Below are 144,179 nucleotides of genomic sequence, written 5' to 3'. Positions count from 1 at the left end.
TTCAAAACTCTGGAGTCAAACATCCCAGAACGTTACACAGTTCAAAACCTGTACCAAAATGTTGTTGCTTGAGTTCATCTCAATTTATTTCATGGTTTGAAATTTATACCATGATTTCTGAAATAAAGTATGTGGCGTGTGTGTGTGTGTGTGTGTGTGTGTGTGTGTGTGTGTGTAAAGAGGCCTGATTTTTCAAAAGTACTCAATGAAGTCAGTGGGAGCTGCTGGCTGTTTAGTACTTCTGAAAATTAGACCATTTATTTAGATGGCTAAATATGGATTTAGGAGCCTAACTTTGAGCTCCTATATTTTAAGCTCTTGGCCAACTGTATTAAGTACAGTTATTTAAAACTGCAAATGCCCTGTCTTTGCTGTTGGCAGGTGGTGATGGAAAAAGCACAATCTGGAGAAATTAAGCATGAAAAGACCTTCCACCAGTGAATTGACCAAAGAAATCAAGACTAGAATCAGCTTGCGTAAATCCTACAGTAGTGATTATTTGCATGGGGGTGTCAGTTGGAGGAACTGGAAGGCATATGTAAAAATAAACTCTAGCCATTTTAGATCTCGTTTCATTAAATAATTCTCCTCTTATTTTTCAACTATGGATTCACTTCTTTGATAAAGCTCTTTTTTCCAGAGGAAGGATAGTCATTTGATAGTTTAATTTTCTCTTGCCTGTTACAAATCCCTTGATCATTTCCTTTGTCAGCTTAATCGTTTAATTAGAAGTATAAAACAAATCATTTAAAGTCATTTTGAAAAATTGAAGACCATGCTAATGAAATCTAAAATGTGCTCCGCATATGAAATGCAATCATTTAAATATAACAAAAGGTGGAATATAATTAAGATAATTTTAATAGAATTTCCATGAGAAAAGGATGATTTATACTGATGAGAGCTTGCATCATCTGTGTTTCCATTTAAAAGGTACAAAATAAGCTCTGTAAATCAGTACACCCACTTTAAAATAATTTAAAAATGTGTTTGGAGACGTACTTGAAAACTTAAAAAAAGAAAACGCCACCAAATTATTATTTTGGGGGGAAGTGTCATGTTACATGTGTGCTAACTGTAACATCTTTTGGACTGCCTGGAAGCACTGTTAATAGCATTTCTGCATTCAAAGCACAAAGTACCAAACCCATATTTGGTTTCCATCCCTGTAACATCTGAACATCGCATAGTTATTTGTGGATTTATCCTCAACACCCATGTGACATAGGGAAGTATTATAATTCTATTTTACAGCCTCGGGGAACTAAGGCACCCCAACGGTCACCCAGGAAGTCAGCGGCAGAGCTGGACCCAGATTTCCCAAGAACCAGTCAGTGGCTTAATCATAAACCATTCTTGCTCTCCTATTTTGGAATGGCTCAGCATGCTTAGGATGTTGAAAGCATCTTGTCCCATTTGTTAAATGCCCTGTGGTATATTTGCTTGGTCCAAGGGACCAGGGAGTATAATAAAGGGTATGATAGGTGATGAACCACCGAGGCTAGAAAATCAGACTCCCCATCTTTGAAAAGCTGGAGATCAATACTATGGGTATTCTGACACTGATCTCTGTAGATGTTATTTGTTTCCCTTTGCATATTTATGCAACAGTTTAATCTGAATAACATAATGTTGAGGTCTGACGGCTCATGAAGCACCAAATGCAGAATAAACTGCTATGCATCACTACTAAAGGCTAAAAACTCATGATAGAAGACATAACTAATTAATATGCATCAATGTATTGCAGTTTATCCTGGATTTTGGTGTATCATAAATTTAGACTTCAAAATTATGTTGTTCAGATTATACTTTTGCATAAGATTTGAATCCAGCCTACAAATTCATCATTGAATTGGATTATGCCAAGTCAGTAGTGAACAAAAGTAATTGTTTAATGACTGTTCTTTACCTTGCACACAATATATAGGTTGTCTGAATAGGCAGAGGTTCAGATGACAAATCACACTTATTCCTAGCAACCTCAACAGAGAAGTCAGTGTCTTAACTGATATTCAGACAGTGTTATCACTGCCTTCCCAGCGAGATGGTCCCTTTAGGTTATTGTAGGGGGGGAAATGGTTTCTTGACCAAATACAATTTAAATTAATCTATAAGTAGGAAGTGCTTTTTGGTAGGTTCCCATATGGGAGAAAACCCCTTGTTAGCTTAGAGGCACTACAAAGCTTGGGGCACATCATTCTATTTACTGAAGAATTGTTGTTCATATTCATTTTCGGTGTAATTCCTAGTCACATAGTGCAATTACTCTAGGGATGAATGAGGATTTACATGCTAATATTTCTATTTGCATAAAAAGAATAAATAGCACACAGGAGGCACTTCACAGGTAGTAATTCAAGTGATGACATCAACTGCTTGTGTTTGGCAAAGTTAGCCATATTTATTCAACAGGGTTTTTTTGGCCCCCTCAAGCCCAGATAGCAGTATATTAGTAACACATAAAATACTGTAGCACCCAACTCCTCATAGTATAGATGATGAAAATATCTGACTCCTAGGTATACATTACATAGTAGTGGACTATATCTGAAAGCATATTAATTTAAAAGCTCCATCCTTCAATGAGGCTCTGTGGTAGCTGTGATATTACAGACAGGTGGATGCTGGATCTATGCTTTGAGTCTCTGATGCACAAACAAATGAGAAAATATAAATTCATTTAAGTATTGACTATTTTTCTTGCACATGTTTTTTGAGACAATCAGTAGAGAACCCTGCACTTGTTCCATTTACAAAATAAATGCTATGATCTTGCAATGCGCAGGTGGACTGCTGTGCCTACGCAGAGTTGACCAGTGCCTAATAGTTTCAATTCATTGGTAATGGATGGGAACAGGCGGATAGGAAATAGACCATGAAGGAGAAAGGAGAAGAACACATTTAGGAAATTCCCCAGAGTTTTGGAAAGAAATACCTAATATTTGCAAAAGACGTTGAGGGATTTGGAGAAGAAAATGAGATTTGAAAAAGGATATTTTCCTCACTCATAAATTTCTGTCCTTCAGGATTCATCTCTTAGATAAGGTGTTCTCCAAGAAAGTTGTGTCATGATTATATGCTACTGCTTTTCTAGTTATTGTACATGAAATGTGTGCCAGGGGTCAGGGAAAGCTTCTCCTATATTTTGCAGGCTTCTTTGCTTACTAAAACATTGTAAGTACGGTATGTTCCATGCTGTGAAACTATGCATATTTGTGTGTGTGTGTGTGTGTGTGTGTGTGTGTGTGTGTGAAATTTAGATAAAATATATAGAGGTTATATATACCATCATAGGAGGATCTATAGAGTAAATAAGCACACACAAAATATTTGAGCAAATACATATATTAATATACCAAAGTTACCTAGTAGCAAAACATAATCATAGAATATTAGGGTTGGAAGAGACCTCAGGAGATCATCAAGTCCAATCCCCTGCTCAAAGCAGGACCAACACCAACTAAATCATCCCAGCCAAGGTTTTGTCAAGCTGGGCCTTAAAAACCTCTAAGGATGGAGATTCCACCACCTCCCTGGGTAACCCATTCCAGTGCTTCACCACCTCCTAGTGAAATAGTGTTTCCTAATATCCAACCTAGACCTCCCGCACTGCAACTTGAGACCATTGCTTCTTGTTCTGTCATCTGCCACCACTGAGAACAGCCTAGCTCCATCCTCTTTTGAACCCCCCCTTCAGGTAGTTGAAGGCTGCTATCAAATCCCCCCCTCACTCTTCTCTTATGCAGACTAAATAACCCCAGTTCCCTCAGCCTCCCCTCGTAAGTCATGTGCCCCAGCCCCCTAATCATTTTTGTTGCCCTCCGCTGGATTCTCTCCAATTTGTCCACATCCCTTCTGTAGTGGGGCGACCAAAACTGGACGCAGTACTCCAGGTAACAGAGAGTCCTGTGGCACCTTTAAGACTAACAGATGTATTGGAGCATAAGCTTTCGTGGGTGAATGCCCACTTCATCAGTACTCCAGGTGTGACCTCACCAGTGTTGAATAGAGGGGAATAATCACTTCCCTCGATCTGCTGGCAATGCTCCTACTAATACAGCCCAATATGCCATTGGCCTTCTTGGCAATGAGGGCACACTGCTGCCTCATATCCAGCTTCTCATCCACTGTAATCCACTGGTCCTTTTCTGCAGAACTGCTGCTTAGCCAGTCGGTCCCCAGCCTGTAGCGGTGCATGGGATTCTTCCTTCCTAAGTATAGGACTCTGCACTTGTCCTTGTTGAACCTCATCAGATTTCTTTTAGCCCAAACCTCCAATTTGTCTAGGTCATGCTGGACCCTGTCCCTACCCTCCAGCATATCTACCTTTCCCCCCAGCTTAGTGTCATCTATGAACTTGCTGAGGATGCAATTAATCCCATCATCCAGATCATTAATAAAGATGTTGAACAAAAATGGCCCCAGGATGGACCCCTGGGGCACTCCGCTTGAAACCGGCTGCCAACTAGCCATTGAGCCATTTATCACTACCTGTTGAGCCCAACAATCTAGCCAGCTTTCTATCCACCTTATAGTCCATTCATCCAATCCATACTTTTTAAACTTGCTGGCTACTAGGTAACTTTGGTATATTAATATATGTATTTGCTCAAATATTTTGTGTGTGCTTATTTACTCTATAGATCCCCCTATGATACTGTCTGAGACCGTATCCAAAGCTTTGCTAAAGTCTAGATATATCACATCCACCAAAGATAATGGCCAATGGCTCTGCAATCACTTCAGCCAACTCCCTCAGCATCCTTGGATGCATTAGATTTGGACCCATGGACTTGTGCATGTCCAGCTTTTCTAAATAGTCAACTCAGAGGTGGGCAAACTACAGCCCACGGGCCACATCCAGCCTGCGGGACGATCCTGCCCGGCCCTTGAGCTCCTGGCTGGGGAGGCTATCCTCCCTCTCCCAAAGCTATGCCGCCATGCGGCTGGCTCTGGCCGGGCGGCGGGGCTGCGAGCTCCTGCTGCTCTGAGTGGCATGGTAAGGAAGCGGGGGGAGGGGTTGGATAAGGGGCAGAGGGTCCCGGGGGGGCAGTTAGGGGACAGGGAGCAGGGGGAAGTTGTATGGGGTGGAGGTTTGGGGGAGCAGCCAAGGGGTGGGGGTGTGCATAGGGGTTGGGGCAGTCAGGGGACGGGGAACGGGGGGGGTTGGATAGGGGGTGGGGTCCTGGGGGGCAGTTTGGGGCATGGGTTCCCAGTAGGGGGCGGTCAGGGGACAAGGAGCAGGGGGGGTTCTGAGTGGGGTAGTCAGGGGGTGGGAAAGGGGAAGGGGGAGGGGGGGCAGGCTGTTTGGGGAGGCACAGCCTTCCCTACCTGGCCCCCCATACAGTTTCATGCCTCAATGTGGCCCTCGTGCCAAAAAGTTTGCCCAGCCCTGCCTTAACCTGTTCTTTCACTACTGAGGGCTGCTCACCTCCTCCCCATACTGTGTTGCCCAGTTCAGCAGTCTGGGAGCTGACCTTGTCTGTGAAGACCAAGGCAAAAAAAGCATTGAGTACTTCAGCTTTTTCCACATCATCTGTCATTATGTTGCCTCCCCCATTCAGTAAGGGTCCCACACTTTCCCTGACCACCTTCTTGTTGCTAACATACCCGTAGAAACCCTTCTTGTTACCCTTTACATCCCTTGCTAGCTGCAACTCCAATTGTGCCTTTGCCTTCCTGATTACACCTCTGCAAGCTCTAGCAATATTTTTATACTCCTCCCTAGTTATCTGTCCAAATTTCCATTTCTTGTAAGCTTCCTTTTTGAGTTTAAGCTCACCGAAGATTTCACTGTTAAACCAAGCTGGTCGCCTGCCATATTTGCTATTCTAATCCATGTGCCCCTGTGAACCTATAGATTTCAGTAAAAAAAAATGACCCCATATGACCACATTCTGCTAAAGCAGAGGGCCGATAAGAAGAATTCATTAACTGAATCATGGCTCTACAACAGACTAGCTACAAACCTGATCCAAAGCCCAGTGAAGTCACTGGAAAGACTCCCACTGGCATACATGGGCTTTGGATCAGACCCTGTTTGAATCTGAGTAAGTCACTTAACCTTTCTGTATTTCAATTTATCCTTATGTACAATGGGGGAATTAACTTACCAATTTGACAGAATTGTGAGGCTTAATAAATGTTTATAAAGTTCTTTGATATCCTTGGAAAAAAGTTTCTATATAAAAACTTTATACTTTTAGTAATACTATATTACATAACTAGATAATACTGCTCATTGGTTCTCATGAAACTAAAATGACTGTTGCAGATTAACTGAACCTATTTGTTCAAAGTTTCTTGTGAAGTGGATAATATTCCCTCATTGCTCTACTGATCATTTTTGGCATGATCTGGAAAGGCTGGCACCTCTACGGCTGAGATAAAATTTGCTCCCCACTCTGGAAGCAGCTCAGAGCCAGAACTGTAACCAAGTTATCTTACCACATCCTTTTTCTGAGCAAAGGATGCTGATAGGGCTAAATTATAACTAATGTGATGTGATATACTGTCTTTTGGAGATTCTGACCCATTTCACACTATCTCCTGCTGTATTTGACAGTCATAGATTCATAGAGTTTAAGGTCAGAAGGGCCCACCGGATCAGCTAGTCTGACCTGCATCTTACAAGCCACCAACACCACCTAGCACCCAAGCACTAAACCCAACAACCAAAATTAGACCCAAGTATTACAGCCCACAGGAGACTAGTCTATTATGTGCCACAGGCAGAAAAGAGGAGGGACCGGGGTGCACCTATGTCTGAGGCCCCTGCAGGGATGCGATTAAGGCCTTGTCTACACTGCCACTTTACAGCACTGAAACTTTCTTGCTCAGGGATGTGAAAAAACAGCGCTGGTAGCTACTCCCCTCATGGAGGTGGTTTTTTTACAGCGCTGGGAGAGATCTCTCCCATTGCTGGTGCCGCGACTACACAGCCCCGTTAAAGTGCTGCCACGGCAGCTCTTTAACGTTGGTAGTGAAGACATACTCTAAGTGAAATATACCCAGATAATCCCAGCAAGTGACCTGCACCTACATGCTGTAGAGGAAGGCCAAAAAACCCAAACCTCCATAGCAAGATTTCCACCAAACTAATGTTCTCTGTGGTGGGGGGGAAGAGGAATGGCACTAATAACAAAATCCCGTGACATCCTTCATAAATGAAATTATTTCTTTATTTGTAGAGCCCCAAGCAGGATCAGGCCCTCACCATGCTCAGTGATGTGGTGTGAACATTGTACAAAATGTATCCTCACTCTTCACCGTCCAGACTGGGACTTCCAAATCACTTTGGAAATGGCCCATGCTTGCATGAGTCAAGTGAGGATAAAAAAATCTCACACCATTTTGCATTGTTACAGCAATGTGTGCTTGAATGGATTAGTGTCCCATCACCAACCCAGGTCTCTAGATGTATTGTGGAGAAACTGTAAACTTAATTTCCTTACATTAAGAAAAACAGGCTGAGAACCTGTCTCTCCTGTAGTTCTAATATTTTGAGGCCAAAATTAGAAGTCAGGCAGTGTAATTTACCCCATAGCAAAGGCGTGTACATGAGTCATATTTCGTGTAACTTGCATGGTGAGGTGCCAGCAGACAGAGCGTAGCAGGTAAAACACCTGCCAAGAAGGTGTAAGTTAAAGTACTCCCTCCCCTCCTGCACACTACTTTATCCTACACTTTTTTATGGCCACTCACTGTGCAAGTTACACGGTCTTAGGCTCTTTATCCCCACTTACAGATACATACTATGATATGCATTGCCTCTGTATTTGGCCATTTGTGTGCAACATGCTATTGACCACGAGCTCAAGTACAGTTTTTTGAGGTTGTCATACTTCAGTGGGCTTTTTTTCTTAAAAGTCATTTGTCATGTTGGCATGTTTCCAACACCATGAACGTGAAATGGATATTAAATGTTGGTGCGGTCCAGTAACATTGCAATGGGAGCGTCCTAGCAGTCTAAGCTTCATGACTCTCAAGGTACAGTCTGCACTTTATTTCCTCTGTACTGCTGAACAGTGGAGCAGTGGTGAAATACAATTCTGGGTTCACTCATGCTAAAATAAAAATAGCAACTCTTTCATCCACAGATCTTGAAGCACTTTATAAAGGCTGCTGAGTGCAAAGGACAGATAGGGAGACTAAGGACACGAGTGAAGTTTCTTGTGCAAGCAAGGTCACACAGCAAGAAAGGGGCAACACTGGGTGTAGAATTCAGATCTCCTGTCTCTCAGCACTGTGCTCAGTCCATTAGGCCATAGATTCCTCCTAACATCCCAATCTCAAGCCCTGTGTAGGTTTAACATATAAGGCAAACACTTACGTTTGGTAATATCTTCATTTAAGGAACTAGTTTGTTTTATTTGAGTGCTTATATAGTTTGTCATATTAAATGGCCATGCTGCCCAGATTCACTGCTTGACTCATAGACTTCACAGGAGGCAAAAGTGCTCTTAAAAAGGAAGAACAGAAAGATCAATGTGACTTTGAGGTATTCCTGGTGGATTTGGCTCCCTCTCTGAGTGTTAAGAATCAGTAAGAACTGTGTATGGCTCCTGATGTTTCCTGATGGGAAGCTGTCTAGACAACTTTATTTATTCTTTAGTAAAAACATTTTTACCTTTCCAAATTCCTCTGCCCCATAATGATTATACCATTTTATGTGAACTCCCCACTGCGGCTCCCATCTTCATGCCATATGTTTTAAGGACTAAAACAGATCTCTACACTGTTGTTTTGTAGTGTTCGTTGCCAAGACTAAAGGATATGGTTCTGATAAGACATCTGGTGAGCAAACCACTTTTGTTTTCCTTTAAATCAGAATGCTGTAGCCAGGCCCTTTCAATCTTCCCCCTCTACGGCAAGCATAGCTGGGCTAGAAATCATGTGAGGAAATGCGCTCATAGGATTTATGGCACTTTCTCCTTTGGGATTCATTTCTTTAAGGGATTGTATTCTAAGTCCCAATTTTAACCTTTTCTTAAAGTTGTTATAATCCAATCGAGCAATTCCTCCCTGCATTCTTAGTATCTCTCATTCTGTCGGCAAGATCTGAAACTAAAAATCAATAACCAGTGTTATAATAAGACCCACAATGCTTTGCACTCTGCTGACAGAGGACCAGGAAATAATCATAGAATCATAGAATATCAGGGTTGGAAGGGACCTCAGGAGGTCATCTAGTCCAACCCCCTGCTCAAAGCAGGACCAATCCCCAACTAAATCATCCCAGTCAGGGCATTGTCAAGCCTGACCTTAAAAACCTCTAAAGAAGGAGATTCCACCACCTCCCTAGGTAACCCATTCCAGTGCTTCACCACCCTCCTAGTGAAAAAGTTTTTCCTAATATCCAACCTAAACCTTCCCCACTGCAACTTGAGACCGTTACTCCTTGTTCTGTCATCTGGTACCATTGAGAACAGTCTAGATCCATCCTCTTTGGAACCTCCTTTCAGGTAGTTGAAAGCAGCTATCAAATCCCCCCTCAGTCTTCTCTTCTGCAGACCAAACAATCCCAGTTCCCTCAGCCTCTCCTCATAAGTCATGTGTTCCAGCCCCCTAATCATTTTTGTTGCCCTCCTCTGGACTCATTCCAATTTTATCTGTTTCTACAAAGTGCTGTGAGATCTGTGGATGAAAATCCTATATAAATGCACAGTATTATCATTACTAAAGTTTTCTGCTTCAGTTTCTCCATCTGTAATAATGCCTGTTAGCCTTCCTCACCTGGGGTGTTGTGAAACTGAATTTATTGCTGTTTCTGTGACACTTTGGAGATGTGAAGCTTTAAGTTTTATCAATTACGGTCAATCATGCTAGTGCACAAACAAGTAAATAACCAGAATTAAAGCCAGATTCATCCAGGCTTGTGACTGTAGCAGGTGAGAACCTATGAGCTGTTCTAATTTTAGCTCTCTTAAAAACACAGGAAAGAAAATGGAGTTTTGCCAAGTGGTGGAAAACAAAAATCTGCAATTGGCAGGGAACTGAATGTTATTTTCCAGGTTCTAAAAGAGTTTTTCAAACAATGGGGGGTGGGGAGGGAGGGAGAAAAGGAATGAGGGAGAACAATATAAAGAGCACATAGCAGTGCCACTTACAAAATTAATATGTATTTTGGGGTCATAGTGCCCCCTGTTGGTCTCACAAAACTTGAGCTGCTCGATTTTCGGGGCATATGCTGAACCTGAGGCAGTGGATGTTTAGGGGAGGAAAGTTCCAGTTCTATGGGGTGGATCCCAGGTAGACCTAGGCAGGAATTTTGTGGGAGGGAAACAAAATGTATTTGCTGGAAAATGCCAATTTGTCTAAACTGAACCTTTTTTGTGGGAAAGTACCAGGTTCATTTAAATTTTGACAGAGAGAGAGAGAGAGAGAGATGACATGAAAAACACCTTTAGTCACACAAAAGCACATTGAAACTATTTTAAAAAGTGTAAAAATTACAATACATACACAAAAAGATATGAATAAAATAAAGCTCAACACATCTTCAGCAGCTGTTAAACATTGATCACTAAAGTATCATCACTACCAAGTTCACTCAAAATATTGTTAACACACCGAGTCAACTGAAAAGTGTCCAGGTTACAAGTCAATTTACAAAAGGTGTAATCAGTCCACAGCCAGGCCACAGTCAGTGTATGGAACAGACCCTAGCCCATCACACTGCTCTACTCCAGCCATTCTGTTCTGATGGGGTTTCAAAGTGGCTAGTTTTGCCTGACCCAGCAAAAAGTTAGCTAGGCAGGAAACTGGCCGAATGTGAGCACTCTGTCTCACTCTGAGAACAAACAGAAGCTTAGAACAAACCAGTCTCAAACCACTGAAAAGCTGCTGCAAAAACCAAAGAGAAGAATCAAACAGGGCCAGTGTGGGGGGGAAATGAAACACTGTGTCTGAAGCCAAACAGAAGGGGTACAGACACCTCAAGAGTAATATGGTGCATAAAACAATTGTTTGCTATGATGCTATGTAGGATCCTCCACTGCAACTCACTGGGGTACTTAGGTACAAGGTCCTCCAAGTTGGGGATATAGAGTTACCCAAGGACAGAGGCATATTCCAAGCTGTATCAGGGAGATCTGAGAGGATGGCATAGTGCCGAACCTTGACACATATAACATAGAGCAGCTTCTTGATCATGGCTGCAAAAGAAACATTCACCAAGAAGTTGCCAGGTATTGTTAAGACCATTATAGAATGTGGGCATATGTAGACGCTGTCGTTGACCCGCAAACACAGGTGACTGTCAAAGCCCATCCCCCAAGTATGACAGTGGAGAGAAAAAGCAAGGGAGTTCCAGGCCAGCAAGAAAGCAGAGTACAGTAACTGCTGAACAGCCTGGAGGTGAAAGGCTGCCACCCTACTGACTACAGCAATAAGCCCCTGGCTTCCTTCTTCTAATGGCAGGAATAGCAAAGCAGGGCACAGCCCGTGGTAACTATTTAAAAAAAAAGGTTAATGTACTTCTGAATCCAGAGGGGAATATCCAGACACACTAGCTGGTACCACAACATGTAGGGCACAAGATTGTTGGCAATCAAAACCTGCCCTCAGAAAAGAGTGCGCAGGAAGGAGCCAGCACCATTTCTGCAGGCGGCCTTGCACCTTCTCCTCAGCCCCCTCCCAGTTCCTTAGCATATATTGTTCAGATCTGAAAAAGACCCCCAACACCTTAATCCCAAAGGTGCCCCATTGCAATTATTGGGGCAACAAAAGGGGACCACTACATTGCCAAGGGCCCGGTAAGATCGAATTCCTCTTAGCCCAGTTAATGTGGGCAGAAGATGCCTGTTCAGACCCTTGTAAACAAGTGCAAAGTGCCTGCATGTCAGTCTGTCAGATATGATAAAAACTGAGATATCCTCAGCACAGGCTGACAGACAAGCTGGGAAAGCATCCGTCACAGCAAGGCCAGTCAGACGGCTTTTGCAGATCTACAGGAACGGCTCCAAACTAAGAGCATACAGCATCTCAGGGCAGGTCTACACTAACCCCCAAATTCGAACTAAGGTACGCAACTTCAGCTACGTGAATAACGTAGCTGAAGTTCGAAGTACCTTAGTTTGAACTTACCTCAGTCCAGACGCGGCAGGCAGGCTCCCCCGTCGACTTCGCGTACTCCTCTCGCTGAGCTGGAGTACCGCAGTCGACGACGAGCACTTCCGGGTTCGACTTATCGCGTCCAGACAAGACGCGATAAGTCGAACCCAGAAGTTCGATTTGCTTGCCGCCAAACTAACGGGTAAGTGTAGACCTACAAAGAGTACACCCCTCATGAATGCCTCTGTGAACTGGAAAGCAGCGGCTAAGACCCCCGTTAATCTTAGGACACTAAAACATTATGGTGCAATAAAGAAGGGTATGAAAAGAACATTGAGGCCCAATCCTGAAAGCGTCTAACCTTTTTAAAAGACAGCTAGGGTTAACTCTAACAAAAGCCTCCTGGTCCATTTGAAATAAGCCTCATATCCAGATTACAAAGTTTGTTAACAGTAAAAACATCATGAATTAAAAACAAATGATCAAAAATTGAAGCAGATAAGAATACAATATGTTTGTACAGGGTGTCAAAGAGTCCAGACAGTCCTTTGGCAGTTAGCTAAGGCCCTGGATAAAATCCTATAATCAGAGAAAAGCCATAGGACTCCAGTACTGTAAGTCACAGGAGTCCCCTTTATTGTGATCGCTGCCCTGCAGCAACTGAGGGGCAGCTCTAACTCCTGGTTACACTCCAGCACCACTAGAAAGATGACAAGATGCCAGAAACGCTTGTAAAATTCAGATGGCAGCCCATCAATACCTGGGGCCTTGCCTGTAGAGAGCTGCTGGACTGCAACAGAGAGCTCCTGAAGCAACAATGGGGCATCCAGGCACTGCTGTTCCTCATCACTCAGATGGGGTAATCCCTGGTGCAGTGCCTCCATTGCTAGCACATTACAGGCTTCAGGGAAGTACAGAGTTCTGTAAAGAGAAACAGCTGCTTTCTGCATCTCAGTAGGGTCAGCTGTCAAACGATCATCCAGCAGCCAGAAGCAAAAAATCTGCTGACGGTCCGTAGACTATTTCTGCAACCCGAAAAAGAACGTTGGGGGAATGTCAGTTTTGTACAGCTGAGTAAATGGGGCCTGAACCAGGACTCCTTGCAGCTTCTCTTCCAACAAGCATCTCAGGAGCTGGTACGTCTTGGTTAAGGTTTGGTGAATCTGCACCGGGTCTTCCACTTCAAGGTTGCCATGAAGGCTCAAGCTGTCATGTTCCAGGGCACTCATGGCCTGATGCAAGGACCACATAGCATTCTGGGTATACTTCTGGCAGAAGGGTTGTATCTGGACCTTTCCGACATCCCACCATTGTCCCAGGGACTCATAAAAGGGCTTGTACTGCCACCAAAGCTCCCAAAACATAGCAAACGTCTGGGTGAAATTCAAGCTCTGTTATAACTTGATATTAACGTGCCAATGGGAAGCACAGGCAGAAAGAAGGAGAGAGACACTGACATGGACATAATGAGGACGAGACAAGTGAGTGGGAGACATATGAAGATCCAACAACCGTATTCACACTGGACTTCATGGTATAAAAGTGATCCTATCTATCCCCTGAGACATGGTTGGGAGTAGCCTTCAGCCAAGAGTACTGGCTGATTGAGAGTGTGGATCCTTGTGGTTCCTGTCTAAAACACAATCTGCAGTGCAACTGAAATCCCCTCCCAGGACAATAATAGTATCAGGGTCACTGCCAAGCATTGTCATGGGCAAGTGTCTGCAGAAAGGAGACACGATCTCACCCCGAAGTAGGGGAACATGCAGTAAAAAAGATTAAAAACAATAGTGTCAATATGTGTCTCCACTTAGACGAGCCAGCCCTGCACAATCTCCTTCACAGAGAGGACCTGTGCCCCTGCACCCTGGGAAAAGAGAACAGCAGTGACATTGGAGCCATGGCTCAAGAAACCTTCCCCTTCCCATTCCTTCAACTAGTCCCCCTGATTATCAGGTTCTGAGTGCATCTCTTCAAAATGGACAATATCAGCCCATTTTTGTCTGGGAATTTCAAAAAGTTGCGCCCTTTTATGACCATGCTTACATCCATTAATATTTAGAGAGACAAAGTTGAATAGCACTATAGAGACTAGAAGGAGAGAACAGAGCAGCAGAGAGAAACAATGGAAAGTGGAAGTATTTTGAACAAAATGAGCCAAGGGGAGGTCTGTATATCTTGAACATTCCCCGCATGCTTCCTCATCTTGCTCAACAACTTTCTGAGATGGAAATGTTTCCTATGATCAGCTGACGTATCTCTCAATGTAAGGGCAGCTGAATGAACAAAGTGCTGTACATCAGGGAAACAGGCCTCTACCTCAACTCCCCACTTCCCCTTAGTGCTATCCAAAAACTTACTAATCTCCTTCACACTGTATCCCCCCTTCCCACCTAGCTGACTGGCTGGGACCTCGGGAACCAGTGAGGAGTCAAAAACAACAAGGAGTCTGGTGGCACCTGAAAGACTAACAGATTTATTTGGGCATAAGCTTTCATGGGTAAAAACCTCACTTCTTCAGTTACATAATATATGGAGATATACCTATCTTGTAGAACTGGAAGGGACCTTGAAGGTCATCGAGTCCAGTCCCCTGCCTTCACTATCAGGACCAAGTACTGTCCCTGATAGTTTCCCTCCCCCCGATCCCTAAATGGCCCCCTCTAGGATTCAACTCACAACCCTGGGTTTTGCAGGCCAATGCTCAAACCACTGAGCTATCCCTCCCCCCATGTCTCACCTTTGGGTTCTTGCAACCTAATGGAATTATCCTAACAGCAGAAACGAATTTCCTGTAATGGGAGAGATCAGATACTAGTATCTGATTGTGAAGGAGGGGGCACTGGAAAACACTACCTGAGTTGCTGGAGTAAACAAGGGAAAAACTTGAACAAAATATTCCTTGACCCAGAGTCCCTCTTGTACCAAACAATTCACAAGCTGCTCCTGGGCCAGGAAAATCACTATAGATCTGCTAAATCGAGATGCAGATTTTATAGTAGGACACCTTACCTACTCTCAGCAAACGTCCTCCACATTGCAGGAGACAGCAGGCACACACGGAACCCCATGCTTGCAGGTCACACTGCTAAACCCAGCTGAAGTGGACCCCATGGAGAACAGCTCCGCCCAGGAAAAGTGTGTGTGTGTGGGAGATGAACAACACTCCTAAAACAAAGAAACAGCAAGTAACCAAACCAAACACAGACTAACAGAAATCCAGCTGGTGCACACAGCACATAACAAACACAGCCTCACTTGCAGAAACTCCCACAATCCTGAGAGAGTGAGCGCATGCAATCCACTCCAGAATAGCCCAGTGATGTGAGAGACTCAGGTTCAAGTCCCTGGTCTGAAACAGGTGAGTGCCCTACCCACTGGGCTGTTGGTTAGTCTGGGATAGGTGAGTGGGTCTCGCTCTTTCTTTCCTTCTTCCTGCCCAGCTCCAGTCCCAGAGCATCTCTGTAGGTAGCCTAACCATCCTGCCCTCTGGTTTTCCTTTCTTCCTTACAGCACAGCTTCCATGAAACATGTTTTGCCACTGGCTCTCTCTGCTGTGGCTGCATCTGACCCCCTCCAGGGAGTGGTAATTATTTTTGGTCCTAGCATTACTAATCCCCTCTGGCCTTTGGCAGAAATACCATCATATTGTCAGGAGAGTACCTCATATAGAGTGACTGTTCTCTGGCTCCACCCTCTGGCCATCCCACAGCCCTAACAGCAAGGTGTGGCTGCATAGATGTGCCTGTGGCCTTGTGGAAGAGTGCCCTCTTGAACAGCATGCTGCTTTGGCTCTGTGCCCCATTCTGTTGTGAGTGCCTTCCAACTAGCCGAATAGCGAGGTCCATGCTTAGGACCCTTGCTTATGTTCTGAATTAATGATGAGACAAGTTACTGTAGGTGAAAAAAAGTGTGCTTCAAAATTTTGAGGAATGGAGAGCACAGTGTTCTTACCTGATTAGAAAAAGTTATAGTAAATTGCTCTAAATGGCCAAGCTGTATTCTCATCCCACCTTCAAATAAAAATGATTCCAACTAATGCTGTTGCCGAGAGACTACATTTATTGTTTAGCATACACATGGAGTTCCAATCTCTGAGTTTTATCTAAAGATATTTCACGCTTAGACCCATTATTCTTAAAGGAAATGAAAGTGGCTTCAATAGCTATTTTGTTTGGATGCACGTAATCTAAATGGATCCCGAGTTTCCACTCAGAAAAGCATATGCATGCAGTAAATTGTTGGAGGCTACAAAGGTTTATTCAGGAATGTAATGCCCATTTAATTGATCTATTCACAAATCAGAACAGAGAGACCAAGATTTATAAGGCTTCGACACAAGGATTAAATATGCGCCTTTTGTTTCAGGATGACATTTTCCTCCTCTCAAATTTAGTTGAAAATGTAATAACCTTTCAATTCAACACAGACTCACAAACCTCCTTTGTCCCTTTTTGGCCATCCATTGACTTTCTGTAAAGCCCAACAAGGAATCACAGTCTTAATGGATAGTCCCTCTCTGCTGTGGGGTGAGAGAGAAGAAATAACATGAATTACTTATAAAGTTCACTGAGATACAGCCACTGACAAAAAGACTAATGACTAGCTTCTAGGCTTAGCTACTCTATTTTTTTTCTCACATGCAGACTTTCATTACCAAACCACAAAGGTGTAAATGGGCTGAAAGTGTTTCTGGTGTCCTTGTATTCACACAGTGATGGAAAAGCTATCAAATAACATGAGACGTGCATTTTTCACAGCGTCATGTTTTATTTTTAAATTGAGAAATATCGGCTACTGGAGAAGAATGAACCTACAGCCTCGCTTACACAGCCATGGTTCTGCCTGCTTTCATCCCTTCCTTTCAATCCATGGTCCTGCTTACATCAAAATTAGGTGCAAAACATCCACTGGGAACAAGAACATCAGGTCCAGGCTTAATATTTTGTTATAAGATTTTTAATATAATGAAGGAAAAGTGGTAGGTGGATTTCCAGGCACCTGAGAGTGAAAGTCTGTGTTGCACCTTTGAAAGGCACAGCTCAGAACATGCAGCCCACATGGTTTTAAGGCACATTTTTGCCCTCCAAATCCTGAGCTGCTCCAGGGGCACCAGAGCAATCCCCTGCATAATATAGACAGCCCTGAGGAGCCTTCTAAATGATGGCCGTCTGTCCTGGGCTCCCCTGTGGGGTAGCAGTGTTACCCAGAATCTCCACAGCGCTACGTGTTGCAGTTCCACCCCTGATGCACCCCTCCACCATCCCAGCCGTGTCCCCTGTGCTGGGGTTTTCAAGGGAGTCCTCTGCAAACAGCCAGCTACTCTGCCCCTCTTGCTGGAAATATATTAAAAACTGTGTGTAAGCTTTTATTCTTGGCATATGTAGAGATCATCAAGGGCAAGATGGAGTTTTGCTGAGGTTTCCTTGAGTTTTGTTAAAGTAATAAGCAACTATTATAATTGTTGTCAGATTGTTAAACTAACTGGGTACAGGTTTCAGAGTAGCAGCCGTGTTAGTCTGTATCCGCAAAAAGAACAGAAGTACTTGTGGCACCTTAGAGACTAACAAATTTATTAGAGCATAAGCTTTCATGGGCTACAGCCCACTTCTTCGGATGCATATAACTGGGTACAGATATCCAAGAACCTTGTAAGTGCTAACTTCACAGGAAAGAAAACTGAGATTATGTCATGAAATAAAGGAATTTGGGGATATTCCTGTCTGTGGTAACAGACTAAGGTATAGATACGGTTAGTAGTGAGTTACTATTTTTGGATCAGACTACATTGTGGCTGCATCTCCAGATTAGGTCAAATTAATCTCTACCTGTTTGCACGGGCTGTTATATGTGCACCTAGTAAACTTGATTGAGTGTAGTTATCTGATGACTTATCAATAAAAGGAATCCTAACGGAAGCCAATGGAGTGCTGCCCCACCTAGGTGGGCTAGTAGTTCCCTATGACCTATTGTGTTGCAAACATTTCACCCCAAAACAAATACTTCATTATATACATTGAATGAAGCCAAGTTCACAGATATATTAATTAAATAAATAGACTTTAGTTGGTCTGAACCTGTGAAGTACTGAGTGCTATCAACTCTCAGTGATTTCAGTGCTAGTTGGGGGTCACACTGGACTTTCTTGGTGGTGCTCACACCTTGCAGGATTGGGGTCCTAGTGAGGTTTTGCATATTTTCTTTTCAGACCTTGTTGGCCATTTTATTAAGTGAGATATTGCTATGGTGTTACCTACAACATGTATTAAATTGTAAACTATTTGGAGCAGGGCTCATGTCTTTCTTTGTCGTCGCTGAAGACACACTTTTGGGTGCTATAAAATAGTGAATAATAATGTAACAAATAGTGTAGTATGAAGCCATAAGTAGATTGCTATGCGATTCTGATATAGGTGGGAATCTCAAGCTGTGTGCACTTTTGAGATTAATTTAACCATTTCTCTCCTCCCTCCCTCCCTGCAAAAAAACCCAAACATTTGAGGCTGTTTCTAGTTAATCTTGGCCATAATCAGTTATTATCACCAAGTATTTTTTCTCAGTTCTCTGTTTCCTACCTGCTGCTCAATCTACTAGGAAACAGGTTTTATTTTAATGCTTATTGTCTGCTTTGATGACTTGCCCACAGTAAAACATGGTTAATGTGGTGTTCTTTTGAAAAGGTTACATCTATATCTATGCTGTTATGTGTTAGGAGGCAGATTGTTAACGTGATTTTAGAGAGTGAGTCTAAGTGGAGTGTGTCTCCATGCATGTGTGTTGGGAATTGAAGGGAGGGATATATATAGGCCAACAACGCTTCCTGGTTTCCTTTATTAACAAATTTATAACTCAGACAATAAAACGGGGGTCCTTCATTCTTCTGCTGGCTAGTGCACCCTCTCCCCCTTCCCAAATGATGTAAATCCACAGGGTGTTTCTCATACTTGTCAGAGTAATAAAGAAAAATGTGCTTTGAACATTCTTGTCTCTATCTAATCTCAAGGGCAGAGTCTGAAATAGAACATTCTTAGCTGGGAAGTAAAATTTGGAAAAAAAGAACATTGCCCTTCAATTGCATTAAAGAAAAACAAATATCCATATGAATGCTAAACCTAATGTGAATGATTCTAAATGGTTCCTATCTGTCTGAGGGCTTTCTACAGCACCCACCGCCTAGTATCCTCTCCTCTCCCGGCTAATCTAATCTGATTATGTACCCATCACTGTGGAATCAGAATACTAAAAGAGAGACTTCTGTGACAAATACTTTGGAATTAGTATGTTGTATACTTACCTCAATGATCCCAATATTGTGTTTTATATTTCATTATAAAAATGTAATATAATTTTACATGCAATTAATCTAATGGCTGCTAACTCATTCTGGACACTACGGATACATCTATGATGCAAGAAAAGATGTGACATGGCTGTGGCTGGCTGGGCAGCAGGCTTGGGCTGCAGGGCTAAAAAATGCAGTGTAGACATTTGGTCTCAGGCTGGAGACCAGGGTCTAAAACCTCCAGCCTGATCTGAATGTCTACACTGCAATTTTTAGCCACATAGCCCGAGCCCCGCGATCCCGAGTCGATTAACCTGGGCTCCAAGACTTGGTGCCACGATTTTGTTATTGCAGTGTAGACGTACCCTAAATATATATATATATTTTGAATTAGCGATGGATGAAAGGAGGAACCTTTTGTTTGCATTCTCTTCCCTATCCCAGATCCTGAACTTTGGCAGATTGGGTAAAATAGCACCCAAATCTGAATCGCTGCTGGCTTGGGTATTGGTTCTGCAAAACCCAAATCCAGTTTCCTTGACCTACTTCTAATTTGACTACTTTAGGCTATTGCTTTCCCATGTCAAGTATGGATCAAAAGATTCATTCGGCAAGAAAAATTAGAGGCTGAGTCTTCATCCATTCCTTTGACCTTTACTACTACTGCTACTACAGGGCCAGACAGTCTGTTGCTCCGGTAGGCCTACCTGTACACCCAATAAGAACAAGCAGCATATTAAGGTACTGCCTGTGGTATGTCTAGGCAGCAATAGAGGGCGCCAGAGATTCCTCAACCTGCAGTAATTTGGGCAGGGGGCAGGATTTGTAGGGACTGGGGGAGAAGTAACAGGGACAAGAGGGGGGCCAGAGACAGGGGGTGATGGAGGGGTTACAGACCCTGCACTCACAGCTCCTTTGTCCTGTACCCTTCAGTTGTTCGTTAACTTGTCCCCACATCTCCTTCACACCTGACCCCAGAAGTTCACACATCCCTCCCAAGCCCTGGCTGGTAATCACTCCCTCCCCGCCGCAACACCTAGGGCCCTTCTCCTTCCAGAGTCAATAATATTAGCAGAGGTTGAGCTGATACAACTGTTGTGAACAGTTCCTGTCCCCTGCTCTCTTCCCACTCCAGGTTCTCGTTTCTCCTTCCCCATCTTCACTTCCCCAGGCCGGGTCCCTGCTTCCCCCATCAACACCATTTCCTCCCCCACACACCTCTCTGGAGTCCTGCCTCCTCTAGCCACACACCCTTCCCCTTTATACCTCTCTGGGTCCCTGCTTTCCCTATCCCCATTGCTCCATCCTGCCAGTCCGTGCTGATTCCCTTGCACCCCCATTTCCCCTCCACTCCACTCTACCCCCTCCCCACATCTCCACTCCCTCCCCCCAGATAAAACCCTCCCTGTAAGGCTCTCTTATTCTGCTAGACTCCAGGCTACAGCAAGTTAAATGGCTGAGGTAGGCAGCAGCAGGGGGTGCCAGAGAGATTTCGGGTGCTTGCAGTGCCAGGCAGTCTGGAGCCTTGATTTTGCTCTGAATCAGGCTTTTCCCATCTTGTGATGGTCACTAAAATCAACAGGGTTCTGCTCCTTGATGCCTAGAAATTTCATGAAATTTTGGAACTAATTGGATGCCGTGTTTCAAAGTTATCAAATTATGTACAAACAGAGAGATGCCTTGAAGCTGAATGTAGGATCTCACTTTGCTCATTCATTAATTTATAATTATTTTAATAACTTGTATTGTGGTTGCACCTAAAGTGCCCCGTCAGGAATCAGGGCCTCTTTTGTTAGACACTGTACAAACATTTAATGAAAAGACAGTCCCTGTCTCAATGAACTTAAAAATCTAGGTAACAACAGAACACAACTGATGGATGAAATTGGCAAACAGTGGGAGATGGATGAAATAAAACAAAATTTGGGGATTAGATAAATGTTCTGGTTTTGGCCTAAAACCTGCAGTGGTTTTTGTTTTCCAAAAGTTCATCAGTTTTGGGGGTTTATTTTGCAAAACCAAAACCTATGGCTGTTTAGAGCTAGCTAGGCATTTATAATGTGCTTATCACTGCAGTGTCTATGCACCATCATTAACCAATTCTCACAGCAGCCCTTTAAAACAAGTGTTAGTCTCTGCATTATAGGGATAGGGAAATTGACATGAAGCGACTTGCCCAAAATCAGGCACTAAAACAGTGGTAGGCCTGGAATTAGCTCTGAGGTTTTCATTTTTTCCAGGCTATTTATTGAGCCCACACTCAGTTTTAGTCAAATCCCCAAAGTTTTCTTTTCATTTTTGTAGGTGGAAGGGAAAGTGAGGGGTGTTTTCAGAAAAAAATAGTTTTAGTTTTGGCCCATTTCTAGGTAGAAGTCTAACTATTAACTAACTATTCATTCTGCTCCTCCGCAGTTTTTGCTATCTCTGATCACATCTTCAGCTCTACATAGCAAAGATGAGCATGAGAAATTCTGTATCAATTATTTAGGATTGTTACCTAACTACAGAGCAAGCAGAGTACACTGGCTTTCTTACTATTCTGTACATTTTAATGTCTCTATTATATGTTGTTCAAAGTTTGCACTTCCAAAATGCCCATTCATTATACTGTTTGGACATTTTAATTGTTGCTAAGTAGTTTTCTTGCATCTAGTTAAACAGGAACCAAATAAAAAAAAAAGATAAATGTTGCTCAAATGAAGATCAGTAATACATCTGTGGCCAGCAAATGACCTAGTGCATATGAAAAGAAAAATCATTTTGGAAAAGGCAGCAAGTCACTGTTAACAAATAAATGGCAGGAAGTCATACTTCACATGGGACTATGATAATAGGAATGACACAGTAAAACAAATGCTAATAGCTGTGCAGGCATTCTGCTGGGGACAAGTAATTGAGAGACATAGAAAGCAGTTTTAGGAATGCCACAAAATACATCACTGTTCACTATGTGATGGGACATGTCAAAAAGTTGCAGTCAGCTGAAACCTAGCCCATATTTTCTGAACCATATTCCTGTGGCAGCTGGGATAATATTCCACAGATTCACCAGACAGCTGGGGCCCAGGAATGGCAGTCACAAGATAGATTTTAGGTATATACTCTGAAATTTGACTCTGTTGTGTACATAAATTGTGAATAGCTCAGGTCTAAACACAACATATTGCACCCTAATGATACAATGTGATGTACTAAATGGGCTATTCAAACTGTTGCTCAACTTGTTGTATTGCAAATCTATTCTATAATAGCCAAATGCTATGATTGCAAAGGGACAGAAATTCCTGAAGTGTCAAATTATCTCCATTCACTGCTCTGATTTTTATTGTTAGTAACTTTTATACACTACTGCTAATATACTACGGCACTGGGGGAAAAAACTAACTGTGAATGTTATGATGTACCTTCTTATAGTGTTCCTTAGTTCTGGAAATTGGAAATATGGTAGCATTTTTCTTTTTCAAACATGCAACTATTCATTAAATTATTTCCCCTCTCATTATAAGATAAGACAAAAGGGCAAAAATAACGTGTTAAGAAACATAACATTTCCTCATTTTGCTACAATCTTCAAATCCACAGTTTTCCTCATTTTTGGCTAAATCCTGCTAATTTTTGCTCACGTTTACACTCTCATTGCCTTCACTGTAATTACCCATGTGAACCTACTTATTAAAGTAAATTACACGCTAGTCCCAATTAAGGTAGTGGATGTACTATTAATACTTGGATTTAATGGGACTAGTTTGCGCGGGTATGATGAGCAGGATTTAACTCCTTGTAAATATGCTTCTCAGAAGAAGCTTGTGTCCTTCAAAACAGCAGCAATAATAACAGACATAATAGGAAGTGACTTGCAGTCTGTAACTATCATTAGAAATCACACTTGGAACATTCAAAATCCAACTCATAGAAGCTGGTTAAAGAGGGAAGCAATGGCTATGATTTTTTTGTGATCCTTCAAATTATCCCATCTTCCCCTTGTAATGCCACCAAAGAGGGCACCGCAAGAAAGAGAGAGCGCAATGGAAAGATGTGTGATTTATAGGACGAAGGAGGAATTGTAAGCCACTTTCTTCCTTGGAATGATGATATATTGATTGTCATATGCACTAAAGTCATTTTTTACAGTAAGCAGGTGTGGTAAGATGCCAGGTCTATCAATTCAGGGCCACAGCTTACAGAGTTTTTAGTGGGGAAAAGGAGTAGGATTTTTCTCCCCTACTTTCTGAGCCCCCATTTCTTTTTAGCTCATAAGTTCATAACTGTATAAAACATGATCATGTTGGCCAAAAAAAGCAAAAATTCAGCCACCTCCCTACAAAAAACAACAACCTTAAAATAGCACCCCTGACATCTTTGTTGTCTGAATAGGACAGCTCTATTATATATTTGTCAAACTTATTTTCCATCTTGTAGCAAAATATGTATATAAACCTACTATAGCTGTTTAATACAGACTTTTTGAAAGCATAGCATAAGCTTCCAAGATGTGTAAATAAATATAACAGACAAGTGTGGCAAAAATTGTTTTTAGATATATGGCCTTTGAAAGTTTTTGGTGGTAAATATTATGGATGGTATGTCTGGTGTTAGTTGTCACTCCAGTGGAATGTAATTATTGATTGGAGCTGATATTTATAAATTGACTCTGTTGCCAGTGGGAATAATTCAAAAGAGAGAAAAAAAATCAGGTACTATAATCTGACAGCATTAAATAAATCACATTTGTGTTGTTTCTTTCAATCACTGCTTAGAAAAATTGCTAAGAGCTCTAAAGAAAGTTTGGTGAAAAACTACATTAAAAAACAGAGCGCTTGATTTGGCATTCCTTGCACACTGGACTCCCAGTAAAGTGACATAGGAGATTTGGTAATACAGGACTGGGCCCTAAGTTTATGACACAAATCAGTAAAAACGAAACAATTCAACATAAAGCTAATAAGCTAGTACAAACAAGGACGTAGTTTTATGTCACTAAATATGTGTTAGATCATCCATCTAACTTTCCAACGTGTATGATAGGATTAATATTGTGATAGAGCATCTCCAGCTGCCAAAATTCTCCTACCCAGAGCCGGAATTTCTCAGTGAGTGGTTGCATCTGATGGTCCCCCGTTGCCACCGGACTTGACAAACTTCAGGGGAGGAGAGCAGACAGTCTTTCTGTGGTGCAGTTCTGCCTACTGTGCTTGTGCTAAAATCCAAACTTGACTCATTTTCTCCAAAACACCGTTCTTGCTCGGTAGATAATTTGAAGGAGGGACTTAAAACGGTTCAGGCTTATTTTGACCTTTGATGCAGCTGAACAAAAATACGAAGTCATTCATTGTTCTGTGTCATGCCCATTCTTTAAGCTGCATTGGCTGCAGAATCAGGATCAGAGAAAAATTCCAGAGGAACATCTTTTACAAGTTTGATGTGACCCTGCCACAACCTAGAGATCCAGTTACAACATCCAAAGTTGCCACTAATTTCTATGGCTTTGATGATCGGGGATAGCTGCATCTGACTCTGAGTTAGGAATTGTTGGGATCCAATTCTTCAATGATTCATCTCATGAACTGCATCAACTGAAAAGATATCTAGCAGTTGCTAAGCTTTTTATCAAATTTAGTACCACACTGCCAAACTCTTCACCTGTGGAAAGACTATTCAGTAGTGCTGGGCAAATCCTTTAGCCAAGAAGGAACTGGCTTCAGGATTGAGATGTTTGAGATTATGTTGTTATTAAAGAAAAATGCCTGTTTCATGGAATGATATGCGGTTTGTATACGTTATGCACCCACCCACCCACATATATATAAAAAATGGAAAGGAAATTTTACAAATTTCTTTATATTTATAAGAGATTTTTTCATTGTTATTCCATGATTATTTATGTATATGATTAACCTTTTATTGTTGCTCTTTTTCTTTCTCTTCCACTATGTGCTTATATCATTTAGGTAGTTATAGACTCAGACTTTAAGGTCAGAAGGGACCATTATGATCATCTAGTCTGACCTCCTGCACAACGCAGGCCACAGAATCTCACCCACCCACTCCTGTAACAAACCCCTAACCTATGCCTGAGTTATTGAAGTCCTCAAATCGTGGTTTAAAGACTTCAAGGTGCAGAGAATCCTCCAGCAAGTGACCCATGCCTCACGCTGCAGAGGAAGGCAAAAAACCTCCAGGGCCTCTGCCAATCTGCCCTGGAGCAAAATTCCTTCCCGACCCCAAATATGGTGATCAGTTAAACCCTGAGCATGTGGGCAAGACTCACCAGCCAGCATCCAGGAAAGAATTCTCCGTAGTAACTCAGATCCCACCTCATTTAACATCCCATCACAGACCATTGGGCATATTTACCTGCTAATAATCAAAGACCAATTAATTGCCAAAATTAGGCTACCCCATCATACCATCCCCTCCATAAACTTATCAAGCTTAGTCTTGAAGCCAGATATGTCTTTTGCCCCCACTACTCCCCCTTGGAAGGCTGTTCCAGAACTTCATTCCTCTAATGGCTAGAAACCTTCGTCTAATTTCAAGTCTAAACTTCCTAATGTCCAGTTTATATCCATTTGTTCTTGTGTCCACATTGGTACTACATTTAAATAATTCCTCTCCTTCTCTGATATTTATCCCTCTGATATATTTATAAAGAGCAATCATATCTCCCCTCAGCCTTCTTTTGGTTAGGCTAAACAAGCCAAGCTCTTTGAGTCTCCTTTCATAACACAGGTTTTCCATTCCTAGGATCATCCTAGTAGCCCTTCTCTGTACCTGTTCCAGTTTGAATTCATCCTTCTTAAACATGGGAGACCAGAATTGCACACAATATTCCAGATGAGGTCTCACCAGTGCCTTGTATAATGGTACTAACACCTCCTTATCTTTACTGGAAATACCTCGCCTAATGCATCCCAAGACCGCATTAGCTTTTTTAACGGCCATATCACATTGGCGGCTCATAGTCATCCTGTGATCAACCAATACTCCGAGGTCCTTCTCCTCTGTTACTTCCAACTGATGTGTCCCCAATTTATAACCAAAATTCTTATTAATCCTTAAATGCATGACCTTGCACTTTTCACTATTAAATTTCATCCTATTACTATTACTCCAGTTTACAAGGTCATCCAGATCTTCCTGTATGATATCCCGGTCCTTCTCTGTATTAGCAATACCTCCCAGCTTTGTGTCATCCTCAAACTTTATTAGCACATTCACACTTTTTGTGCCAACTTGTCCATATATTGACCAGACAATTGCAGGAAATACAGGCATACCTGTGCTTATACTTGCACTTTTATTTATTGTGACATTGTGTTCAGGACACCTAGCACTGTGAGTCACTGTGTTACTGCTCTGCTTTAGCAAGAGTGAGAGCTTTGGTGCTGCCAAGCTATGTGAGAGCTCCCTGGTACACCAGCCTGTCTGCATTGCTTGCAAACTCTTCAACACTCTGCCAGTCTAAATCTTGCTTTGCAGGTAACAATCAATGAACCCCAGTTCCCAAGTTTCCCAGAAACATCTCCCTACAATATATAATTCCTCTCATTGGAAACACAAAAATTATGAAGTTTGCTGCCTTCAAGGAGACAGAGCACACAGCAGCTGAAGACTCACACTTCACTTTAACACACAGCAATGTGATGATTATGTAATAAAACAAGAATATGTTCATTAACAAAGAACAGAGATACTAAGCAAGAGAAAAAGAGACAAGTATGGTTACAGAGAGAACAACATAAACATGCTTTCTAGTGACTAAAACTTAATCTTAGAAAGTTGCAATCTTTGCCTAAGCAGTTTTCTTACTTACTTCAAGTAACCAGCATGTCCACACTAGGAGGTCCAACTTTCACAGGCTCAGAGAATACTGTACCCTGTGTCCCCTTAGTGATGGACAACAAAGAGTTCTTTTTGCTCCCCTTATATTAGCCAAAGGCCATTGTCTGCCTCAAGAGCCAGGAAGCCTTCCTGGGGTGCAGATTCTCTGCCCCGGCGTGATTGTTGAACAGTTGTCTCCTCAGCTTGTTTAACTTGATGGCTTTGTTTACCTTACATGTAAATGTACTTTCATTGTCCTCTGCTGGTAACCAAGCTGGTCAGACAGGTAAATACACATTCCTTTGTCTAGGAGCAGGCTGGGTTTATGCTGTGCCTCCCAATCAGATTTTAAGAACATATTTCCCATACACATTTGTAGCTCATTATGCACAACCTGTACATTCATAGATTCATAGATTCATAGATTCTAGGACTGGAAGGGACCTTGAGAGGTCATCGAGTCCAGTCCCCTGCCCTCATGGCAGGACCAAATACTGTCTAGACCATCCCGGATAGACATTTATTTAACCTACTCTTAAATATCTCCAGAGATGGAGATTCCACAACCTCCCTAGGCAGTTTATTCCAGTGTTTAACCACCCTGACAGTTAGGAACTTTTTCCTAATGTCCAACCTAAACCTCCCTTGCTGCAGTTTAAGCCCATTGCTTCTTGTTCTATCCTTAGAGGCTAAGGTGAACAAGTTTTCTCCCTCCTCCTTATGACACCCTTTTAGGTACCTGAAGACTGCTATCATGTCCCCTCTCAGTCTTCTCTTTTCCAAACTAAACAAACTCAATTCTTTCAGCCTTCCTTCATAGGTCATGTTCTCAAGACCTTTAATCATTCTTGTTGCTCTTCTCTGGACCCTCTCTAATTTCTTTACATCTTTCTTGAAATGCGGTGCCCAGAACTGGACACAATACTCCAGTTGAGGCCTAACCAGCGCAGAGTAGAGCGGAAGAATGACTTCTCGTGTCTTGCTCACAACACACCTGTTAATGCATCCCAGAATCATGTTTGCTTTTTTTGCAACAGCATCACACTGTTGACTCATATTTAGCTTGTGGTCCACTATAACCCCTAGATCCCTTTCTGCCATATTCCTTCCTAGACAGTCTCTTCCCATTCTGTATGTGTGAAACTGATTTTTCCTTCCTAAGTGGAGCACTTTGCATTTGTCTTTGTTAAACTTCATCCTGTTTACCTCAGACCATTTCTCCAATTTGTCGAGATCATTTTGAATTATGACCCTATCCTCCAAAGCAGTTGCAATCCCTCCCAGTTTGGTATCATCTGCAAACTTAATAAGCGTGCTTTCTATGCCAATATCTAAGTCGTTGATGAAGATATTGAACAAGCCGGTCCCAAAACAGACCCCTGCAGAACCCCACTTGTTATACCTTTCCAGCAGGATTGGGAACCATTAATAACTACTCTCTGAGTACGGTTATCCAGCCAGTTATGCACCCACCTTATAGTAGCCCTATCTAAGTTGTATTTGCCTAGTTTATCGATAAGAATATCATGCAAGACGGTATCAAATGCCTTACTAAAGTCTAGGTATACCACATCCACAGCTTCTCCCTTATCCACAAGACTCGTTATCCTATCAAAGAAAGCTATCAGATTGGTTTGACATGATTTGTTCTTTACAAATCCTTGCTGGCTACTCCCTATCACCTTACCACCTTCCAAGTGTTTGCAGATGATTTCCTTAATTACTTGCTCCATTATCTTTCCTGGCACAGAAGTTAAACTAACTGGTCTGTAGTTTCCTGGGTTGTTTTTATTTCCCTTTTTATAGATGGGCACTATATTTGCCCTTTTCCAGTCTTCTGGAATCTCTCCTGTCTCCCATGATTTTCCAAAGATAATAGCTAGAGGCTCAGTTACCTCCTCTATTAGCTCCTTGAGAATTCTAGGATGCATTTCATCAGGCCCTGGTGACTTGCAGGCATCTAACTTTTCTAAGTGATTTTTAACTTGTTCTTTTTTTATTTTATCTTCTAAACCTACTCCCTTCCCATTAGCATTCACTATGTTAGGCATTCCTTCATACTTCTCGGTGAAGACCGAAACAAAGAAGTCATTAAGCATCTCTGCCATTTCCAAGTTTCCTGTTACTGTATCTCCCTCCTCACTGAGCAGTGGGCCTACCCTGTCCTTGGTCTTCCTCTTGCTTCTAATGTATTGATAAAAAGTCTTCTTGTTTCCCTTTATTCCCGTAGCCAGTTTGAGCTCATTTTGTGCCTTTGCCTTTCTAATCTTGCCCCTGCATTCCTGTGTTGTTTGCCTATATTCCTCCTTTGTAATCTGTTGTAGTTTCCATTTTTTATATGACTCCTTTTTATTTTTTAGATCATGCAAGATCTCGTGGTTAAGCCAAGGAGGTCTTTTGCCACATTTCCTATCTTTCTACTCAGCTGAATAGCTTGCTTTTGGGCCCTTAATAGTGTCCCTTTGAAAAACTGCCAACTCTCCTCAGTTGTTTTTCCCCTCAGTTTTGATTCCCATGGGACCTTACCTATCAGCTCTCTGAGCTTACCAAAATCCGCCTTCCTGAAATCCATTGTCTCTATTTTGCTTTACTCCCTTCTACTCTTCCTTAGTATTGTGAACTTTATGATTTCATGATCACTTTCACCCAAGCTGCCTTCTACTTTCAAATTCTCAACGAGTTCCTCCCTATTTGTTAAAATCAAGTCTAGAACAGCTTCCCCCCTACATCACACAATGATTTTCAGGTCTAGTGTGTCACCAGTTTACATATAATACTTTACATGACACCTTTGAGATACATATTATTACAACAGTGTATTGGGGCAATGAGGTTGCCAGGCATGATGTGAGTTACAGTATGAGGGGCCCTCTGCTAGGTGACACTCAGGGAAGGTCAGGGTCAGACCTATAAATACTTAAAATTTACTTCCACAGCATACTTATACTTGTACTTGGTACTTCTGTAATGGTGTACTTGGCACTTATACTTACAAGCGTTTTGTCAGCACTTACGGTAACACTGGTTAGATGATGTTAGATGGTTTTCATGGTATAAAGGTTGGTTTTAAATCTTAATATCTTAGCATTTTTATATTCTTTCCTCAATATAAGGAATGGGGCCTATGGCCTAGTCTATATTATAAATCACCAGCCTGCAACATTTTGTTTAGAAACAAGAAGCCAGATTGTAAGTCATCAGAGGCAAAATGAGTGTCTGATGCTGTTAAGCATCTGGACTTTTTATTACACTTGGTTTTATCAAGTGTGTCCAGTCAAGTTTATACAGTCAACATTTTGTTTTTAATTGTCTGAAACATTTGTTTCTGGGCGGAAATCTTTTATGTCATGTTTCAAGCCAAAATGATTTTTGTACAGCAGAGTCAAGATGCTCTATAAAACAGGATTTGCAGTACTGTGTAAGGAACATAACCATAATTGCAACAACCTAATTAGCCTCAGAGTATACAACATGCATCCAACAAAAGGTCATCTATTCACTTGCATACATCTTGATAAGTTATAACTCAGTTATGAGGTTGCTTTGTGTTTATATGGCACCTTTTACTCAAGAAGCTCTGAGCTTTACATATATTAATTAAGCCTCACAATGGCCCTGAGTTGGAGACTTGTTATACACAGAAATAAATAATTCTTGTTTACACTAAACTGGAAGTAGCTGTGGTGAGAATACTAGTGTAGATAAGATTCAGATGACTGCTAGTGTTGTTACCACCACGTTGTTTAAAACTGCTTGGAGTAATTTTTAAGTACCACAAGGGTAAACAATAGCAGTGCCCTGTCTACACTAGTGTCCCCACTGTTGCTTCCACTGGTTGTAGTGTAACAGCATGAGATTTCTCAGGAAAATCCATTGCAGACACAATGAAAGAATCAGCCTGCATTGGGGAGGGTCCATGGCGGTGTTAATTGTAATGTTACAAGCCATATCCACTCAGGTTTTTGCCTGCAGGTTTGACATCTGAACTGGAAAATAGAGTTTCTATTGTGGTTTGGGGAGGATTTTTTTTAGTTCTTTTTAATGGTGTCAGATATATTTAGATTGCTTTAACCCTTGTTTTTTAAATACATGTACATGTGCTGAGAGGTCATAATAAACACTTTAGAAAATGTAAAACAAATTAAATACAGTATTGCCAACTTAAATGTTTGAAAAATCATGAGTCAAGCTCTAAAAAGTGAGATTGGCTTAAAAATAATGAGATTTTATTTGCCTCCTGTGTTTTGAACTTTTAAGGTTTACGTTTATAAGCTTTTTTTCATGGTCACAAGGGTTACATTCATTTTTTTAAATGTAAACTGAGATTTTAATGTAATTGCAGGACTCCAGGAGCTTGGGCTTTATCAAAAACATCAAATAAGATGAGACTTGAGAAAAAAACACAAGAGTTGGCAGCACCGTATATACTAATTTCACAGATGGTGGTAAGATACCAAGGTAATGGTTTTTAGAAACTTAGATGATCGGCATCTTGGATGAGTCAGTCAAATAGAAACACACTCTCAAGGGTCCTTGGGGTTAAGCTTTAATCTAAAGTTCAGACTATAAAAAACAGATTGAGAACAGAAACGGTCCACTAGAGATGGGGTATTTAAGCAGAAACAAATGACTATGCTACAGATACTGCCTTTTCTGCAATTCTTAACATTTTCCTTATTCTTGGAGTTATTCTTTTCCTCTATCTGTTATCCATGTAATTAGTGATTCAGAGGCCTGATCAAACTGGTGGCTAACTAGCAAATCATGTTTTTAGCAGGCCTATGTATTTATGGTTCTGGAACTTGTAAAGGGACTAACCTTATATTTTATTGGAGAAGGGCCACTTGAATTCAATTATTGGCAGGCTATGATATTAATAGCCTCCATTTGGTCATGCACAGAATTATATTTGTGTTCATTTATTTTCATAGTACTAAAGTCACCATTCAGAGGTTGTTTTGTATTTTTGTTGTCAACATGAGTTTTACCTTAATATTGACCTTTGTTACAATATAATATATATAAATTATCATTTCTATCTTTAACTTTCTTGAACCAGCATTCTAGCTTTCTATAGATCTTGCATATATGTTATTTCAATAGGAGTATGCATATATGTTTGTGACATTGCACTCCATATGTTTTATGGAAATATTCTAATGAGTGTGAATACAATACAACTGGAATATGCTTCATGCAAAAGGTCTCTTGTAAGGTATCATTACAAAGCTTATAATCTACTGAATGTGTTCATCCTATTTGTATGAATGTATCACTCTTGTATCTGAAATTAGGAATATGAAATATAACTCTGAAGTCCTATTATAGTTATGCAATGTGTGGGTGGTTTGGAATCTTGATGGCTCCCATTCACTAGGACAATTGGTTGTAAATGGTTCTGTTTACTTGTAAGCCTTCCTGTATACATGTGTGCTAGCCAGTGGATAATGAAGTCTCGCCAGACATGTGAACATGTCACATGATAATGGAATCCATCTTAAACCTGGTGCTTTTCCATTTAGAAGAAAGGGTGGGGACCCAGAGAGAGAGACAAAGGATTCCCGTCTTGTGCCAAAGCTTTAAAAGGGGATAGAGCAGGACAAAGGGGCGTCCAGTCATGAGAAATCCTCTAATTACCACCTGAGCTGGAACTAACAAGGACTGTACCAAGGGAAAGGATTGGGCCCAGACTAGGAAGGAGTCTAGTCTGTGAAAGAAGCTTATTGGAACATCTCTAAGGGTGAGATTTACCTGTATTTAGTTTCTTAATATATTAGGCTTAGACTTGCGTGTTTTTGCTTTATTTTGCTTGGTAACTTACTTTGTTCTGTCTGTTATTACTTGAAACCACTTATATCCTACTTTGTATACTTAATAAAATCACTTTTGTTTATTAATTAACCCAGAGTAAGTGATTAATACCTGGGGGAGCAAACAGCTGTGCATATCTCTCTATCAGTGTTATAGCAGGTAGACAATTTATAAGCTTTATACAGAGTAAAACAGATTTATTTGGGGTTTGGATCCCATTGGGAGCTGGGTGTTGGAAACAGGAGTACTTGCTGAGCTGTTTTCAGTTAAGTCTGCAGTTTTGGGGGTGTGGACCAGGCCTGGGTCTTTGTTGCAGCAGGCTAGCATGTATGGCACAACAAGGCAGCTTTCTGGAGTCCCAAGCTGGCAGGGAAAATGGGCTCAGAGGTAATTTCAGCACATCAGGTGACAGTCCCAAGGGGGTCCCTGTGACTAAACCTGTCACAATGTTTACATGCAGTTCTGCAGTCCAATGTCATCATAGAATATCAGGGTTGGAAGGGACCTCAGGAGGTCATCTAGTCCAACCCCCTGCTCAAAGCAGGACCAATCCCCAGATGGATTTTTGCCCCAGGTTCCTCAATGGCCCCCTCAAGGATTGAACTCACAACCCTGGGTTTAGCAGGCCAATGCTCAAACCACTGAGCTATCCTGTCTAAGCAGTGAATAATAGAATGAATTTTTCTACAATGATATATTCACTCTCAAAACAATTTTGTTGTGTACAAGTGTAATAGGATCTCACCCTCTGAGTGTGCTATTTTCAGCTCCATTTACTGACCCGTTGGCATTAATAGAAATACTCTCATTGACTTCAGTGTGAGTCAGATGAGATTTGTAGAGACATGTTCTAATGATTTGAGCCTGGGACGGGTAATCAGGAAGAGCCAGCTTCTAGATCAGGCTCTCATATGGATTCCAAATGTGACCTTAGGCAACTAACTTCTCTTCACCTCATTTCTTCCATCTGTAAAATGGAGATAAAACTTACCCATCTCTCAAGACTGTTGTAAGGATTAATTAGACAATGCTTGTAAAGAATTTTGAACTTGAAAAGTGCCACATAAATTCTATGCATCTTATTTATTATTTATTTGATTTATTATTTGTGCTAAAGAATGGATGCCTATTTTTCTGTTATGTCAGGTAGGGTTTCAGAAATTAAACCTGATTTAATAAACAGCGAAAGATAATGGAATATAAAAATAGCTATAAAAATCAATTTTTCAAATGAAAATTCTTTGCTATTTGTAGACAGTAAAGAACTGAGGCGAGGAAAAATGATCGGGGTGGGGGGGACCATTTCTCAGTTGTGTCCTGATGGTTCTATGAGGAGTTGAACACTCTGAATTCCCATTCAAATCAACGAAAGATGGAAGTCCTCAGCACCTCAGCAGATCATGCCCTGGACTAGAAGGGATTTAGAGCCTGATGTGTCACCATTTAAGTCAATGGTAGTTTTCCCTTTGACTTCAATGGGAACAGGAGTTGGTGCTTAGTCCTTGAGAGTTTTGTTTTTTGGATTCCACTGAAATTATGGGCCGACAGAGTACTCAGCTGCTCTCAGAAGATGCTCAGGAAATTAAAGGTCTCTTTCACAGTACCAGCCCCCTCCCTCTTTTTTTTTTTTGTTTCGCTTCAAAGGATTCCTTAAATTCCTTGAATTTTTCTCAGCTTTCAGGGCTGAGCTTGCATGCTGAGAATACCAAAGGGCCTTGGAAGGCAACCTGCGCATCGATAGACAGGTTTTCAAACGTGCAGTGCTCGTAGTGAGGCACATGCCTGAAGTGGCCAGGTTTTCAAATGTGCTCAGCATCCTGCAGAGCAAAGAGAGCTGCTGAGCCCTTCTGAAAATCTGCCAGTTTGTGTATGTGCCAAATGGCAACTGAGTGCTTTGGAATGTCTGGTCCTTGGGGCCTGAGACAAAGCCCGGCACAGCCCAGAGCCCCACTCATTGACTTTAGTAAGCTTCAGGCCAAGAGCTTAGGGAGCATTATATTATCTGACATCTCTTTGGGGTCAGTGCTGCTCCCAATGGCCAAACACAGTGATTTCAGTAGTGTCTGGATCAAGATTTTCTTTTGTATTGCCCCAATACGATACAATATTATTTTACAACTTTAAAACCAGGTGAAAAGCCGTTGTCTCAGTCCCCTCCTGTTCACAGCAGGCTTCTTAGCTTGGTTGTCACCAAATGTTTCTAAAAGATAAGATTAGAGCCTAAAAGGGATTACAGTGTGATGGCTGAATTACTAGCTGTTTGGAGTCACTAGAAAATAACATACATTTCAATCACTGTGTTCACTTATCTTTGAATAATTAAAAACAAACCTTCTGACCTTTGCTGTAATTTATTTCCAGAATTAAAAAGAACTCCTGCAGATGTTGTGGTCAGGTGGACTTAGGCATGCAAAAGCAGAAACAGCAGAACTGTTTCCAGGAAGATTTGCTGTTGTTATTAGTATATCATTTGCATTGAAGTAGTACTTACAGGCCCCAAGCAGAGAGCAAGATCCCATTGTTCTAAGTGTTATATACACACATAATGATGTGAAAGATTTGTAACTAATTGCAGCAATTAATTTCTGCCTTGGAGATTTGAGTGAATATTTCCTTTTAAAACATTTCTTCATTCTGGAATACACAGCTAATTTACCTTGGACTGTGGCAGGTTTCTAGGAATACACCCAAGTGCTCCTCCACCTGAATGCAGAGGGCTGGAAGAGCTGTAGAAACCCATCTCTGCCTGGTTTCTGCACCTCTGATGGTGTCAGGAAAGCCGTGACCAGGATGTGCCAATAATCACAATCCTACCTATAGTAGATCTTGATCTCACTGGACCTACTTATCCAACCTGACAAGGATGTACCAGATTGATTCCATCTAGTAGCTAAAATAAGTCCTGTAAAACAGCATGCGCTTAGATAGCATATTGGTCCTGCTAGCCAAACACCCTGGACCTGCCTGGAAATAGACAGAGAGTTATGTTCTGGAATGATAGTTCTATGAGTTACAAAATGTGCTATGGTCTCTAGCTGTAATTTATGTGTTAGATAGAGGAATTAATGACAAAGTGTGTAAAAACCAAGTCTGGCCTTGTGCAAATGTATTACTATGAAGACACAAATATCTTTTCTCTGCACCTGCACATTGGGGATTAGTATGCACTTGCCTTTGCACACACATATCTGATGTGTGTGCAAATTGTAATTGCAAATGGGCATGTGTACAATCCCTGATTTCTGCTAACCTAAATCAGCCATACACATACAAGAAAATATTTAATTTTCCTTTATTGTAGCAGAATAACAATGACATTGTTCAGTATATTTCAAATGCCACTGTAGCTCAGTTGGATTAAAACATATTCAGAAAACAAGGAAAAAAATGATGTTGGCCGTAAGTCGTTATTATCTGAAAGCTGTGACATGGTCTTCAGCTGGAAAACTGTCATGATCAATTGTGCTAGACTGCACGATTTCCCACTGATTGATGTGCTAAATCGTAGATAGAATAATGATCAAAGCCTGCTACAAATCATTTGAACATCTACCTACTAGTGTGACTGTGGGCTGATAGACAAAAAGTCAGCTCTTGTGACGTTTGTGAATGAGTAGGTTCTTTAATTCTATTGTAGATTTTATGCATAATCATTTTGTGACTTCCCCATATGACCCCCCTTTCACATTTTCTGTGGGAGTTTAGCATTTTCTTGTAAACCAGCAATTTGACTGGTAGGTAGGAACCACTAGCATGTTCTGTGGCCCTGAGAGCAGATAGAGGTTGTGCAGCATTGGCAAAGCCAGATTTTGATACCCTTACTGAAGCTGCAGAGTACATGATTTCATAAGAAAACAAGTTGAAGTTAATGATTAAGGTGAGTCAGGATAGCTGAATCTTGCCCTTAATAAATAATGGGGAATGATGATCATTGTTTCAAATCAGGTTCTTCAGGTCCCCTCCATAAAACAGCTGCAGTAAAATGTTGGAAGGAGCTTGTCCTCATTTTGCCTGATGAACAGTGCTTTACATGTAAAGCCATTTCTACATCATATAGCTAGAACTGCTCAGGATTTTTCAGACAGAACATTTATTTGTTGCAAAATGATGATTTGTTGAAACCAAACCAGTCATTGGGAAAGGTTTCTCAAGTCTAGGAAGGAGTTGAGAGATAGACCCCCAGACCAGCTCCTCACTGGGAATGTAGGAAACCCAGGTTCAAGTCCCTCCTTCACGGTCTCATCCCTGTGTGAATGGAATTTTTTGAAATCTCAACTTATCAAAGGATGAGAAAACTATTTGCCCCCAGTGCGACATACTAATCCCTGAGGGCTAAATTGTGGCTTCACCACAAACACTGAGCAGGGGCAGCATGTTGTTGCACAGCTCCAAGAGCAGATTCAGAACCAGATTTTGATTCACAGGCAAATTCTGCTTCCTTCTCCCCCCTCGCTTGGGAGGAGAATGTAATCTGTGCTAGCCATACTTAACATAGATTTCTGCCGTCAGCATGTCAGCACAGTTGTGTTGGTCAGGGTGTTGGGAGGGGATGGAGCCTTAGCTCTGTCCACCCTCCTTCCCTGACCTGCCACTTCTTAGCTACCTACATAGAAGGGGGAATAGCAGTCTTGTAGAGGCTGCATAATGCTGCTACCCGTGATGTTGGTGGCCAGCCCAAATGGAGTAAAAGCATGGCTTGCACTGCCTTACTCCCCTGCATGGGAACATTAGCTGGGCCAGACTCAGGTCCTGATAAATCCTGTCACAAAAACTGGTAATGAAAATATAAGAAACAACAGTACTGTACAATATGCAGCTTTATTTTTATTTTACAATTTGCAAATAAGTATCAAATGTAATTCCTCAATGCATGCGTTTTATTGTCTCCATTCGCCTAGCTGTTCACACAACCCGGTTCAGCAGTCCCCGTTAGACAGCCTTTTGTGTGTTTTGGTTTTCATTTTTAAGACAAAAGGGTTTTATGGTTCCTTGTTTAAATTAGACCTCTGTGAAGTCTGACACAAGCCCTTTAACATGCAGAAATGCACACGGCAAACTTGGTAAGCCCTTAGATTAATTTAGATGCACAAAGATAGTGATTCAGCCTAATCCTTAATACTACTGATAATGGTAAAACAAATTTATTTAATTCAATGAGACACCTGGGCAAGGTTATTTAATACTCTCTATGCATCTAATTAGCTCCATCAGCAGGACAGTTGCCATATTTCATGTTAAGGATATTTTCTTTCATATTAATTCTTTTAAGACCCTCAAAGGAAGCTCAGAGGGAACTGGGAAAAGCCTCTTAATAACCCAGACCATCAGCAATCCTCTTTGGGGGAGAGGTAGAGATGGGACAGACGATAGCAAATAGATAGCAATTTAGAAACGAGGTTCTGCACCTGAATAATAAATAATGTAGGACCAGCCTTTAAAACTGAAAATTAATTAATTAATGAATGGAGATATCCTATCTCCTAGAACTGGAAGGGACCTTGAAAGGTCATCGAGTCCAGCCCCCTGCCTTCACTAGCAGGGCCAAGTACTGATTTTGCCCCAGATCCCTAAGTGGCCCCCTCAAGGATTGAACTCACAACCCTGGGTTTAGCAGGCCAATGCTCAAACCACTGAGCTATCCCCACACATGACTAAATTGTTGCAAGGTATGACAGTGTCATAAAGATGGATGGTGACATGTAAAAAACATCCATGTCACAGGGGAGGGATAGCTCAGTGGTTTGAGCCTTGGCCTGCTAACCCCAGGGTTGTAAATTCAATCCTTGAGGGGGCCATTTAGGGATCTGGGGCAAAAATCTGTCTGGGGATTGGTCCTGCTTTGAGCAGGGGGTTGGACTAGATGACCTCCCGAGGTCCCTTCCAACCCTGGTATTCTATAAGAGTATGTTCTGGTGAGAGTATTAAACAGAAGAATGAAAAATAAATTTTATGATGGAGTATAACTAAGATTTTTGGCAATAGCTTTATTAAGGGCTAGATTATAAAATTGTAATCTGCCCCGAGGAAGAGACAGGAGAAGACCAGAGAACAAATTGTGACTCAGAGAGTCCCATTTATTCCCTTGTTATGGGAGGAGGAATAAGTTACTTCACTCCATTTGATGAAGCAAAGTACCCCCCCATCTTACCGGCGTAGTCAGCATCTCTGGCCAGTGAATAGGAGATGGAGCCAGACATCCTCTCATTTCCCAGCCTTGTTGCCCACTTACTGACAGGAGGTAAGATTACATGTGTAGCCCCTACTCTGCCCACCCCAGTAGGAATCACACCATGAGCAGCCAAGTAAAGGGGGTCTAACTGTGCAGCCAAATAAAGGCTGTGACCATCTAGCCCCCAGGAGTTCGATCATCACTTTTTTGGGGTCATTGATACTACAAACATGCGGAGGTCTGTACTGCTAGGGATTCACGTAGCTGCATGCACACTGGAATCCCATAACAATCTATACTGAAGTGGGGTTGCCTGGGTACAAGTGAGGGGAGAATTTTGCCCATGGTATGCAAACATATTAGCTCTGCACCTCGCATATTCATATGATGTAATATAACACCTGGTTAAAACTCTACTTTCCCTATCAACAGGCTAAATCCAATTTTGTTAAGATCATGTCATATAAGCACATGTATTACTCCCTACCCCAAAAAAACCCATTTGCTCAGAATTTAGTTGCTTGTATCAATTTTTCCACAGGAAATTGGTGCTTTCATTATGGGAATCAACAGGTCGGTTACCTATTTTAATCTCTTCAAGAAGAAGGGAAAGAACCAATGGTCAGATTTTAAAAGATATTTAGGTACCTAACGATGCAGATAGGCAGCTAGTGGGATTTTCAAAAGTGCCAAATTCTCATAAGAAGGTTACTAAACCAGAATGTGTTTTCAAAAGGAAAAAATATTCTTTGTCTTTATTCTTTAAAGCAATTAAGCCAATTTTTATTTCCAATGAAAATGAATTAAGTTTTCAGATCACGATGCCACTTACTTAAGGCAACTGATTAACCTGCATTTCATGACACTCTTTCAGAATCAGGAAGAAAGAGTACCAGAAATAGGATTGCTACAATAAGGACTCTGATTAATTTGAATGAGAATTAAACTACAGTAGTGTATAAATTATGCTATCCAGCAGAGTACTGTAGAGTACAATTATGAGTTTTTTTCACTCGTCTCTAGACAGTTTGTATCAGTGCTTCTACAAGCATTTAGCATTTTAGGCGTTTAAAACTCACCTTAAAAATTCCTTCGGGGGTGAATCTTGGCAAAGAACATGTGAATCTGCTCTGGGTAATATTTAAATGATAGAAAATGTTATAGCCCATAAAAGCTGTGGAAGTCATAAAGAGAGAGACACATTTTCTGATCATCTTTGCTTTCCTGTAACTGAAAAATTGTTCACATCTGAAGTGAAGTTTGTTGAGAATTTGTTCGTAATATGGCTCTTTAGAAGCAGCACACTCCAATGAATAGGGCACTGGCTTGGGAGACAATGTGATTTTTGGCATGTCACTTCCCCTCTTTTGCTTCAGTTTCCATTTGTGTAATGGTGATAAGATAATTACCTCTGAAAGGCACTTTGAAATTATTATATATGTGGTAAGTGTAGTTATTATTAAAACCTTTGGATATTTAGGTGTGTGGTGTGCAGAGAAATGAACATAGGAATTGTTTAGCAAGCTGTCTTCTACCCTGCTGTACTGGCCACTGTTTAACAATGACTAACAATCCTGCCCACCGGCTAAAATGAGTCAGCTGTGTAAGGCACCCATATGAATGCTAGAAGACAATTGCAGAATGGATCATACAGATCCCCTCCATGTTAAAATGATCCTAAATTTTCCTGGTCTAGGAGACAAGTGTCCCCAGGTCACTCCCAAATGGTGAGTATTGTAGTGTTAATAGATACAAATCACACTCACTTCAAACTTCATGTATTCTCAGTCGGTCATGAATTAGTGAGATTTTGTGTCATCTTTTAAATTCATAATAAAAATCAGATGGTGACTGTTGTTTTCTTCATATTGAAGCCCTATAGGCCTCAGTACTGAGGAGAGTAATTACATAAGGATTATATGTTTACTGGTACATTCCAAGGGATTAGTTTTGGATCCTAGTGCAAGGATGTTCAGATATTTCATATAATTAGGATAGCTCCAGCTCCGATTTAAAGGTATCTAAAGGTGTGGGATAAGGACTACTGAGGTAGCAAAATAATGTTGTGGTTTAGCAGTTCTCTTCTTATAAAGGGCTCTATAGATAGAATCACAGAATTTTAGCCAGACACATTCAGATGTTCCATTTACAGGAGCCAGATCCTGTAGAATGTATTGTGTTGTCCCTGGAACATGTCATTTTCACTCATTTCAGATAATGAACACTTATTTCCAATTTCTTATGGTTGGCTTTATATTTAAACCCCACAAATCCAATATATTTGTTTCTTACCTGTTGGTGAAGATACTGTAACATTGAAATCCTCATTACAAACCTGAATTATTTCTATATGGGATATCTTCCCTGCAAGGGGATAGAGGGTGAAAGGCTTTCTAAATGTTATGGGCCAAATTCAGAGGCATCTACATATTATGGGCCAAATTCTATCCTGGTGTATACTTTGTTCACCCCCATTAATTTTAATGGTTGCACAGAATGTAATACTGGGAATAATTTATCCTGTGCATCTCTGAAACAAGCAGAATGCTGTTCAAGCAGCATTGTTATCACTGCTGGTTTATTCACACAAGGTCTCTAGCCCTGAAAAACTGCCATGGTCTGCAACATGGGAGCTTTCTGCCGGAGGGCTTTCACTGTAACGCCTCTTTCTACCCATTCTTTACCCATGCTAAGTATATTAGTCTCATTCAAACAACACGGAATCTCATTTCATATTGCCAAGGAAGCTGTTTAGCAATCTGTTCTGACTTTCTCCAAACACTTTCCAAACGTTCATTAAATCTCAGAACACACACATACAACTATTATTATAACCACTTAACTGATGAAGGCCAGGAGAAAATAAGCATCTTGCCCAATATCAAACAGTCAGTGTGATCAATGATCTGGAAGAAAAATAAAATCTTTGTTGGTGAAGTTTGCAGATGACACACAAGTTGGTAAACTGGTAAATAATAAGGACAGGTCAGTTCTTCAGAGTAAGCTGATTTCAACCTTTTACACTTTCAGACTTAATACATAGAGTCCAGACAAAAGAGAATTTGGAGCCACATACAAAATAGACATGAAAAAGCCACAGAAACAGGAAACAGCAATTACTAGAATTCCAACAGAAGCTTTTTTGACAGTTTAGGTCAAGATATAGGGAGAAAGAAACCAGGAAAATAGAAATAAAGCATGTGATGGCTTCACAGGTCCCTTCTGGGTCTTATGATTTATTTAATATCGCAGTCAGCTTTTTAAATACAGATGGATCCCTGCATCCCCTCTCCCGTCACTGAATTGCACTATTTTCTCATCTTCGCTAGGCATCCCTTTCAGAGGCTCTGTCCAAAGGTAAATGAGCACTTCCCTCCTAATCCCTACCCCTGCCTCAATTTTCTTCTCAGACGGCCTTACTACAATGCAAAGTGTTTCCTGAGACTTCATCTGAGATAAATATGGTTTATGATGAAAATCTGACGCAGCTGTTGAGGAGAGAGTATCTATATTCTTCATGCATTCTGCAGCCTCTTTTGTTGCTGACAGCTAAAGGATGTGCAGCATAAGCCACAAATCAGAAGCCCCATCTTGTATGGTTTGGACTATAGCAGTCTGATTATTCTTTGCAAATAAATTCTCTGATACATTTAGTCCTTCTCTCTACTCTAAAATCATTCATGACTCCATACAGATTTTGGTGAACAAATTTGTTATTCACAAACAAATTTCAGATAATGGAGTTTTTGCTATTGTTCATTTTGATGCTTGGCTATCCATTTTGTGACTGATTGCCTAAATCACATGCTGTTGTCTCTCTTCTTTGATTGGATGACTGAAAAGTTTAAGTTGGAAAAATAACACAGCAAATGCTGAACAGCGAATAACAAATAGTGAATAGCAAATCCTTTTGTTTGCATCCAAATACACTTCATTGCATGTGAATACAGGTATTGAAATGAAAAACAGCATTCCCTAAATAGTAATGTGAACAAAACCTCATTCACATGAATATTAATATTTAGCAAATAAAGGACATGAACATGATTGGACCAAGGAGCCATTCATAGCAATTCAACTATGCAAACACTGTTTTGCAGTATTTGACCAGTCCCTCCCATTCACTGGGAGCGCCTTTCAGAATCAGATTACTTTTAAAAATGTAAGTGCCCAATTTAAAAAAAAGTTATATTAGCATAATTTCACATGGTCTTACACCTTCTCTGCTTATGCAGGAAAAATATTATTTCTATTGCAGTGGTGCCCAAACAGGAGTGCGTTGTGCTAGACACTATACACACATCTAGTAAAAGAGAATCTTTACCCTGAAGACCTTACAGTTTAATCTGACACAAGATGCAACAAGTGAGTGTAGCAAACAACAGGAGACAGCGGGGTGGAAGGGGAAGGAAAATGAGGGAACAGTACTGAGGTCCCAAAGGTTGGCTGTGTGCATAATTTAAGAGTCGGATCCTAAATATTTAAAAGACTTTGTTTTTCAATAAATAAATAGTGTCAGTTATCCTCGACTGCCACAGCTAGTTATCACCACTTTGCCAATTTCCTATATGCCTCAAATCAGAAGAGAGTCTTGAGGATTTGAAAGAAAAGGGGGCGGCCTTATGGAACCTTGATAACACTGGAATTACAGAACAAAGAGAAAGAAGCAAGGGGAAAGACTTTAGAACATTCTGTATGGTCTTCATGGAAGATCCTTGGCTTTTCACTTCAAAGCATGCAGGCAACTCTTGCTTCTGTCATTCTCTTCCTTCCCAAAATATTTGTGATCATCATTTTTTAGTAAGCGATACAATCGTTCCAAACAGCTGGAAGACATCTGTCTGCAACTTAATTGCAGAATACAGTAACATTTATCTGACTAGACTGTGAGGCTTGTGTTAAAGGCCAACGTTAATAAGTGGCAAACCTAAGGTATCCTTAAGCATTTTTTTAATACCAGTGCATCTGAATGAAGGGACTAACTCTCTAACATGACTTGACACCACCCAGGACTGGCCCCAGACACAGCAGCACACTCTGTACCATATGAATCACTATAAAGTTAAAAAGCTAAGACAGATAAAATAATTCGTTTTAAAAATGTGATTTTTTAAACTAAAAAGCATCACTCTAAAATGACTATCCTCATTAACTATACCTCCTGAATCTCAAATGCCACTGTGGTTACACTGAGTTGGTACCTTTCTCAGAGCCATGCTCACAAAATGAAGTAAGCAAAATTAATCTTTGGTGTAACCTATCCCATAATGGAGAACTGAGCTCACTGTATGGTTAACCCAGCAAGACTTCCCCAAAAACCTCCTCCTTTATTTACCCCGGTTTTGAGGGATTCAAATAATATGACAGTAGAAACAGATACCACTTGTCTATCCTATCAATTTACTGTAGCAGATACATGTTAACTAATGTACTTTCTATTCTGCCTGGAAGCTAAATGGGTATAATACTAAAGTCAACCTATAGTTTGGAGAAACATCTAGCCATAGCAAATGTAACATTTTTTTATTATAGTAACAAGTATCTTGATATTTACTTCACCTCCTTTCACTGTTGCACTATAGAGTACAATTTCAACCTCCCCACATCCCCAACCAGGAAATGCTATGGATGTCACTAAAGAATCACTTTGTTCACTAGTCCAAGACCATGATGGATCAGGTAAAAAGGCTAAGGAGACAAAAGTTACCTTTCCTTTGTATGTCCTTGTGTGGGAGAGAAGAAAATTAACTAATCTCAATGAGTCTCCTTGATGGAGCATGAGATGAAGGGTTTCATTTATCCAGAACTCTTTTTGCATGGATAATCTTATCAGACAAAGCATTCATGAATTCCCTTGAGAATCCTAAGCAGTTTGGTTCCACGTTATCAGATAGATGAAGTGTGCACAACCCAGGGGGCTTGATTCTGTAGGCACCTCACAAGGTGAAGCCCTATATTAGTCTCTTCTTGGAATGCACAAGTTTACTTCAGCAACTATTTTGAACTCAGCTGCTGTAAAGTTATTCCACAATAATGCTTATGTGACAACTGCCCTTTTAAGCCAAAACACTAGGCACTGAACGGGGGACCTCCAGTGTTAAAGGCACGAGCTACTGCAACTTGAGCTGAAAAGCCAAGCCCTTGTAGCAGAGGCTGTAATATTTCATATCCTTTGTGGATCAGCACAGCAGGGTACCTTTAACAAATCCTCCCTAGTGTGCTATACATGTGACTAATCATACATTATGCCAGTCCTTAGATTCTGATTGACACTCTAGGCACTATTAATGCTATGTCCACACTGCACTGTAATGTGGACTAGAGATGTGTGAATTGCACAGCGCACCAAGTTGTGCTACAACTGTCCCATATGGACACTGCTGGTGTGAACTAAAAGACACCTAAGTCATGTTAACGTAATCCTCTTTCAAATCAGACTACGTTAACATGAACTAGGTACCTTTTGGTTTGTGCCAGCAGAGTCCACATGGGACCATTAGAGTGCAACTCTTTGGTGCAATATGCAATTCACACCTCCGTAGTTTACACGGTAGTGCAGTGTAGACAATCCCTAAAATACATATCATTGAGCCTTCAACATCCTATTTCAAAGATAAAAATGAAATCTTGTTTAAAACAAAATGGATTGAGGACTGAACCAAATACTGTATAAATACCATTATCCCTTCATACAGAACAAGAAATAAATTCACATAATCCGTCTTGGCATACATTGGAGTTGCTTTTAACAAATACTGACTATAAACTGCTACACTCAGAAACCTTTGAGCAATGACCTAGAAATTTTACATGCCAAGTTAAATAGTGTAATTTAGGTGTGGTTTTTTGTGCATGCGGGAGTGGTGGTGGGGGGAAGATTTTCAAAGGGTACAAATGGCAGTTACATAACCCCATTGAAAATTGATGGGAGTTAGGAGTCTCCATAACTGATAATTTAGTAATTATTATGATTTTAATAGCATGGGCCACTCTTTTAAATCAGATAGCTCATGATATCAGAGTAAATACCATTATTTCTGCAAGCATGGCATAAATTGAGGGAATATGGGATAAATTGAATTTTACTTTGCAACTTTGATCTCCTGACCTGCATTATGCTCAAGTAATCCCAGTCAGGAATATTTCTAATATTTTTAATCTTTGAAAATACCCTTTAAATCCATCTATTCCTGTTCAGCAAAGTACTTAAGTATGTGCAGGAAAGGGGATAGGTGGAAAGGCTGCTGCAAACAACCAATCAGCAGACAGACAGTAGTACCCAGAAGCGCTGACTTCCCCAGTTCCCGGGGGATGCTCGACTTGTAGCCCATAAAGTCAGTTTGCTAGCTTGCTATATTGCAGGGATCGGCAACCTTTGGTACGCGGCCCATCAGGGAAATCTGCTGGTGGGCTGGGATGGTTTGTTTACCTGCAGTGTCCACAGGTTCGGCCAATCGCAGCTCCCACTGGCTGCGGTTCACCGTTTCAGGCCAATGGAGGCTGCGGGAAGTGGTGTGGGCTGAGGGATGTGCTGGCCGCTGCTTCCCGCAGCCCCCATTGGTCTGGAACGGTGAACCGCAGCCAGTAGGATGCTGCAGGTAAACAAACCGGCCCGGCCCGACAGCGGATTTCCCTGACGGGCCGTGTGCCAAAGGTTGCCAATCCCTGCTATATTGCATAATGTGTTTTCTTAATTGGTTTGAGTGATTACATTATTTTCTTGGGTTTTGTTTATGCCGAATCCCATTATATGTTATTCATAATAGTTATTCATAATAGTTGGCTATAATGCAAGGAACCTACAGGCCTGTATCCTGTATGATTAGCTAGAGCAGATCAGTATGAGTGTTTATAACCTTTGGTATAGCTAAATGGCCTATCGGTTACCCCTCTTGACATTGGGGAACTGAATGGGGGAACCGAACTGCTGAATATGTTTACCATAGGTCTGGAAAAGACTGCTAACTGCAGGGTACATCGCAGAACGTGGAAGTCATAAGTTAGGCCAAGGGTAATGGTTTTGAGCATGAGATAATCAATATTAATACGTATGAATATATGTCATAATATGTTAACCTATAGAGTAAGTGTACCCGAAGATTTATCTAGGTGAGGAAATAAGATTTGGGCATGATAGGTTGGGCCTTGATTAAGGCAGTGCCAGAACCCTATAAGAGGGTAAACAACCATGCAGGAGAGTTGCCTTTTCTTATCTTCTATCAAGCTATCAGCTCAGCTTTGCAATACAGTTTAGCTACTCAACACTCAACCCTAATCCCTACCAAATTTGGAAAGCCTGGGCCATCGAATTCATCAGGCATGCCAGAGATGAAGCTGGTCCTCTGTCTCCCACTACCAGCTCTTCAGGGAAGGGTGTGAGTATGCTAGTTCAAGTAGTTTTTTTAGCATAGAGATCTTACCACCAGGGGTCATAGAATTGTATTATTTCTTTGTGAGTCTGTGTTTTATAGTGTTTATTATTCTTTCATTCATTTTAATAAAGCTCTTAATAATTTGGTATTGTCCTCAGTATAAGTGTCCTTGCCACACAACCCGAGGGTCCTCTCACAACGTTGAACTCTCTGTGTTCTCTAACCCTGTAGCCTGAATTGGGACAAGAACCTAAATATCTTTTGGTCAGATCATTGGCGAGCTGTATAAAACTAGCCCATACATTCAGGTCAACAGACTCCCGCTCTGCCCCAGGCCCCGCCCCCACTCCATCTCTTCCCCCAAGCCCCCACTCCCGCCCTGCCTCTTCGCACCCCCACCCCTCCCCATTTCGCCCCCTCCCCCCACCTCTTCCTGCCCTCGCTCCAGCCAGCATCAGACTCTGGTTGCTGCTATGTTAATATATATACTGTAAGTGTTAGCTACAAGCTCCTTGTGCTCTAGTACAAAGAACAACTCAAAAGAAGAACCTGGCATAGTCCGGGGTGGGAGGAGGGGAGGCTCTGACCCAAGGTGTATTATGGCTAGTTATAGGTTGCCCAAAATAGAATACCCTCCCCCAAATGAATAAGGCCTGATTCTCCCATTGAATTCAGTAGGATTTGAGCTCATGCTTAAAATTAATTAGTTAATTATTAATTGTACTTAAGTGCTTTTCTGAATCGGGGCCTAAGGACTCAATTCTAGAGTTCTGCAAATAATCAATTTTTCACTTTGCTGGCTGATCTAAAAAAATCAGGGGAAAAATTGTTTGGGATCAAACAAAAGATTTCAGTTTTGAGGGGTTTTATTTAAACTTACAATTGAAGTAAATTTTGAATAAAAAATCAAAAATTTAATTTTTGACTGTCAAAATGGTTGGTTTTTTTTTCAATTTTTGTTGTTGTTGTTGTTGTACACTGAAACAATTTGGCAAATTCCATATCCATTTGCAAAATGTTTTGTTCGACTCAAATCTGCATTTTTTCAGTGAAAAAACCTTTAGATAAAAAAAAATTTGACCGATCTCTACTGTATCCCGTCATCTTTACTCACACTACGTTCCTTACTCTACTCTGCTAAATGTAAGGGCAGCAGAATCAGACACTATGCTAATACACATATGAACATTTAAAACAATTGGTAGAAATTCCGTTAATATTTAAGCAATATATTTAATCTCAATTTGAATAATAATATCTTGTAGCTAAAGAGCCCATTGTAAAGCTTAAGAAAATCAAACAGAAATAAATGCTAATCATTAATTACTGATGAAACTAAATATTCAGTCTGTCAGCTTCCTCAGATTTGTGCTACAATGAGAAAGTGGGCTATTTAACACTAATTATCTGCTGGATTTGTTCAGTGCCTGTGGTGGTCTTTTGCAGTAAGTTGTAAAGGAGGGTGTCAGACTGCTGGGGAATGCATCTCTGCCAATGGGGCAGTGTAGTGTCTTTGTGCCAGGAGGGTAAGTGCCCAGATTTATGTTTCATTTGCACCTGAGGTAACTCAAGTGCTAACAGTGCCTGAGGACTGTAAACGTGCCCAGATGGCAGCCTAATTAGAGATCTGTGGGAATGAAATATTTTGCCAGACATGTGACTGCAGTCTGATCAGACTGATTATGATTGGCTGAATGTGTAAGAAGTAGTTGGGAGCAGTCTCGTATGCTGTAAAAGCCATTTAATTTAAAGAAACAGACTTTCTCCTGGTTAAAATGGCACCATTACTTTTTTATTAGGATGATAAAATGGAATTGGATTATACACCAGTATACAGTGACTGCAAGAATAATGGAAATGTTCTGAATGAGCTTGAGGTATGACTGCAAAGCCAATAAAAACATTTTAAAAGGAGTAACGGGCTGATAATTATGCAAATGACAGTGCTACAGTAAAAGTGGAGGAGCTGCTCTATAGCTGGTGACATTAATTCAAAGCGAAGTGCCATCAGATTAATTTGAGCTACAGTGTCGGAGGTCCATTAAGGATTGTGTGACTGAACACAGGATGGGTTGCTCATAGAACTTTTAAGTGAACAGTAGCTACAGGAATGCATTTAGATTATTCTCTTTTAAAACTTTAAATATATAGGCCAAAACCTCAACTGAGGGAAAACTGCCATAGCTCTGTTGTGGACCTACACTGATTTATACCACTGGAAGATCTGACCCTCAATCCTCAATATTTTATATCCCACATCAGGTTACTAGTATCTTAGTTCTATTGATGCCACCATTTATGATGTCTGAGGGAGGAAAGCCCTTCTTTTCTTCTTTGTTTTTCTTATGCTCTTAATTAATCCAACATATTTAAAGTGTAGCAAGGAACGTCTTCTTTTTTTAATCCATTCTTCCTTTCCAGAAAGTTTCCTCAGGGGTGTTGGAATGATGGAGCTTATGTGTCTCCTGGAATCTGCAGCTGTCCAGCTGGATGGGTTGGTGGAGCATGGCATTTAAGTAAAATACTCTGATATTTCTTTTTTCAGTATTTTATGTATTTGTTTTAGTATTCAGAGCATAGATGCCTGACAAAGCCAAATTAATGACCCCGTCCTAGTCTGTCAGGGCTACCTTTGTGTAGTGGTGCCCCCAGATATCTAAGCAAGGTGGAAAATACATGGCTTGTGTATTTGGTAAAGGGCTATAGAGCCTTTCACCTCTAAGTCACTGGTTCAAATCCAAGTTTTGGTTGGTAGTCACCAAAAATTATTATCTAATACCTTTTGTGGGCCTACTTGAAATGTATTTTGTGGTCTCAGATCAGTTCCTAGTCAACAAGTTTCCACATCACAAAGAAACCCACCACTGGTGCTCGTTGCCAGTGTCATTAGAGAGGCCAAGGATTTAATGGACATGGGAAATGACACATCCCTTTACACTAGAGGTGTTTGCTCCTACAGTTTGACAGGTTATTGTTGGGGGGCATCCTGTGTTCCTCTTGATCCAAGGGTAAATAAAGGACTGCAGTAAGTAGGGCTGTTAGTCCAATGCCATTCCCAAGCACTTATGCCCAGATCCTCAAAGGTATTTAAACATCTAGCTCCCAAAGGCACCTAGACCTTTGAGGATCTGGGCCATACCCCCTGTTGATCCACAGTAAGAGCCATTCACCTTTCCAAACAGTGATTCATATAAGGAGGGAAGGTTCATAAGATTTTAATCAACTCAGAGCTGCCCCATATGCTCTGTAACAACATTGCTCCGAGAGGCAGTCACCAGGAGGTACTATTTTTGGAGAATAAATGGTGCAGACTTCCTTCCTGCTGGCTCAGAGACCGAGAGAATTGCTCGCTAGAGATTGTCCTTGAACTCAGTCTCCTGTGTGGTAGCACTCAGTGCTACCCTTTGAGTCTCTGGATTAATCCTCTGGGTTAATCCTTTTGAAATGAATGACCCAGTGAAAAGAACTGTTTATGAAATCCCAGAGTCATATGGGCCCTGGATTCCAAGCACTGCAGAAACACGAATGCAGCTGATATTGTCTAGGAGACCTTACAAATAAATGCTGTAATCTACTCATTTCTAGGAGGGACACCACCAATCAGATCCCTGATGAAACAGCTTATCCCTTGTTCTATCTAATGCAGGCAGAGGTACAGAGGTTGCCCTGAGGTTCAAGGGCAGATGTGGGGCATTTTGTGGAGATATTACAAAATGCCTGGTGCCAAAGATTTCAGTTAGTTACAGTCTTGTGGAATAGATAGTGATAGAAAGGATCAAACGCTTCACATTCTGTTGATTTTTTTGAGACTGCATCAGTTGTGGGGCTAGTGATCATTTCAGGCACAGCAGCCACCAAACCACTGTCACTTTGAACTTCACTTTTGGGGCTTGTGCCAACAGCAAATTACAACACCCCCAACTGGGCTGATTTAGCTGGCACATTGCGGGGGGGTGGGGCCAGGGCCCTGTCTGTTCACTGCCGCTCCCTGCCCACTTGCTCTTGGAGGCGTGCAGGAAATAGCACCTGCTTACTCCAGTATGCCCAGAGCCAAAGTCCAGGTAGCCCTTAGAGCTCTAACAGGAATTCTTGTTCTCCTTATATCCCCATGCAGGCATACAGCTCAAGTCACAATCCAGCCATACAGGGAGAACTGGAGTTAAGTTTTATATTTTCTCGCCTCATAAGATGGAGAGGACAGAAAAGGGGAATGGAGTGTGAGTGAAATTAGACGCAACATGACTGGATCCCAGTGAGGAGCATGAGCCTAGAATTCAAAGACAGTCATTGCTTACAGTACTTCCATGATGCTTTTATTGATATTGTCCCAGGATTGTCACTAGGGAACAATTCTGCTACTACAATGAGCCGTGCAAGAAAAATTAAACTGTGTTGTATGGTAGATGTACCATATATCTGGTGTATCATTTCAGCTGTTTGTAAACTGCCTTGTCAACATGGAGGGAAATGTGTAGTGCCAAATATGTGCAGATGTCGTTTGCTATACTCTGGTCTACAGTGTACAAAGACAAGAAACAAATGAGCCATCTTCCTCGAGATGAGCAGTGTTGCTTTAATGAGTATGGATGAGAGGGAGGAGATTTAAAAAAAAAAAAAAAACCCCAATTGGTCTTAAATAGCATTTTGTTCCCAGTATTTTAAAGAAAAGCTCTTCTGTATGAAAGGGAAAGTATTTTTAAAATACTCCAGACAAAGCAAATGAATATGCAGTCCAACTACTTTTGTGTGCTTTATAAGTAGAATAATTTTGTCAGTGGGTACAATTGATGTTGAAGTAAATATTTCCTTTTGAATAAAGCATTTACTTGCCTTTTTTTCTTATTTATTTCTCTTTGATTACCACAAATAGAAGTATTGTCGTTCATGAATAAGCTTCCTACATTAATAGCTGATAATAATAAACATTTGTGTTTTTAAAACCTTTTGTTCATCTTTATGTTCAAAAGTACATTGTAGCGGGAATGATACTTACCTTTAATGAGATCATCCTGCCACAAGGGGGCACTCTTTTCTATGGTAGGAATAATTTATAGAAGATGGAGTGCTCCGCTATAGCAGTGGTCTCCTGTCAACAGAATGGATATCACAGTAGGAAATAGTGGAAGGAGGTTGCACTTCTTTAGGAACAGCAGCAAGCTGTAAAGCATGTTGTTGATGTGTTGCTCAATCACTGAGCATTGCTTTGTGTGATTAGCAATAAAAATAAAATAATTAGGATCATGATCAGTCATAGTTTAATGTCTATTTTTATAGGGTCGGGATCCGCAATCACCTTCCTAAAGTTTAGTTTTGATAATATGCGAAGCCTCAGTCTAGCCATCTTAGGTGCTTACATAGCCTCCATTACCATAACACCTGAACTCTTCACAGTCCTTAGTATATTTATTCTCACAACACCCCTGTGAGGTAGGGAAGTGCTGTTATCCCCATTTTGGCACACAGGAAGTCAGTGACAGAGTAGGAAACTGAATCCAAGTCTCCCAAGTCCCAGTCTAGCACCCTATCCACTGGACAATCCTTCCTCTCTGAAGAATGCTCCCCTGTGATAGCAGTATGGGTGGAGGTGTCAGCGTAGCCATTGAAGAGAGAAGCTACTGAGGCTACAGCATGAGGATAGGGAGCAGCACCAGCATTCCATTAAAACAAGTCAACGCTAGTCAAAATTTTGGCCAAAATGTTTCACATTTTTTAAAGAACTATTTTCACCATTTTCCAAGCAGCTCTTCCAGAGAGCATGAGTAGGGAAGAGGTGTCCAACGAGAGACATTGGCTCTATGTAGGATGAATTCAAACGAGACTTCGGGTTTGCTCCTATCAACCTATGGAAGTGCCTATATGTAATCCTGAGCCACCTAGAGAGTGCTTCGACTTTAACAGATACAGGGTGGCTGGAGTGGAGGAAGCATTTCTCATGCTTTCAGTTGCCACCAAGCTTTATCCAGAGGCAGACAAAAAGCAGGGGAGCTCTCTCATTTGCTGTCTGCCCCCAGGGGTTGGGCTGAGCACACTTTCAGAGCTCTCACATTCTGAGAAAAGGGGCAAATGAAGGACGTTGATATAATATATGTGGGACATTTAGTGTGTCTGTTACAATGTGCCTTCTGTAGACTGTACCTTGGAGTGGCGAGAGCTCCCCATCTCTGCCACCAGGGCCTCTCTCTTGTGGTCAAATGCAGCAGCCTTCTACTGAGGAGAGATGCACATCATGTGCTGTCTCTTGGGGACTTTACTCATGGTGTTTCTTGGGCTGCAGGGAGGAAGAGCGAGAGAAAGGGACAGAGCGTGACTGCAAAAAGGGGTGTTGGCCTTGCAGAGCTAATCCCCTGAACAACCAGGAGGAGACGCTCCTAGCAGTGAGCATAGGTACCAACTTTCCCCGGCGCCGGGTGGGTGCTCGTGTTCCCCTGCCCCCAGCCTCGCCCCGACTCCACCCTTTCCCCTGCCCCTGCCCTGCCCCCATTCCAACCCCTTCTCCAAAATCCCCGCCCCAACTCCGCCCCCTCCCTGCCCCTATTGGACCCCTTCCCCAAATCCCCGCCCCGGCCCCGCCTCTTCCCCAAGCGCGCCACATTCCCCCTCCTCCCCCTTCCTCCCAGCCATGCGAAACAGCTGTTTTGCGGCGCAAGTGCTGGGAGCTAGGGGGAAAAAGCAGGCATGCAATGCACTCAGGGGAGGAGGTGGAGGCGGAGCGGAGCCAGAGGTGAGCTGGGCGGGAGGACAGGGAGCTGCCGGTGGGTGCTGAGGCCCCACCAATTTTTCCCCGTGGGTGCTCCAGCCCCGGAGCACCCACAGAGCCGGCGTCTATGGCAGTGAGTAGACAGCCACATATGTGACTCACTAGTTTGAAATGATTAAAAGTTAGGCAAACAGTAATGCGGATGCAAAAGGACTTCACTTCTAATATTGTCAGACCCCAAAAGTATACAGGCAGAGAAAATTCACATAACCAAATCCACAAAGAACTTAGAAAAGCAGCAAGCAATCAATGGACAAGGCACAGCTGTGACTACTAAGTTTTCAAGAAAGAAATCTAAGGAATTTATCTATATTTATATTTATGTAGATGGAAGGAATTATATTTTTAAGTATTTGCCACTGGAATAAGCTTTATTTAAAGTAAAAAATAAAATATGCTGAACTACAATAAAAAATTAGAATATTTTTGTAGTTGTCATTCAAACTGATGGAAGCCTTCCAGACCTACAATACTGAATACGAAACATAATTAGAATATCCTTCAGCTGTTTCAGGGCCACGTCTAAAAGAACTATGACTTAGGCCCTTTAACATCATGGAACATTTTAGGAAATGATGTGTGATGGGTTTATTTTTAGCTTGACAGCAAAGTTTTTTGCTAAAACATAAGTGATTATTTTTTAAAATATAGCTGGGATGTAGCACCATCTACTGGCTAAAGTGACTTCTACTCTTTCTGGGATTTTGAATTAAATGAATTATTATTTAATAGTTATATTAGAGTAACAACCAGGGTCCAGCCAAACTTATAGTAAAAGATAGGCTGATCCCCAAAATGTTTCTGATTATTACACTATGCTACTCAGAGACGACAGTGCCCAATTTTTGTTGTTCATTGGAAGATTTAATACATCTACCATTTCCAGTGTATAGATTTCTGGAAATGGATCTATCTTCGTGTTCCCAACTGTGGAAAGACACTTATGTACATGGCTCCAACACTTTTATAATTTTCGGCAACAAAAATTCTGTGGGACAGGTTGGCAGCATCGCCTACATATATTATGGTCTGCTACACCTGTTTTATATAGATGCTCCATGTCCAGTACAATTTGTTGTTTGAGCTTGTTCTGGAAAAATTGTAGAGATATTGAGCTGGCTGTATTTTAGATTTTCTGCCATACTTTTTGCTATTTTTTCTGCCAATTAGATACTTCACTTCCTACTTATTTTCCCCCTCCAGTGTCAGTGGGTACAACAAAGAATTAAGCCACTTGTTTTGTATTACCTGTAAAGTTTCCTTTAACATGAAACTTCTTAATAGAATATTTTTTCCATGTACTGCCTAACTACTGGTATGTATTTGATTGCAGTAACTGAAAGAATGTGCCAGATGATAATAATTACGTAAGAAATAGAAAGAATCTAATTGGCCAGAAATAAAATCTTCTGTCCAATATATTTGATATTGTGTCCACCCACATTAATAATTTTTACTGTGAACTGAAACTTTGGATTTTCTCAAACGGGGCTGAATAATGAACTTGAAAAAGCCAAGCTGGTGAGTATCTTAAGTTGTCATGATATACTCCTGGTTGTAGTGATTGCAGACCCTTGAGAAAAAAAGAATCCTTTAATGTGCCAAATGGAGCTGTTAAATCACTTTCTATGTTGAGCTATGGTTGTATGTATCACCTCTGTGAAGCAGATCATTTTACAAGTGGCACATGTGAAAAGCTAGGTAATAGACGTACAAATCTGGGAGACCTATTGCTTTCCTTCATGAGCTCTTTAGAGTTTTGTGTGAAAAGGGTGACTTTTTTCCTCCAGAAAATATTCAAAATATTCTTTCCAAGATAGCAGAAGTTTTATAGCTAACTTGCCTGTTAAATACAAGAGTTCAGGTTCTGTACTCATCTCTGTAATTTCAATCTGACTAAATAGGGAACTGGAATCTGCTGTCAGAGTCCAATATCTTGCGGTTCAAAGTGTTTTCGGTATATAAGAAAACCATGTTAAGTAAGTTAGCAGAGACAGTAGGATTCATAGAAGCCCAATTAATTAATTAATTCTAGGCCCCTTTTTCTGTACTCCTGTCCTTTCTGAAGCTCTCAATTTTTTGATCCAAAGTCCATTGAAATAAATGGAAAACCGCCCACTGAAGTTAGTGGGTTGTGTGGGCTAAGGGCTATAGTGAGCTATTTTACAGGAAAGACTATAATCTTCAGCAAGCGCAGCCACTGACAGTCACTGGAAGATCCATAGTTGTGCCAAATTCTCCTTAACTCCAAGACAGATTATGTTTGTAGGAGGCCCTGCAGCACACTAAAATAAAGATCTGTATGTCCTTATTTCAGATTATATTATGGAACCTTTGGACCACTCCTTCAACCCCTCTGACATAAGCCCTTTGTGCTAGTTTTTTATATTCACTTGCTTCCTCATTAACACCTTATTAAACTGCATATCTGTATCATCAGATCATTGCACTGTAGCTTTTAATTCAATTTCTAGTGTATCCTTCACAAGTATAAAACTACCCGGCCTGCTGCATTGAGATTTCATATCAAAGCAATCTATTCACTCAGTGCATGAATAATTTCTCCAATTTCTATTAATCTTAAAGGGAGTCATGACTGTAAATAATATCAATGGGAAAATATACTTTTCTGAGATAGTATATTTTAAATTTTTAAATCAAGGCAACCTGTGAAAATAAATTTTCAGCCTTATAACAAAGTAGGAATACATGTACACAAAGACACTTACTATAAACAAATGTTATTTAATGTACATGATTTACAATCTGGTAAAAAAAAACAACCCACCCCACCATTACAATGCAGTTTTGAAAAGTCTTACTTTATGTACACACTAATGATTTTTTCCTTTGTAAGACGCATAGCAATCCACAGGTATTATGCGGGAAGGAGGCTGAGCTCTGAGAATGCCAACTTATTTTACAAAAGAGACTGAACAGGGCTATGTAGGAGAACAAGAATCTACACCGAGAGCTGCTGAACAGCTACAGGGTAGGTGACCACTCTAACCTGGGAGTCGACATCCTGTGACAGCAGCCCACAAAATGGCAAAATCATACCAGTTCCAAACTGGACACTGGGAAAGAGCCGACCATTCAAACTGGGCATCCCTCAGCAGAATTTGAGGTCATGAAACTTGTAAACATATAATTAAACACTGAAAACTGAATTGCCTCTCCTAGCTAAGGTGAGATATGCATCATTCAGCAGTGCTCTGCTGCCTGCCCGAGGGACTAAAATGGCTTTTCACTCTTTGCTGGTGGGGACACAATGTCTAGAACAGCACATGCAGGTTAGAATCTAACCCTGAAAACTCTCTGACTGTGGTGGCGGCAGCTGCTCACAATTGCCTGGAATTCTAGGTAGCGGTAGTGGCCTCCAGTATTATTCCTACTTACCATTTGTAATTTACTGCTCTCAATGGATACCAGGGCTTTCTATTATTTAAACAGAGTATAAGGCGTGCACAATGTGCTTTGCCTCGCCACCCCATACTCTGATCCACTCACTGCACTCTTCACCATTTCCACCCTTTCAAGGCCTAGCATTGAAGACTCCCTGGACAAAAACATTGCCACACCCGCAGGATTTACAGAGCTAGAACACTATCCCCTTGAAAGGTTTTAGGAACCATATATTCCCCACCCTCTCAAATCCCAACTATATGTGAGGTGGGAGGAGGAACTAGAGGAACAACACAGAACAGGAGTAATCCTACAACTGTCTCCTTAGTCTAGTCCCAAAGCACCAACAAACAAAGAAACTGAAGATAGCAATCTCAAACTCTGGCTGATGAATGCAGAGTTCAGCCATCCATTAAACCAGCACCATTCTGGATTTGATTTTTGATTAGACACATTCCCTTGCCTGCATAATTGACATCTGGTTTATTTTAGCCCAGCTACTCCCTGCAGGCTACACAGTACAACACAAACCAAGGTAGATCACAGACAAGCCAAATGGAAGAAAATAGTCCAGGTTCCCTCAACCCTCCGATGCAGATGACACTCCACTCCAGAAACAAAATCAGAAGACCAAAAAGAATCCAGTGTTCGACAGCTCTCCAGAGGGAGAGCTTGCTGACTTCCTAGAGGGTCTAATGGTGCAGTTCCTCAGCATGATGCTGAAATCCTCCAGGTTTATTGCTCTTAGAGACATCAGTTTCCACATGGCTAATGCCAAAGACACTCTAGAATCCAATCTCTTTTCCATTATCAATACTACAGATTTCACATAGACTGTCTCCAGACTCTCACTCTGCTAGTAACATGCTGGGAAGACTCTTCAGCCTATGAGTATGCTGATAGCGAAACCACCTCATGTCCCATTGTCCTGGTCTGGCCACCAGTTCATATAGGGAAAGATCAGGGCCTTCACAGGGGAAAGGACTGGAAACTTTTCTTTTTTAAGGGAAGCTGACAGTCACTTTTAGATCCTTCAAATTAGCGGAGGAGAGCCTGCAGTCATAGGCTATGCAGAGGCCAGCACCGGGACTGGGCACTAGGTGTGGAACAAATGAATAAAGTCAGAAATAACTTAATGTGGATTATAGCCATGTACGCGAGATAGATACATAAATGTTTCCACAGGGAGAGCCATCAATTCTTAAATTAAACTCTGTAAAAATCTTTATTTGTGATCTTTTTTTTTAAGAAGATCATGGCTCTTTAGTTACAGTCCTTGCTTCCTAAAAGGGCTGATAGATAACTTATATCTATAACTTATAGATAACCTGAGGAAAATTGCTGAGTTGAGAAGATTCTTTTACTTTAATATATAGTATTTTCACTTATCATTAACTTTTAAAAGCATTTCTCTGAAAAGCCCATTGTTTATGTTTATGGCAATTACATTCTCTTATAGATATTTTGAAATGATGACCATGCACAGAGGCATAGGTGCAGTCAGATGTAAGCATTGAATGTGTCAACCTACCCTAACATAACAGTTTCACATTAAATATAATTAGAAATGGATGTTGAGTTCATCAATAGTCTCGAGACACTATCGCATGTGCGAATGATGCAACAGGAACCTAAACCCTTTTTCACCTGTTCATTACAGGCAGGGGATTCTTAAACCAACAGAACTTGCTCTTTAAAATCAATATGTGAAAACAAAATGCTATATGTCAGGACCTGATCCTGTCAGGTGCTGCCTTCCTGCTGATAGGAGATGCTTAGATTAGGTACCAAGGAAGGACATTCACTACAGATCACTGCTCCAATGACTACTTCTCCAGACATTAGCTGACCAGGGATCTGATCATCTACAATACCTAAAAGTCCAATAGAGAGTCAGAGGCTGTGGTTTCTGAGTGTGAGGTAGCAATAAAATGAGGCTTTACAACAGATTATTACATTTCTGCTCTTAGTATGTTATTGTTCTACCACTGTTTAAAAATTAATGTCCTTGGCTTTAAAATCATAATGAACACTTTAAAGGCATGCTTCAGGATATCACTCCCTTTGTTTAAATAAACTTCATTCATTATTGCCTTCAAAGCCTCTTTCTAGTTTCATGTGCCTCTTAGTCCATACAGCATGGTTTTGTAATCCATGTACTTGATTTTCTTCAACCATGATGTCTCTGTACCTTGGGAAAAATAAAAGATTTTAGTGTACTCAGAAATTGGTGGGTACTCAGAACACTCTGTGCTTTCATCATAAACTTTACCAAGCAGTTTCCAATGAATATTTGCCTTCCCAAGCCACTCAGAAATGGAATATTGAATACTGATCCATAAAGCTTGTTTAGTTTTTTGAAAAATAAGCTACCTTTCCAAAAATAGAGAGAAGCATACTTGGAAGCAAATACTCTTTGCAATGGTATATACTGTACTGTTGGTATTGAATAGAAAACCTTTATTACTCAGACCAAATAATCTATTTACACAATCTATACAACATTTAATAATAGATGAAACCTTTCAAGATGTCCATAAAGTGGATCTTTGAATCAAATTTGTTTATGAGCACTGAATTTTTTATAATCAGGTACTGATATATAAATTAAGCTCCCTTCAAAAATTTGCATTACAGACATTAAAATCCAGCAAAATAACAATACTTCACACAAATAGAGCTTTACATTTTCAAAAAGTTGTATGAATTCTCACATCAACTGATAAATACTTTGGCCCATCCCTAGTAATTAGCTAACAACTCCCACCCCAAATTAGATTCTTTGGTGAAAACGGAACCTGGATTTGAATCACCAATCTTTTTAGTTTTGAAAAACAAAATGTGGCTTTCAAACAAGTTACAAAACAAGTTTTTGTGAAACCAAAACCACAGCAGTTTTCCCATTTCTTTTGCCCCCTGTTCCTTTATTATATTGTGTACTCATAATGTAATTACCTGTAGTTTCTTTGCACAGATGACTCCAGTATAACCAGGACGACAAGAGCACACATTAGGCAGCACACACCTACCACCAAAGAGACATTTCTGACTGCACACAGCTGAAATATGCAAAGGTATATGGCTTTAATCTCAAAAACAAAGTAACTGCTTTGTAAAGAAAATGGCCCCAATACTGGGTTATGCCATGACCTCTGTGTACTCACTCTGCTGACAGACAGGTGCCATAAGCCCAATAGATCTCTTCACTGAGGAATACCCCCAGTGTAAGGGGGATTCCATGGTACTATAGGGCCAGCAGAATGGCTCTATGCCACCTCCCTTCACAGCCCTCATGGTAGATACATACTTGGGGCAATACTGAGAGAGGGAAGGGGGCATGGCTGGGGCTTGGCCAGAGCACACTGTGATCTGACTGTTCTGGGCTATTGCTATGGCCCCTAAGGGTTGTTGCAGCAGTGTGTAGAGCAGATCACCAAGGACTGCAATGCTCCCTGGCCACCTCCAGCTACTGTTGGGCTGCAAAATGGTACACAGACACCTCTAGGCTTCATCCCACTTCTCTGTCAACACTGGGGCCAAAATGCAAAATCAAATGAAGACAGAGGAGTCAAGGGTCTGATGTATGTCTGTACACTTAACAGTCATTAACTTTGTTGAAGCAACATCAATGTCTTTTTTTTTAAGAGTTAAAAATCATATCAGACTTACGTGTTTGACACTGAACCCCTTCCCACTGTGGAAGGCAATGACACATGCTTGGTCCGATACATTCTCCGCCGTTCTTACATTTCTGAAGACAAATAGCTTCATACCCCCCCCCAAAAAGAAATGTTAAATTATTGCACTCCAATATTGCCCATAATGTGTGGAGTGCTGACCTCCCCCCCCACACACACCCCAGAAGACACCAACTCATCCCTGAGAAGCTCACAATCTAAGGCTATGTCTACACTATGAGCTAAAGGTGTCATTCCCCTGCTTGTGTACACATCCTTGTGCTAGTTTTTATTGAGCTCGCGCGAGTATAAATAGCAGTGAAGCCTCAGTAGCAATGGTAGCGGCAGTGGAGACATGACTGAGCCGTGCTGAGTACAAACTAGCATGAAATTGGTGGGTATGTACTTGGCATAGGTCAGCCACATCTCCGCTGCTGCTAAAACTACTACTGAGGCTAGACTGATACTTGCACTCGTGTTAGCTCAATGAGAACTAGTGCGAGGATATGTACACAAACAGGGGAATCACACCCTTAGTTCATAGTGAAGGTGTAGCCTAAGAAGACAAGCAGTATAGAGAGGGCAGGGAAAAGGAATATAGTCAAAGCACATACCATTTTTAACATATATGGTATTTAATGATTATAAAATAGTATACACTTTAAAAATAAAAGAACACTCCACATCACGAATATTCAGCTGCCTTCAACCTGTCCATTAGCAGATGGCCAAATTCTAGTAGGCACCCTGGAAGATGGGGGTTTTGAAGAAGAAATTCAGTGGCTTTATGGATCAGTTCAAGAAGGGTGTTTTATACATAAGGGCCAGCAGGGGGGAAGGTGCAAAGACCATTGTGAAGGAAGTAGATAAGTGGACAATCAATTCTGGCATCATTGACAGAGAAGGAGTAATGCATTGAGAAATAAAATCTCAAGGTTTTCAAATGTACAAGAGGTTACAGAATTTGAGCCCAACTTTAAAAAACGTTAACAAAGCTTGCCAGGGCTTTATGTAAGCACAAGGGGCAATGTGATAGAGTCAAAAACATATAAGGAGAGAGAAGCAGAGCAATGAACAGCCTGGAAGGTGAAGACAAGTTCAAGAAGCTTGAACTTTGGGGCGGGGGGAACAACACAGCCAAGGGATCTAAAGAGGTGATCAGGTGGTCAGAACAAGGAGCAAACAGGATTCTCTTAGCTGCAATCTGAATTAACTAGAAGTGGGACAAGGTGAGTGCCAGGTAAGCCACAGAAGAACAGGGTACAGTTGTAAAGATGTGAAATACTTAGGGTTTAGACAGGAGTTTTAGCTGTGTGGACAAAAAGAAAATGTCAGGGTTTTTTTAAGAGATGCTTTGTCCAATACAAAAGAACTTTTAAACTAAATTCCTTGCTGACTTGACCCTGTTAAAGTCAAAAGGGTTGTGTAGGTGTAACTAGAGGCTGAATTTGTCCTGATATTTTTAAGAGCAGAAAATATTAAGAGAATTAATATATACATGGAAGTACAAATATGTGTTTAATGACATGTGTTTCTGAAAGAAAAGATATTTAGGGCTGGATTTTGCTTTCATATCAATGTAATTCCTATTGATTTAAATGAAGTTCCTCCTGATTTACCCTGCTGTCAATGAAATCAGGATTAGGGCCAGAACTGGAACTCTCTGAAAAGGCTCTTACAGACATACTTTGGGTGTAAGCACTGGAAACATGGGGCTTTTAATGTCGACAATAATTGAAATAGAAAAGAAAAACATTACATGCTACTCTCGAACAGAAAGTATGTCCTGTTTTCATGGTTTAAACTGAAACCTCCATGGCTTTGGCTCAGTAGTACAGATATCACATCCTGCATTTTGATGTGGGTCTGTAGTCAGAGGAAAAAGTATCCCATCCCCTCACCCCACCCCACCCCACAAGCTGTTTGGTACTATCTTCATGACTTTTGCTGGACAGAACTGTCAGTTACATTATTTAGCCAAATATTTCCTTTAATACATTTTAGCATGTTAGTTATAAGATACTTACGTGTATTACATCGTTTTCCTCTCCACCCTGAGGGGCAAGAGCAAATGTTTGGCCCCACACATCTGCCTCCATTCATGCACATTGGGTCACAGACACCTTAAATTAAATATCATTTACTGATTAGTACAAATAATGAACCCGAGAGCATTTCACCAATTGCTTCTGAATCCTGGAAGCATTTTGATGTTGTCTTACTTTTTTCACATCTTCTGCCAGTGTACCCATCAGGACAGGTGCACACATTATTTCTCATGCAGTGGCCACCATTCTTACAGGGAGGGTAGCAAACAGCTAAAAGATACAAATGTGGGAATAAGGCATAACTTCAAATATTGTATACTATAGGAAGGAATAGCTTTCTCCTTCTTATATTGCATACTATCCTAACAAAACAGATTGTAACCACTATTAAGATGCACATCTATTAGGAATCTTTCTAGGATATTTATATTTAGCAAAATCCTGCCTGTCTGGCAGGAGCCATATTGACATGGAGCAGTGCCTATTCTGTAGCAGATACAGGACCCATTCTAGAAGCACAGGGTAGGATGGCTCAGGGCTCGCAGCTGCACTGCAGGATGCTATGCACGCTAGTATCCCTGATAGCCAAGGCTACGATTTTGTCATGGAGGTCATGGAAGTCACGGAATCTGTGACTTCCAAAGATGTCCATGACTTCAGCCCGCAGCAGCAGGGAGCTGCAGGGTCCTGCTGCTGTCCACCGTGGCTGGGAGCTGCAGGGTACCCACTGCCCGCGATGGTGGGGGCCCCCCGAGGTCTGAGCCAACTTGTGTGACGGAGGACCCCGCAGCTCCTGGCTGCCGTGGGCCAGGGAGACCCCACAGCTCCCGGCTCCTGTGGGCAGCAGGGTGACCCCAGAGCTCCAGGCCACCGCAGGCAGCAGGAGGCTCAAGCCACCATGGGGGGGGTGAACTCGCAGCTCCTGGCTGGCCCCCCCCTTCACCCTCCCCGCAGCTCCCAGCCGCCTTGGGCAGCAGGGACCCTGCAGCTCTGTGACGCGGGTGGAGGGGGACCCTGGACTTCTGAGTCCCAACAGTTGGTGGGGCCCCCCGGAGCTCCCAGCCGGCCCCCACAGCTGCCCAGAGCTCCCCATTTTGTCACTGATATTTTTAGTAAAAGTCAGGGACAAGTCACAGGCTTCTGTGAATTTTTCTTTATTGCCCGTGACCTGTCCGGACTTCTACTAAAAATATCCATGACAAAATCTTAGCCTTACTGATAGCAGTGTGCAGGCTGGCTAGCTAAGGGCCCAGTCATACCCCACAGCCAACAGTCCTTTGTACAATTGTGACTGGCTTTTGTATGGGTGCAAAGGCGCAGGGCAAGCAAAGTTCCATGCATCCTCCCTCCTTGGACATTCACACAAGGGGCCAGCCACAATCTGGCCAGTATAAACAATGAAATCTTAAGGAAATCTCTGTCTTTCCCCTATGTTACTTTACTGAGAGTTTTTAAAATCCTGAGAGTGTCCTTTTAGAGGGAGGCATTTTCCTCAGTGTCTTCCCAAAAAAGAAAAGTAAGAGAAAAATTATTACCATTCTGACACTGGGCACCAAAGAATCCATTTGGACAGAGGCAAACATTTGGCTTAGTACAGGAGCCACCATTGAGGCATACGGGGTCACACACCACTGCAGAACAGCAGAAGGAAAAACAAAGCAATGAAAGCCACACAGAACTGCATCGCCACATATGGGTGATGAAATAGCTTGCTTTTACTGCAAGTACAGGGTGTTAATGATTAATGTGATTACAATGAATCTAAAAGACAGCAGGTGAAAGAACTGAAATGCCATTCCCTGCAAAGTTCCGCAGGCTGTGCTAAGAAATGAACTAATGGAGGCACATGGGGTCGCTAGGATTCCACAGCAGTAGCAGCAGCTCCTGCCTCCTGCTTGAGCCAAATGGTTCAGAAGGTTGAGCAATGGGAATCCCTTCTGCTTCTGGTAGGCCCCCGAGTGTGGAACTTTTGCAAAGCAGTTCCCTTTGGAGAATATCCAGTTTTACCTGTATTGCATGTAGGTCCATGCCAGCCAGCTTTACACTGGCAGACATCTGGAGTGAGACATTCACCACCATTTTCACAGTGTCTGTTGCAAACCACTATAATCCAGAAAATCAGAAAAAAAACCCCATGAGCTGAGAAAACAGTACAAAAGAGCTTGTTACAATTTTATGTCTGTGAGAAACCTCATTGATTTCTCAGTTCTTCCCCAGATATGAGCATGTATATTGTATTGATACTAATGGGAGTTACACACCAATCCATCACTTGAGGCTTCGTTTAAGATGAATCCTGTCTCAATGCCATATAGGAGCTTGACACCAGATTGGAAGATGTCAAAAAAGTCCCACTCTGAACAGATGCTCCTGGCCTGGATTTGTCTAATAATCACCTTTCTAAGTACATGCTTAGAAAAGGGAAGGTTCAAGACTGAGCAACAAATGGTACAACAACATCAAGTGATGGTTTCCTGAAGCACGGACCTTTCAGTGAGTAACGACTTGTGTGCAAATTAACCAAAATTCTGGTTCGAACACTTGGAGCATCTAAGGCCAGATATAACTAATGTGAAACACAGTATCTCACTTGGGACTAAACTGTTCAAACTGGCCAGCTGTAATACCCAACAAAGGTCTCCATTTTGCATTTCAGGTCAGAGGATGAGTCCATTAATGTGCTGTTATGCTCAGTGATCTTACACACCACTGACCTAGCATTTACTACTATCAACCTCAGAATGAGGACCATCCCAACAGCTTAAGGATGGGCCATGTTAGGAATCCAGAAACAGTAACCAGATGCCAAAAATTACACTTGTTCTGGATAATGTCCTAACCTCAACTCTAAATCCATCTCCCTGAGCAATTAATCATAATAATAATACATTATTTAGCACATACATAACGTTTGACATCTTCAAAGTGCTGTACAAACATTATTTAATTGATGCTAGTAAGCCCCAGTTCTAGTAGCCTTCAAACAGTCATCTTGGATTTTACTATTTGCTAACAGTGCATCAGAAATGTAAAGCATTGTTCGTTTTAATAAATCCCAGTGCAGGGGAATAAAAGTTACTGTATTCTTGATTTCTACATTTTCGTTTGCTTACTTGTTTCACACCTGGGTCCCACAAAACCATAAGGGCAGGTGCAGAGATTTCTGGCCAAGCATGTGCCTCCATGTTGACACAGTGGGTTACAATGTGCTGCAGATACAGAATTATGTTGTTCAAGAAGTCAGCTCTAAAAATATCTATTAAAATTGGTTATCTTTTAGTGATAACTAAAGGTAACATTTGTATCAGCAAAAAGAACTGGAAATAAACTGAAGACCCGTTGATGAAATAATGACAATGGAGCACCTCCTTCTTTCCACAGTGATGAAGTGCAGAAAGGGCCAAATTCTGCCTGATGAGCACATGCAGGTTGTTATGGGCCAAATTTGCCGCAAGTATGAGCTCCACTGAAATCAATAGAGGTACACCTGTGCATGTCAGCAATTAACTTGGCCCACTGTCTTCAATGGGAGCCATCTGTGCGACTGAGGGCACAGTTTGGCTCAAAGGGACTGGTCGTCATTTTATCAAAAATTACTAAATGTGCATAGTGGGGAGAGTGACAGGCCTGAGAACCACGTCCAATTTCAAATGAAAATATTAAGCCTGGTTTCTGCACTTGGCACTCTGTACACAGATGGGTGTACAAACGCCCACCATCAATTTTTAGCTTGCTAATTCGTATATTTTAAGGACATGGGAGAATGGGGTTTAATCTTTATGCAGTGTGTATATATGTATGTGTAGATATAATATAGCATCCAAATGTACTGATAATGTCATAAATAAAAATGAAAACCAAAATTCTTTTGGCCTTTACAGCTCACTACATTTAGGAACATCTTACCACATACAATGTTCATGGAGATTTCAATATTATGAAAGATACTTTAATGATACAGTTTATACATACATTTTATTATGACATGATAAAAGTCTTCAAATATGTAAAAGGTTGTTAAAAAGAGGAGGGTGATCAATTGTTCTCCTTAACCACTGAGGACAGGACAAGAAGTAATGGGCTTAGACTGCAGCTGGAGATTTAGGTTACACATTAGGAAAAATTTCCTAACTGTCAGGGTAGTGCAACACTCAAACAAATTACCTAGGGAGACTGGAATCTCCCTCAGGTTTTTCAGAACAGGTTAGACAAACACCTGTCAGGGGATAATACTTAATCCTGCCTCAGCGCAGGGGACTGAACTAGATTACCTATCAAGGTCCATTCCAGTCCTACGTTTCTATGATTTCATTTCTATGATAGTTCTAGGAATTGTGTAAACCAACAGACATCCCTCCCCCTGTCAGGATGAATACTCACAGTAGTGACAGTCAATCAGGGCACAACTTTTTTGGACTCTATGATTCTAATTTTAAGGAGACAGCCCAATTACCTTCCTCACAGGTTGATCCACTGTATCCTGGGGGACATTCACAGACATTGGGCTTCGTGCATTTGCCATGGTTTTTACAGTCAGGTTGACATACAGCTGTGCAAAATCAACACATGATTTTTAGATACTTTCATTAGCACATACTAGTTAGATGGGGTAAATTCAATGTACCATACTCACCACTCTGACAGTTATAACCAGAGTAGCCACGTTTGCATTTGCAAATATTGGGTGCCACGCACTCCATGTTTTTACCACATGCATGCCTACATATTGCTGCAAGGCAATAAGAGAAATAAGAGCAGAGGAATAAGGAAAATGACAGCAGCACTTTAGCATAATGAAGTCTTGCCTAACATGATTATTTATAAACACGTTGCATTAAATCAGCTAAGACCCTTGACATTAAGCATGGAAGCTAATGGACACTGAACAAACATTTTTTTTTTTTAAATGCATTCATACAACTGAACGTCTTGGTGTGAAATTCAAGCTGTATCATTTTTAATAGTGAAATAATGGACAATTTAAAGCTATTTTCTTTCCAGCCATTATACAGTAACAATATCTTTTTTTAAAATTATAAAAATGTCACAGATTCTTCATTGTAAAACATTTAGTATAATTATCAGCAATACCTCTGCAAGTGACACCATCTCCATAATAACCATAAGGACAACGACCGCATTTGAAACTTCCATCATGGCTTGGTTCACAGAGAACTCCAGGAAAACAAGGTAAATCAGCACAAGTTAATGCCTTAGGCACTGCTGTTGCATCTGATTCCTGATCTGTGCCAGGCACTTTTGGTGGGTCAGTGATTCCAACAAAACCAGACCGTAAAAGACTATCCTTATGCTTGACCGATGGGTGTTGAACTTTGTGACTATTTCCTCCTTTTAATACTCTGCTCATTATGGAGGGTATGTTCATTTTGCTGCTAAGCAATGTGTCCTTGCTAGTCTCTAAAGGATTGTAGGCCTCAGATTGTGTCATTGTTGTCTTATTGTGTAATACTGGGCTGTTCCTAAAAGATGGCGTTGTCACAGTGTTTACAGCAGAGCTTTCTCCTGTGTTATCTAGCTGGTTACTGATGGCAGTGAAGGTATGGCCAATGTATCTGGTACTCGCAGACTGGTTAAAAGTGGTTATTTGAGAATTAATTCGCTTCCACGGTGTGTTTGTTTTCACTGTGGAGGTTGAGGGGGTGCTGCTGGCTCTTTGCACAGAAATAAAACTTTCAACAACATCTGTAGGACTCGGAGTAAAGCTTGTGGCATTAGGAACTCTCTCAATGGACTGTTGATAACCTACAAAACATCACAGAACAAAAAAAGTACAGAAATATTACAAGACATTTTTGTATGGGGATATTCAGATCTGATAAAATATGTCCTGTGCCTCATGAACCCTTCATCCACCCTTGCTAGGCCAGAATAAATACACTCAATAGGATTTAAGCCCTAAGAACGGCCCCTAAGCAGCCAGGATCAACAAAGCACAATGTCCTCGCCCTCCCCGACATGGCCTCTCTGCTGGGATGGATAGAATAGAACAGCCCAGCTCTGGCATACAACCAGGGATTCCCCCCACACAAACACAAACACACCAGGGCAATGAGCAGCTGTTCTGTTAGGACGGATTACCAACCTCTTTGTATTGCTGGGGACTGAGTATCTGGACCAGAGAGTTTAGTTTAAGATAAAGTGATTGCTTGCTATAATAACACTGCACATATATGTCAAGCCAACCCAAGTCCAGAGTTTAAAAAGCCACATACAGTTATTACTTTGAAATAGCATAAGCCGTAGGAAATGGTTGCCTGTAATACTCATAAAAATGCCCATATAATTTAAAAGGCATCATATAGTTTAATGAAAAAAGTGCTATGAAATAAGGGTTGTTTCACATTATTAAAATCCAAAGATTAATGATGTCTATATTTTTGCTTGTTATTCAACTATGCTATTACATTATTCCAACTGGTCTGCACCACAAAGATTTTGTTGTTATTGTTCCAAGTTATTTGATATGTTTGCAATATAAAACGCTACCTCCGCACACCAGTTTAAGCTTTTAATCCATCAGAAACTTTAACACACAAAAACAAAAACAAATATTTCAGCAAGTCCTATTACAAAGCTACCAAGCTGAATATGAATATCAACTTCAGTGAGGCATAGTCCTGTGTAAGACTGCTGCACTGGGCAACACAGCATGGGGAGTAGGTGAGCAGCTCTCAGTGGTGAAAGAACAGGTTAAGGACTATTTAGAAAAGCTGGACATGCACAAGTCCATGGGTCCAGATCTAATGCATCCAAGGATGCTGAGGGAGTTGGCTGATGTGATTGCAGAGCCATTGGCCATTATCTTTGAAAATTCGTGGCAATCGGGGGAGGTCCCAGGCGATTGGAAAAAGGCAAATATAGTGCCCATATTTTAAAAAGGAAAGAAAGAGAACCCGGGGAACTACAGACCAGTCAGCCTCACTTCAGTCCCGGAAAAATCATGGAGCAGGTCCTCAAGGAATCTATTTTGAAGCACTTGGAGGAGAGGAAGGTGATCAGGAACAGTTAACATGGATTCACCAAGGGCAAGTCATGCCTGACCAACCTGATTGCCTTCTATGATGAGATAACTGGCTCTGTGAATATGGGGAAAGCAGTGGATGTGATATATCTTGACTTTAGCAAAGCTTTTGATACGGTCTCCCACAGTATTCTTGCCAGCAAGTTAAAGACGTATGGGCTGGATGAATGGACTATAAGGTGGATAGAAAGCTGGCTAGATTGTTGGGCTCAATGGGTAGTGATCAACGGCTCGATGTCTAGTTGGCAGCCGGTATCAACCAGAGTGCCCCAGGGGTCGGTCCTGGGGCTGGTTTTGTTCAACATCTTTATTAATGATCTGGATGATGGGATTAATTGTACCCTCACCAAGTTCACAGATGACACTAAGCTGGAGGGGGGGGAAGGTAGATATGATGGAGGGTAGGGATAGGGTCCAGAGTGACCTAGACAAATTGGAGGATTGGGCCAAAAGAAATCTGATGAGGTTCAACAAGGACAAGTGCAGAGTTCTTCACTTAGGAAGGAAGAATTCCATGCACTGCTATAGGCTGGGGACCAACTGGCTAAGCAGAAGTTCTGCAGAAAAGGACATGGGGATTACAGTGGACAAGAAGCTGGATATGAGTTAGCAGTGTGACCTTGTTGCCAAGAAGGCCAATGGCATAGTGGGCTGTATTAGTAGGAGCATTGCCAGCAGATCAAGGGAAGTGATTATTCCCCTCTATTCGGCACTGGTGAGGCCACACCTGGAGTATTGCATCCAGTTTTGGTCCCTCCACTACAGAAGGGATGTGGACATATTGGAGAGAGTCCAGCGGAGGACAATGAAAATGATTAAGGGGTTGGGGCATATGACTTACAAGGAGAGGCTGAGGGAATTGGGGTTATTTAGTCTGCAGAAGAGAAGAGTGAGGGGGGATTTGATAGTAGCCTTCAATTACCTGAAGGGGGGTTCCAAAGAGGATGGAGCTAGGCTGTTCTCAATGGTGCAAGATGACAGAACAAGAAGCAATGGTCTCAAGTTGCAGTGGGGGAGGTCTAGGTTGGATATTAGGAAACACTATTTCACTAGGAGGGTGGTGAAGCACTGGAATGGGTTACCTAGGGAGGTGGTGGAATCTCCGTCCTTAGAGGTTTTTAAGGCCTGGCTTGATTTAGTTGGTGTTGGTCCTGCTTTGAGCAGGGGATCGGACTAGATGACCTCCTGAGGTCTCTTCCAACCATAATATTCTATGATTCTATGTTTATCAACAAGGTTTATATCTGGGAAGTAGAGTTGCCACCATATCTTTAGCTTGCATGTCTTGATATAATATTCATTACTGATTCTCTGCACCAAGACTGATTATTGGCAAGCATACTGTACATTGGTGTTTTATAATAGACCACTGTACTAGATAATTCCATCTGATTTAAATTTTTTGCATATTCCAATTTTTCTCTTTTCCTTGTTTTTCTGTACAGTGGTAAATGTTTATTAGGTCCAAATGGGCGTTATATAGGTTCCTAGCTAGGCTCACTCAGGGTATGTCTACACTGCAATAAAACATCCGGGGATGGCCCGTGTCAGCTGACTGAGGCTCATGGGGCTCAGGCTGTGTGGTTATAAAATTTCAGTGTAGACATTCGGGCTTGGGCGGGAGGGTCCCAAAGCAGAGGCTCCAGCCTGAGTCCAAATGTCTACACTGCAATTTCATAGCCCTGCTGCCAGAGCCCTGCAAGCCTGAGTCAGCTGATGTGGGCTAGCCGCTGGTGTTTTATTGCAATGCAGATATACCCTAAGGGTTTCAGCAGAGTATCATCTGCTGGCTGTGAACTCTCAAAGCCTTTCAATTAACTGAGATTTCAGTTAGTTAAAATTGTCTTGATTAAACATTAAGTAGAGTAAGAAAATCATTTTAAGGTATTACAAGCTGAAGGATTTGTTCATGGATTTAAATAATATAGCCTGGGATGCAGTGTGTATACGTGTGTAAAATGTATAGTCACAGAGTTCCTGAACACAGTTTCTAGTAATTGAATGTTTGAATTTTTCATAATACAAATGGAGTTAAAGGGCCAAATCCTGAGTCTCTCTGAGCTTCTCCTAGTCCCCTGGCCACCTTCTGTTAGTCCCTCTTGTCCTTCAAGGGTCAGAGATGGCATAAAAGGGGTGGAAGTGAGTACAGCCAGAGCACCAAACTGAGCTGGCAAAATGGCTTGTATAGGGCCTTTGCAGATGCCACAGCAGTCCTACTGCAGCAGCTCTACCTTACACTGGTGGCTGAACTGGCCCCAGGTACTCTCCAGGAGCAGGGAAGTAACACTCAGCCAGACCTTAGGATCTGGCCCTAATTCTTCTAGACTACTATTAGATGGCCTTTTGCAAGGGGAAATTTTCCGGCAATAGCATGCTAAGGTAATTATTATATCTCCTGTGGCTGAAAAACAAGCTATTTGCAGTTGAGGAAGAATTATCTGGTTTTGGTTACACCAGAAAGGGAGCATATCTCTTCCCCCACTAACATTTTAGAAGATTAATGGGAAAAGATGTGGAAAGGAAATTTCCTGAGAATGTAGCTTGACAAGGCACAGAGTTGAAATGCCAGGTATAAAAGTTAAAGGAGTTCTGGAGGTTAGAATTTAGAGTTCATTTGCAATACTCCTCACCCATGTATTTAGTTTAAGAATTAAAATGGCACTCAGTATAATGCCATAAACCACTGTCTGTTTCACACAACAGATGTCCCCTCCCTATTCGCATTTTATCTATTTTATAGCACTAGGCAGGCACACAGACAAAATACAACATGTACACTATCCCTCATTACAGTACCAATCAGGTGATTTTGCTATCTTAAGTGATGTTTTGATATTGACATTTTAGATCAGGAATAAGAATGCAGCCCAAGTAATGCATATATTCTGTTTCCTTTTAATCTTAAAAATTCATGTGAATAACATAAAATTGACTGGTAGCTTTACTTGCCAGATACATTCTCATCAGTATGTGCATCAGCAATTTCATTTTCTTCATGAAAAATGTAATCTTCACCCTCATTCCTTCCCATTTCTTCAGTGTCATCCTCTCTTTCATCATAAACATCTTCAAAGCTTTCCGGAGCCAAAAGATGTGAGGGAACATCACTTGTCAATTTTGTTTCAACTGCATATAAAACAATAGCAGAGTTAAAATGCTAGTAAAATAAAATACCTCAAGATTCTGAAAGGTCAGATGAACGGGGTGGGGGGAAAAGGGTTCTCCATAGTTTTTGAAAAAGTACATAACCATACCAAAACCTGAATTATTCAGTAGTTGCAATATTACATAATCTTGCAGGCACCTTGGGAAGTCATTTGTTTGATTTGAATAAATGTAATTAGATTTCTTAAAAAATAATTAGGATATTTGGTCAATAAATGCACATGGTAACCAAACACTGCATGTTAATGGGAAGTATCCTAGTTCTATAATATTAAATATCTGCAAAATATTTACAATTCCTATTTCTAAACATCTGAAGAAGCATTTCCTAGATAAATGGGCTGGTGAAAACTGGTGTCGTTCCAATGAATTAAACAGAGCTACTCCGATTTTCACCAGCTGTGTATCTGGTCTCGCTGTCTACTGTCACATAACAGTAGGGGAATTATAAACCTAATATCTGACTTAGCAAAGATACATTTTGATGAAAAGTATACAAGATATCTGTCAGCTCTCTAATATGTTATTGTTTGAAATATGCAACAGACCAAAGACTCCTAATGTAAGGTGATTACAGTATTACAGGGAAAGGTTATTTTACCATGGCATATCTTCCCATCTCCATGTAGACCTTTTGGGCATGGACCACAATAATAGGAACCAAAAGTATTGAAGCAAAATACTCCAGGGAAGCAAGGCTTGGATGCACATTCATCAATATCTTCTTGGCAATCTCTACCTAAATTGAAATACAGACATTTAGAGTATCACTTTACTTAACTTTGGCTGTACATTTAAATAAAGTGGAATTTACGTGGGCAGTGAAATAGAAAACAAGTTCCACATATATAAGTACAAACTGCACAAATTCTGCAGGTCTGCCGTTAAACCATATTTCCATTAAATAGTGAATATTTTCCTTATTGTAGAATATGCATAGAGGGAGGGTTTTGTGGACTACAATTCAGCAAAGCACTTAAGAATGTGCTTAGCTTTAAGCGTGTCTATGGTCCCAATGAAGTCAAACCCACTATTTATGTGCTTAACAGCAATGCTGAATTGGGGAAGAAAGTATGAGATCATTTGCTCTTAGTAGACATTATCAGCCACAATATAAATCACTTGTTATAATATAGTCAGAGTGACTCATCATTCTTATCATTAATAACATAAAAAGGATTACCTGTGTTGTGTTTGAAATGAATAAAAAATATGAGCACAGATAAACAAGTGCATGTTCTGCACATCCTTTTTAAAGGGAGATAGAACTGGATGGTGATTTCTGGATGGATCCACAGGTCTGACTTGGGGGATCCACTGCCAAACTTATAAACCATTCCTCCATGCTGAAGCACAGGGATGCCCGCGCTGTGCCCCACAAGCTGCAGAGTATACAGACCTCCTGCATGGAATCCCTGCATCCTGCTCCTTTGCACAGTGGAAATGCAGTTGTTCCACTGACTCCGGGACTTCTACTTAGGTTGCAAGATCTTCCCCTAAATCCTTTGATTTCCTATACCTACTTACGCTCAGCAAGTAACTGTATTTGTTTGGGGTCAAACTGTGCCCTCAGTTATACACATGCTGTTCCACTGACTTCAGTGGACTGGTGCAGGTGTAAATGAGAGAAGAATTTGGCAGAATGCTTTTGTTTCTTTCAAATATCACAGCAACTGATTCACAGAAGAAAATTTAAACCCAATATATATCAGCTTTATTAGGTCAGCCTCTTCAGTCTGGAGTGGCCAGTGAACAAGTTATTACAGTCAGAAGCATTATGATTTGGGTTTACAGATTGAGTCAGCTGGGGCGAGACTCACAGCTTAATAGTTTTTCTGATAGAATAGTGTCATATGACCAAGATTATGCACACAGATGCAAGAAAAATATTAAAGTCGCTGAATATAATATAGTAAGTGGTATTATATCACAAGAGTATAATACTTCTTCATATTATCACAACAAATTAATTTCAATCTATACAAGTAAACTAAAAACAAGTAAAAAACAATTAGAAAATGTCATTTATCTGTTAAAAAAAGAAAAATAATCATTTACCCTGCAGCCCAGGTGTGCATTCACAGTAGTAGCTGTTTATCCCATCAACACATCCGCCAATACCACAGGGATTAGATTTACAATAATCAAAATTCACTTGACAGAGGTCACCTTCAAAACCAGGCAGACAGACACACAGGTATTTTCCACTTCCAGATGGGAAATGTATATTTGTCACACATGACCCACCATTTAAACAATCACACGATTTCACATTGACCTACAAGACAAGCCCAATAAAAACAGATTACTGCTTATGAACTAGCAATTAGTTTTGTCATTAGGTATCTTATAGGTTAGGAATTAGTGTGGGTTGTTTGATTGTAATATTCATTACCTCTATTATTACTTTAGTCTCAGCATTGCAATCATCTGTCAAAGAAAATGTCAATTTCTGTGAACTCTTTGCCACAGCTTTCCATATAAGGAGTCCAGAAGGGGAAAGGCTGGCACCTTCAGGACCAGAGTCCAACATAAAAAGGATGGCAGAGCCTTCTGGATCTGATGCCATAAACTGGTACACAAATTTTTCCCCATAAAATGTCTGTAGTGTGCCTTGCAAAGTTTGAAGCACAGGAGGCTCATTGTCTGCAACAAAGTAGACATTTTCTCTTTTAAACAACAGTTAAAACATATTTATAAATATGAAAAGGGATAATTTTCTTCTAAAAAGTCTATTCTGACTTTGATGAATGCAATTAATTCTTCTTAACTTTAATGGTACTTAAATGGCACAGAAAAAAGGCCCTGTTATCATAACTTTAACAAAGCTTATAAACAAATTATTTATTATATAGAAAAATATTGCAGAAAGCTTATTTTATCTGTATATACAAAGAGCCCCAAACCTCTTCAACCATCTGGACATATACTTTGATTCTCTATAAATATGAGCATAAATCTGCACTTGAATTACATTTTGTAAATGAAAGTATCAGACCCCATAAAGCCCAGAAATGGTTTACATTTTCCTTGAGGAAGCTCTTATAGGACAAGAGCAATGTCACCTCTTGAGCAATTTGAATGAAAAACTCTGCCACTAAGATCCAGATCCACTAACATCAGTGGGAGTTCTGCATGCAGACTGCTTGCTGAATATGGCTTAACTTGAAGATGATGCTCTTTAACTATGAGATTCTGTTTAAAAACATACACATTTAGAACTACATTTTCAGAAGTGAACTCTATTTATGTGATTGCAATTTTGAGCCTGCAGATAGCTGTGTGAATGGGCACAAAAATGGATTTCATGTCCACAGTGAATTTCATGTGAAAATAGTCGGTGATCAAATACCATAGTGATGGGACCCTGCATGTAAAAGATAGTTATCCATCCAACAACCTGTCTGAAGACATATATCAGGTAGTTAGAATTTCATTTACTATCATTTATGCTTACAAAGTTGAAGGTACAAATGTTTGTGGACACAACTGTATCCATAAAATCTACTAAGGCACAGCAATATTCGACTATTTGAGGCCCAGCAGAAAACCGGGGCCTTATCTAAATTATTCTTTCCACAATCACATTAGATAAATTACACAGAACTGCTCAGAATAGTTATTTTGTTAATTTGAAATTTCTGCAAAACAATATTAATACCCAGTTCTTATATAGTGCTGTTCTTTAGTAGATCTCAAAACAGAATGTTCTATTGTCAGAATGCAAGATGCAAAATTAGAGTATATAGTAAGTCTAGCAGGTATGCAGTCTTGACTGAGATCCATAGCCTAGCTGGGCCCTCAGCACACAAAGAACTAAGTGAATCCCATGGGGCAAGGCCACCCATAGCAGCAGCTGTAGAGCTGCCCTGCTACCACCAAATCCCATCCCATGAGTCACTGACTCTACCTCCTACTCATCTATTGCAGTGGGGGGTAGGAAGGCATGGATCAGTGTTCACGTCGCACTCCCCGTCAGTACCCGGCCCAGGCCGGGGAAGCTAATGAGCCAACCAGCGGACCAAATTCGGTGATGAATTCTGGTCATGTGCCAGCTGAGGCATGTTGCACATATGCTAAGAAGTGGGGGGCATGGGAGAGTGACATCAGGAATCTAGTGCCAACCTTGACTTTCCAGTGGGAGAGGCAGGTTCTCACTGGCTAAGTGGCAGCGAGGGAGTCAGTGAAAGTGAGGGGTCTGAACTAGATCACTGCACATAAACAGAGACACCAGTTGTCAGGAATGGGTCTGTTGGTACCAAAGAATTCCTCACTGAGACTGTCAGAAGATAGAGAGGGCTTAGCTCCAACTCCTCACCTATTCACCAGCTAATTTCTGGTATACTGTCAGTGGGCTCCTCATTTAATCTGGTTCCTCTTCTCTGCCCCCTCCCCCACAAGCAGCTCTAGGGGGATTACTAAAGCTCCAGGGCTAGGGTGACCAGATAGCAAGTGTGAAAAATCGGGACAGGGGGCGGGGGGTAATAGGTGCCTATATGAGAAAAAGCCCCAAATATCAGGACTGTCCCTATAAAATCGGGACATCTGGTCACCCTATCCAGGGCTGCAGTAGCCTTCATGCTCCATGCACATGGTGGGGTGGGAGAAAGGGAGAGAGAGAGAGAGAGAGAAAGGAGATAGGTTCTACAGCAGTCCATTGAGTGGATAAGGGCACCGAGGCTTCATGAGCTCCCAGCCCTCTTCAGCAGCAGTGTGGGACTCAGTTTGTATAAATGTATATTAAGTCACTATGAATTTAGTTTTCTCCTAATTATTTTTTCTTTTAATTGTATCTGAACACAACCAATGACTATTCTTTTAACATGTAATCATTAAATCGATTTCTATATTGTTGTCAGTGTACATGGTACAATAGGTGAAGTGTGTAAAACATTTAACAGGTAGCTGTCCCCAAGATCATACCAGGCAGAACAAAATGCACAGAGAATGGTGAGAATACATTATCAAATAATTGGCTGATTTTCATTAAGTTGTGTGTGTGAAAATAGGCACTCGCCTCCACTTACTGCAAATTTACCAGGTCACCAGAGCTGTGCACATGTACCAATCTGGTCATGTGCTCACATGTCCAAGTTTGTGCACTAAGAGCCTGATCCAAAGCCCACTGAAGTCAATAGAGTCTTTCCCCTGACTTCAATGGGCTTTGAATCAGGGTCATAGCGTCCATTTCACATGCACAGTTTAACAGAAGTCATAATCAATATTTTGCTTGCATCAAAACAATTTTGAAACACCACCACTTTATTAGGTTTTAGCCTAATTCCTGTGAGAGGCTCCAGAACAAATTTGAACTTACTTTCAGTAATTGACCAAGTTAACTTTGAGATGTCAGGTCTGCAGAGTAAGCATGGGCTGGTAGGATTTGTATCTCCATCCCCATAACAGAGGCCATCTATGTTGCATGTTTTCTCCTTAACAGAAATGTCAATGTAACTGATTAATGTTTATGATTTTCTCTTGTTTCTCAAACAATAAATCTTTATGTACTTTAAAATGTCAGAGAAAGACAATCTACTCTAACTTAACAATTTAATTGAATAAAGTATTCATTTTTGTTTGGGAATGAATTTGAGGGCAACATTTTCAAAGCTGCCTCATCCCAATCTCTAAATCTGTTCTTGTAAATTTTGTGCATGAAAAATCCCTATTGTTACAACCTGGACATCTGATTTATAATACTGTTGACACTTCTTGCACTTTCCCCTGATAACGTCCTGATTCTTTGAAGATATCCCAAAATGCATCATTCTATGACAACACTGACATCGTGCATTGCATGCACAGCCTTAAGACTTCTAGGACCAAATTTATCCCTGGTGTAATGTCAGTGAAATGAACAATTGCACCAGGGATAAATTTGGTCCCTGGACTTTGTGATGTCACAAGGTAATGTATTATTTTGCTGAAGTGGGAAATACTAAAGTAATGTCACAGAAGGAAAAAATGAATTTTAATAAATTCATTGTATTGATTATCTGAATGTCCCCTCCCAGCCCTCATAGCTTGGATGGTGGAGGCTTGCAGCAGATAAACCTGTGCTTCATTCAATTTCATCCTTGCTTTGCAGTTGACCATGAATGCCAGGTACACCTTTAGAGCTAGAATATGGTATTTATCTACTTGTCTTAGAAGGGCCTGGTGGTGCATAGCGACATCCTCTCAGAGCAAACTCAGGGGCACAGGTGGACAGTAGTCCTCAGTGGTTTGGTGCAAAGCAGGATTGCTCAGTTTGCTCCCCTCATTGCAAGACTTCTCTGCTGGCTGCTGGTCTGGAGTGAGGGAGGTGCATGGCCTCACTTCCTCCACCCTTGTGGAGGCATCAGTGGGAGCTCCATGCATGGGTCTACAGCAGTTTATGTATCTAGTTGGTTTCATGTGTAGTTCCTGCAGGGACACGATGGATTAAGCTATTTTAGGGCCAATTTGCTCACAAGAACAGACTTACTAACTTCAATGGTGCTTTTGTAGGACAGATTCTGATGCCCGTTTTTATTCATAGTATGTGGTCCCTTGCTTCACAAATAGTTGAATTAACTATTTGTGGAATAAAATACAATTCATTATTCACCATGAATAAGGGTATCTGAATCTGACCCTGCCTGAGTAAGGCAAGCAGTATTTAACAAATAATAGTCTATTATGTGAACACATGTATTAGACATCTTCCAAGGACTCAGTTGGCCTTTATATTTGTTTCCTAGCTCAAACTAAGATGCAAATATTCAAAATAAGCATAAATAATAATGAAGCACATACCTTTAATGTACATAACCCATTTGCCTGTGGTTCACATGTTTGACAAGCTCCATCAAATAATGTCATTGTTTTAGGGTTGCTATAAATGAATCCATCATTAGAAATCTGTAAGATGTTACAATAATAATGCAATGAATTATACCAAGATATCCAGCAAAAGGTTCTAGTACTATTTCACAAATGACAACATATAAATACCAATTTGCATTTTAATAATAATAATTGTATCTCAAAATTACTATTTGAAATGACTGTGGGTACCTTGATTTGCCACCTTGCAATAGGTTTGTCGTCAACCTGATCCATGACATCAGATTGCTGACCATCAGTCGGCAGTTGGCAATCAACAGTTCTGGTGTTTTGGAAGGCAGACGGCGTAAACACAGGTTCTCCCAGGAGCCATTTACTGTCGCTGTACTATATTAAAGGACAGAACGCCTGTTTTTTCATATCACTGCATTCTGAAAACATGTTTATAACAGAGAACATGTACTGAACACTATTAAAATACATGTGTTTTTCTATGGCTAGTCACACTTTTGGAAAGGTGAAGTGCTATGGAAGTGCTAAGTATTATTATTTATTGATGAACACATTTCAGCTTAGGTCTTGTGTGTCTAATTAGAAATGCTAGTTTGGAACTGAAGGCCCAGATTCATCCCTGCAGTGAGGCCATTTGGTACCACATGTCCAGAAGATAATGGATCTAAAGCTGGGGCAGCCGGCCAGGAGAGGATCATTCATTGTGCGGGGGAGCTTCTTTAGTAGTGTAGAGGTGGGATAGCAATGCCTAAACCTCCCCTCCTCCCAGTTTCCAGTATGTGGGCAAGGCTGGGGTGAAGGGAATGGGACTGGGTCTTTCCTGAGTCCTAGTTATCATATCAACCCCTCTGGGTTATTGGCTGTCAGCCATTAAGATCTTCTAACCTGCACCATGGAGCCAACCCACTGTATAGTTGGCCTAGGCTCGAGGAGCCACAAATGCTGTTTAAAGCCACCTTTGTATATCCCTATGCTGAGTAACAGTGTATGCTCCTTGGCCGTAGTCAGGGATCTGGCCTTAGAGTCCAATATAATGGAACAGAGATGATAATGCTATGGGGCCTAGTCTTGAAGTCCTTAGTCAGACAAAACTGTTCTTGATATCAGTGGGAGAGTTTTGTGAGAGAGTAATACAGAATTGTACTCATAACTGTGATGCTGGCAGATCAGGTGCCAGCTCACGCCAAGGTCCCCGTGTTTCCACTGCATGACAAATACATAGCTGGAACCAGTCTGGCTCACCTGTGTATTGGTATTGCTAAAAGAGGTATTAGAATTATAAGAAGATTTAGACTTTATGGAATGCTTATAATTTCACTTATAATATCTGTATCCCATATTATAAGATATTATTTGAGCATTTGCATTGTAAGACTCTGTAACTGTGTAAATCACCAGACAGGAGAGCGAGACATTAACTGGTGTGAAGTGCTGATTTCCAACAGAAGGTGTTTACGTTCTGGCTGACAAGGAAGGCCCATCAACATCTGACGGACTAGAAAAATGTAACATTAAAGAGGAAATAAGACTTTATTGTTTACTCTCTCCACCTCCATAAATGTGAGGCTTGCAGGTGAATTCCTTCCATCAGCTGAGTTTGCCACTCAAAGCAGTAGGAGGAAGGGAATAAAAACCCCTAACAAAGAGGAACTGTATCTTTATGTTGCTTGGACTCTGGGGGGCAAGGATTACTAGGCATATGCAAAAGATCCCCAGTGCTTAGCCTGGGTTAGCCCTAAAGTACATATAGAGCTTGCTTATCTAGAAGCTACTATTACTTTGGAAACTTAAGATTGTAACTCTTTTGTGTATGTATGTTTACCTACTTTAAACTTGAAAATAACTCTCATAGTTCCTTTCCCTATATAATAAATCTTTAGATAGTTTATTACAGGACTGGCTACAAGCATTGTTTTCCCTAGGGTAAATGATTGGTCCTTTGGGACTGGGAGTAACCTGAATATTGCTGTGATCCTTGGTATAAGAGACCATCTGTCATAAAGTTAAGCTTACCGAGGTGGCAAGATAGAGGATTACCCGAGGGGACTGTCTGTGATTCCATGTTAAGGCTGTTATAGTACCTGAGGAGTTTGCACTTGATAATTTTTTGGTGAAATCTAAGTGTACAGCTCAACAAATTTGGGGTTTGTGCCAGGCTTCCTAATCGTCTGCCCTGAGATTGGTACTCATACTCTTGAGTCACTATAGGACATCTTGACAATACCTAGATGCATTAGTTGTATGACCAGATGCACCTATCACATACACGTCTACCCCAATAGAACGCGACCCGATATAACACAAATTCGGAAATAACGCGGTAAAGCAGCGGGGAGCCCCGGGCCCTTTAAAGCACCACCCGAGCCCCGCTGCTTTACCGCGTTATATCTGAATTCGTGTGGAGCCCTGGGACCTTTAAATCACCGCCTGAGCCCGGCTGCCCTGGGGCTCCGGCAGCCGGGCTCGGGCGGTGATTTAAAGGGCCAGAGGCTCCGGCCACTGTGGGGAGCCCCGGGCCCTTTAAATCCCCGCCCGAGCCTCACTGCCGGAGCTCTGGTGGTGATTTAAAGGGCCTGGGGCTCCCGGCAGCGGCTGGAGCACCGGGCCCTTTAAATCACTGCCGGGGAAGCCGGTCCAGTCCGGCATGGCATACCGGCTCTTGCAGGTACGCCGTACTGGACCGAACCCGATATAATGCGGTCTCACCTATAAGGCGGTGAGATTTTTTGGCTCCCGAGGACCGCATTATATCGGGGTAGAGGTGTAGTTTAATAAAAAATAGTTAGACACACCGAAAGAGATGGTTCACAGTGTATCCGAATTAATTAGTTTTTACAAAAATATTAAATATTTGTAGGTCTGACACACACAAAAATAACCTCACACAAAATCTCTTTTGCTGTAAAGATGGAAATTTCATCATGGGTCAAATTTAACTTGACTATTTAAACAGCTAACCTTTTTCCAATATAATTGGACAGTTATTTTGCTAATTGTTTTTTTTTCCCCATATGTGAACTATTTTGGTTCTGATATAAAGATATTCTGTCTTTCTTTCTTGTCTTCCTTTTTTAAAAGGAATGTGGCAAGAATGATAATCTCTAATTACATTGAAGGAATAAAAGCTAATAGAACTATTAATAAAAGTGCAATTTTGACGGCATTTACCCTCATAACCTTTGAAATGTGAAGCAGACATTTTCCACAGCAGTCTTTTTGTTACCAATCTTGGGAATTCTGAGGTATGAATTTGCTACAGAAACATATTAATTTTTTTTTAATTACAAAGCCAGATGTCAGGGGTATTGAGACAAAGTATGTTCCCAGATCTACGTGCATGTACAATTTCATGCAAATCAGACTGAATCTTACTCTGTATTTTGCTTGTGTGGGCTAAACTGTCTCGCCCCCTACCAAAGCTCAGTAAATTTCCCCAATGTATCTGTGTAATCATAGACTCACTTGCCATGGCCCCCAAAATCTCCTGCTATGGCACAGATTGCTGCCCTACAGAGCAGTACCTAGCTGCTCCTGGGAGTGTGGAATACTCCTATGCAGGTTCCCCACAGCCAGCTTTATTTCCACCATGCACCAGACACACTTCCTTCCTGCTCTCTATCAGGATTTACACTCTTGGGGAATAAGGATGGATTTGGCCTTTAACCAGAAGTGAGAAAGTGAAGAACAAGATTTTTTCATGGGTTTAGCTAAATATTTCTTCATTAACGAGATGCCTGCTAAACTGATTCTTCTAGGAGATGTGGGAGCAAGTAGGTCTGTACCAAACCAGAGAGAGACCAGTTCTAATGGACCAATTTTTACACTGTTGTGACTCTCCTGACAACAGTGGGTAACTCCTGATTTACACCACTGTAATTATACAGGGCAGATAGCCCTGAAAGTAAAAAAAATTCCAATACTTGGCATTCTCAGGACAATACCTCAGATTCCCCATGAAGTTTGATCCTGTACAAATATTAGCAGTGGGGCTCATTTTCTAACTTAGCTCAAGTCAGTGCTAGGAGTGTCAATAAAAGTGATTTACGATAAAGATTTTGTAGCTGGGAACCAAATGTGCTACCACAGAGAGTGTTATAACAGAAAACCTTGCCATGAGGTGAGTGAGACATTTCAAACTGTGATAAGCGAACTCTCAATAACTGCCTCACTGGGAGCTTGATCTGAAGGGCTTTTAACCTAATGGAGTGTAAATTTGCTGTTGACTTTCTCATTTTGAACCAACATGTAGATAAGTGGATCCATGTTGTGCTCAAGAAATAGCTACAGCCTGCATTCTATAATCTGTCAAAATAATCATAGCATCTGCAGGAACTAGTTGAGTAAAAGTTTCTTGTCTCAAAAAGGAAAGTTTCCCATTGAATACACTCCAAACAAAACCCCCATAAGTGAAAAGCAATTTTACTTTGGAGCTTTCTTAGTCTCTTGTCCAAGATCAAGAGGCCAACTCTTCATTGCAGCATGACTACTTCAGGCTTTCCAATAGTTATGAGTTAATCAGGTGTCCTGGGCAATTCCTGCATTCTGTCTACCTAAATTCCTCCTGTAATTTCATTAGCATGTGTTACAGTATTCTTAATTTCCTGTCCTAAAGTATTATTAAATAGCTGTATTTTACCCCAGTGTGTGGCAAAAATTGCACCTCTGTTTTAATAACAGAAACATTATATTTCAAAATGCCATTTCAAGCATCAGGCTCCAACCTGGAAAAATTAGGGGTGTCCTTCAGCCAGCTGCCTTGCCCTCCAAATAACGGGACTCTATCCGTCTCTGTAAGGACTTTTCTTTACAACCACCTGGTCACTACTGAAACTCCCCAACATAGGGCTGTCCTTGTATAGATATATTTCTCAACATGCTTTTCTGATAATTGGCTGCTGTTTGCTGTTATCTCTCTCTCAACTGTTAAAAATTCCTATTATGTTTTCTATTTCTCTTACCACTGAGGAGATGGCAGTCCTGCAAGGAGTTGAGTGCCCACTGTAAAGTGCTGAGTATATTTGATCTCAGCTTCCATTGCATGATTGGGCTCTGTGTGTATTAATATAAATGCCCTCTATTCTGCCCAGGAAATTAGAAATTAATCCCAGTGCTCTGAAAAGTTCAAATATAAGTATTACTGTGTAAATGACAAACCTGTAGTTTGATAATTTCACATTTCAGACTGGGTGACTCCCTGAATCCTTGGCCAAAAGCTCTCACAGATGTACAGTCATACTGTCGAACATCACACAATCCATCATTCTCCAGCTCTGTAATTTCTGGAACCTGATCTTTGAAGTAAATATCAGTAAGTGAAAGTCAACAAATTAACTGATTAACACACATTTAAACTATGTAAAGCATAATGCATATGTCTATAACTATACATATCTTAGAAGAAAAAGTAAACAATATTGCCCTGCCTGGTCTGTCTTCAGCATTTCATTTTGACTGGTTAAAATGTTTAAATGAGAATTCAGATACAATTTTAGAATGACAGAAATCTGGCATATAGCAGATATGGGAAAGAGATATACAAATACAGTACAACATCTTGTAGATCTAAGTTAGAGATCCAACCAAAGAAAGAAATTAACTGGAACATTTTATAAATTTGAAGTTTCCAATTTAGCTCTACTTTTGATATTGAGTATGCAAGGAAATTTTCATGCTGCTAAGAAGTGGCTGGGCATGTGTTGGGTCTGCTTCTCATTTATAGTAACATACCTTTACACTCCTCTGGCAGTATAAAGTGTAACTGAGAATCAGGCCCTAACATCACAAATGGTAGAAATGGAAATGGATGGGGGAAAGGAGTCTACAGCCCAAACCTAACTCTTTTCTTTTTGATGTAGATACCCTCCTAAAATAGTTTGCTGTCAGGGAAGCAGCTCCCGCAAAATAAAAAAGTAATCTACTGCCAATTAATGATCAGGGCCCTTAAAGAAGTTAAAAATAGGGAATGGATATGTGTGACAGCTCTCCTTGACAGAAGACTGTGTGTGAAATATGCTTCTCTCCTCAGTTAGTAGTTTAGATTGTATATTCAGTGACAGTCGTCACCATTTTAATTCTGATATGCCAGAAACTGAGTCTGTGGCTTGCCCTTGGGAAACAAGGAGGCAGGACAGATAACACATATAGCTGTTATTGGAATGAAGTTGTGGGATAATGAGTAGGCCCACTGTAGGGAACGATTGTCAGTGTGCAAAAGCAGGGGAGAAAGGCAATAAAATGAGCCAGTCTGGCACAAAACCCAAGAACATTGTATGAGTAAATATTCCTGTATAGTTCTACTTACCAGACAACACACTGCAGTCATAGGAGCTAAAGCCTTGAAAACAGGCACAGCCCCATTCTACACACTGTCCATTACCACTGCAGAGATTGGGGCATTTTAATGCTAAGAGAAGGTCTTCAATTGACCCCTGAAATCCTTGTGTGTTGTAATTTATTTCTTCCAAAACCCTCTTTTCACATTCATTCTCTAACAGGGCCATGCCTGCTTCTGACCAGCTGAGATCATCCTTTAGCAACAGATCTTTAACACACATATCTACTGTATCCTCTATCCGCCTGCCAAGAAGAGCAGTGCAAGCTCTTCCTATGCTGGAGTTAGCTATTGTCTGCTTGCATAGTGCCAAGGCATTGGACTCAGTGAGGCCAGAAGGTGTGGGCCAAGAAGGAAAAAATTCTTGGTGTGTGTCAGGGATATGGTCCTCTGGAAAAAAATAGGTAAACCCTTCCAGGTCCATTTGGCTGAGACTTTGGAATGGAAATACAGAAAGGTATTCATAATAATGCTGGCGCTTCCATCTATTTCTGACAGGCTGTCTTTTGTGGAGATGGCTGTCATACTTCTGTTTATTTCTTCTACTTCCCAAGCTCAATGAGCCTTGTTTTTCTGTTCCAGTGTCTTCCCTTGAATTTATAGCTGTATGTGCTAGGGTTTGTGTGTGATGTTTGGTTTGATTAACAGACTGGTCTTCTCCTGACAGAAGAGCAGAAGAATCCTTTTCATGTGAAGATGCACGTCTGCTTAAGCGCCTGATAAGATCAACAGAGCTAAAATACTCAGCAGTGACATCCAGTCCTGGTATCAAAGAAAGAAACTTAACATTTTCACTTTCTTTGCAAGATGAAGCAGATTCTGTTTGAGAAACAGAATCCAATTTATTCACCGATTGATATAATCCAGCATCATCAACTGTGCAACTACAGAAGGGTGTTTTCTTGGATGAACTTAAAGAACCTGGCGTTTTGTCAAACAAACTGTCTCCTGGTGAAATTCTATAAAAGAAGGGAAAAGAAAAATGAATATACTGCAAATTGTTATATCGTTGAATTCTTTTATTTTAGAAGTCCACAGTGTTGTTTATACCACTGGACCCTAGATTATAGTAGATACTGAATATCACCATATAGCCTTTCAAAATTTTGAGTGACCTATAGAAATTACAAAACCATGAGAATACATTTTGACAATATGATTGAAAAGCATGAATAAATGCATTGGTTTGTGTGGTACGGCTGGTTATATTGTTTAATAGCCTTTTAACAAATACTAAATAGCAATTAATCCTCAAGCATTAATTTGTCACATCAATAATTAGTGCCATAAGATAATTAAATTTCTATCATTTCTTTCCATGATTAAATATCAACCTATAAAGCTAGGAAGATTGTGTAATAAAACAGGTTTTCAAAGTACGTAGGGGAAAAGCTGAATTGGAAATGAAGAATTTTCTGCAGGGAATTGATATTTGACTGAAGTAAATGGTTTTTCTTACCTCCACTCATTAATAAAAGTAAGATGAGCGTTAGAATTCTTTGGGATTTCGATCCCGTTCACAGTGTGGTAGTCATTCTCTGCATCTCCATCAAATGTGCCGCAAAGTCCTAAAGTGTTCTTATAATCTGAACTGGGTGCCCGGAGTGTCACACTCATTCCCCATTCACTCACATCGGCACGAATGAAAGCTCCAGAAGAAAATGAGATCTAAAAATAGATTGATATTACCACAACAAATAGACACAACTAATTATTAGGTATCAAATATCAGACAACAGGGGAAACAAATAGGGAAGTGCCAGGTATATAGCAGTTAAACTCTTCATCTGACTAACCTTTCCAGAACTATTTTTATATTGTATCTCACAGTCAAACCCTACAAGCCAGTGTGGTGATTTCATGGCCACATAACCTTCATGACGGTCAGATATATTATACGTTGTAGTCCTGTAGGACTTCATGGTTGTTAGCAGGAATAAAATGGAGGACCAACTGCTCCAAAAACACAAGGAGCCAGAGATCAGTTAAGCATAGAGAAGATCAAGTCACTCTATATATGCTGGCACCAGGGAAGGGGAGATACAGGTGCCACCAGAGGATCACCTAACACTGGGGTCACCCTCAACCTGGCTGTGCTGGCTTTAAGGCCAGAATCTGCTGGTAATATGGTGCAAAGTCACCTTCTACACATGAGAAGCTGGACCTAAATGTTCCAGAATATCTCAAGAGAATCTCAGAGTTTATTATTTTAGTTCAAACATCTCTGCAATCTATTTGAAAAGGAACAATGTGTTTTAAGAGCAAAATCTTCTGGATAGATGTAATAAGATATTTTAATAGATTAATATTGCCAGAAGGGACCATGGTGATCATCTAGTCTGACCTCCTGCATAACACAGGCCATAGGACTTCCCTGAATTAATTCCTGTTTGAACTAGAACACATTCTTTAAAAAACATCCAATACTGATTTAAAAATTGCCAGTGATGGAGAATCCACCACGAGCCTTGGTAAATTGCTCCAATGACTAATTATCCACACTGTTAAAAAGTTGTGTCTTATTTCCAGTCTGAATTGGTCTAGTTTCAACTTCCAGCCACTGGATTTGAATAGGGACAGTCTTTCAGTAGATAAAGTGACAATGCTTTACCCATAATTATTTTTCTTCAATGCTAAGCAATATTTATGCTGGTTTAATGCTTTATTAGAAAAAAAGTTGATAATTAAATTTCAGCAAGCAGGTAAAGAACATAATCATGCTTCATTAAACTGGTTTATTTCTTCTGTAATCAGAAACACTGAGCTCTAGGCAAAAGGAAAAATAAGGATGCTTGTACATTCATAGAAGAGCAAAAAGTGTTACTCTTGCATGGTAGATATTAGTAGAGGAGGTGACTGGCACCGGATTAGTAGTTGAAGCAAGGACATAGGACTTTACAACTCCTGGTTTTCACTCCCAATTCTGCCATTGACTCACTGAGTAAATTTGGGCAAGCTGGTTAACCTCTCTGTGTCTCAGTTTCCCTATCTGTAGAATGGGGATAATGATACTTTTCTACCTTATAGAGGTGTATTGATTAATTGATTAATATTTGGGCTCTTCAAATGAAGTATGCAATATAAATGAAAATCTGGCCACTTTTATTTCAGTACCTAAATGTGGATTTTGCCACCCACATTTGAAAATGTTGCTCTTGATTCTTAATTTACTAAAATTGTCATGCAGCAGGTATATCTAAACTTATAAAGCACGGAGGCCTAAACATTTTCTTTGTAATTCAGGCTTCAAAGGATAATCTCCTCTTGACATGTGTATGTAATTTCCAAGAGCAGTGGTGGGACTCATGCATGTGTTCTGGGAGGATATTTTATCCCTTTGATTCAATGGGATTAGAGCTGTAAAACAGGCTTTATTGTATTGTTTCACTACAGAAGATAACACAGGCTTTAGCAGTATGAATTGGCAGAAATACCTTCCAAAATGAGTAACACCACAGCAAATAATATTTACCACATACCGTGACTTTTCTTCCTAGATAGGATTCAGTGATCCTGATATTGCTTCCCGTTATGTCTCTACTCTTTACAGATAAATGTGGCTGTGACTCATGTAGTTGACCGCTGCACATGTCAAATGCAATTATATCACTTCCTTCTTTGGCAACAAAGCCACAGTTACATGATGCTGGGAAGTGAAGGCTGCCACAGTCCCACTGGCGCACATGAACTTCAAAATCCCGAGATGTACTCTTATAGAGCACAAATGTTCCCGTTTTAAAATTATCGTACAACCTGGGAGCAAAAGAAAAGCATGTGACATCATCTTCATCTTAAAGTATAATAAAAAGCTGCAACATGCTTTGTCAAAAACTTTTCCTCTATAAGATACAAATTTCTAACACTTTATTTGCATTGTCTACTGTTTCCCTTCAAAGTTATCTCCATGCTCTAAGTAAGCCAAACATTAAAGTTAAAAATAAATTTAAAAAACCTTTTTTGTTCTAGAAATCAGCATAATGACTTGTTAAATGGAGACAGTTGTAAATCAAAAATTTAAAATAAGAGAGATCAGAGCATATTCAAAAGTAGACTTCACTGGAGCTGCAGAGGGAGGTGCAGAACAACATCCTGGAGGGTGGAGGGATGGGCAGGTGGTGTAGAAGTGGGGAGTGTATGTATGTATGGAAAGATAGCCAGGAGGACAAAAGGGGATTACATCAAAGACTGGTGTCAAGAGAAGCACTTTCCACCGTTTGATATGGGAGCCACCATTGCGTGCCTCTAAAGGGTTAAATGATTTGAACAGGAGGAGCCTGAAGTTTCAGGTGGGGGGTGTTATTGAAGTGTGTAAATACCACTTACAAAAATGGTTTAGAGGATCACAGACTTGGGTAAGGGTCAGTTTGAACTCAACAGAAACAGAACAGCAATGTGCATATTCTTGGAGACACAAAAAATGGTTTAGCTTAAATACAAGTCATGGCTTTTTTCTCAGGAGGGAATTTTCTGTTCCTACAAGGATAAGCATTCAATTTACTGGTATTCAATTAAACAAATGGAAGATTGTTCAGTAGCTAACAGTATGTCAGGACATATATAGTGTCTGAAATTTAACTAAAGCATACACAGTGTTTGATTTTTGCTATATGCACAGTGACCTGGTAAACACAGTGCATATGTGGTTGGGGATGGCCACTCTACCGGGTTTGCAAGGTATAAGCTAGTGATTCACTAAAGACAATCGCCCTGTACTTCTTGTTCCCAGCGTGTAAATAAAGAGGTTGCATTGTTTTTTCCAAACCATCAGCCTCTCTCTTTTTGACAGCATGCTTTCAGCTAGAGAATGCCATTATAAATCACAAACAAGCCCAATCCTGCAGTATCTCCATGGTTAAATTGCCCATGGAAGAGAAGTGTCCTGTGAAGCTAACTCCCACTGAAGTAGGAACGACAGAATCAAGCTCATTGTTTTGTTTGTTTTTTATTGCTAGTAACATAAGGCCCTCTGTGATGAACATGCTAATAAAATCTACTGCTCATGTGAGACTGTGCTGCAATACAGTTGGACTCAGGAAAGGAATCTCTAGCCCCAATATACACTGTAGGGCCATCCTGTAACTGACCCAATCCTGGTAAGAGAAGATGCATTTCTCCCTTCCTATATGGGGTTCACTCTGTGTCTCCATACTATGTGTGGATGAACATCCTTGTTTGGGGGCCACATGTTCCCTTCTGCTCGGCCCTGTTACCCTGACAAGAACCAATGGGGAAGTTTTTTCTGTGGTGCTCAGGAGGTGCATAGTTTCTCCTGCATGGATTCTCTTCTGCCTTGACCCTCCCCATGCAGTGGAAATGCCATAGAGGAGGGAAAAGTACAACCGAACTTGCACTCATTGAGGGCACAGAAGCTGCTCTGTCCCTGTGTGAAAAGGCTTTGTGGTGATGTGTGAGAGGCAGCTGGGTATATGACTGGCTCAAACAGCATTAACCCATACAGCACTTTTCTAAGTAAATTATAGGTAGTTGCTAGGAGACTGTGCTGATGGAGTGGCTGTTCACCGTCTCAACCTCTCCCATTCAGCCAATCCTCCTGAAATGTGTGTGTTTTATTGTACACATATAGAGAGTGTGAGCAAGAGCTACAGGTAGCCACCATTCCTCTGCTGGCATGCTCCACCACAGCCACACTTCACAGGGAACAATACAATTTGCCTCACTCTGTTGCCATGCAGCGAAGAAAAGCATTTTGTCTTTAGAAATACAAATAATAGAAGCATTACTATGAAGCCTGTACAAACTGAAATATGTTTATCCCTATTGTTTTGGGGATGAATGTGTGGAGGAGGGGGGGAAATGTACAATAAACAATTTAACAGTGTTGCTAATATAAGTTCATGAAATCACTTATAATTAAACGTAGCGATCCAGTGATTACCTGCCATCAAATGTAATTATATGTGGGTCAGTAAATGAGTAGCAGTAGGCAGAGGGAAGATCCTTTATTGTAATCTTCAAAACAAAGAGATTCACAGTAAGTAACTGTTATCAAGTCAGGCAATACATTCCATAATCTATGTACTAATACTAATATCACATATTAGTTACTGATCTTAAAACACCAGTTTGCTTTATAATTAATCCATTCTCAAATCTCTTTCCAAATTTCATTTTTTACTATTCTCAGTGGTCATGTTAGCTTTAAAATATTAATATTTTTTTTAATTCAAAAGACAAATAGTTCCATTCAAATGAAAATATTAAGATGGAAAACTACGCCATTAGAAATTACAGTGTGACTCAACACAACCCATTGAAGCCAATGGAGGTTCAACGTTTTATACCAGCTGAGGTGCTGGCCCTATCTTTTTAAAAAGATTTTAATATGATGGTTTTCAACCTGTATGCCTTCTGGGATGTAGCGGTTCCACAGGAAATTGTCACTTAATATAGGTTCCACCATAATCTTGGTAACTCTGTCTCCATCCTGAGCAAAATCTGTCACAGCAGTGAAATGAACAATAACCTGGCTACAGGTTCCATTAATGCAGGGTTTCTGAAGAAGATCCACATCACAAGAAGAAAGAGCCAAGTTTAAGCCTAGCTGCTCTTTACCTGTTTTAATGAAAACCAATCATTAGTGACTCATTTAGAGGAAAAATCAAATCAGAAGATTTTTTTCCCTTTAGTGTTTGCCTGAGTAGATAATAAACATTTTGCTGGTACTGTGTAAGTAAATAATGAAAGAGTAAGGCCTTCTACTTTCCTGATATTTTGGTAATGCTAAAGCTACCTGGATCTCCATGCACAGATAAGCTATTGGTCTTGGATTCTACATCTATAATCATATACACAAAACCACAAGTCCAGTCCTACAGTCTTTCCCCAAGCAAAACTTTCATGGAAGTCAACAGGAGTTCTACTTGACTGCAGAAAAAATATAATAATGGCTAAGAGTTAGGACTGCAGGACTAAGTGCTATATTAGTTAAGAGCAATGCAATGAGTCATGGAGAGAATCCTTCATTCTGAATTTTCTTTGCTTGCACTGGCTGATGTGACAAAATTAGCAATGTGCAAACACAGGGTCCAGTCCTGTTCCCATTGAAGTCAATGGCAGGGGGCCTGATGGACTGCCCATTGGAGTCAATTGAAAGCCTTCTATTAATTGCAGTGGGTGTTGGATCAGGCCTTTGCTTCCCAAGACCTTGAATGGAAGCAGATTTGACCTATGACTTTTCTGTGCTACTATATACTATATAACATATCACATAATTTATGACAACGCCAAAAACATCTGAAATCTAGAGGGAAGGTTTAGAAATGCATATTCAAAGTGGGAAACTTAATAAAAATTAGGACAATACTTACCTTCATCAATAGTATTTAATTTTAATGAGATTTTGCAGTCATTTTCAAGTTGGCTAAATTTGGGACAAGGAATAGGAATTCTACTTTCTATTGTCAGTCTGTATTCTCTTCCATCTTCTGATATATTCAGTGACTCAGGATGCAGCTGGCATATAAAAAAGCATGCTAAGAATGCAAATATTTACTTGAGATTATCTTACTGTGTGAACTACCGTAATAACAGAAAATTGCATTTTCTGTATAACTTTTTAAAAGTTAAAATCCAGTTTTTACAGCTGTATAAAACAAATATGTTGTCTACAAAGTTGTCTCCTAGTGAAAGCAAAATCCAGAAGAAAATGAAACATAATATTTCCCCTAGAACCTGTCTCTGTAAACTAGCAATATAGATCCTTGTATAGTACACATAAGAGAATATAGTTAGGGCTAATTTACAAAGACACCTTAAATTGGGCTATCAATATAGGGTCCAATTGTGCATGTAAAATTGTGTGGAAAAGAAAATATGTTTACATTTTACAAAGCACACTGCAGAACTTAGCAGAACATGGGGCTAACATGGGTCCTGATCCTGCAGAGATTTATGCATGTGCTTAACTTTATACACTGTGAGTAATCCCACTCACAGTGGATAAAGTTAAGCATGTATATAAGTCAGTGGAACAGTCCCTAGGGGGGCCATCTAGCTGGCATCAGTGACTGCAGAGGCATAAAAGTAGCTTAGGAGGCACCTTTGCCTCCCCACCACCCGTGGAACTTGAGCTCAGCAGAGTTGAGCTTTGTTACTTATTAGTTCACTATCAATCCATTTGGAGTGTCCAGTGATCATACATTGTCTTGTTGCTTACTTGGTCCCACCTTCTCTTCATTTAGCATCTTTAGCAAGTGTGATTAGAATGAAAAAGCACAAAAGAAATAAAAGCATTTGAAGTTGAGTTCTTTCATCATCTACTGATGCTAGAGTATTTAATAGGCAAATAACAATCTTTTAGAATACATGCACTATTACTACAACTGTAATTAACAACAATAATTAGAAAAGCTTCTGTTGCAATAGAGTAGAATATTGTTTCCTTTCCAAAGTACCTTAATGCCAGCAAAAAATTCACTGCTCTCAACAGGTAGGCTTTGTATATCTGTTTTTTCCAAGAAAAAAGTAGAACTGCTACAGAAGATCTGTGAACAAAGGTAAAACAGGAGTAACAGAGCAACAGTTTTTTGGATGACCATGTGGCCTATGTAGGATTGGCAATTTACCATGACTATTAAGCAACTGGCCTTCTGATTGGCTACTAATGCAATGTCACTACCAAACAGCCCAGGTAAAATGGTAGGGAAATGTTTTTACATCTTTTATTTTTTGGAGGGGGGTGCAGGGGTGCTGGAACAATTTGTATAGTGGGTGTGCTGAAATCCATTGAACCAAATTGTAAACCCTGTGTATGATGGAAATCACTTCAAGCCAGCAGCACCCCCAGCACCCCTAGTTCCAGCACCTATGGAGGGGTGAGGAGAGAGCATTAACCCTCATTTTAACATTTATGGGTAGAAAGCATCTTGTTTTTCAGGGATTAACACCTCTGTTCTTATAAAAAGTACTAGGGGATCTGAGGTCTTGATCCTGCTCCCACTGAAGTAACGACATAACTTCAATTGGTTTTAATGGTGCAGGACCAAGCCCTTAATGTTCGTGAGTGGTCAAGTGTTTCACTTTACATCTAATCAAAAAGACAGATCCTCCAACAATATACTGCCCTGACCATCATATTAGGGCAGTGGTTTGTTACTAATTCAGGAGGAGAAGAGCCTGGTGCTGAATCACCAGTACCTCTTGCTGCAGCAGCTAGGCGTTATAGGCTCTTACCTACATACTGATCCATCCCAAACTCACTTAATTTACAGGATTTTACAAACTCACAGTAGAAGGTAGCAAAGATGCAAGTTCAAACTAACAGGGGCACAATGCACACTGTACATAGACTGACAGCCCCAAGACCATGATGGCAATAATCACTACTGATGTACCCACGAGGTTTCTGCACTCATATTGGCATCACTGATTATAAACAACAACTAAAGGCACAGTACTGCTGCCAAGAAAATGTATATAGAAACACATTGGTACCCTGCCTTTAACATTTACTGTTGCTATCTGCTGAGCATATATGAAATGATAGGTTGGTAAATAAAATGGGCATTGAGGAAAATAATATATTTACTAATATACAAAACGATTCTATTAAACATACCCTGTCTCCGAGTCTGAGGTTTATGCCATCCAGTTCTAACAGTGAGAATGCCTGAACTGTTGTCTCTCGTCTCAGTTCTTCTTTGAAGTCTTCAGAAGCAAGCCTGGACCAAGTTACAATAAATCCCACTGAACTATTTGTGAGAGGAACATCAAAAGTACACCTTAAGTAAACACTGGCTTCAACCAACTCTGCCACAACTTCAAGTGAAGTAGGAGGTGGTGGTGATGGGGATGGAGATGATGAAGGAGACAGTCTACCTACCACAAAACATACAATGTACAAATAAAAACAAAACAAAAACATAATTTGTGAATTTCATTCTGAGGAGAATCAATATTGGTTTATGTTGACTGAACTCACATTGAGAAAGTTTAAATATCAGTTATAAAAGCAAGAACGTTTACTCTTTCCATATATAGACTTCTTTTGCGATTACATTTTATAAAGTCAGTGAAATAAAGAAAACTGGTGAGAATCACAACAAGAAAAAAAATATATTTTTCCTTTTGCTAGTTATTAAAATAAGAAAAGTCCTTTTTTAGATATTGATTATTCATAGCCTGGAGAGAAGGGTGAAAGAATTAAAGAAGATTTGCTATTTTCTTTATAAGAACATTTGGATAGCAAAACTACCACTGCTTCAAGAAAGGGGAGGGGAGGAAGGTAAAATGGAGTGAAATAAAAGCCAACAACAAAATCTTGCCAGAGAGCCAAAAGTAACAGACAAATCAATTTGAATAGCTGAGAGGAACAATCACTTAGCCTGTAAACAAAACTAGGAATGGTCTAAGTGTAGTGGGACAGTATGCAGGCAGCAGAGTTTGCAAGGAAAGGGGTGTTGTTGAGCGCCAGCATTTAGGTATGAAAGGAATCTTCAAATCAAAGTAACTTGTAAATCAACATTATTAACCATTATTATTACTTATTTAGTACTTGTGTATGGATTCATAATGTGAATCACATTTTACACAGCAATTACAATCTAAGGCCCTGCAAGAGATCACATGGAGAGTCCTTAGGTCCCCAAGGATTTCCACTGAAAACATTGCCAGATGCACATGTGCAACCCCAGATTTATAAAAAATATAAATATAATAGATTATGGCTACACAGAAATATTTACTGAGGGTACATCTACACTGGAACCCCCCAACCCCCTCCAGCAATGGAAAGTCCTAAATATGTTGACAGTATCCCTTTCACGGATAGACATTGAGATGTGTATTTAGTATAAGTGCCTGAAAAAGCACTAAAAGCTCAATTTTTATTATAAAACTATTAAACCTGAAAAATAAGTTTAATATTTTAATGTTCCTTTCAGAATGCCTCAGACCCCAAGCGGGAACACCTACACTGCTATTTTTAGCCCTGTAGCGAGAGCTCCGTGAGCCCAAAGCAGTTGACTGGGCTCTGAGGCTCACTGCCATAGTTGTTTTGTTTTGTTTTGCAGTGTAGACGTACCCTGAGACACAAGCTGTTTCTTACCTGATCACTAATGGTGCTGTTTTAATTTCTTCTAGGCAAAAGGACAAGATACTTCATTTACCAACAACAAACGTAAAAAATATAACAAAATCTTGAAATTATTAGGTCCTGGTTATAAAGAAAATCATGAAAGTCAAGACAAAATACTTACTACTACAGACACCTTGAGTTTTCACTTCCCCAGGATCACAGGTTTGTGGTTTTGCTTCTGAAACAACAATAAAAAAGTTGCTTAAGTACTATATCTATAAATAGATTAATTATACACCAGCTCTTAAAATATTGCTCCATGTTAAGTAATGATAAATATAATCAAAACACTAATTAAAGGCTAACTCTGGTATCTGCAACCAGATCAATCCTCGCAATCAGGATCACACAGTACAGTGATGGGAGTCAGTACAAAACCCTAAGATGGGCAGATCAAATAAATAGGTCGTGTTAAGGGGCAGGGGCATGAAGCACCCACACTGCCCTCCCACACTGGCTAATACAGAGACTGTCTTTCAGCATGTACCTCTGGATTTTGGCTAGTGACTAACCAGGAGCTAAAGCACGCTCCTGAATAGGGATGCTTTTCTGAATAAAAGCCTAAATGCTTTATGGAGTAATTCAGACCTATGACTCAGCTGAATTCCATGTAGATTAATTTTGAAAAATGATGGCCTAAGAGTGGCCTAAGAGATATAGCATTTGTGCAATTACCATTGTGCAATTTGTGTAATATGCAGCAAGCAAATCTCCCCTGACTCTTAATAGGTACAACAGCAGTGGTGCCTTAACTAAACATGAAAATACTTGTACAGTTAGAAACATTTTAAAAAGCACCTAGTCAATCACAAGGTAAAACAGAAAAACTGAGATCCAACCACACTGAAACACTCATGAGTTAGCAAGAATGGGGAGCAGATTATGCTACTCCATGTTACAAAGTTTGTATTTGTTTCTCATCCCACACTGGTAATTACTTTTTGAAAACTGGCATTTTGCAGCTGTCAAGTGCTAACGAGGAAACAGTTAGCAGACAAGGCAGCAGGAAAAGCATAAAAGTAAAAAAGACTTTGCTTGTATGCTTCCAGTTATTAGGAAGAGACAGGTTTCAGAGTAGCAGCCGTGTTAGTCTGTATCCGCAAAAAGAACAGGAGTACTTGTGTACTCCTGTTCTTTTTTTAGGAAGAGACAGGTATTAGTAATGGCGATATGATCATTAGAAACATAGATAGATAGGTTTGCGATGACCGGGAGAACCACGTGGTGACTTGCCTGCCTGGTGCAAAGGTTGCGGATCTCTCAAGACATCTAGATAGACTTATGTGTAGTGCTGAGGAGGAGCCGGGGGTCGCGGTACATGTAGGTACCAATGACATAGGGAGGGATAGGAGAGAGGTCTTGGAGGCCAAATGTAGGCTGCTGGGTAAGAGATTGAAGTCCAGGACCTCCATGGTAGCATTCTCTGAAATGCTTCCAGTTCCACACGCACGGCCAGTTAGACAGGCAGAACTGCAGGGTCTCAATGCGTGGATGAGACAATGGTGTAGGGAGGAGGGGTTTAGATTTATTAGGAACTGGGGAAACTTTTGGGAAAGAGCGAGCCTATACAGGAAGGATGGGCTCCACCTAAACCAAAATGGAACCAGATTGCTGGCACTTAAAATTAAAAAGGTGGTAGAGCAGATTTTAAACTAAAGGCTGGGGGAAAGCCGACAGGTGCGGAGGAGCACATGGTTCAGACAGAGACATCCCTTAGGGGAGGATCTATTAATGGAGATTCTCTATGTCCTAGTTAGGAGGAGAGTATGCAAGATGATAAAATATAGGTAGGATCTGATGAGAAAGAGTCAAATGAAAAAAGTCTGATTCAATTACACCATCTAACGGGAGACAGCTAAAAAGTGACAAGTTTTAGAGTGCGTATATACCAATTTTAGAAGTCTAAATAATAAGATGGGTGAACTAGAGTGCCTCATATTAAATGAGCACATTGATATAATAGGCATCACAGAAACTTGGTGGAATGAGGATAATCAATGGAACACAGTAATACCAGGGTACAAAATATATCAGAAGGACAGAACAGGTCATGCTGGTGGGGGAGTGGCACTATATGTGAAAGAAAACATAGAATCAAATGAAGTAAAAATCTTAAATGAACCAAACTGTACCATAGAATCTCTGTGGATAGTAATTCCATGCTTGAATAATAAGAATATAACAGTAGGGATATATTACCAATCACCCAACCAGGATGGTAATAGTGACTGTGAAATGCTCAGGGAGATTAGAGAGGCTATTAAAAAAACCCTCAATAATAATGGGGGATTTAAACTCTCCCCATATTGACTGGGTACATATCACCACAGGATGGGATGCAGAGATAAAGTTTCTTGACATCTTAAATGACTGCTTCTTGGAGCAGCTAGTCCTGGAACCCACAAGAGGAGAGGCAATTCTTGATTTAGTCCTAAGTGGAGCACAGGATCAGGTCCAAGAGGTGAATATAGCTGGACCACTTGGTAATAGTGACCATAATATAATTATATTTAACATCCCTGTGGTGGGGAAAACACCACAGCGGCCCAACACTGTAGCATTTAATTTCAGAAAGGGAAACTACACAAAAATGAGGAGGTTAGTTAAACAGCAATTACAAGGTACAGCACCAAAAGTAAAATCCCTGCAAGCTGCATGGAAACTTTTTAAGGACACCATAATAGAGGTTCAACTTAAATGTATACCCCAAATTCAAAAACATAGTAAGAGAACCATAAAAAGAGTCACCGCGACTAAACAACAAAGTAAAAGAAGCAGTGAGAGGCAAAAAGGCATCCTTTAAAAAGTGGAAGTTAAATCCTAGTGAGGAAAATAGAAAGGAGCATAAACTCTGGCAAATAAAGTGTAAAAATATAATTAGGAAGGCCAAAAAAGAATTTGAAGAACAGCTAGCCAAAGACTCAAAAAGTAATACCAATTTTTTTTTAAGTACATCAGAAGCAGGAAGCCTGCTTAACAACCAGGGGGGCCACTGGACAATCGAGATGCTAAAGGAGCATTCAAAGATGATAAGGCCATTGCAGAGAAACTAAATGAATTCTTTGCATCCATCTTCAGAGTTGAGGATGTGAGGGAGATTCCCAAACCTGAGCCATTCTTTTTGGTGACAAATCTGAGGAACTGTCCCAGATTGAGGTGTCATTAGAGGAGGTTTTGGAACAAATTGATAAACTAAACAGTAATAAGTCATCAGGACCAGATGCTATTCAAGCAAGAGTTCTGAAGGAACTCAAATGTGAAATTGCAGGACAACTAACTGTCATCTGTAACCTATCATTTAAATCAGCTTCTGTACCAAATGACTGGAGGATAGCTAATGTGATGCCAATTTTTTTAAAAGGACACCAGAGGTGACCCCACCAATTACAGGCTGGTAAGCCTGACTTCAGTACCAGGCAAACTGGTTGAAACTATAGTAAAGAACAAAATTGTCAGACACATATTTGAACATAATTTGTTGGGGAAGAGTCAACATGGTTTTTGTAAAGGGAAATCATGCCTCACCAATCTACTAGTTTTCTTTGAGGGGGGCAACAAGCATGTGGACAAGGGGGAGCCAGTGGATATAGTGTATTTAGATTTTCAGAAAGCCTTTGACAAGGTCCCTCACCAAAGGCTATTAAGCAAAGTAAGCAGTCATGGATAAGAGGGAAGGTTAAAAGATAGGAATCAAAGGGTAGGAATAAATGGTCAGTTTTCAAAATGGAGAGAGGTAAATAGTGGTGTCCCCCAAGGGTCTGTACTGGGTCCAGTCCTATTCAATATATTCATAAATGATCTGGGAAAAGGGATAAACAGTGAGGTGGCAAAATTTGCAGATGATGCAAAACTATTCAAGATAGTTAAGTCCCAGGCAGACTGTGAAGAGCTACAAAAGGATCTCTCAAAACTGGGTGACTGGGCAATAAAATGGGAGATGAAATTCAGTGTTGATAAATGCAAAGTAATGCACATTGGAAAACATAATCCCAACTATACATATAAAATGATGGGGTCTAAATTAGCTGTTACAACTCAAGAAAGAGATCTTGGAGTCATTGTGGATAGTTATCTGAAAACATCCACTCAATGTGCAGCGGCAGTCAAAAAAGCTAACAGAATGTTGGGAATCATTAAGAAAGGGATAGATAATAAGACAGAAAATATCATATTGCCTCTATATAAATCCATGGTACGCCCACATCTTGAATACTGCGTGCAGATGTGGTCGCCCCATCTCAAAAAAGATATATTGGAATTGGAAAAGGTTCAGAAAAGGGCAACAATAACAATTAGGGGTATGGAGCATCTGCCATTTGAGGAGAGATTAATAAGACTGGGACTTTTCAGCTTGGAAAAGAGATGACTAAGGGGGGATATGATAGAGGTCTACAAAATCATGACTGGTGTGGAGAAAGTAAATAAGGAAGTGTTATTTACTCCTTCTCATAACACAAGAACTAGGGGTCACCAAATGAAATTAATAGGCAGCAGGTTTAAAACAAATAAAAGGAAGTATTTTTTCACACAACGCACAGTCAACCTGTGGAACTCCTTGCAGAGGATGTTGTGAAGGCCAAGACTATAATAGGGTTCAAAAAAGAACTAGATGAATTCATGGAGGATAGGTCCATCAATGGCTATTAGCCAGGATGGGCAGGAATGGTGTCCCTAGAGTCTCTGTTTGCCAGAAGCTTGGAATGGGTGACTGGGGATGGATCACTTGATGATTACCTGTTCTGTTTATTCCCTCTGGGGCACCTGGCATTGGCCACTGTCGGAAGACAGGATACTGGGCTAGATGGACCTTTGGTCTGACCCAGAATGGCCGTTCTTACGAAAATATGACAAAACTCAGGCCATGTCTACACTAGAGAGTTTAAAGCGGCACAGGTGTACCGATGCAGCTGCACCACTCTAAGATCTCCCATTTAGCCGCTCTATGCTGATGGGTAAGAGCTCTCCCATCAACATAATTAAACCACCCCCAACAAGCAGCAGTAGCTATGTCAGCGGGAAACACTCTCCCGCTGACATAGCACTGTCCACACTGGCTCTTCTGTCGGTGTAACTTACATCACTCGGGGGAGTATTTTTTCACACCCCTGAGCAACATAAATTATGCCGACAAAAATGATAGTGTAGACATAACCCCAGTAGAGCTGCAGAAAAAAGTCTTTGGCTTCAAAACGCGCTTCAGGCTCAGAGCACCCATGCAGCTACTCTTTACTAGCTACTGCTGCTACTCCCCTACATCAGTTTTAATAATGGGAGTTTGTGTGCCATGGAATCCACTGACCAGATCTCTAACTGGTGTCTCACACCCTCTTCCTCCTCTTCATGAATAATTCATCCAAACAAACACAGGATGCAAAGTTGTCTTGCATGGGTTTAGTTACTTTCACACTGAAACTACAACATTTCTGTTCTCTTTGCCCTTATCACACCCCAGAAACGAGGCTTAATAGTTAGTTCTCTGTGTATAGATATAGGGGCTAATTCTGTGCCACTGAAGTCAATGAACATTTTGACATTGGCTTCAATGGGAATAAGTAAGACCATAGTGCCAAATTCTGATACACCTACTCCCAAAGGGACAAATCTAATGCCCACTGATGTCAATGCAAAGACCTAAACATGTTAACAGTATCCTTTTCACTGATGGACACTGAAATATGTTTTTGGTATAAGTGCCTTAAAAAAGCACTAAAAGCTCATTTTTTAAAATATAAAACTATTAAATCTTCATGGTAAGTTTAATATTTTAAATGTTCCTTTCAAAGTGTTATCAATTTACTAAACAGCATTAAGCCTTTAAGGTAAATGTACTTCTGTTATTTTTTTGCAGTTCATTACTTTCTGTTTAGGAAAGAAATATCTCTGAGTTTAACTTAACACTGAAAATGTATTCCAATATTTAGCATGTTTTATACTATAAAAATAAATGGTTTATTACCCCATACACATTTAGAAATCTGTTTGTGTAAGATGAGTAAATAAATTACACTGGGTAATGAAAAATGTTTGTACTTTAACAGTATATTTTCCTTTATTTATTTTTTAAATAAAAGCAGTTAATTAATTGTCATAATTATTTCTTCCCTCATGTAAATCAATAAATGTGAATAAATGATTATATTTTACTACAGAATGAAAGTACTCCATTTCCTGATAATGAAAGATTTTCTTAAATTCTTTAATTAAAATGCTAGATCACATTTTGAAAATAAATTTTGACCCTTGAAGTTTTAGTTCAAACAAATACATTTTAGTAGAAGAAACTTTTCTATTAGCAGAGTCATCAGATGTAAATGGAAGTTTTCTAATCTATTAAGTCATGTCACGAGGTACACTCTCTACTAGGGTGCCTTCTCCTGGCTGTTCTGGAAATTAGCTCCTTCCAGGTCCGACACCCCCTTCCGTCATTTGTCCATGCATCCCGCAGCACCTCTCTCCCTCTCTCTCTGACTCGGGTGCTCCTCTTCATAGCTTGGCCCTCTAGCCAAGTCACTATGTGTTTTCCCCCATCCAGGGTATCAAAGTCCCAAAGGACAAACCATCCCAGGCAGTCTCCAAATCCATTGCCCTGACTGTGCCACTTCCTCAGTGGCTGGTAGGGGAAACCAGGCCTGTCCTCTACTCCCGGTTCCAACTTAGGGACCCTCTAATCAGCAGCCAACATCTGCAAGGTCTCACCTTGCTGCCATTTCGCTAAGCCTTTTCCTACTGTGCCTCTCTCAAGCTTCTGCTCCATCATCCTTCTGGGTAATCCTTCCTTCATGTCCCGGATACCCAGGGTTCCTATTCTCCCCCTAGATTTCCTTCCTTCCCTCACCTATGTCCAGAGAATGGCTATAGACTCCCTCACTGCAGCCCTTTTTTGCTGACATCTTCTTGGCTTTATACTAAGCTCATCTGTTCCATCTCTGCTGGGCTCCATCAGCAATCCAGGGTTACTTAGGCCTCCTAATTTCCCAGTTGTGATCTATACACTTAACTGGCCCCTTCTCAGCCTCATTAACCCTTCCTAAGCTAGTGTGGGGTGAATACCACATCAAAGTTGTTTGTAAAATAATGTGATTTAGTGCATTAGCAGATCTGTATTAATTTAAATAATATATAAGGAAGCGGTTATCAACCTGCGACCCGCGGACCACATGCGGCCCAATTAGCATACAGCTGCAGCCCAGCTGTGTGCAAAAAAAAATTCAGAATTTGCTGCTCTGGTCTGGCAGGGGCTGGAGCTGGCTGAGGGGGAGACAGCATCTTGCAGCCTGCACCAGCGCTCCTGCCAGCAGGGGGCTGGTGAGTGCCGCAGTGGGGCAGGGGGCTGGAGAGTGAGTCTGTGGGTAGGTTTGGGGCGGGGTGCCTCTGGGAACTAGGTGTTTGCCTCAGGTTTTGGGTGGGGCTCTGCTCCTGGCCCCGCTTCTCGTGTGTTGGCTGCCGGCCCCACTGGACACTCTGCTCCTGGCCCGGTGCTGGGGATCCCGGGCGCTACCAGCCCCGCACCGCGGAGTTCGGTCCCAGCTTCTGCTGGCACCACGCAGCGTGATTTGGGGTCCGGCTGCCCGGCCTGTACCCAGGGCTCTACTCTTGGCCCTGCTCTGGGTAGGGGCTCTGGGCATAGGGGACGGTGGGCAGTTTTAGGGGGGGGGGGCTGTGGTTCTCAATCTGCGGCCCACAATGATTAACAGGTTGAGAACCATTGCTACACGGTAAAATATCTGTACATTTTCATACATGATAGATTAGACTACTCTGATTTGCTACTAATGCAGTACATTAGCACAAATTCCTAAATTCTAAGACTTTGATATGGCCAGTTTTTTCCCTAGTTATCCAAAATCACTTGAATCAGAGTTTTTGTGAAGATGACGTTAAAGACCAAATTTTCAAAGTGGCCTTAACCCAGCCTTTAAATTTGCATCTGCAAAAAGACTGTATAAAATTGATAGTACAAATCTAGGCCCCAATTTAAGCATATGCTTAAGTGCTTTCCTGAATCAGGACCCTGTAGCCCATGTGATGGGGTTCTGTACTAGCATAGGGATCTGTGCTAGAAAATCTAATTGCAGAATAAGGATACTAGCAGACACTTGATAATTTGGCCCTAGTTGCAATTCCTTTGGGAACAAACAGGTGGTCTTTACAGGAACTCTACAAAGATACTTTTCCAGTTCTTTTATGCCCCATTTATACAAATACATTTGTTATTTGTTGGTATTTCCAACTTTAATTTTTTTTTATAAAATGCGCATTCTCTTCAGAAAGAAAAATATAGTTATAGCAAGACAAATAAGGTATTTTATTAGTGGATCAAACCACTACTAACTGATACATGCGAAGTTGAATTTCTTGTATTTTTAAATACCCAATAACTCAACAAAATATATTCATACATATAATTTTATCTCACCATGAGATCTCAACAAATTATTGATCTACACTATCAATATTACAAATAAAGGCTACAGGAAAATTTTAAAATGCATGTTTTCATTTTCAAATGTTTACACTCAATAAGATGCCAAATCAAACAAGGAAAAACACATTAAAATAATGAATGCTAAATCAAAAAAATGATTAAGAGATATTTACTAGCACACACGCAGATTTTGTAGAATGATAGGATGTGCTTCCTCACCTTCTGCACAATACCCCATGCATCCTTGAGTGGGCTGTAGCAAATAAACAAAGAATTCTCCACAGTTCCTCACACTGACAGGGATTCGGAAAAGGCAGCAGTCTTTTGTAGTGCTGAAGAAAAACTGCCATGTTGCACAAGCTGTTAATTGTTTGATCTCACCCGGTGGAGGCATGGATTCTGACTCCGTTAGAGATAACCAGACAGGGGCTTGAGTTCCACAGTGATTCATCTTTAGCACCAAGGAAAAGCAGTTTAAAATAGTTAATACAGTACCAAGCTGCTCTAGTGTTTAATGCAAGATACATATGCTTTCAATTATTTTACTGCAACAGCTTTTAGTAAATGGGGAATTCATCTCCACATGGAAAATGTGTGTTGTGTTTTTACATAGTTGAATGCAAATACACAATATACATGGGCGCCAGGTTTGTATAATTTTTGGTGGTGCCCAGAACGGGTCCAAGCAGAGCCGTCCTGTCCATAGGACGGACCAGGGCAACTGCCCCAGACCCCGCACTTCAGGGGGACGCGGGGTCCAGGCAGAGCCATCCCATCCATAGGACAGACTGGGGCAACCGCCCCAGGCCCTGTGCTTTGGGGGCCCCCACGCTTCAGGGGGACATGGGGGTTCAGGGCGGCCTGGGAGGTTAGCGGGGGGCCTGGCACCGGCAGCAGCGAGCAACCCGGCCCCAGCCCACCCCTGCTCTTCCCCCTCCCTGCCCCCCTTCCCCTTCCCACAAGCCCTTGCCCCACCTCTTTCCGGCTTCTGCCCCCTCCCCAGAGCGATGCTGGGACCCGGCGGGGCGGGGCAGGGCTGGGGCTGGGTCGCTCGGTGCTGCTGGCACCAGGCCTCCCCCAATCCCACCAGGCCCCCCGCATAATCCCACCAGGCTGCCCTGGACCCTGCATCCCGCTGAAGCCCCCCAAAAGTGCGGTAAGCCCAAACAGTGGTGGAGCTGGGCCCACGTTCCTAAATATTGGTGGAGCATGGGCACCATGGGCCCATATAACTCACCGCCTATGACAATATACACAAATATTGGGCAAGTCACTTAATCACTCTGTCCCTCAGTTCCCCATCTTTAGAATGGGGATAATAGTGTTTCCCTACCTCACAGCACTCTTGTTAGGACAAATTCATTAACGTTAAGAGGCACTCTGATACTACAGTGATGAGTGCCATAGAGAAGCCTACACATACATTTTAAGCTCTGCTATACTTCATCTAACTAACGATTCTACTGGGCATAAATTGCTTTTCTCACCTGTGGGTCTGCACAAGTTTCACTCTTATCAGTCCTCCTGCTTAGTATACATGTAAGGCTGCCAAGGGCAGATTGTGAGATGGTGTGGGCTGCCATACCACACACATGAAGAAGAACCCCTGTGCTCTACATCTGCTCACCAAAAGCAGACGACGTAATTCCTGTGATGTGCAAATGTCTGAATGATATAGGGACCCATATACAAGTGGTTGGTACATGCTAAAACTGGCTATCAAACAGAGGACGTGCTAGTTGGAAGAAGAAAGAATTTTGAAGAATTTTTTTGAAGAATTTTAAAGGTCAGCTCTGCCATTGACCTATTGTGATAACTGGGCATACTAATTTATCCTAATTGTGAGTTCAACTGCAAAAAGTGAGTGTAAGTTAATAAGATGTTGTAATAACCTAGAACAACAAATATTGATGGGAAAAGGTGCAAAAGCAAGACAGAAAGGCCTACTGATATAACTCAGGGATTGTGGTAAACAAGAGAAGTGGGGAACCAGAAATCAGTGAACCAAAACTGGTGTGGCTGAAACTAGGCCTAATTGGACAAAATAAGGAGTAGATGGGCTATTCCACTCACCACTCCCTTTTGGGGTCCTTAAAGAAAGAGACTTTGAGAGAAAAACTGGCTACTGGAGAGAGCTTCACCAGCCCCACTACTTCCTGGGACCCCGGATCTTCTTCACCCTAATCCTGAGTAATGCCTGACAAGACCAGGCCAGAGAGATGAAGCCAGAGGAAATCTCCAACTTCACTGGCTCCAGATAAATCCCAACCACTGCCTGGGATGTGAGACTTTGTCTCCCTCCCCCCCCCATGTGTCCTTTTCCTTCCCTACCTTATTTTGTCTCTTTCCTCTCTCTCCTTTTTCCTTCTGTGTTACAAGAGTCTGGCTTAGCTGGGCAAGACTGCATATTCTGCAACACTGCCATAAGTCTGTGACCAAGAAGGCAGCTAAAAGCAGTGCTCTAAACAGCCTGATACTGGTACAAGTTTGCCAGATCTCGGAGTGGCTGATATGACCATGTACTGAGCCCATGTTTTTTTCAACAGTGAGGTTACAAGTGAGAGTCAACATCAGAGACAGAAGCTGCTTTTTCTATCTTTACAGTTCTTTCCCCTCCCCCTTTTGAATCTATCTTGTTTTGTCATCTTCAGAAATGGGATCTTTAACAAGAGCAACAACTCTGGCCCATCTCAACCAAACTTCTTCTCTTTTCCTCAAAAGGACAATTATTACCACCTATGATACCATCTAAGACTGTCAAACCAGGGGGGTTTCATTCTAAAAACTCTCCAGATAAAGGGAAGGGGAACAAAGTATAAAGTTAAGAATAAAGTCTTACTTTCAAGTTCGTTAACTGTTTTTCCTTTGGTTTTGTATCTTCAATAAAAGGTTAGAAGGATTTTTAATGATGTGTTTGGCATGGTAATAAGCAGACAGAGGTCTCTGTAAGCCAAATGCCAAACCTTGTTTAATACTGTTTAGTGTTGGAGAGTGACTGGGTTATGTTAACACCTTTCGCCCATATATTCCATCTAAATTAATACAAGAGATCTGCTGTGTGATCTTGTGCAAGACACTTCACCTCTTTGTGCCTCTGTTTTTAATTCCACCACTTTGCCTACCATGTCTATTTATGTTGCAAGCTCGGTAGAGCAGTGATTATCTCTCATTATATGTTTGCACAGTACCTAGAACAAAGGGGCTCCACTCTCATTTGGGATCTTTAGATTCTAATGTCATACTCAGGCGGGCTCAGGCTTTGGTCCCCCCTCCTGGGGTCATGTAGTTATTTTTGTTGTCAGAAGGGGGTCCCGGTGCAATGAAGTTAGAGAACCCCTGCACTACAGCAAAAGAAATTGGAGCATGAGAGAAGCCTAAGCTCTTTGGGGCAGGGACCAACTTTCTGTTCTGTGTTGTACAGCACCTAGCACAAGAGGCCCTGGTCTATGACTAGGGCTTCTAGGCGCTATGGCAATACAAATAATAATAGCAATAATAATAATAAAGGTAATGGTTCTGAGTTTACCAGACTAAACACTCATGTTAAAAGGTCCCCTCTCTATATATGGTGTGCTATTGAAAGATATCTGAGAAGAAACACCTTGAGGACATAGGTATATTATTCTTTCTCTTTCTCCAGAACATTCATTTTACAATTAAAATGGAAAACCACCTTGCTGCTAAAGAGTTAGTGCAGTGGTGTTAAAACTAGCACTTGGAAAAAACTCACATGAAGATCATGAATCTGAAATTCTGAGGTTTGTATGAACTTTGGAGAAGTTTCAGTCTGGTCTTCTCCAGCAGGATCTGGGATAACCTTTTACCTCAGATGACTTCCTGATAGAGTGAACTCTGATGGCCGGCCCTACAAAGAATTTTTTCTTATACAGACTCACAAGCCTATCACAGAAGATCATGATCTCAGAAGGAAATTTTCTCTCTTGAATCTAGGAGGTCATGAGCCCAACATTAATTTATCAGGTGAACAGAGTCCTGTGAGATGAGATTTTGCTTTAAAGAAAGTCTGGAACAGAGTGTTTGGCAGAGTTTGAATCTCTGGCAAAGAGTTCATTGTAGCTTGAATTAAAAGTTTTCTAATAGTCAGAGGGACTGAAAATGAAAGAAATTTTCTACATAAACTTTCATTTTTTTACTTGAGTTGTTTTATTTTGGCCATGAGATTAGATATATATACACAGATGTGTTTCTGCAGTAAGTGTAGAAAACACCGTTTATAAATGACGTGCTGCTTAGGTAAAGAGCCAGTTTTTTTTCAACCTACCAGTTATGCTCTGACACTCTCTATATTGGATTGTATATGTTTTTAAAATGTGTGGGTTCTTTTTAAATTAAATATTTGGGTTTAAATTTTCAAACTGGCCTCTGAAAATATACCAAAAAAATTGGGTGAATACCTGTTTGTTTGCACAACTATGGCAGTTAGACATGCAATTGCACAACTATGGCAGTTAGATGTGCAACTGTCCAATCAACGTACTGTCAAAGGGTTGGGGAGAATTTGGGCCCAACTTCATCTGTGCCTGGTTTACCCCACACATCATGGGAGTGACAGTCCAGAAAACATGTTACTGACAGCTAGGCCTGCTGAGAGATAAGCTACATCCTGTGCTGTGTGTGGAAAGAGAGCTGGCAGGAACAACAGTGTTGTGGGAGGCACTCCAGGAACTGGAGAAAGACCAGTGATGGCTTCCTGTTGTAAGGAATCCAATGTGGAGTGCTAGGAGGAAAGCAACGTGCTGGGGAGGCTCCTCCATAACCAATGGGGATTCCCTATGAGGCACAGGTGCTGGAACTAGGGGTGCTAGAGGTGCTGATGCACCCCCTGGCTTGAAGTGGTTTCCATCATGCACAGGGTTTACAGTTTGGTTCAATAGCTCTCAGCACCCCCACTATACAAATTGTTCCAGCACCCCTGATATGGGGAGGAGGTGGAGAAGGAGCCTAGGTAAGTCTTGGCAGAAGGTGCCAGAGAACAGGCTTAGAGCCTGGCTACAGAAGTATCCCAGGGAGGAGAAACTGTTGCATAGGTATCTTAATGCCAGACTGGGTAAGTGACCCTTTTAAACATACCAAAGGTTATTTTTTAGAAATCATTTATTATGGAGATGCTGGTCATGGCTTCAGTTAAGCTTGAGTTCCAGTTTGAACTTAGAGCAAGGATTCAACTGCTTTGTAATGTATGAGAAGTACAGTGCATCCTCCCCCAAACTTACAGTTTTGAAAACAGAATACGTGTACGGAGAATTTACAAGTAATTGATTAGTTCGTGTTAAACCTAATCTTAAATGTGTCCTATAAGAAATTTAGCTACTGTATCTTTTCTTTGTTCTGAATGATTTGTTAATGGAGTAGTGCAGAAACTTCAAACATTTTACACGGTTAATATTAATTGAAATGTTGTGCACAAGTTATATTTGAAGAAATTAGGCTCCTGGAGTATGTGTACACAGCAGTTAAACATCCCTGGCTGGCCTGGGTCAGCTGACTCAGGCTTGCAGGGTTCAGGCTGTAGGGCTGTAAAATTGCAGTGTAGACACTCAGGCTTGGGCTGGAGTCTGAGCTTTGGGGCTCTCCCCAGTCGTGGGGTCCCAGAACTCGGGCTCCAGCACAAGCCCAAATGTCTACACTGCAATTTTACAGTCCCGCAGCCTGAGCCCCGTGAGCCCAAGTCAGCTGACATGGGCCAGCCGTGGGTGTTTAATTGTGTGTAGACATACCCTTAGTGATCATTGTTTATAGTCGCTATGACTACATGGGCTACAGACAGGGTAAGGTCAACTGCTCATGTAAGTCTTAAGCGGGGCCATTGTGATAGCAGAGGTAACAATCACCAGTCCTCCTCCATAGCTAATTTGCAGATAACAATTCTATTGGTTATAATGAGTTAGTGATGTAAGGAACACTGGACACATATGTCAAGAGTTCTCACTGGTAGATGACTCGGCTCATCTATCACTGTTCTTTACAGATTCTGTCAGCGATTCTCCAACTTCATTGAACTGCAATCCCCTTCTGACAAAAAAAATTACTATGCGACCCCTGGAGGGGGGAACAAAGCCTGAGCCCAACCAAGCCCCGCTGCCCTGGGCAGGGGAGCCAAACCCAAAGCCCAAGCCACACCGCCCCGGGTAGGGGGGCCAAGGTCGAAGCCCAAGGGCTTCACCCCAGGTGGCAGGCCTGTAAGCTGAGCACCGCCAACCAGGGCTGAAGCCCTTGGACTTTGGCTTTGGCCCTGGGAGGTGGGGCTTGGGCTTGGGCTTGAGCCCCGGGCTCCAGCAAGTCTAATGTCAGACCTGATGACCCCATTTAAATGGGGTCCTGACCCACTTTGGGGTCCTGACCTACTGTTTTAAACCATAGCTGTATACTAGCTTGGGGATCAGGGCTTGAAAAACCTCCCATGATGCCGCTGCTCTGGCTCCGCTCTACACCAAGGCAGCACTGGGGGATCTGAGGCATGAGCATAGGAGTCCATAGACATCAGGCTCTGAGAGTGAGCTTCCCCTGCCCTTCCTTTCATATAACATCGGTCTCTGTAACATAGCCCTCTACACTAATAAATCAATTGCAAATGAAGAGTCAGAATCACTGCTACACTTCAGCTGCTTTGTGCTGCTCTTAAGACACATAACAGCTATAAATCCCTTTTAACCAGCCAGCGTGCTATGGCTGTTTTATTCTGCATTGGTGTACCTGTGAAGTTTTAAAGTTGATACCACATATTTTCAAATCATTAGAAGAAATATCACATAGTAGCATTCTCTTTTCTTGTTTACTATGACATTTTTAATTAAAAAAGACCATGGAAATTCCAAGACAAAACTCTGTTAAGATGGAGTTACGGTTGAGAGCAGTAACTTAAGGATAAAAACCATTACAGAGATGTTGTAATCATCTCAAAAACAAGCATTGCAAACCTAGGAAATTCAGAGTTAAGGATGACTATTGTATCTGATGTGGTTAGCTGTCAGAGACAAACTAATCTTAGCTCTTTCTCATTTACGTTAGCTTTATTAGATCAACATTTTATGACTAATATCGCCTCCTAAAGTGTACATTTTAAAATCAGCCCACTAAGAGGGGAATCAAGGGGCTAAAATCATGTATACTGCTTTGAATATTTTTAAGTAAACCACTAGCCTTACATTTGTGTTTAAAAACCTTAATATCCCTGAATAGACTAGCATCAAGAAAGCCCACTTAGTAGTGGCTGTAAATTTCAGCTGGTTAAATGCTACAAAATTAATTTAATTTGCTCTCCCTTCTCTTCTGTTTTTGGGCAGAGGTACATTAATGATGTGATGTCCTTGTAGTTGTGGGTCTCCTACTCTAGCCTGCTTGGCATTGCACAAGCTTTCAGCTAGCTAGATTATGACTTCACCTTTCTGTCCTATTAATAAGTATTCTTAATTATTTTCCATTTGATAGGTACCTATCCTATTATGAACATTTTAAGAAAAATCATGTGTTATGTCTCAAAGACAAAATCAGGTGTACCAATACCTCCACACACTTGGTTGGCATCTCAGCTGGCTTATCAAATATTAGAAAGCGGTACCATCCTGGTGTTAGTGAATGGTCACATATGAGATCTTGAATAGCTGATTGCTGTAGTTGTGATGAATCAAAATCAACGCTCCGGTAAGGACTCTGAAGAATCTGATGTCCACCAGGGTAACATTCAAGAGCTGTGGAAACAAATATAAGATAATATTTAAGATATAATCTGTCTGTCAAACAAATATTATTATAGAAGGTTTTAAATCCTCTTAACTAGAAAACATGAAAATGCTACAGTATTGCTAGCCAAATTGTATTGCACTTGGGGCCTGATCCATTGGTTTTTGGGTTGGCAAAAAAGAGGAACAATTAAACATGAAGATATGAAGAAATCTTTATGTGTGAAGGATGAGAACAGTGTGGTAACTAACCCTAAAGCGGTATGGAAAGAATATTTTCAAAGGCTGTTAAATGAGAAGAGAGAGTTGCTAGTGTATGTAACCCTGACAATTATGGGGAAGCCTCAAAAGGTATTGATCTCTGTAGAGACAGAAGAAGCACTGAATAAGATGAAGAATGGTAAAGCAACTGGTGAAGATAACTACTGATATGATCAAGACAGTTGGAGATATTGGAGTAAAGTGGCTTCATAGATTACTACATGTTTGCTGGGATCAAGCTAGGATACCACATGACTTGAGAATGGAATTGATTGTGCCTCTTTGCAAGAGTAAGGGGATACAAACACCAATTGGGGCATCACCCTGCTAAGTCAGCCTCTGAAAGTCACTGAGAGAGCTCTGGAGGCAAGGTTAAGGTGCAAGGTAGAGTAAAATATAGGAGAGGAGCAATATGGCCTTAGGAAGGGAAGAAGTATGACAGATGCAATATTTGCAATGAGACAGATGTTTGAAAGAATGATAAACAAAGAGTGTAACTGCTATATAGCTTATAGATTCATAGATTCATAGATTCTAGGACTGGAAGGGACCTCGAGAGGTCATCGAGTCCAGTCCCCTGCCCGCATGGCAGGACCAAATACTGTCTAGACCATCCCTGATAGACATTTATCTAACCTACTCTTAAATATCTCCAGAGATGGAGATTCCACAACCTCCCTAGGCAATTTATTCCAGTGTTTAACCACCCTGACAGTTAGGAACTTTTTCCTAATGTCCAACCTAGACCTCCCTTGCTGCAGTTTAAGCCCATTGCTTCTTGTTCTATCCTTAGAGGCTAAGGTGAACAAGTTTTCTCCCTCCTCCTTATGACACCCTTTTAGATACCTGAAAACTGCTATCATTTCCCCTCTCAGTCTTCTCTTTTCCAAACTAAACAAACCCAATTCTTTCAGCCTTCCTTCATAGGTCATGTTCTCAAGACCTTTAATCATTCTTGTTGCTCTTCTCTGGACCCTTTCCAATTTCTCCACATCTTTCTTGAAATGCGGTGCCCAGAACTGGACACAATACTCCAGCTGAGGCCTAACCAGAGCACAGTAGAGCGGAAGAATGACTTCTCGTGTCTTGCTCACAACACACCTGTTAATACATCCCAGAATCATTTTTGCTTTTTTTGCAACAGCATCACACTGTTGACTCATATTTAGCTTGTGGTCCACTATAACCCCATGATCCCTTTCTGCCGTACTCCTTCCTAGACAGTCTCTTCCCATTCTGTATGTGTGAAACTGATTTTTTCTTCCTAAGTGGAGCACTTTGCATTTGTCTTTGTTAAACTTCATCCTGTTTAACTCAGACCATTTCTCCAATTTGTCCAGATCATTTTGAATTATGACCCTGTCCTCCAAAGCAGTTGCAATCCCTCCCAGTTTGGTATCATCCGCAAACTTAATAAGCGTACTTTCTATGCCAATATCTAAGTCGTTAATGAAGATATTGAACAGAGCCGGTCCCAAAACAGACCCCTGCGGAACCCCACTCGTTATGCCTTTCCAGCAGGATTGGGAACCATTAATAACAACTCTCTGAGTACGGTTATCCAGCCAGTTATGCACCCACCTTATAGTAGCCACCTTATATTGATGTTGAGAAAGTATATGATTTGGTTCCATGGGAGCTGGTGTTTGGACTATTGAAATGGATGGGAGGGAGGACTCATGAAGTGGAGTGAAGCTGTATTGAGGGTCAACAACTAAGGTACTAACAATAAAGGAAATTTCGGAAAATTCTGAGGTGACAGTGGTATTGAGACAAGGCAGTGTGCTATATCCACTTCTCTTTATCCTAGTTATGGAGTTAATTAGTAGGAGAACCAAGCCTGTGGAGACACAGAGAAAACTGATGTATGCCGATGATACATACAGCAAAGAGAATTGATAAATATGGTATCAGAGAGTGTTTGAAGACCATGGTTTGAAGGTAAACACACAGAAAACTGAAGTTATGCAAGTAGGGAAGGTGGAAGAAGAGTTGTTGATTGAAGTTTCCAGACACAAGTTGAATCAAAAGAAAGAATTGTGTACTTGGGAAGTACATTTAATGCCATCAGGAAGAGATCTGGAGAACTGAAAAGAAGAATCCAATGTGAATGGATGGAAGTAAAAAACATGACAGGTGCACTCTGGGACCAGTACCAAACTGAAAGGAAAAGTGTATGCTGTGTGGTGTGTATTTGTCTCTGCCTGCTCTACGGTTTGGAAACGGTGGATCTTACGGAGATGGAAGAAAAGAAGATACAGGTAGTTGAAAATAACAGACTGAGGAGAATGGCAGGCAAGCGGAGGGTATGGAAGAAATTAGAGGGAAGATGAACTTGGAACTCTCAATGACAGATAGGCTGGAGAGCACATGTCTGAGGTGGGGTGGTCATGTGATAAGAATGGGAAAAGAACAATCAGCAAAGAAAGCATGGGAGGAAGAAAAAAGCAAGAAAGGATGTGGAAGGCCAAGAATAAGATGGAAAGATTCTGTCAAGAGATATTTGAAGAGAAAAGGACTGAAACTCCAAGAGAAATTGTGGGCAACTCCAACCCAGTGTAAACAGGAAAAGGAGTTGAGAAGTGAAGTGAAGTGGAGCCTGATCTATAGCTCATAAAAGTCAATGGGAGTATTTCGATTATCTTCAATGGGCTTTGGATCAGGCCCCAAAACTCTGGTCTCATTAGTGGCAAATTAAGTTATAGTTGTCAAATACAGTAAGGGTCTGTTTTCACTACAAAATTAATCATGTGTTAGCACAATTCTTTGCCATGATTAATTGTATCTGTGTTATAATGGCTGTTTTCTTACCTTTGTGGACAGCAAACATGATTTGATAACTATGTTAGTCTTTAAGCCTAGCTCAAAGAATTATGGAGTTATGTAAATACTGCAAAAAGCACTTTTGCTCAAGGTTTTAACTTCATAATTCATTTGTTGTATATGAAACCTTTTAATTTTAAATAGGAGAAGGTGGTCAAGAATATAATAGGAAAGTCAAAATCTTACTCCAACAGAACTAAGGACTCTCCAAAGGTCCCTTGCACACAATCTATCATTTCACAGTGTAGTCAACTGAAACTGACATACGATAGCCAGAAACCCATATATGATGAGCAAAATTACTCCAAAGGGAACTGGAGGTCTACATGTAAAAATTGCACAAGAACACCATATATGTGCAGGCAATTACCACAACTGGGTGTGGAAATGGGTAGACATTTAATTACATACACAAAAGTCTATCTGACTCACACACTGAATTGTAGCAAGTGTAAATATAACTGTGAATGCACAGGCATGGATATATTTTTGCACATCTAAGTGATGTTCTAGCCTCCGAGTCTTAAAACTGCAGTTACTAAAACCAACGAAAGGCAGGAAATTTTAACCATAGCTTTTAAATTTTAACCATAGCTTTTAAAAAGGTAAAAACTTTTCTAGGAAATAGAACAATAAAAGCTTTGAGCTTCTGATCTTGAGACATTGGGATGGCTTTGCTGATCTGTTAAAGGTAAGAAGGTTCTTGTTGATGGAATTTCTACAGATAAAACCATATATAATAAATCTGTGAATGGCTGCTCTTTCTTAAGAAAGGAAGCTAGATCGTGAAAATATCTTAACTTTAAAAAAATTAAAACTATATTGCTTATTAAAAATACCAGATTGATACTGCCAGCAATAGACAGTCTCTGTCTACCCACAGAAGAGGTAAAGAATAATCTTTAGGAGTGGTGCAGACTGCCTTTTGTGAAACTACTAAAAAGGGCACCATTTGGTGCCAATTTTTAAGGTGTTTCTTATTATATGGATTCATACATTTAATCTTAACACTCACCATACTAGAACCATAAGTCAAGTAGAACTATACACCAAGCAAATGGAGTGGAGGTGATCTGGCATTTGAATACTAGCAGTGTGAACCACAACTGTTTCTTCAATTTTTGTATCTTTATCTGTTGAATCTTTATTTGCAGGGTGTATGATGCAATTAGCTCATATTGATATATATATATTCTATGTGAGATATATAGGATAAAATAATGTATCCATTTAATTCACTCTGGCATTGGTAATAAAAGTTTTTCATATCACTGTTTTGATAAACGTACTTGTGAGTAAGCTTCCCAAATCACATAATCCTCTTTCTAATGCAGAAGATGTCCTAGTGGAACAAAAGATCTCATCTCTTTCAAGCAGAATATAAGGATCCTACAGTCTTCCAAAGACTGGTGATTTAATCTGTTATGCCTTTAGGCAACTCAAGCAGATAACAATAGCTTTATCTTCCATCATCTAAGTGCAGATGGAAGTGGATGTGATGGACTATGTCACTACTGTGTTTTTTTGCACTGCTTGCAATAGCCTGTAGGCTAGTCATGTCCATACAGGATGACCTTACTGAGAATTTATCCTTCATCGGAATTTGAGGGAAACCCTTGTGAGAATCAAAGGTCAGTCATGTCTCTTATTCAAATGTTCTCTAAACAGGCTTCAATGTAAGTAGCTCATGAACCATAATTAGAATTTTCATTCTGTCTTCTATCTTTTATGTTTTCTTCTACCTACACAATGTGGCAGTGCCTTCAGTGGTTCCCTTTCTGTAACTGAATCTCTTCTCTTACAAATAGTACTGATTATCTTCTCCATGACTAAGTATAATGTTTGAGTCAAATTACACATCAGACAAACCTTTCATTTTACTGAAATCTTAATCTGATATGTGTATATCATATTGATTATGCATATCACTTCTACCTCTTGGCATAGTGTCAGAGTAATTATAAACTTTTTCCTATCAAAAGGTCATAGGATCATTAATCCTAAAATAAAGATAGGATAATAATGGATATTTTAACTTAGTTCACAGCATTATGCATATGGTTTTTTAATGTGATCCAGCTATTCACGTACACAACTTTTTTCAATTAAACAAATGTGTTAGTGAAAAGTGCTTTCTGATGAAAATGTTAAGTTTTTATTGAAAAAAAAATTGGCTGAAAGCTGGAAAATTTGGAGGGTTGGGGGGGTTGGCTCAAAGTTTTCCATTTTTCAATGAAAAGTCGAAATTTTAAGTGGGAATTTTTTTTCTGGCCAGCTCTACTAAAGATCCGCTTAAGACTTCTACATATGGCTTACACAGTCATGCATAGCCTAGTGCTTAACCTTTGCCTAGGAGTTAGTTTCACCCTAAAGACTTTTAAACTAATGGTGAGACTTTCAAACACGCTCAGCCCATACAACCTTAATTCTGCCCCCTTCTGCTCATGCATTATGGTACCCCACTTAATTATATAATCACATCCTTTTTTTACTCCACAGGACCCCTGTCTAATTCATTACACAGGATGGATGGCGCTCATCGCATGGGTATCTATTCAATAGTTAGGTGGTTTTTATCCTCATTATTCAATGTGTGGGTTCAAACCTTATTTACTTCATGTCATCCAAACCCTGCACTGAATATAGACTTATTCATTGCCTCATGGAATTTTCTATATCAATGAGCTCTATAGAAACAATAGCAGTAATTGCATGGGCAACTTCAGTTCTGGCGTTTTCTGTCTTTGAGTGTTTGACTTTGCAACATTAACATTCTTTTAACACAGGGATTGAGGTCTTGTGTATATAATTTCCTAAATTTTTTAAAAAGAAAACTGAAAAAACAGAAATTCCATCATGGGTCATGAGCAGGATTGGAACCTTTAGAGACACAGCACAGACCTCTGCCACTGGAACTAGCAAATCAACTGATAACAATAGTAGGCTGTATTCTCTATGTGGAACAGTCACTAGGAGGTAGGGTGACCATATTTCCCAAAGAGAAAATGGGACACCACCAGCCACTTGACTAAGCCCCCCCCCATACTGTTGCCCAGTTGCTGGAACCCTGCGAGAGCCCCGTCAGGAGGTTGTTACCTAAGTGCTGGAACACTCTGGAGGGCCCCCGAATGCTGGAACACTGCTTCCCCCCCTCCATCCCTACCTCCCCCCTGCTGGGGGCTGGCATCTCCGCTCACCCCCTCTGCACCACACCCCACTCTTTTGACAAAAGTGGGCATTTGTCCTGTTTGCTCTTGCCAACTGATCAAGTCAGCAAGGACAAACAGGACAAATGTCTCCTTTTGGAAAAGAAGTCAGGACAGCCAGGGCAGGGCTTAAAAGTAGGACTGTCCCAGTCAAAACAGGATGTAAGGTCACCCTACTAGAAGGGGATTAAACCCACACTTTGCCAGTTAGGTTCACAGCTATTTGTTGATGGTATTGTCAGCCCTGCAGAACCTGAAATTGAACTCAGGATTCTTGAGGGGCATATTCTCTACAAATGAGACTCTTCTGCTGCTCCTCCTACCAGCCACCTAACCTGCCCCTGTCTTCCCTCCCACACTCTTCTCCTTACCTCTGCATCTGTTTCAGGCTGCTTCCCCTTAGTTCTCACTTTCTGCATAAGTCCTAACAGGGGAGCACTGAAAGCACAGGAGAGAGTTTCTTTGCTCCCAATTCCAGTACCTGGCACCACGGTGTCCCTAGCAGCAAGGAGGCACAATGAAAGTCCCTTGTTAGAACATGCTCAGTGTGGCTGGCACAGAGTTCTGAAGGGGTGAGCCATGCTTCCCCCGCTCCGGGTCTTTGGCTGCAATTCGGCAGCGGGGGGTCCTTCCGCTCCGGGACCTGCTGCCGAAGTGCCCGGAAGACCCGCGGCGGGGGGTCCTTCTGCCCCGGGACCCGCCGCCGAAGTGCCGGGTCTTCAGCGGCAATTTGGCGGCGGGGCCCCCTGAATCCTCTGGGCGGCCCTGGGCAACTCTACCGTGCCGCTTCATTCTTCGGCGGCAATTCGGCAGCGGGTCATTCGCTCCGAGAGGGACTGAGGGACCCGCCGCCAAATTGCTGCCGAAGACCCGGACTTGCCGCTCCTTTCCATTGGCCGCCCCAAGCACTTCCTTCCTTTGCTGGTGCCTGGAGCCGGCCCTGCATACTCAGTACAGACAGAAAACTTAGAGAATTTTGCTGCCCAGAGACTAACAAAACTCTCAACTGAGCTTGTGCAAACAGTAATTTTCAGAGGCTTATAACTCAGTCAAATTTTGATGGATTCTGACAAGGACAGAAAAAGTCACTTTGAGACACCATGGTGACTTGCCTTCTGTGCCAAACTTCAACTGCCTGCTCCAAATCACGGAGACACTAGAGAGTCTCACTTAAACAGTTATAAATATTTTTAACATGGGCCAAACAACATTTTCCTCTAATCTTGTTCTCAGAAATAGATTAACCTTTTCGCTGAAACTTTCCAAAAAAGTTCTGCCTGAGGCCAACACCTGGCAAATTTCAACCCTAAAAGTTAAAACTGGCTGTCAAGGCTGTATCCCCACTTTGAACTTTAGGGTACAAGTGTGGGGGCCTGCATGAGGACTTCTAAGCTTAATTACCAGCTTAGTTCTGGTCCGCTGCCACCATTCCCTTCCCTGGGAAGCTTTGAGAAACTTTTCACCAATTCCCTGGTGAATACAGATCCAAACTCCTTGGATCTTAAAACAAGGAGAAATTGACCCTTCCCCCATCCTTCCTTTCACCAACTCCTGGTGAATACAGATCCAAACTCCTTGGATCTAAAAACAAGGAAAAATCAACCAGGTTCTTAAAAAGAAGGCTTTTAATTAAAGAAAAAGGTAAAAATCATCTCTGTAAAATCAGTATGGAAAATAACTTTACAGGGTAATCAAACTTAAAGAGCTCAGAGGACCCCCCTCTGTCTTAGGTTCAAAGTACAGCAAACAAAGATAAACACTCTAGTAAAAGGTACATTTACAAGTTGAGAAAACAAAGTAAAACTAAGATGCCTTGCCTGGCTTTTTACTTACAAGTTTGAAATATGAGAGACTTGTTTAGAAAGATGGGGAGAACCTGGATTGATGTCTGGTCCCTCTCAGTCCCAAGAGCGAACAACAACCTTAAACAAAGAGCACACCAAAGCCTTTCCCCCCCCCAAGATTTGAAAGTATCTTGCCCCTTTATTGGTCCTTTGGGTCAGGTGTCAGCCAGGTTACCCGAGCTTCTTAACCCTTTACAGGTAAAAGGATTTTGGAGTCTCTGGCCAGGAGGGATTTTATAGTACTATACACAGGAGAGCTGTTACCCTTCCCTTTATAGTTATGACACTGGCAAAGTTATAAGCGACTGAAAACAGGGTCTTATAATGGAAAGTGTCAGGCAACCTAAACTATAGGCAGCGCTACCAGCTCTGCCTATCATGGGGCATATGTAGGAAATGTTTTAATATACAAATGTGCAAATATATATACAGGGCCATTCTTACCCACACGGAAAGTATGCAGCTGCGTAGGGCACCAGCGCAGCTGCTTCAGCCCCTGCTCCGCCTCTTCCCCAGGGCCCCCGACCTGCTCCACCTCTGCCCCGTCCCTTCCCCACCCCAGCCCCGCCTCTTCCTGTCCCAGCCCCACCCTCAATCCCCTGAGCTCTGCAGCATGGCCGGGCGTGCACTCACCGGTGGCAAGAAGTGCAGACCTGGCCCCAGCCGCGCCGCCAGTGAGTGCTGGGGGGTGGTTCCCCCCTGTCCCCCCAAGACAGCCCCGCCCCCACGGAGGCCTGGGGACAGCCTCCTGCTCCTCTCCCACAGAGGCCTGCCCCCCCATGGGGGGGGCTGCATAGGGCCCCAGAATAGCTAGGGACGGCCCTTTATATATAGATATTGAAAACAAATTAAGACATGCCATTGGAGGAACCTATTTGCAATAGTCACAAAATGACACTCCAGGAAAATAAGAAGTAACCTCAAGAGCTTAATTTGCAATATAATAAAATATGCCATTATGTGAAAAATCATCTTTTCCTGATGGAATGCATTACATTCAGCTACATCAAAAGATTCATCTTTGTTCTCTCTCTCTCTTTTTTGGGGGAGAGGGAGGGACATTTAAAAAATCTTATCATGTTTAGTAAGACTAAGTACTTTAGTAGAAAGTTTAAATTTTAACTATTTGTTTTAGGATAATTAAAGAAATCTTACAGTTAAACTATAAAACTGCACAGTAGAGTAACATCACAGACTTGACTTTAATTTAAAATAAAGAAATCCAAAATTCAGACTGGGAACCTAATTCTCCTCTCTCATAGATGCAAAACAGAAATAATTCAGCTAAAATCACTGGAGCTACATTGGTGTAATTTACAAAATTACAAAAACCAATATCAGGAAAATTGGCTCCAGAAACTCAAACTCTCCTATTTTGTCTAGGTACTATAGCACATATTTTCTGATGAAAAACAGTACAGTGACACTCATGGGGAAATATGCAAATATTTGCTGGAATTTGAGTTTCTCTTTCACATTCAATGGGCATTTCCCCGAAACACCTGCAAATTTTCCCATGTATCCACACCACTATTTAATAGAAAGCTCTGACCTTCAAGGAAGATTCAGTTTCAGTATTGACTCTCATTGTTTCTTAATTCTAATATTTATTCTAACATTTTCTTCAGGATTGCCACACTTCCTGTGCCAAAGCTGACTCATTATGGGCTCTATCCTGCAAGGTGCTGAGCATTCTGGCACTGATCCAGGAAAGTGCTTACAACTGTGCTTAACTTTAAGAACAAGTAGTTCCATTGACTATCCTAATAGCTGTGATATATAAAATAGAACTGTTACAGAGCCTTTATCCATAGCAGCACTGTTAGGCAATGGAGATGAAATCATACATATTTCCATAAAATCACTCTTTCAAAAAATTAGAAGTGAGATATATAAAAATAGTCACTGCACTAGTTTTAATTATGAATTAAATTGTTACAGATGTTAGAACTCTTGCAGCCTATCATGTTGATAACTTAAGTTTTTAACTTTCTTAAACATTTATATAAGACACTTAAAAATGTGTAAACATGTTAACATAATACAGTATAATGGTTCAGCATATAACATATTATTCTAACAATTCGTTATGTGGATTTTCCCTAAAAAAATACTTAAAGAGAAAATAACAAATATTTAAGACATCTTATAACTCACAATAATCCTTAACTCTTGGTTTTGCAGAGGTCTCAGGTCAGGGTGTGACAATACATACCATATGTGCTTCAATATTTAAAGATAATAGGGCATGTTTAAGAACAGAGTGGAGAGAAGTTAAGAATGTTAAACGATTTTAAATTGTGCATTTCCTTTCTAGATGTTGATTGTAACAGCAATGTAGTACTGAAAAAGAATTTTTCAGAATTTCTCTAGTTCATTAAAGTTCCCGCTTCCACTAAAGTTAGTTATATATAACTACCAGACTTGAAAGCAAATATAAATTTAAGTGGAAACAAAGGAGAAGAGGGAGGACACTACTGACTGGAGTCTTCATGATTTGGAGTGCATGGCTCCAGCTGGAGACTGGTAAAACAGTATTTTTACTAAGGCCTGCTGAAGTTAATGGGAGGCTTTACATTAAAATCAATTGGCATTGGATCAGGCTCTTAATGTATATATGTGCTTGAAGAAACCATGGCTAATGGGTCAATTAGGCTCTGCCTACACTACAGACCTTACAGTGGCACAGCTGTACCGCTGCAATTACGCCATTGTAAGATCTCCAGTGTAGCCGCTCTATGCCGGCGGGAAAGAGTTCTCTCGCCGGCATCATTAAACCACAAGCAGCAGTAGCTATGTTAGAGGGAGAGCATCTCCTGCCGACACAGGCTGTCCACACCAGCACTTTTGTCGGTGAAACTTTTGTCAGTCAGGGGTGTGTTTTTTCACACCTCTGACTGACAAAAGTTTTACTGACAAAAGTGCTAGTGTAAACAAAGCCCTGGGCATTATTGTAGTCTGAAAATCAACTTGAGTTAAATAGTATTTTCCCCAACACCTTGGTCAGCTTTATTGCAATAGTCAGTGCTTATGCTGCCATAATGAAAGAAAGATAATGGCTATCACACTTAAATTATTTAATAATACCCTTTAAGTGAATAGTCATCAGTTTAGGACAATGCGCGCAACTAAAATAATTTAGATGAACTAACTTTGGTGCTTCTGGATGGATTCAGTCATATGAAGGTGAAGACAAAGGTACACTCCACTAAATATACTACATTAATTTCACCAAAGCCAGGGCCGGTGAAAGGAAGTTTCGCGCCCTAGGCGAAACTTCCACCTTGCGCCCCCCTCCCCCCCCCAGCTGATTGGCGCTGCAAGCCTGGGAGGCGGGAGAAGTGGAGCAGCGACCGTGTGCTCGGGGAGGAACGCTGTAAAAAAAAAATTGGGGGCACCGCTTTTGGCGCCTCCAAATCTTGGCGCCCTAGGCAACCGCCTCGTTCGCCTTAATGGTAGCACCGGCCCTGACCAAAGCCCAAGTGTGACTCCAATATTGAAGCCACTGAAGTGGATAAGGAAAAGCATCCTCTCCCATTAGACATAAGCCCACGGGCTCTAGCAGAGTAGTTCATTTCCCAACATTGGAGACATAACACCCCCTCCCCAAGGAAGAACAGGAGCAAGTACCTGCCACCCCTGAACCTGCTGAACAAAGCAGAAGCTGGGTGTTCCTGGCAAAACCTGGCTTTCAGAGAGACAACTGGCAGAAGTCATGGGGCGGGGGGAGTTTAAAATTTCTGAACAAAGTATCAAGTGAAGGGAGGGAGAAGACTAAGCAATTGCTTAGGGCCCTGTGCAGCTCAAGACCCCTCCACTCTCGGTTTTTATGTGTTGAGGGGGGCCAAAATGTTCCTGCTTAGGGCCCCCAGTGGGCTAGCGCCCCCTCTGGGCAAACAGCTAATGGTACAAGGGACTTGAAAGAACTGGGGAAGCAGCGGGGTGGAGGGTTCCCACCTGAGTGGCACAAGCCTGGGGAGCTTCAGGGTGGGTTTGCCCCCCCCCTTTAAGCTGGTCCCAGTCTGTCCATAACTTTGGAGTCTCTGCTTCAGGGACAGCTCCAAGGCTGCTCAGAAGCCGCCCCCCATATCTTACTTCACACACCCCCAGCACCCGCTGCACCCAGCACACCCCCCCGCCACCCCTTACCTTGCTGGCAGGGCGCTGCCTTCAAGCCCAGCAGCACCAGCCCAAGCCAGAGGGGCCAGGCTCGCAGCGCCGGGAGTTGCATTGCCCAGAGGGCGGCTGCTCTGCCCCTCGGAGGGGTGCTGGGGGCTTCCTCCCTTCAGTCCCCCGCAGCCTCCTGCCCCAGCGGTCAGCAGAGCAGCCCGGCCCCGCTTTAACTCTGTGCCTGCGCCTGGCGGGGTGGGGGATGCTGGTGCTAAGGCACCGCGAGCCACCCGGGTCCCGGGACAGCCTCACGCGCCCGCTCCCCGCAGGCGGCTCCCGGGAAGCAGAGCAGCAGCAGCCGGAGCTGGCGGGAAGCCGAGCTGGGAGGAGAGCGAGCTGCGGCCGGCAGGGGCTATGGGGCGCGCTCTCCCTGCTGCCTCCCGGCTGTCACTGCTGCTGCTTGCCAGCTTCTCGGCTAACGCGTGGCCTCAAGACACAGGCACTTGTGACGCCGGGGAGCGCGCAGAGCCGCGCTGGGAGCTGTCCTCTCCGGCGTGACTTTGTTCCCCAGCGCTCGGGACTCCGCAGCCCAGCTGGCTTGTGACATCCCCGAGCTGCGTGGGACGCTCCCCAGTTTTGGTTGGTGGGATCCTTTCCCCTGCCCAGCATTTCAGTTCGGCAAAGGTGTCCGCAGTCCGAGAAAATGGGTCCTCCACTTAGCTCCCCACCCTGGGGCTCCCGTTTTCACAGAAGTGGACCCCCGTTTTAGAATATGTAATGAAATGCAAAAGAGCCAGTTTCAGATAGCTTTCTGATTAGATTTTGAACACTTCTCTAAAATGCCAGAACGTACAACAGCAAAAGACCCAAACACTGGAGTAACTGTTATAAGCTGCAGTGTTTGAGTTCATTATCATTAGAATAAGAGTTAAAGCATCTCCTTACGGTGGCAGATTTTCAAAGAAGGCTGCAAAGCTCCCATATTTGCAAATGGCTTGTAAGTATTTGTGTCCATGCACAAATTATCCATTTTGCACAGGCATTTAATGATTTTTGCTGGCAAATGCATGGGCACAGCAAGTACATACACATTTTTACAGAATATACCTATTGCCCTCTCTTTTGCAAACAAAGCCATAAAATAAATAAATGGCTTGTCACGTGTGAAGTTTGGAAGTGTGATCCCTGTATATAGAGGACACCTAAAACTTAAACAATATATTGCATTCTACTAAACCTTCTGCAAAGAAAACTATTATTCTACAGAGACTGTTGTAAGGCAGGCACTTAGGTTTGCTGGGTCTCTGCAGAGAGGTGCTATTTGACCCTAGTGAAATTCTGTATTCAACATTCTGCAACATTGGAGCAAGAAAACCTTTAAGTGCAGCTTGCAGCATTACTAACACCAAATGTTCAAAAACCATGAGCCAGGCTCTAAAAAAAATCATGATGTTGGCTTAAAAATCATTAAGATTTTTTTTAAAAGGTGGTGTGCGGGGTGGGGGGTGGGGAAGATTTGCCATCTGGTGTTAAAGCCTTTAGGGTTCAGGTTTTCAAGTTTTTCTCCTCAGCCACGGGAGCTAGAAACTTACCTTCTTTCTAAATAAAAGCTGAAATTATCTTGTAATCACATGAATCCAAGAGCTTTAAGAACATCTGATAGCAAGAGAATCACAATAAAACCACGAGCGATGGCAGTACTGAATTTGATGGCCAAAAATCCAGGCACCATAAAAACAATGGGCTTCCTTTCTGATAGCTATAATAGCTTCAGTGGCTGCCTTAATATATTTAACATTTCTTTGAGGAGGGTGTAAATATATCTCCACATGTCCTGACAGCTACAAACAATGGAAGAAGTCAAACAGAGCTAAGCAGGCAGGGGCTTTCCCCCCAAATATTACATCTTTCAGGTGGGTTTGAGTTCCAAAATTGCCAGATTTTTTTCAGGTTAAATGGCTATGGGAAATGTGTATAAGAAAAGGTATCAGCTGAAATTTCATCTAAACCATTTTGTTACTGGAGGGAAGGCAACCTTTTAAACAATGAGGACTGAGAGAAACAAGGTGAGTGAGGTAATATCTTGTATTGGACCACCTTCCGTCTCTCTAATATCATGGGACCGACATGCTACAACAACTACACTGCTTAGGACTGAGTGAAGTTCTTCAGGGTGGTAAGGGCAGGTATAATTAAGAGTAATGGGACAAAATTCAGAAGGAGAAGGGTTAGGCTGAATATCAGAAAAATCTTCCTTCTAATGAACCAGTTCATGCTCCCAACATCCCTGTGTATTCAGTTCTTACCTAACATTTCTAAATTATAGGCACCCATCTGATGCTCTATCTGGCTGTCCCATATATTAACAATAACAACTTAAACCTGGACTGCCCATAAATCCATCCACTTCAGCCTTCCCTGTTCCTTCTCAGCAATCTGAGAGAAGAGAGAAAAAAAGATGGGTTTTGCAGCATGTCTAGAAGGCTAATAAATCTGGTGGCTGGCAGATCTAGGGAAAGGGGTGAGTTCCAGAACAGAGCGACTCTCACAGAGAATGCCCTACCAACAACCCCTCTTGTGTGTAAAGGGGATCTTCCACAGTAGATCACCTCCATCCCAATCTGCTTTCTGAAAATTTGGTATCTGCAAAGAGGGAGTAGGAAGGGACTGGGATAAGTAGAGTGCAGACCTGTAATGGTTGGGGCTAGAAGAATGCACTTTTCAAAGCCTTCACCTCTACCCCCAACCAACTTTGCAGATAGTCACCAGGCTCAGGCTTTATTCATTTTCCTGCAACGATTTTTGCAGTGAAGGGTCCCCAGAGCAGCAGTGGTCAGTGCGAGTCCCTATTAGCATAGTCCCACTAGAGCTGTGCTACCAGGAAGATGAGGGACTGTCAGGGAACAGACTCAATTCAGAGGCATAGAACTTCCATGCTACTGAGTTGGTTTCCTACAGATCTATGGGGCTTGAGAGTAGACCCCCAGCTCATTCTGTAAGGATCAAATCCCACCCTCCCATCTGAATGATGGAGGAGAAATTCCGTGAGGGGATTGTGACAGGGTGTGCAAAACTCACACAGGCCAGGAAAGAGTTAATGAACTGCTATAGGCTCAATCAGTCCTACTTTGCTATGCCTGCAATACATGTCAGGCCTGTAAGGAGAACTGAGCACATAACTCATTTGGTGGCTGTGGGGGAGCACACTTGTAGGGCTTGCTCTATGAGAATTGTGACTGGGGCCAGAAACTAGAGAGTACTGCCTGCCAGAGTCTCCCTGAGAGAGTGTAGGCCTTATGCAGGACTCTTGGTTTGATTTGCTACCTTGTCTTGCCTATTGATGTTGAGTAAGACTGCTGCAAGTGGTGCCCTGCCAGAAGGGGGCAACAGCCAAATAAAACCTTTTTGTCTTTTGTGCCCAGCTGGGCATACAGCAGTGGTTTTGTGTGAGCTCAGGTGTGACAGTGGCAGATGAAAGAACAAGGAGCAATGGTTTCAAATTGCAGTGGGGGAGGTCTAGGTTGGATATTAGGAAAAACTATTTCACTAGAAGGGTGGTGAAGCACTGGAATGGGTTACCTAGGGAGATGGTGGAATCTCCATCCTTAGAGGTTTTTAAGGGCCGGCTTGACAAAGCCCTGGCTGGGATGATTTAGTTGGGGTTGGTCCTGCTTTGAGCAGGGGGTTGGACTACATGACCTCTTGAGGTCTCTTCTAACCCTAATCTTCTATGATTCTATGACACTGTCACAGAGATCTTCAGTTTTCCTCACCATGGACCTCTTTCTCATGGGAAGGAGTGATTCAGTCCAGGGACAGCAATGTATAATTATCCAAAGGAACTGGTGGGACAGGTGATGATGATGATGAAATTAAAGCCTTAACTTTCTGGCTGTTCTCTGACAAGCATATTCTGTGCAAGATGCTGTGATTTTATCCCTGAACTTTCATAACAGTTATTTAGACAAATGAAAACTTGACTCAGTGATTTTAAACATTTTCAGTGTTATTCACTATAAGATACTGGAAATGTTTTAATACAACCTTTACACTCCATTTAGCTGCTGCTATAATGGGGCTGGTTTGCTTAGTCTAGCAAACATAACATTTGCAAGAAAAGGATGGAAGAAAATAAGCTTACAGATCTGTCAAAAAAACCTTCACAACAAAGGCCCTCTTTCTTCCTAAGGGGGGAGGGGAGGGGGAAGCAAGAAATGTCACTAAATCTTAAAAATATGGCTGCTTCCTTGACTTTTGCTGACCATAATAGGGTGTTAATTACAAGAGGACTAACACATTTCATGATGAATCATTCAAGACCCCATCCAATTAACAGATAGTGACAAAGTGCTCCTGGAATCCTTAGGAATCTATTGGTTCTTGGTGAAGCATTTAAGCATATGCTTAATTTAGATGTGCTTAAGTCCCATGAACCCGAATGGGACTTGAGCATATGCTTTAAATTAAGCCCCTTTTGAAATATTTTGCTAAACAGGGATGGATGAACTGGGGCCAAAGAGGTACTGGAAAGAAGAGGTGAAGGACAGAATGGGAGAAATATAAAGGAAGCTGTTGAGTGATAAATCACAGAGAAACAGAGATAGAAAATAGAGGTGTTGGATGAAAAGGAGCAGAAATGTAGGTAGTGCTGGGAATAGACTCATGCAGCAATGTTAGGGTGTGGATAAGGAACTGTCTGTAAGGCCAAATATTGCCCATCCCCCCTCTCTAGGTACAACAGTCAAGGGAAGGGCAGCAATTTCAGGAAGTCATGCAAGGTCCTTTTCTCTATGATAGTTGATCAGTAAGACTGCGGAGTCTACTCCAGCCATTAGAGGTAGTGTCTCTCCTCCTCCATAGCTTGAGTGGGAGGATTCCTCCATAGTCAAGATTTACCCATAGTTAATACACAATATCTGAGATACCACTGTTTTCAATTCCAAGTGTAAGGAAATATTGTGCTACCTGAGATATTACTGCTTAGGATAAAGTAACTGCTGAGCATTTAATAGTGACTTCTTTATGTATTTTTGGTGCACTTTTAGGGGAAAAAATATATACACAACATGACAAATCTCATCAGCCCAAGTAACTGCCACAGTTCCTCTCTGACCACTCTGTGAATGTGACTGGTGAAGCCCGCTTCCTCTCGGTGACTGATCTATTCTGTGGACTGCTGCAGAGCATGAAGAGATTGGGCCATGGGATCAGGTGAGCTGAAGGACTGTGATTGTGACCAATTTCTGAGCTGGGGGTACAAGAAGAGAAGGCTTATTGCCTGCTTCCCCTATCTTATACACTCACACCATGAATATTTCACCCTTATACTTACATTCTAATAGGAAAAGTAATTTTCCATTACAGTAAACTGTGCCATTTTGTGTATGTGTTCTGTAAGTGAAGTGTCTTTCCTAAAATATTAATAATCTCTATAGAAATCATCTCTGTCCTAATAATCACATATCCACCCTTCTTTCTAATAGTGTATTGTGGCTTTTAGACTTTATTTAGGATTCATTCTATTTTGATTTAAAGTCACATTTTTAACAAACCTGATGTCTACATCCTCAAACTTGCACTGGGCTACATGTGCTCTAAGGCAGAGGTTCTCAACCAGGGGTCTGGGACCTCCTGGGGGGCTGTGAGCAAGTTTCAGGGGGGCCTCCAAAATAAACCAAAGAGCAAAGCCAGCGTTAGACTCCAGGAGCCCAGGGCAGAAAGCTGAAGCCAGAGCCCCGCCATGAGAGGCTGAAGCCGAAGCCAAAGCCTGAGCAACTTGGGCCCCCTGTGGCTTCTGCCCTGCTTGCTTCCTGCTAACCCTGGCCCTGGCTTTTAATCTACTGGATATGTAGAAAAATAGTTGCTGTGGCACAGGTGGGCTGTGGAGTTTTTATAGCATGTTGTGAGGGCGGGCCTCAGAAAGAAAAAGGTTGAGAACCCTTGCTCTAAGGGATTTTAGTGCAGAATTGGGATCTTTGGTTCCAGATCACATTTCAATATACAGCACCAGATTAATATGAACTGAGAATCCTCATTGGTCATATGCATTTATTTATTGAATTCATTCTATGGCTAATTTTACACCATCATAAGAGGTTAGATTTGCTAATGTAGATTCCACTGCCTGGCTTTGCTAAAATTGTAAGCCTTTTGAGTGGCATTTGTTTTCCAAAATGCTTTTAAAATTTTCACAGAGGATTTTTAACACTGCCTTGTAAATGTACTCCATGTTGACACTGTTTAACTTTTATAAATAATGACATCTTTAGTGTATTTTGGCTCCTAATTCTGTTTCATGTTTGGCCTGTTGTATATACTGTATTTGACTTATGTACGCAAAGACTTCATTATAGTAATCTAATGTAACGTGGCTTGGATAAGCAATACAAGATTTAATCTAAATTGTGGAATACATATGTATAGTATTTACGGGCTGATCTAAAGCCATATTAAATCAAATGGGGTCTTTTCATTTACTTCAATGGGCTTTGGCTCAGGCCCTTCCCTTTTTATGGCTCTCAGGTATTTTTCCTATTTACTACATAATGGCTTGAAACCTAACACATGCACGTCTATAAACAGTGTATTCAGAATGTGCCAGGACATCTGAGTCTGGAAACATAAAGCCCTTTGGTTTATGGGATTCTAATTTTTATTTTTTATTAACCTAATGTGGTATAGCAGTGACGTGTAATTGTACCAATCATTTAGGTGTGGTATGCTCCCACACATTCATTTTATCTTTTTGTGTTTATCTTTGTGTGTGCACTCAACTTGCTTAACTATAATGAAAATAAAGTGGGGGGGAAAATAGGCCTGTGTCATAGTTCTCTGCGTTCCCAGGACTGCAAGTCACTGAGGTACCCCCTGCCTCTAGCAAGAGATAGCGTTGCCTGTGGTGGCAGCCCTAATGCCACCAGCCTGTTAGCTACTCAAGCACTCTCTTTTGGTCTGTGCTAGCCCTGTTTTTGCATTACAGGTGCACCCCAATCCCTGAATCCCTTTGAAACATTCTCTTGTAACAACCAGCCCCTGGGTTTGGCTACTCAGAGAATTCCCAGATCTTCTGTCACAAAGGAGCTACGTACCCCCGTACTACTTTTACCTTAAGTCATCACTCCTGTGTAACAGACAGCACTTATAATAGAACAAAGATTCATTTAAGTGAGAATAGAGGTTCCACTAGAAACAAGATAGCAATAGAAACAAAAGGCTACAATACAAAACAAAATAATAAAACAAACTAGGGCCTATACTTATTAATAGTTACCTTTCTTATCTAATAAAGTAGGGCCTCCCCACCCCAAAGTTCAGTCTGTTGTAGAGCTTGCTGGCTTCACAGGAACCAGGATCCAAACTTTCATGGAAAATGCCTGCTCCACAAGCAGGGCCGGCTCCAGGCACCAGCTCAGCAAGCAGGTGCTTGGGGCGGCCAACATGGGGGGGCGGCACGTCTGGCTCTTTGGCGGCGGGTCCCTCACTCCCTCTCGGAGCGAAGGACGTGCCGCCGAATTGCCGCCGAAGAATTAAGCGGCGGCAGCTCGAAGTGCTGCAGATCGCGATCACGACTTTTTTTTTTTTTTTTTTTTTTTTTTTGCTGCTTGGGGCAGCAAAAATCCTGGAGCTGGCCCTGTCCACAAGATGTTTCCTCAGTGAATGGATGCAGAAGACCTCTCCCTCCTCTGTGATACAGAAACAATCTTTTGTCTGTATTGAGAGACAGGGTGATCCCATGGCTGTTTTAATGTCGCTTTTTAACCTCCACATGGTTTTGATTGTTTGCAGTTGTCTCTGATGGTTTCCATTGATAGTCTTGGGATAGAGCAAAGCTACATAGAGCCTTGCATTACATCACTGGCTAACCAGGGAGGGGTGACATCTCCCTCTTTGAATAGGCCAGCACCAAGACAATCCCTGGTGACTAACTTTTACTCCAAGACCGTAAAGCATATGTAAGCAGAGACAGAATGGGCTCTACCCTGACATATGGTGGTGAGCTGTGGAAAAGGACTTCAGGGGCTGATCTCGTTTGCATGGGCACACCCACTCTGCCTAGCATGATGGGACTGCTGGCCCAAATGGTCACTTTGGCTGCTGTGGGATCCCTAGTCTCTTCGTTATTGGGGCAGGAGTAGTAAAGTGTTGTTATCCTGGTTATGTGAATCAAGGACAGTAGAACTGTACTTGGCATTTTATGATGGAGGGACTTGCCCTCAACTAAGTAGCACTCACTAGGCAAGGGACATGGGTTCCAAAACCCAGTGAATTGAGAGAGGCTAGATATGGGTATTTGTATCTGGTAGTGTGGGCCCTCTTTTGAGGGCCCTAAACACTGCTTTGACTCTTCTTTTTACAGTGTAATAACAGAGCTAATTTTGACTCAATTTGGAGTCTTGTTACATGCCGCAGAGCTGAAATCACAATACCTAGGTCTAAGCATTAGACCTACTTTGGGCTAGTGGGCACCAGCACTGAGGCTCCCCTACTACCAGCTGAAATCACTGAGAGCTGTGTTAAGTTATGTTATTCCTTAAATATTACCTGTACATGATGGAGTCTTGATAAGCTATGAGCTTTCTGTAGATACCTTACATGTTAGCCCTTATGGGTTTGGTGTAGTGGGTTTGTCATGTTTAAAACAAGAGTTGTTTGCACAGAACAAGGGACCCTTTGCCAAGGGATCTCTGTGTCACAGCCTGAATCTGTAATCATTACTCACATGGGCCCTTATACAGGAAAGCACTTTAGCATGTACTTAAGTCTTAATATCAGAGGGGTTGCCGTGTTAGTCTGAATCTGTAAAAAGCAACAGAGGGTCCTGTGGCACCTTTAAGTTATTCTGTTAGTCTTAAAGGTGCCACAGGACCCTCTGTTGCTTTTTAAGTCTTAATGTTTTCAGTGGGACTTAAATATGTGGTTAAAGTTAAGCATGTGGTTAAACATTCTCTTCCTGAATAGGGATGATTTCCAGAATCAGGGCCATACATTTCAGTAAGGCTGCTCATGGGAGTAAAGATTAGGCCTGATAGCCTTGATCTTGCAAACTCTTGTGTACATGCTTAACTTTATGCTCATGAGTAGTCCCATCAACTTGAATACTAAGCACATGTGTTTGCAGGATTGAGGCCTATGTTTGTCCTTGTCACTTTGATATTTGTCAAAGAGAATCAGATGTTACTGAATAAAATCTCTTGGCTTCATTCAAAATTAACTAAATTGTGCATTCCAATATTTTATTTCTGCTCAAATACCCAGGAGAAAAAGGTATTCTGTTATCAAATACTTATGTTACATACACTGAAGTGATGAACAAACAACATTTGATCATCAAATTCAGAATTGTCTCTGTTAATATCATAGGCCTTGATCCTACAAAGATTTCTGCATGTGCTTAATTTTAAGGATTCAAGTTGTCCTACTGAACTCAGCGGGATTACTCATGCTTAAACTTAATCATGTATAAGATTTTTTTTCAAGATCAGAAACTTTAGTGTTTTTTTAAAAACTGGATCCAATTGCAAAAAATATTCTATACAAAAATAATTTCCACAACAAGTATTTCTCAGGTTTAGCTTCTCAAGAAAATCCAGGAGAAGAGAATGTTTGGTTTCACTTTTTTCCTGAAAACTAAGATTCATACCATTTAATAAATGTACTAATCACCCTTCTTTGTTGCTAAAAGTGATTCACAAAAATTCCATTGTCAACAATATTAACTACAAGTAGAAAAATCCAGCAACGTTTTTTGGTTCTTATTCAGTGGTTCCTTCCAGGTGATGTTTTAAGACTTGTCTTTCTTCTACTCTCAATAAGTGTCACTCAGGAGTATCTTGGCCTTCTCATCTTCCTTTTGGTAGCCTGGCTTTGACTATGATGGCTTGCTGCTCTACCTCTCCCCCTTCAGCTGGCATTGCATCTCTCATGGATATCACTTACTGTATTATTCTACCACCAAAGGAAACTTAACAAAGCACTGATCTAGATGCAGAATGAAGAGGGGTCCCCCCCATAATTTCCTCTGATGGATTGGGTTCTGACCACTGCTGGATGTAGAACAGTGTAGGTTTACCAGACTAGTCATTAGATGAATGCATGCTGTGTAATCAAATGAAAATCAAGTGAAATCAAATGAAAACTCTGATGTCCTTGCAGCATAACATATTGCTAAATTATAATTATTCATAGCAACATGCATAATCATTGTAGTTTGTGACCAATCTGTTAGGACCTCATATTCAAATCTGAGGGTGAAAGTTTGGCAGTTATCACACTGTTTTCTTGTTGGCCAAGATATAGTGTCCTGGTCTTGGAAGCTGGAGGTCCTGGCTTCAGGTCCTGGGCATGCACTGGCCCTGGGGAATACATAGGTGTCCTTAAATTTTTCTATGAAGTCCAATAAGGAGTTAGCTATTGCTATTGATTTTTTTTTTTTTTTACGTGGAAGGCACTCAGATACTATGGTGACAGGTGGCAGCATAAAAGCCTGAGACAGAGCATGCAAAATGCAACGATATGCTAAAGCAGGAGTTCCACAGATGGAAGGCTTGCAGGATCAGGTCCATTCAGTTGATTAGGAGTTCAAGTGACAAATACTGAAATCCAATGCAGAAGATCCCAGTCCAGATTTTATTCTGTCAAAACTTTTTGAAGTCAGTGGGATTGTTATCTGAGTAAATAAATGAGTAAAATTTCAGGATTTGACTCTAATAATACTTAGAATGTGTGTAGTACTTTTCCTACTCCAATTGAAATCAGTGGGAATTTGTCTAATCAGAAGTAGAACTGTAGAAACAGATGTACTCTAAATGGCCAGTCCTCAGCTGGTGTTACTTGAATGGAGTTACACCAGTTGAGGACTGGGTCCAAAGTTTCTGTTTTTATGCAAATATTACTAATAATAAATTATGGAATTAAAACAGAAAACAAATTACAGAGAAGCAGAATACATTCTGATCAGATTTTTCAGTTTACCATCAGGCACTGGTAAGCTTTTAAGCAAGAATTTAAAGGAACATATATTCTCCCTATATCTCACCAATGGAAAAATAAGTTTTCTGTGTTTCCTAGACAGAATACAATTGTATATTTTTCTTGGATTGAATGTAGACTTCTGACTGCAGACAGCACCTTTCTTTTAGCAAAGTAAAGTATGCATAGCTCTTTTTGGCACATATAGTTTGGCGGTGTTGGAATGATATTCTAATGTTTTGTTAACCCTCTGTCTTTAGCTGTTGTGGGGTCTGAGTATTTAGTTTAAAGAAATGGTGTTCTTTAAAGTGCTTAAAAGAACCGGGTATGACTTTAAAAAGGACACACATTGGTTTACACAAGAATGTAGAATTTAGCACAGACTTAATTAATCTGAAGTGTTTATTGTAAACAAAATGGTCCACCGTTGTCCTACAGGAATGCACAAAGTAACACGGTTAGGTTTTCGTATTTTTAAAATAATCAAATATGAAAATTAGCTGCTATGTTTTTTCTGAACTACACCAAGTTTGAAAGAGTTGTGCTAAATTCATTACATCATAATGTACCTACAACTTGCCTCTGTTAAAACAAATTAATATAAATTTCAGTTATTTTGCATTACAGTAATGTCCAGAAGCCCCAGTCAGTACTGAAGGCATAGATTCTGTAAAAAGGCATAGTAAGAGACAATCCTTGAGTTCAGTGGGACTATGCAAGTGCAGTTATGCAGGTCCCAAAGTACTGCAGAATCAGGCTCATTATAGTACTGAGTAATTTAATTTTTTAAGCTATAAAATAAATACCAGTATTCCTTAAATCTCTGTATCGGGTTTCTTCAGGATTATTCTATGAAAAGAGCCAACATTGTATCTATTCAATACTGGCTGTTGTTATATATTTTTATTGTGATAGCCTCGTAGGGTATATCTACACAGCAACTATACACCGGCAGCTGGCCTGTGCCACTAGACTCTGGCTCGGACTACAGGGCTGTGTTATTGCTGTATGTAGACTTCCTGGCATAGGGTGGAGCCTGGACTCTAGAACCCTCCCACATCACAAGATCCTAGGGCCCAGGCTCCAGCCTGAGCCTGGAAGTCAACACAACAATGACACAGCCCTGCAACTCGAGCCTCACCAGCCCAAGTCGTCTGGCATGGGCCAGCCGCGGTGTCTAGTTGCTGTGTAGACATACCTGTAGGCCCTAATCAGGGATGAGGGCTCCATTGTGTTAGGCACTATACAAACATATACCTTAGACTGTAAGCCAGGGATCGGCAACGTTTGGCATGCGGCTTGCCAGGGTAATCACCCTGGCGGGCCAGGCCGGTTTGTTTACCTGCTGCGTCTGCAGGTTCGGCCGATCACGGCTCCCACTGGCTGCGGTTCGCCATCCCAGGCCAATGGGGGCAGCGGCCAGCACATCCCTCGGCCCGCGCCGCTTCCCGCAGCCCCCATTGGCCTGGGACTGCGAACCACGGCCAGTGGGAGCCGCGATCGGCCAAACCTGCGGATGCGGCAGGTAAACAAACCGGCCTGGCCCGCCAGGGTGCTTACCCTGGCAAGCCGCGTGCCAAAGGTTGCCGATCCCTGCTGTAAGCTCTTGTTATCTCTACACTGCAGCTGGGAGTATGCTTTCCAGCTCAGATAGACAGACCTCGCTCAGCTCAAGCTAACATGGTAGAAATAACAGTGTAGCCTGGTGGAGCATGGGCAGGTATATGTACGTACCCCTGGGGTCTGAGCAGGTTTGTACTCGGGTGGCTAGCCCAAGCTGTTGCCTGTGCTACCTCTGGCTACATTGCTACTTTTAGTGCACTAGTTCAAGAAGAGGTAATGCATGTCTGTCTCCCCAAGATGGAAAGCATATTCCCAGCTGCAGAATAGATGTACTCTAAGTATAAGAGCAGAGACAATAGGCAGATACAAACAGCACAAGATAACAATGAGGCGAAGTATTTAGTGATCACAACCCACCGCCTGCTTAATCATTGTCAGACCTGCCACAGGGGCCTTAAGTTCTTATGAATCTAGCCTCTTCCTTGACTAAGACCCCCAATCCTGCAAACATGCACAGACTTGGATTATTCACATGCTTAAAGTCAGTGGGCCTGTTCATGTTTAAGATTAAGCAGGTGCACAAATGTTTGCATGGTTGGGGCTTTACTACTTTAGAGATGAAAAGCTAAAAATGTAACTATAAAGAAAAGAAATGGGGTTCAGCCTGGAAAATTCAAGCTAATACACACAAATCATCTTAAATATGGGCATTCTATGGGAGGAAAAAAACCTATAAATCAGTATTGCCACAAAGAAAAAGAAGCAAGTGAACCATTTATAGTGCTTATGGTCCTGATCCAGTACCCACTGGACTACATATGTCTTTGACTTCCATGGGCTTTGAATTAGATTTAGGACCCTGATCCTGCAAAGATTTATGCACATGCATAACTTAATACACATGTGACCCAGTGAAGTCAATGAGACTTAAAGTTAAGTACATGAATAAGTGTTTGGAGCATTGGATTCATTCCCTCTTTCTCTGTTGGTAAATGTCTAACAACTTACAATTTTCTCAGCTTTATACGTCATTCAAAATTACTCACAGAATTTGTGACTAAATATTGGATTCACATTTTTGTTGCAAGTATTTTAAGCACACTTTAAAATCTGTAAATGTGTCGATGCCAGGAACATTCCTTCCAGCAAACTATGTATTAGAGTATCTGCAGAAATTGTACATGGACACATTCAAAGTCAAATCTTTTAAACGCTAGAAGAAATATCTGCAAAAAATATTTGTGCAGTATTTACACATCTCTACCTACAAATGATTATGCAGTGGATTAGATATGAACGTGCAATGTGACATGATGGCAAAAAAAGCCAATGCAATTTTTGGAGTGTGGACAGATATATTCCATCCCATGAAGGTGATCATTCTTCCCCTGTACAACATTGGTGACCATGAACCTACAGCATGTTGTACAGGTGTAAGTATATTGGAGTCAGTAAATTAGAGGGAATTCAGAGAACAACAAAAATGATTAAGGAACTATAGTGATTGTTTTACAGGGAAATATTTAAAGAACTAAAAAAAGTCAATCCCTGTAGATATAGAGCCTGATCTTCCCACTTATTTTGTTGAGAATTGGTTGAGGGCCCTGATTTTGCTTTTTGTGTGTGTACTCCATCTCCTACTGAAGTCAACAAATTTGGGGTTTCCAGAAAAGCTGGATTGAAGCCTGCATTCTTGAAGAGTCTAAACACCAAAGAAGTAAAGAAATTGTTTATTGTGGAGTTGATTCAAAGATCATAGGGCCCAATTCTGAAAGTAGTCCCATTGGATTCTAGAGCAGTGTGGGAGCATGAGGTTGCAGGATTTGGCTAATAGGGAGTAATATGAATACAGTGAGAAAAGAAAAATTGCAATGAATATCAGGGGAAATACCCTGACAGTGAGGTCTATTAAACTGTGGGGAAAGTCTCCCTAGGGACATGGTGGAAGCCTTTTTGTTGGAATCATTTAAAAGTAGGCTGGACAGAACACTCAAGAATTTACTGCAGGGAACTTCTTTCTTTGGCAAGATGACCTTATAGGTCATTTCCATCTCAAATATCAATGATTATATTACATGATATGGGAAAGAGAACTTATTTTTAAAAAGCTAGTTTTCTTCAAAGGGGATTCAATCTTTGGTTGAATTACAAATGTTTGGAACTGATATGGATTATAGCTATAGATCCTCAGCAGATGTAAATCAGCAGAACTCCACTGAAGTCAACAGAGCTGAACTGATTTATATCAGCTAAGTATTAAACCTGAGAAATTGAAGCGGGAAATAAAATCTAATAATTTAGGTTAAATCCATATGTTCATGGGATTAAGAATAATGCGATTCCAAGTACAATCATTTAGAGCTGCAGTACAGATTATAAAATGCCTTTTAAAACTGTGAATGTCCAGCTGGTGAATTGATGTACCTGTATTGTAATCCGAGGTTTTCAATCTAGTACTTTTTAAAAGGCATATAGTTCAGAATTTAAATAAAATGCACAAATACAGTAACAAATTTTATCGTGAGGTTTTTGGGCTCCATAATTATCATCAGTGGCCTATATTAGTCAGATCCTCAAATATAGCTTCAGATCCTCAAATATAGCTGTCGTGTGATATAACATCAGAGATGCTGTACAGAGCTTCCTTTTGATTGAGTTGCCTAGAAAACTAGGGCCTGCTACTGCTGCTTCTCTAGCTGAAGTCTGTGGTCTGGTTTGTAGCTCTGACATGTATCTCTGTAGGTGTTACTCAACTTCGACTTTTCTGTTTTTATATAATTTGAGTTCACATTAAGGGCAATAATCCTTTGAAGAAAATTCCTCATTTTGTCCTGAAAATCAAGCCAGGTTGAGATCCATTTAATGTGGGCAAGACCTCCTGGACTCTGATTTTCACCTTTGGTGTGGAGTAGAAGAGTACAAGTATGTTCACACCACTAGAGGATAGTGGGTGAGTGGTTATTTTGTGCAGCAGTGCCCATATATTGTAGAAAGGGTTTTCATGCTGGTTCTGCATAAACCAGCACAGAGGGCAGTGGGCCAAGAGCAGCCTGGAGTAGGCCTCACAGGACACCCAATTACATGGATGCAATGGCACCAGCACCCCTACACGAGGTGCAGAGAGGCTGTGGTCACTACTCCAACCCAAGGGATGGATGAGGGAAGGAGTACTGCATTTAAACCCCATACCCTGCCTGGGTTTAGAGAATGGTTTTCACCTCCTAAACCACCTGCACTTTCACACACAGCCTGATTACTTTGTCTTTGTTCTGCAGAAGTGAAGATCCTTCTAAGCAAGAACGATCCTCAAGAGAGTTTTCTGATTTGTAAGAGTGTGTGCTGTCCCTGTGAATGGAGGCCTCAAATCCTTCTGTGCTGGGTTTGTAGAATTGTCAATCCCAGGGCTGTCTGGAGTTAGAGACATAGCAAGGAACACTGGCAAGGAATTCTGTGGAATACTGAAAGCAGTCTGAGGGGCTTTTGAAGAAGCCAGGGAAAGGGCTTGGGAAGATGCTGGAAAATTGGATAAGATATCTCGATAAAGGGATGAATATTAAGAGAACCAGCTTCTGAGAGGGGAATTAAGGGACTATGGCAGAGAAGCATTTTGAAAAGGAATGACTCTGATTTTTTTGTTTGTTTAAAAAAATAACTGAATTCTTGGCTTTGGGGGGGGGGGGGGGAAGTCTCTGCTCTTCCCCGGTGCCTTTTTCAGTGGTAAAGCGTAAAGAGGATAAAAGTATGGGGGAGGGGGGAGTGAAGCAATTTAAATTTGCATACATTTTTGATTTTCAAAAGGCCCCTATTTTTAAAAAATGGCTGTAATTGCCTCTGGGTCAATTCTGCCACCCCTTACTCATGCTGAGTAGTGTATTATTCACCAAGTTGTTCCACTCAGTGGGATGGCTTGTGGAGACAGGTATGTGAGTAAGGATGGGGAAAAGCTGGACCTCTGTTTTGTACAGTGCTGTGCACCCTCAATTCATAATATTCTTAATAATTGGACTATTAACATTTTAGAAACAGAAAATATTGTCAACCTCTGAGCAGTCCAGGAGAGTTAGGACAGAGGGAGTGGATATTTCCTTGTGGGGGGAGAAATAAGTAGGCTTCAGTTCAGAATATTCCTTCCTACTCCATCTTTATTTACAACTTTGACAAAGTGCTAGAGTTCCATCTCAAATGGCTCTGTGTTCCAGCACTTCATCCAAGCTGCTCATCTCTCACAAACTGTCTCCAGAGTCCAGACGTTGCTGTGTTTCTGCCTTAACCCCAGGGACATTACAATCTCTTATGTTGAAGCATTCAGTCAAAAACCACTCAGCCAGGCAGTTTGTGTCACTAAAAAACACCTGGGGCTTGGAGTCACTAGGTCTGTATCTGTGATCTGGACAAAGGGAAACCATTTTAACCTATTACAATTCAATAGGAGCATCTGCTTTTGAGAAATGAGATGAACCAATGTGTTAATAATTAGCTAACTTCCCTGCTCCAGTGCCTCAAGCAATGAGTCACTACCCTAACCTGTTTGGACACCTTGAGCTCTTCTGCAATGGCTCTTATGTTTACCTTTCTTTAGGGAGGCTTGTCTCTGGTGTTATTTTTTTATAGCATTAACACTGCTGGGTGTTTTACAGAAAGGTATGAAGACAGGGGCCTGTCTCAAAGAAACTCTGATCTAGTCTAATACTGCATACATGTGGGGAGAAGGATATTTAAATATAGTTATTGATTTAATGCTTTTTCTATATTAACAACTCCATTGATTTCATGTTCTGCTCTTGAGAATTCCCTCCCAATTTTGCAGACTTGGAGAGCCTCTGATATGAGGTTCAAACGCCAGGCTAATAGCTTCTTTTATTGCATACCAAGGGAAAATACTTTGGATGAACACCTGAAATTTTTTGGTGCTTTAACAGGTCAAAGCTGTGAACCTTTCATGGTTCCCCTGTCACTAAGGCCTTCTGATTAAAGAAACAAGCCTTTCAATCTTATTCCCAAACAGACTTCCTGTTTGATCTTAAGTAAACTTAATTTATCAATGTTAATACAGTGCTTTGAGCTGCTGTGTTGTAAGGACCCATAGGATTGTTAAATGTTCTTATCAATAACAGTATTCAACTGTGTCTGCAATTCCTCTTTTGAGCCTAACCTAGAAAAATATGAAACAGAATAAATGTATCCTTCTCTTGCTAATCTCCTGTTATGCCTATTGGTCTCTAGCCCTGTCCAGCTTTCAATTCCCATGCTGTATAGTTCAGAGACCACCCAGGGGTTTGGGGAATGCTTTGAGCAACTCATTGCTGAAACTGTCAGCTGAAATCAGTGTAAAGGACACCAGGCAATCTGCAAGGAGCAGAGCTGAACTGAACAGCGTTCTGAATGGTGGCTGAGAACACAGATTGGAGATTATGGTTGAGGAGGGGAA

The 144,179-nt window shown here is 41.3% G+C and overlaps 1 protein-coding gene and 1 pseudogene across 1 annotated transcript; one reads left to right on the top strand and one right to left on the bottom strand.

Annotated features, from left to right (window-relative positions):
• The first annotated feature begins 44,807 nt into the window (after positions 1–44,807).
• LOC135873840 (von Willebrand factor D and EGF domain-containing protein-like) lies at positions 44,808–52,055 on the top strand (annotated as a pseudogene).
• Positions 52,056–59,753: 7,698 nt separating this feature from the next.
• On the bottom strand, positions 59,754–126,341 carry VWDE (von Willebrand factor D and EGF domains). The gene is made up of 31 exons (XM_065398452.1): positions 126,260–126,341; positions 113,801–113,985; positions 106,496–106,727; positions 97,973–98,029; positions 96,334–96,593; positions 95,171–95,260; positions 94,085–94,229; positions 93,115–93,329; positions 92,653–92,726; positions 90,236–90,509; positions 88,216–88,424; positions 86,727–87,715; positions 85,580–85,716; positions 80,645–80,800; positions 80,384–80,488; positions 78,924–79,038; positions 76,002–76,252; positions 75,665–75,884; positions 74,208–74,345; positions 73,391–73,567; positions 68,491–69,162; positions 68,033–68,128; positions 67,853–67,948; positions 66,513–66,608; positions 65,407–65,502; positions 64,935–65,030; positions 63,574–63,669; positions 63,379–63,474; positions 61,344–61,439; positions 60,630–60,699; positions 59,754–59,865 (listed from the first exon to the last, which is right to left on the bottom strand). Exons 1-31 carry the CDS (start codon positions 126,339–126,341, stop codon positions 59,754–59,756), a joined length of 5,733 nt encoding a protein of 1,910 aa, XP_065254524.1.
• Positions 126,342–144,179: the final 17,838 nt, after the last annotated feature.

This window comes from Emys orbicularis, chromosome 2 (genome assembly GCF_028017835.1).
Source record: "Emys orbicularis isolate rEmyOrb1 chromosome 2, rEmyOrb1.hap1, whole genome shotgun sequence".
Classification (NCBI taxonomy): Eukaryota; Metazoa; Chordata; order Testudines; family Emydidae; genus Emys; species Emys orbicularis.
The sequence above is the reverse complement of the archived record's forward strand: the minus strand, read 5'-3'. Positions and strand labels throughout refer to the sequence as shown.

Bases quoted from the DNA above. Each gene is read 5' to 3' on its own strand.
- VWDE (XM_065398452.1), bottom strand. From the start codon at position 126,341: ATGCAACTCCCGGCGCTGCGAGCCTGGCCCCTCTGGCTTGGGCTGGTG. The intron at 61,440-63,378 runs GTAAGTATCTTA...GGGGGTATGAAG, and splicing joins AGGAAAACGATGTAATACAC to CTATTTGTCTTCAGAAATGT. The intron at 60,700-61,343 runs GTAAGTCTGATA...CTTTGGTGGTAG, and splicing joins AGGGGTTCAGTGTCAAACAC to GTGTGTGCTGCCTAATGTGT.